This window comes from Rhamphochromis sp. 'chilingali' (assembly GCF_963969265.1).
Source record: "Rhamphochromis sp. 'chilingali' genome assembly, chromosome: 4".
NCBI lineage: Eukaryota > Metazoa > Chordata > Actinopteri > Cichliformes > Cichlidae > Rhamphochromis > Rhamphochromis sp. 'chilingali'.
The window spans coordinates 1,356,543-1,498,982 of record NC_137948.1 but is presented as its reverse complement, the minus strand read 5'-3'; the positions used below and the strand labels follow the sequence as shown (position 1 = coordinate 1,498,982).

General features: G+C 47.2%; 8 protein-coding genes across 13 annotated transcripts in view; 2 read left to right on the top strand and 6 right to left on the bottom strand.

Annotated features, from left to right (window-relative positions):
* The window catches only part of LOC308396167 (fibrinogen-like protein 1), a gene marked incomplete at its 3' end in the record, with an annotated part of 5,110 nt that extends 1,230 nt beyond the window's left edge, over window positions 1-3,880 (bottom strand). Inside the window, exons 1-7 of the mRNA XM_080881292.1 lie at window positions 3,584-3,880; window positions 2,927-3,113; window positions 1,508-1,676; window positions 1,108-1,267; window positions 938-1,035; window positions 758-846; window positions 1-31 (exon numbers count right to left, since the gene is read on the bottom strand). The exon at window positions 1-31 is cut by the window's left edge and continues 157 nt beyond it. Of these exons, the coding sequence (XP_080737418.1) occupies window positions 1-31; window positions 758-846; window positions 938-1,035; window positions 1,108-1,267; window positions 1,508-1,676; window positions 2,927-3,076 (697 nt within the window). The 5' untranslated portion in view covers window positions 3,077-3,113; window positions 3,584-3,880. The remainder of the gene's footprint in view (window positions 32-757; window positions 847-937; window positions 1,036-1,107; window positions 1,268-1,507; window positions 1,677-2,926; window positions 3,114-3,583) is intronic.
* A 1,696-nt stretch (window positions 3,881-5,576) lies between these two features.
* LOC308396160 (E3 ubiquitin-protein ligase TRIM21-like) lies at window positions 5,577-12,500 on the bottom strand. Its single transcript, XM_080881282.1, has 2 exons — window positions 10,936-12,500; window positions 5,577-8,784 (listed from the first exon to the last, which is right to left on the bottom strand). The coding sequence occupies exons 1-2, from the start codon at window positions 11,020-11,022 to the stop codon at window positions 7,186-7,188; spliced, it is 1,686 nt and encodes a 561-aa protein (XP_080737408.1). The 5' UTR covers window positions 11,023-12,500; the 3' UTR covers window positions 5,577-7,185.
* A 149-nt stretch (window positions 12,501-12,649) lies between these two features.
* Window positions 12,650-19,192, bottom strand: pmm2 (phosphomannomutase 2). Its single transcript, XM_080881301.1, has 8 exons — window positions 18,948-19,192; window positions 16,743-16,854; window positions 16,561-16,637; window positions 15,778-15,869; window positions 14,909-15,008; window positions 14,626-14,701; window positions 14,367-14,482; window positions 12,650-13,272 (listed from the first exon to the last, which is right to left on the bottom strand). Exons 1-8 carry the CDS (start codon window positions 19,020-19,022, stop codon window positions 13,168-13,170), a joined length of 753 nt encoding a protein of 250 aa, XP_080737427.1. The 5' UTR covers window positions 19,023-19,192; the 3' UTR covers window positions 12,650-13,167.
* Window positions 19,193-22,007: 2,815 nt separating this feature from the next.
* hmgb2a (high mobility group box 2a) lies at window positions 22,008-24,459 on the top strand. Its single transcript, XM_080881307.1, has 5 exons — window positions 22,008-22,165; window positions 22,992-23,151; window positions 23,248-23,396; window positions 23,478-23,652; window positions 23,740-24,459. The coding sequence occupies exons 2-5, from the start codon at window positions 23,005-23,007 to the stop codon at window positions 23,908-23,910; spliced, it is 642 nt and encodes a 213-aa protein (XP_080737433.1). The 5' UTR covers window positions 22,008-22,165; window positions 22,992-23,004; the 3' UTR covers window positions 23,911-24,459.
* An 868-nt stretch (window positions 24,460-25,327) lies between these two features.
* On the top strand, window positions 25,328-53,377 carry wdr17 (WD repeat domain 17). 2 transcript variants are annotated; one of them, XM_080881252.1, is made up of 32 exons: window positions 25,328-25,458; window positions 27,757-27,885; window positions 29,387-29,570; window positions 29,644-29,874; window positions 31,682-31,792; window positions 31,881-32,021; window positions 32,275-32,397; window positions 34,063-34,250; window positions 34,322-34,490; window positions 38,006-38,097; window positions 38,177-38,259; window positions 38,345-38,431; window positions 39,523-39,687; window positions 39,952-40,067; window positions 40,163-40,249; window positions 40,340-40,489; window positions 40,806-40,936; window positions 43,848-43,973; window positions 44,314-44,469; window positions 44,590-44,654; window positions 44,966-45,098; window positions 45,182-45,270; window positions 46,164-46,263; window positions 46,354-46,493; window positions 47,049-47,160; window positions 47,324-47,465; window positions 47,967-48,069; window positions 48,172-48,273; window positions 49,606-49,704; window positions 51,643-51,710; window positions 51,827-51,924; window positions 52,943-53,377. In XM_080881252.1, exons 2-32 carry the CDS (start codon window positions 27,763-27,765, stop codon window positions 53,060-53,062), a joined length of 3,834 nt encoding a protein of 1,277 aa, XP_080737378.1. In that variant the 5' UTR covers window positions 25,328-25,458; window positions 27,757-27,762; the 3' UTR covers window positions 53,063-53,377. The 2 variants fall into 2 exon arrangements, with proteins under 2 accessions (XP_080737378.1, XP_080737377.1); XM_080881251.1 differs by having other exon boundaries at window positions 40,163-40,489.
* LOC308396178 (uncharacterized protein) lies at window positions 36,750-37,314 on the bottom strand (the record flags this gene model as incomplete). The annotated part of the gene is made up of 3 exons (XM_080881311.1): window positions 37,235-37,314; window positions 36,989-37,099; window positions 36,750-36,856 (listed from the first exon to the last, which is right to left on the bottom strand). Exons 1-3 carry the CDS (start codon window positions 37,281-37,283, stop codon window positions 36,750-36,752), a joined length of 267 nt encoding a protein of 88 aa, XP_080737437.1. The 5' UTR covers window positions 37,284-37,314.
* Window positions 53,378-56,282: 2,905 nt separating the features above from the next.
* hpgd (15-hydroxyprostaglandin dehydrogenase) lies at window positions 56,283-71,361 on the bottom strand. Of its 2 annotated transcripts, XM_080881299.1 has the most exons (8): window positions 71,122-71,361; window positions 70,608-70,731; window positions 68,338-68,444; window positions 63,888-63,984; window positions 61,086-61,127; window positions 59,814-59,890; window positions 59,562-59,725; window positions 56,283-56,822 (listed from the first exon to the last, which is right to left on the bottom strand). In XM_080881299.1, exons 1-8 carry the CDS (start codon window positions 71,212-71,214, stop codon window positions 56,699-56,701), a joined length of 828 nt encoding a protein of 275 aa, XP_080737425.1. In that variant the 5' UTR covers window positions 71,215-71,361; the 3' UTR covers window positions 56,283-56,698. The 2 variants fall into 2 exon arrangements, with proteins under 2 accessions (XP_080737425.1, XP_080737426.1); XM_080881300.1 differs by lacking the exon at window positions 61,086-61,127.
* An 86-nt stretch (window positions 71,362-71,447) lies between these two features.
* On the bottom strand, window positions 71,448-125,980 carry glra3 (glycine receptor, alpha 3). Of its 4 annotated transcripts, none has more exons than XR_013971519.1 (11): window positions 125,587-125,980; window positions 106,421-106,557; window positions 104,830-104,897; window positions 91,674-91,897; window positions 90,727-90,809; window positions 86,131-86,268; window positions 83,612-83,826; window positions 81,838-81,987; window positions 80,424-80,552; window positions 71,696-78,575; window positions 71,448-71,584 (listed from the first exon to the last, which is right to left on the bottom strand). XR_013971519.1 is itself a non-coding variant. In XM_080881283.1 (10 exons), exons 1-10 carry the CDS (start codon window positions 125,646-125,648, stop codon window positions 78,249-78,251), a joined length of 1,533 nt encoding a protein of 510 aa, XP_080737409.1. In that variant the 5' UTR covers window positions 125,649-125,980; the 3' UTR covers window positions 71,518-78,248. The 4 variants fall into 4 exon arrangements, 2 of the variants coding, with proteins under 2 accessions (XP_080737409.1, XP_080737410.1); XR_013971520.1 differs by having other exon boundaries at window positions 71,518-72,117; window positions 75,763-78,575; XM_080881283.1 differs by having other exon boundaries at window positions 71,518-78,575.
* Between the last annotated feature and the right edge of the window lie 16,460 nt (window positions 125,981-142,440).

Here is a 142,440-nt window from a genome sequence, read left to right as displayed (position 1 = left end):
TGAACTCGCCCAGATGTAACTGGTACTGGTCCTTCAGGTGAACACGGGAGTGAAAGCAGAGTGATCAGGCTCACACCTGCAGCGCGACCTTCAGCGAGGACACTTAAAGCCATTTACAGCCGGACCCTGTTTGACGCGAACCTCACAGGTCCGTGACGGCGAGGAAGACCACGTGCTGAAACTGCGAGTGCTGCAGGAGCTCACAGTTACAAATCTGATGCTCAGACTCATCGCAGCCAGTTCGTTCAGCACCAGCTGATTAATCAGACGCCTTACACACACACACAAAACGTGCAGTCAGCAGAGTGACCCGGGTTATTGTTCTGCAGCTACGTTTAACGACGCCCCTTCAACGCATCATTTTCACAGCCTTTGAAGGCCTGAGGCCACACCTGGGTTCAGGTTTAACGTCAGGGTCAGGTGTGGGGCCTCCTAAAACAGCAGCAAACAGCTCGTCTTACTTCCTCCTCTCGTGGTCATCGCGCCGACACTGCGGAATATTCTGCAGCTCCTCCCCCTGCTGTTAGTTTATCTGTGTTTATCCTCAGCAGTGCAGGAACACAGAGAGGGAGAGGACCGCCGATGGGAACAGAGACCGGCGGTGACCTTGATGCTGCTGCTGGGGACCGTAGTCTAAATAAGACCGAGTGTTATGAGAAACCCATAGGAGGTCAAAGGTCAGGGAGAGGCTGTAAAGTGTTCTTAGCGTCAGATTGAATTTAAAGCTGAGACGTTCCCGCGGTTACTTGAGTTTCACCTGTTCGCCGTCCACCTTGAAGCTCTTGTACTCGGCGAAGCGCTCGTTCCCCTCAAAGTCCTCCATGTTGATGCGCAGGTCATAGTTCCCTAAAACACAGAAAGCATCAGACACACACACACAGACACGCACACACACACAGACGCACACACACAGACGCACACACACAGGTAGACGCACCTTGTGATGTCAGATGGTGCAGGGGTTCATTGCCCAACCAGAACTCTCCAGCAGGAGAGAAGAGGTCTCCGAATCCATGCTTGTACTCCACCCACGCTCTGCACACACACACACACGATGACACATTTGTTTGCACTGTTCACGTGTTCACGTGTGTAAAGGTGACACACCTGTCGAAGCTCTCTTTGCCGTCTCTCCTCCTCTGGAAGACGGTCCACCCTCCTCCGTGGTTCATGTCGCAGTACACGCTCAGCGCCGTGGGAGCGCCGTCTGGGCGAATCACGTACAGCCCGCTGGCCACGTTTCCATCCTCAAACACCTCAGAGCAGTCTATATACACACACACACACACACACACACAGATAAGAAAAAGATCTGGTTCAATCCCAGGAGGAGACCTCGTCCTCCGTAACGCTGCATCTGTCTGACATGAGTCTAATAAAATAACCATTCCCGGGTTTCTCTGATCTTGTGACGCTCTGTGTAGACATGGTTTGTTTCTTAGATAAAGGAAAGCGTCCGGTGCTGACGATGTAGGGTTTGACCCACACACGGTGGATGCAGCCGTACCTCTGTAGAGGTCGTCGAGGCCCAGGTACGAGTTGGGGATCTGCTGCAGCTGCTGCGCCTGGCTGCTGTGGAGCTCCTGGATGTAGCGGTGCTGCTCACTGATCACGTTCATCAAGCCCTGGATCTCCGCTTCCAGCCGGCTCACCCTCTCCTCACACGGCACCGGCGCCTGGACAGGAGGATAAAAACGCTCTCCTCTGGCACTCGGCAGTAACGAAGAAAGTATGAGAGGATCATTGTTGTCCTCATCAGTGTTTCTGTGATCTACTCTCAATCCTGACTGAAGCTCGTCACAGCAAACACTCCCATGATTTCTGAGACTGTTTCAAGGACTTTAAAAATGAAATCATTTAAGTTTCTGCCAATGAAACTCCTGCAGAACTGCCAATGCTTTGATATTAATATATACAAATGCAGTTTGAAATAAATCCATATTTATGATGCTGAAATCGTGTGAAGCTGCGAATCTAAACGATATAAAAGCCGAGATTAAAGAATCATCTTATACACACTGATGCCTCACCTGCAGCGTGGAGGTAAAGGTCAAAGGTTATTGGGATTACTTTTAGTAAAGGTACTTTTTGTAATCGCCTCATGCAGATTTGAATGAAAACGTTCACCAGCAGGGGGCAGTGTTACAGTGACCGCGTGCTGTTTAACGTTGATTCAACACACTTTGTTTTTATTGTAAATGTGTTGTTAAATACTGAAGTTACACTGACTCACTGCTCCCTCGTGTGGAACAAAATGGTATTACATGCACGTCCAGCTCAGCTCTGAACTCGAATGCAGATCTTTTCAACAGAATATGGAGATATTTGGGCAGAATGTGCGTGGTGCGTGTTTCTTAGTTTAAAGGAAGTTAGCAGACGTACTTTGAGTTACTCAGCACTGCATCAATAAATCACAACGCAAAATTAGAGCTGAAGCTTGAACAGATGAGGAGTTATCAAAGTGGGGTTCAAAAGGTCAAACCAAAATAAAACTGAAATATGATCATTACTGTTTATTTCTAATGTTTGTATTTTACTCTGTCACAATAAAGTAAACATTCAGTTTTTATTCTGTTTCTGTCATTTGTTAGTTTGGTTGATGGAAATAAAAATCCTGAGACTGAAGTGCAGAAAAATAAAATGATACCAGTGAGATGAATTTCTTGTTCTGTACAGTAAAAATGAAATCTGAATCTAAACCACGTTCAACACCAACGTTCTCATTTTTCAATAAGTCATCGGAGAAGCACAAACAGTGTCCCTGTGGACAGAGCTCAGTCTGCGCTTCCACTGGAACAAAGCGACGGCTGCATTTTTCACCCCTCTGTCATCAGCTGTGTGAGGACCCAAATCTCAGAGATACTTAAAGCAGGAAGTACAGAGTGCACGAGGAGGAATATGTCACACGGACGCTCCGGTTTCTTACCGCCACAGAGGAAGCCAGGTGAAGCAGAAAGGCCACGGACGTCCTCAGCGTGGCCATCATCGGCACTCTCATCGACTCGCTGCCCGACCCTCCTCCGATTAGCCTCTCCGCCTCCTCTGACATCGCTGCACAGCCGTGGGGAGCCTCCATCTAGTGGCTGCAGTGACTGAGCCAGCAACACCGACCACTGTACACAACAAAGATAATGACGTGATCACCAGTGAATGGGTCAGGAGAGACATAAATAAATGCTAAAATAAAACCATTTCTATACACTTATTTTTATCTACTTCTCTGTATGTTAATACAAAGAGCAAATCTGACCATCAGAACTGATATGGCATGTATTTCTAAGTAGTTATTAAGTTTTATTCAGCAAACAAACACAAATGTTGTATAATGTGCATGGGTACACATGTTTTATTACTGGCATTAAATTTAACTCAATTAATCATTAAGTGCATTTAAAGTAAACATTATTTTAATTTTCAGCTAATTCCCTCTATTTGTGTCATTGTTAGTCTTCCGTTCCGCACAACGTAACACCGTTAGCTAGTTATATTAGTTATTTATATTACAGTTATATTACAGCATATTTAATACATAAAAACAAACAAAACAAAAATGTGCGACTCCGGTGGGACTCGAACCCACAACCTTTGAATCACTCCTCAAGTGCTTGACTAGAAGTCCAATGCGCTATCCATTGCGCCACGGAGCCACCTGTTGCACAGGCTGCAATGACAGCTTTTTAAGATCCTCTTTCCACACGAGGCCCTAGCAACACGGCTAATCCGCCCGTGTCCGCTACACAAACAATAATGCTATAAAATAGCACTTTAATGCTAACGTTAGCTTAGCACCGCTGCTAGCTGCTGTCAGCCGGCCCGCTTCTCCTCCGCCCTCTCTTCGTTAGCTCACACATGGAGGCTCAGGCTCTGTCCTCAAAGACAACTACTCCTCCGACACTGATCATATTTGCTTTAGCAGTCATGACGTCAGACTGCTTCGCTTGTTTCAGCAGAAACAACGTCGGAGAGCAAACGTCAATGTCCTAGCTCAATTCAGTGAAAAACACTACGTAAATTGCGTGCAACTGTGTCATTTAAACACTTTATAAACAGATTGAGTCGTGTCTTGAGTTGCAATTTGAGGGTTCATTCTGTGATTTTAGCAGCGGAGTTTTTATTGTGAAATTCTTAAAAACCGGAAGTGATATGTGCGTTTCGAAAAACTAGAAATGGCTGAGAGAACATGCAGGACCAAAATCTAATATGTCTGATATATCGTGACGTGAAACGCGAGGTGAACAGAGAACATCTCCTGTGTTACTTTTATCTGCAGCAATATGCTAGTGTGTTAACGGACTACCCAGGTTTTTGAGGAACCAGTGACAGAAACGTGCCAGAGCCCGGATAGCTCAGTCGGTAGAGCATCAGACTTTTAATCTGAGGGTCCAGGGTTCAAGTCCCTGTTCGGGCGTCGATTTTTTTCGCCCCTTTAGTTAAAGAACCTGCTCAAAGTGAGCCCACATATTCTTTGCATTGCTGCAGTGACTCAAATATAGCTTTTATGTTTTCATTGTAGGAGTAAATGTTAAACGCCTATGACAAGACCTCCCACCCACTCCATGATGTGCTGCCCAGTCACAGGAGCACACTGAGATTACCCATAATGCACCACTGAACGATGCAGAAAATCATTCCTCCCTGTACAACTCAATCTAATACACAGCAGACAGTGCAGCGGTTACACCCTTTTGCAGATGCTCTCCTGTGAAAATATCAAAGTGTTACAGGTTACAGTCAATCATATATATTTAATCGCTGTAATAATCCAGAATTGTAGAGCTATTTTTCGTATTTTGTAAACTTTGTAATAAATGGTTTTTTTATGTAGTTCAGTCTGTTACTGATCTTATTGTCTTGGAGTGACTGTGACCACATCATTTCCTAAGGGATTAATAAAGTATTCTGATTGGGATAAATTTACAACAGAAACATGTTTGGCTGCTGTGGACAGAGTCCAGACACACACAGAGCTGTTGATCGGCTGCTCAGTCAGCCTTTGCTTCAACCTTGAGTGAAGCTGAAGCACACTGGGCCCATGCCCCCTTTTTGGGCTGTGCCAAGGCCCGGCCACCAGATGCTTGCTTTCGGGCACCCTCCCCGGGCCTGGCTCCTCGGGCAGGGTAAAGTGTTCCCTCGGTGATATTCTCATAATGGTCTTCTGAATCGCTCTTTGTCTGGTCCCTCACCCAGGACCAATTTGCCATGGGAGACCCTACCAGGGGGCAAAAGCCTCCAGGCAACAGCCCCTGGGATCCCTGGGACACACAAACCCCTCCACCATGATAAGGTAGCGATTCACATTTTGTTAGCCACGCTGAGGTGCTGGGGGGATGATCTCGTACATGGTTGTCATAGTTTCTGTCATAATCGCCAGCAGAGCCTCTGTCAGTTACTTTTTATTTGTATCTGTTTTTTAGGGTGTCCCACATGGGTCCAATCTGGGACCAGCTCTCCTTTGTCAGGTACATAATTAAATGAGACATTTCTGTAAGCATGATAATTCAGTTTTATTAATACAGCACAACCCGCATCAGTGAACATATTCAGATTCTTGAAAAGATAGTGGCCACACTATCCACTCATACTTAACTAATGGTGATCTGTATGAACAGTTCCAGTCTGGTTTTCGTCCCTCCCATAGCACTGAAACCGCACTAATAAAAATAACCAATGATACTTCTCAGCCCTTTCCTCTGGTTGCAGGCGTGCCCCAGGGATCTGTCCTGGGGCCCCTTCTTTTCATTATCTTCTTCCGCTTGCACACATTTTTTGTAAATACAATATCCAGTTTCACTGCTATGCTGATGACACCCAGCTTTATCTGTCCACTAAACCTGATTCTGCTCTCCCCCGTCCTCCCTCACCCTCTGATTAGCCGAACTAAATTCATGGTTCTCTTCCAATTTTCTCAAACTCAATAGTAACAAATCTGAGCTCCTCCTGGTCGGCACTAAACAAACACGATCCAGAACTAATAGCTTTTCCCCATGAGTGAAAAGTCTGGGTGTCATGCGCGATGCTACTCTATCTTTTAACCCACACATCAATAACATCTCTTGGTCTGCATATTTCCAACTCCATAACATTAATCGTCCTTTTCTCTCCCCACATGCCGCGGCCATTCTTAGCCTGGCCACTCTCCGGATCGATTACTGCAACTCTCTTCTTTTTGATCTTAGTCAAAAATCTATCCATCAGCTTCAGCGTGTCCAGAACTCTGCTGCTCGTATCATCACCAGGACTCCTTCTATGCACCACATCACTCCTGCTCTGCAGCAGCTTCACTGGCTTCCAGTTAAATACCGCATCAATTTCAAGATACACATTCAAGGCTACCCATCATCTCTCGCCTTCATACCTCTCTGACCTGGTTCAGCTCACCATCCCTTCTCCGTGTCTCACATCCTCCTCCTCTCTTTCCGTCCCTTCCCCCAGCTAGCCACCGTGGGGCCCCCATCATCCCTTCCTCCTGAGATAAGAAACATCACTTCCCTCCCTCTTTTTAAGTCCAGACTCAAAACTCACCTGTTCACATTAGCCTATTCCACATACATTTGTCCATCCTGCTACTTTAATTTATTTTATTTATTTGCTCAACGTTTTATCCTTATTATGTTTGTTCCTGTTATTGCTTGTGTACAGTGTCCTTGACTGTTTTTAAAGGCGCTTTGATAAATAAAATGTATTATTATTATTAGATGGAGCACAGGATGAGACATGTCTGCAGTCTGAGAATAAAAGCCTGCAAAGTTAAAATTATAATTAAATAACTGTTAAGTCTGGATTGTTCAGAAATATCAAAGTGTGACAACAACCACGAGTCTACAGTGACCTCTGCTTATCCTTACCAGGGTTTCAGCGGGGCTGGACCCTATCCAAGACGAGATACCCCCTGTACAGGTCCACAGACACTTATGTGAATTTCAGAATCATCGTTAATCCCACTGTGGACTGTGGGAGGAATCTGGAGTACCCAAATATTCCCTTTGAATTCAGGTAAAATTGAAGTTTCCTTCAAAATAAAAAAAAAACTAATTCACATAGTTTTAAGAATTAAAATCAGCACGAGGCTGTGAGTGTGAGTACACTTAATAACAAAAACCAATCAGTCAGAATCTGAAAATAAACATGAGCAAAACCACAGAGTCACCAGTGAAAATGTTCCTCACACAGGATCAGACCAGATTTCTAGTTCGTGTGATCGACAGCAGTGATCAGCAGAGGTGCAGAGTTTTTACCATCATCACTAGTACAAGGACAAAAGTACGGGAAGAGCTTCTCTGTGAAGGAGCAGCCAGTGAACGAGTAGATCAGAGCTGCAGCATCTACGTCATAGAAGGAGACCAGACCCTCCTCATAGTCCACAAACACCCCCACCTCAGGACCAGACCGGAGACAGAGACGGACCGGAGGGGCGGCACAAGCACTGTACTCACTTCCATTTCTCAGCCACACAGTCCAGAAACCATTTTGAGGAATCAGTCTGATGTTTCCCTTCCTGTTGATCGACTCTGTGGACACTCCTAAGTCCCAGTCAGTCTTTCCTTTAACCTGAACCTCAAAGTAAAATCTGCCTGAAGAGAAACTCTGCTCTGCTAAAACACAAACACAGTAAGAAAATCTCTCTGGGTTGTCCGGAAGTTTCTTCCTCACATCACCATGATTCACTTGTTTTCCATCGTCAGACAGGATGAGGTAAGGATTTGCTGTATCAGGATCCAGAGTCACGTCCACTGCATCCTGCTGGACCCTCTTCAGCTCTGCAGCCTCAAACAGCTTCTTCATGTCTTTCCTGAGTGTCTCCACAGCTCTCCCCACAGTCCCCTCATATGATGGTGGACGGACTCTGACCTCTGTCCAGTCCTTGGTGCTTAGAGCAGCTTTCAGGGAGGAGAAGCTCTGGAGGAGGTGGAGGTGGTCTTCAGAGTGTGAGAGCTGCTCCACCTCAGATCTTCTCTCCATCAGCTCAGAGATTTCCTGTTCCAGATCTTTGATGAGTCCTTCAGCCTGTTTCTCTGTAGTTTCCTGTTTGTCTTCGATCTCCTTTATGAGCTCCTTCAGGCGTCTCTCAACAGACTCCATCAGAGCCGTGAGGACCTGAACACCTTCTGCTTTCTGTCTGTCTGCAGCATCTTTCCTCATCTTCACCGACTCTTTGATCTCCTGAATCTTCAGTCGTCTCTTCTGGATCATCTGCTGAATCTCAGCCTCTGTCTTCTCCAGCTCTGCCTTCTTTCCTTCATATTCTTCTCTCAGAGGAACAACTTCATGAGCCTTGTGATCTAGAACAGAGCAGAGCATGCAGACACATGTCTGGTCGGTCTTACAGAACAGCTCCAGATGTTTATCGTGCTTCCTACACATCCTGCTTTCCAGGTTCTCCACAGGCTCAATCAGCTGATGTCTTTTCAGACTTGTAGCTGTCAGATGAGGCTCCAGGTGAGTCTGACAGTAGGAGGTCAGACACACCAGGCAGGACTTCAGGGCCTTCAGTCTGGGTCCAGTGCAGACGTCACAGGGAACTTCTGCTTTCTGCTGAGCTTCACGTCTCTGAGCAACCATCTCAGACAGCAAAGTGTTCACCCTCAGCTGAGGTCTATTGGGAAACGCCTTTTTACATACTGTACACTGACATGGAAAATTAATATCCCAGTGCTGAGTGATGCACTTTTTGCAGAAGTTGTGTCCACAAGGTGTGGTGACCGGATCAGTGAACACATCTGGACAGATGGGGCACAGAAGCTCATCGTCAGACAGCAGATTGGTGGCAGCAGACATGTCTGCAGTCTGAGAACAGAAGTCAAAGTTAATATTGTAAGCAAATAATTGTTGTTTAGAAATATGAAAGTGTGACAACAACCATAAGTTCAAGCAGTGACCTCCAGATATTCACTTCAATTTTAAATTCACTTTTATTCATATAGCAACAGCAGCTGTATACTGTAACGAGCCTGCAGTGATTCAGAGAAATCAAAAGGTGACCCCCTACGAACAAGCACTTGGTGACAGTGGGAAGGAAAAACTCCCTTTTAACAGGCAGAGGCAGAACCAGGCTCTGCCATGTTGGCTTCTCTTCACTGGTTCCCTGTTAAATCCATTCAGGCCAATGAAAAGACTTTCGGTCTGCCTCATAGTAATTCTGGCAAACCATCAGGCGACTCCGGAGGGGAAAGCCCAAGGTGGGGTCCTAACCCTAACTCTTCAACAGGTGGTCGAAGACATACTTTGAGGACCTCCCGAATGCCACTGATTGATCCTCTATGAGGCAGGGGCTGGGAATTACTCAACCATCTCGGAGGGTGAGGTCACCGGCGCAGTGAAACAACTCTTTGGAGGCCAGGCTCCTGGGCTGGATGAGGATCGCCCCAAGCTCCTGAAGGGCCTGGATGTTGTAGGCGTGTCATTGTTGACACACTATGATACTTTCAGTGGAGATGTGGGGTGGTGCCTCTGGATTGGCAGACTGGGATGGTTGTTCTTTAAGAAGGGGGATCGGACAGTGTCCTTCAACTACAGAGGGATCACACTCCTTAGCCTCCTTGGGAGGCTAGCGTACTGGAAAGTAGAGTTTGTGCATTTATAGTTTAACCTCAGACACACAAGGAACAATGCAGATATCATCCTCAGTTCAAGTGTGTGAGAGTTTGTCCATCTAGTCTACAACTGTGGAATTGGAGACGACATACAGCGACATCCCTCAGAGGCTGGGGGTGCTTTGGGACCGTCTCATAGTCTTCAGCCTCTCCCATAGTCAAGAACTCTGGGCAGCAACTGAAAGACAACGACTGTAGACACAAACTACAGAAATGAGCTTTCTCCAAAGGGGGGCTGGTTACTCGCTACTTCTCCACATGAAAAGCAGAGAGTTGTGGTGGTTCAGGCATTCGCCCAATTCAAAATCCTGCTCCTCACATACAAGGTCTTAAATAATCAGGCCCCATCTGATCTTAATGACCTTGTAGTACCATATCACCCTATTAGAGCACTTCGCTCTCGCTCTGCAGGCCTACTTGTTGTTCCTAGAGTATTTAAAAGTAGAATGGGAGGCAGAGCCTTCAGTTTTCAGGCCCCTCTTCTGTGGAACCAGCTTCCAGTTTGGATTCAGGAGACAGACACTATCTCTACTTTCAAGATTAGGCTTCAAACTTTCCTTTTTGCTAAAGCATATAGTTAGGGCTGGACCAGGTGACCCTGAATCCTCCCTTAGTTATGCTGCAATAGACGTAGGCTGCCGGGGGGCCTGTGGTTTATATGCCACTCTGCATTTCAGTTATTATTCATCTCTGGCTCTCCCACAGTGTGTCTTGGTGCTCACTTCCTCCCCTCAACCCTAACCCGCGGTTAAAAGTGAGTATTTCCTTCCCACTGTTGCCAAATTGGGTTTTCTCTGTATTATCACATGACCATGATATAGGCACCTTGTCGTGATCTGTGAAGTGAACTTCCTGTCATGCATCCCATAAATGGCTTCAAAAGTGTGTTGGTTTGACAGGCATGTGACCAAACACGTGTTTTGACTGTTGCAGGCAAACATACCGTCAGCTCAGGTAAAACAGTTTAATCTTCACTTTTTACTAATTATATGAGGTTTTTATCTTTTACGTCTCAGACTGAGTGAAAATTGACATTTTCTTATTTGCTCATTTGAAATTTGACCTCAGTCTGTATCTTGTACTCTGTTTTTTCATTTGGTTGGTGCATTCACAGCTTTAACATACTTTGAAAACCCAGTGTTCAGATTTTGTACCTGATAAGCTGACAAATGTAAAAGTCAGTGTAGTGCCACCACTGAAGACCTGAACATCTTCTTACTCACTGCAGCAAGAACAAAGCTGCCCTCTCTGAATGAGTCTGACAGCTACAATCAGAGCACGCTCTACAAAGCTGTTGGTTTAATCCCCAACCTGAAACATTGAGTTTACAAACCGCTGCACTCACCAGTATCTGAGTCAGGTGTTGACAAAGACTCGTGTTTGAAGATGAAATGGTTTCAACTAAAGCTTCCGTTACTCTGAGAAGCTTCATCCGCCCTGACAAACACTTCCTGCTGTTTTTTTGTCAGGTTTCCTTTGGTAGGTTTGCACTGATCACAGCTGCACACCTGAAACAAGACGAGCTTCAGACGCAGGCCCTTCTTTAGTCTGACAGCAGCAGTTTTCACAGGTTTCACTCGGTGAGCAGAAACAAGCTGCTGCTCTGGTCTTTGAGAGTTCACTGCAAAAACATTAAGTTTAAACAGGAAACATCCGATTTAACAGATTTATTTAACTCTCATGGGTGCAGGAGGTCAGAGGTGTCTTTGGTTTGCCCCGTCGCATGTTTAGCCTCCATGAGGAGCGATCCTACCTGGAAGACCAGCCCCACAGCGCCTCCGTGTGGGAGTAATGTGAAACAGCTCTAAATGAGAAGAAGGTTTTTGGTAGCCCTGTTTCTCGTGGCTGTACTGATCTTTAGATGTGAGCGTGCAGCTGCTCCACGAGCTTCTATCTGAAACGTCGCATTTCTGTCTCCTGTGGCGATGAAGCTGCGAAGGCTCAAAAATGCTGCAGCAACGATGTGGATTAAACATAATTTGATGGTCCACAGAAAATAATTATGATAAAAGAACATTGTATTACTTCATTAAATATGCAAAGTTAGGATTTCTCCCAATGTGTGAACTGCTGGAGGAGGTCAGAGGTTAAAGGTCAGAGCGGTGTCTCAGTCTGGTTTTAAAGCTCTAACAGAAAATGACCTTTTATTGACGACAGACGATCGACCAATAAAAAGCTGCAGCAGGAAAAACAAGAAAACTGATATTTTCATTTCCATCATCATTTAAACGCAGGAGCACGCAGCTCTCCTCCAATCAGGAGTCAGCATAAGGCCAAACCTTTTTCTTACCACATTTGTAATCAGATTACATTTTACAGTCCACGTTTCAAACACTGAACATCAGCGCAGCCACCGTCCTGCAGCAGGAAGTTTATGAACCATCACAACATCACTGATGTCAGTGATGCAGCACAGCTGGTGGAAGGAAACATGCAGATGTTCACAGATGTTCAACTTCTGTAGATGAGGAAATATCCAAGTAATTTAATGTAACTGAATATTGAATCTTCCATATTTAATATCTAAGTTTATTCCTTTATGTGTTTATAATCCTGGAAAATTAAATCATGCAAATAAACATTTTCAGCTTCAGGCAAGCTCACAGAAACACAGACTGTATATCAAAGATGGATGTAGCTTCTGGTGATGTATCGAATGCAATCGTTAAATTACGAGACAAGTTTAATAAATATGGAGGACCAAGAAAGTCTAAACATTTCATGAGTTAATAATTAATTGGGGCAATAAAATATGCATTAGTAATTCCAATTATAAATTATTATCTAAATAAAGTAATTAAGGAACTATTAAAAGCTGAAAGGAAAATGGATTTACATTTAAAAAAAAAAAATCAAATCACTCAAAAATCTTTGTTAAAAATATTATTTTGAAAATTTAAACAGGTTTTTCAAAATAAAGGAGAATCAAGTGAATGGATGAAGATTAATCTCTATGATTCGTCCTTTTCAAATCCACGTCCTTCCCGTTAGCTGCTGGATCACATCTGGGATGAACTCTTTTGGTCTTTGGAGGGAAATCGCCGTAAGAACGAGTCGCGTTTCAGAGCGTCGGCTCCCTTTTATTCCCCTCGCTGTTAACAGTAACGTCGTCATGTACAGAAACATCACATGATTATTTAAAGCATGGCTATGATTTTCCACGTTGCATAAAACGGCCTCGTCGTAACAGGATCAGCTGCTACTTCACTCCTGGAAACACAGACTGTATAACAAAGATGGACAACAGAGTGGCGAACCGTTCCAGTACAGCTGTGATGTCACCCACCTTTATTTACACTCAGACAGGAGGATGGTAAACCACAGCTGCGTGTCATTGCTCCGCCCACTTCCTCACTCCGCCCACAGCGTGAGGCTGGAGGGGCTTCCCCGAACAGTCCTCCGTACGCGGAGGCTCAGCGTGTCCCGTGGAATCAAACACACAGATCACAGAAAGACAAACCCACCAACCCCGACCAAACAAGCAGCTACAATCAAAAAGTCACGTCAGCGTTCATCAGCTCCTCCTCCCGTCTGTTGTTATAGGTGACGCGCAGTCACAGCTGGCAGGCGTTTGAGCTCAGGAGAAGAAGAGCTGCTCGCACAGGCGCCGCGTCTCCTCCGGGCTGGACACCTCGTGGCCGACGGTCCGGGGGTCGCAGTAGATCTCGTAATCGTTTCCTCCCTGACGTGAAGACAGAGACGCACAGAAAGATGAGCCGTGCTGCAGCTCACGACTCAACGAAGCGGCACGTTAAACGAGGTTGGTGGAAAAGTTTGGCCCCAAACTCGCTGCAGGTTGACAGTCGCACATCTGTGTGTCCTTCAAACACAGCGTCAAACAGCTGCAAGTGTTGCACGGTGACCACTGAACATGCCAGATGTTTGAAACAGGTCAAGTTCCACCCTGAGCCGTAAAAACATGAAACAACGAGACATTCAGACCCTGCCGGCCGGTCTGAGGACCGAAGATTCATCTGTCTGCACCAGGGGTGTTAAACATAAGGCCTGGGGGCCGATGAAGACTCGAACATTCACAGAGCGGCGTAATAAAGACGAACAAGGACGGAAACTCCTCTGAGTGACCTCACAGGAGGATCACAGTCGGAGTAACCTGACTGTGCCGTCAGGGGCGTTTCAGCGGCCCCGCCCACTCAGGTGTGCTGAATGTGGCCCGCGATGTAAACGGCGTCCTGCTCTATAACACACTGTTTACTCTCTACAGTGGACATGCTCACACAGACATGCTGCACTGATGTTCTGGGTACAAACTAACTCCCTGCAATGACAGTATAAGTATTATTAGTATTTATTTATTAAACATATAAATACTTAAAGTCAGCCCCGCTAGAATAAGGAGACAGGTGTCATAAGCCACTCATTACAAGTACTTATGATGTAAGATTACATTCTCAGAGTTACTGCACTGCTTAAAGTTACTTACAGAATAATTATCTTTCTGTTGCTGTGACAACCTGACCTGTTACCTTCCTACCTGTCGTTTCCTCCACCTGCACAGACTTTGTGATGACAGAAAGAATCTACTGATTTCTTTTTTTGGTCTCGGGCTGTAAACAGTTCGTTTAACACGGGGACGGACTCACTGCTGCCCCTGCTGGACACTACAGGAGCTGCGGTGTTCAGCTTGCTGCTGGATCCAGCTGCATTTCAGGAATAATGAAACAGATGTTTCCAGGAACGACTCTTTGACCCGACCGGCCATCGTTTACCTGCCGCTGATATTCTGCCTCCGTGAGGAGTCACGTGACACAGACTCACAGGTTTGGTCTTGTCTCCAAAGAAGTGGATGGTGGAGTAGTCGTCCTTCTCCACGATGCCGAGGCAGTACCTTTTATCCCAGCCGTCAGGAAACACGTCAAAGCTGATCTGACCTCCTGCGGACACACAAAGACCGACAGGCTGCAGGAAACGAAGGCGCCATTGGCATCACAGTGAGGTAGGACAGCCACGCCGCCTCAGTTTGTTTCAGGCTCGCGTCACCTTCAGTGAGGCGGCGTGCCGGCTGCAGCAGACTCACCGATGGAAAACGAGAGTCCTTTTCCTTTGAACTCCTCCTGCAACACGGACACAAACGTCTCTCGGATTTTCTCCTTCTGTAGGAAACAAACACCACCGTCTTCATTTCAGCAGCAGCTTCAGCTTCACAGCGAAAGAACCAAACAGGACTTTTACCTCGTCAGTACATTTTAAATGAGAACAAGCTCAAAACCTACCAAATGTACCACAAACAGACATTTTTGTTAATTACAGGTGGAGGAGGCGGGTGGAGCCGGGGTTTAGGGTCAGCACGTGGGCGTTACCTTGTCCAGCTCGTAGAACTCGATCCGCTCCTCTTGCGTGCAGCTGCGTCCGATCGGAGACACGTTCAGCATCCCGTTACGAAACTCCACGAAGGTGCCCCTGAGAGACGACACAGAGTCACATGACGCCCACCGCAGAACCGCCACAGTCCTGATACATGCAGTGATTCTGACCTTTTGACCTCACGGGTAACACACCTGAAACCCTCACGGTTTCATGGCGAGCACTTTTACAGTTTAAACAGTTTACTCTCACAGCTGAGCCACGCCCACAGCCCCAAAGGTAAGAACGGCGTGTTATAACGTGGATCTTTAACCTCCTCAGACCTGCGTCCACAGATGTGGACGTCACATTTTGGGTTATTTAGACCAAAATACTCAATCTTGCTCTACATGGGCCTGATGTCCACTTACGAGGACGCTATGCTGCTGCTGTTCTATCGACATTTAAATAAATATCATCATGAGTGGCTCTGATTTTTCTTTAAGGTAAAAAAAATAAAAAAAATCTGGTAATTCTTTGTTTTTACATTCGATATGGCAGCCTCGCCTCTGTCAGCCTGCCCCAGGGCAGCTGTGGCTACACCTGTAGCTGCCTCCACCAGTGTGTGAATGTGAGAGTGAATGAATAGTGGCATTGTGAAGCGCTGTATAAATCCACTCCATTATCAGGTCCCAATGTGACCAAATATCAAAGAGAAATTAAAAATGCTGCTGTGGAAGAGTTCAGGTCTGAGGAGGTTAAAGAAACTTTTCACTGTTTAAACCCGTCTGCTGGATCAAACCGACACGCCCTCCGACCGACACGCCCTCCACCCCCCTGCCAGGCTGTTACACACACGCTAACCAACACACGGATGTGCTGTCACCTTTTCTTGGGCAGTTTGATCTTGGCCATGTAGTTCAGACAGAAGTTTATGAAGTCTTGCAGCAGCTCCTCCCCCATGTGGGCCTGAATGGACTGAGACACACACACACACACACACACACACACACACACACACACACACACACACACACTATAAATGATGATGTCACTCATTAAGGGAACAAAGGTATCCACACCTGCCTGTCCTGAGTGTAACCTGATACCTGCTGTTTGTCTCACTGGAGGGTTTCCAGCATCAAAGCATCTGAGTCTGGTTTAAGTCCAGACTTTGACTCGGACGCTCCAGAACCTTTATTTTGTCCCTTTGAGCCAATCAGAGGCGGAGCTGCTGGTTCCTGCGTGGTTAGTCTGATGCACACGTGACTCAAAGCTTCCAGAAAGTTCAGCTTCTGTCTCGTCAGCCCTCAGAATATTATCCTCCAGATGTTTGTTGGCAGATGTGCGACGAGACTTTGTGATCTTCTTGGTCAGCAGTGGTTTCTGCTTGGACTCTCCCATCTTTGCCCCGCCTCTTTCTTACCGTTGAGTCGTGACCTCTGACCCTAGCTGAGCTTAATAGATGTTGTTCTGGGCTCTTCTGTGACCTCCTGGATGAGTCGGCGATGGTTTTCCAGGCTCTCAGCGTGGGTCGCTGGAGTCCCACAGCCTTAGAAATGTCTCCGTCACCCTCTCAGGCTGATGATGTCACTGACTTTGCTCCTCAGCTGCTTCTTTACATGCTGATTCCAGATCAGTTACATAAAAAGGTAAAACGCCGTCTCACCTGCACAGAGTGTAACTGTCCGCTCTTATACGCCACCAGGCCGTTCTCAGCAAACACGTAGTCCACCTTCTGGATCACTGCGCACAGAACCGAGACCAACAAGCGTTATCATCTCTCTGGTATAAGCTGCGTGCAAATAAAGGGACAGTATCAGACAGGATACAGAGCGGCGTTCGTCTCACCGTCGTCTCCCAGCTGCTCCTTGATCTTGCTGAGGTCGGACCCTCCGACGACGCCGACCTGAACCCGAGTCCTCAGCTTCTGGAGGAACTCTGCCATGTCCGGGGTCACCCGCTGAAAGCACACAGTGACACGCCCCACATTTACCGCCATGACGGACACAGAGTCTACGACTCGCAGCTTTGTTTATCTTCTGTCATTTATTCATCTTTTGTTGAGCTAGCTGTGGTCTGGATGCTGTGGAGGGTCTATCAGCAGGAAAAGCTGCACAACTAATTAAGCCCAAATATTTATGCCCTTGTTCATATTTTCCAACCCACCACGGGGTGAACTGGAGTCTGATGGGCCACTTCTGGCCCCCGAGCCTTATGTTTGACATCCCTGCACTCAGCCAGGGTTCCCGGCCGGCACAGGCTCAGCTGCTTCCCTCTTCTTTATGCAGTGATGCTTACCCATTCTGTGTGCTGCACAAGCACAGCAGCGGCTCACTGAACCTTCCTCTTTTCCCCAAAAACATTGATTTCAAACTGGTCAGGTGTGTCGCAACACAGGAAACAAACGCTGTGAAACGCTGCGGTTGTGAAACTTTCAGTAACAATCAGTTTATTAAAGATTTAAAAACGCTGCACACAGTCAAACACGAGAAGCCTTCGACTGACGAGATCAACGTCTCTGTCACTACAGTTATAAACGCCGACGTTTCTGCAAGAAAAAAGGAAATCTGACGACATCAGCAGTTTACCCGTCTGCTGATATTCAACTCCAGCTTCAGTGAAGAGTCCAAGTTCTCCTGAAACAGCAAGTCTGCAACCTTTACTGCACTCGCAGTTAGGCCCGAGCTCCCGTTTTAATTTACTTTAATCTTTTTTAATTGAATGTTTTGCATCATCATTATGACATCATCACACATGCTTTCATGGTGTTTACACCAAACACTGACCATGTGATGCACATCAAACCAGGAATGATCAGTTTCCTGTTCGTGGCTGACAGGAGGGGGACCCGGTGCGGTCTTCTGCTGCTTCATGGCTCGCCATGTTGTTCAGAGATGTTCGTCTGCATTCATCAGCATGTATACAATCAGTCTGGCTGCTCTGCTCTGACATCAGCGAGGTGAGAACTGTTGCTCACTGGACTGCTTGTTGTAAACAGAGAGGGCTCTCTTTAAAGTCTCTGAAATCGTCTTTCTGATGCTCAGGCTGAACTTCACTGAGTGTCTGACACATGATTGGTTGATTAAAATATTTGCGTTATTAAGCACTTGAACAGGTGTGCCTGCTGAGTGTACCCTGTTGGCCATTCATCACTACTCGGTTCGTCTTACTTTGCATTTTCATTTCAATGACGTCACATTTTTTAAATCACAGGATGAAAAGTTTGCAACCTTTTACAAATTTTTGCAGTAAAACTGAACAGCTGTGCACACACGCAGGGCTACACTGAAACCAAGAGTCTCGGGGTCATGACCCCTGCTCCACCTAAACCTTCACCTAAAGCAGTCTGCATGGGTCAGAGGTCAGGGTCACCTCCTAAAGAACATTTTAAACATGAGTGACTCTGCTGGAAGAACAGGCCAAACACGTAACCTTGCAGGGCCGTTAGGGGGCGCTTAACCCGGGGATTAGTGACATGCTAGCAGAAACTACCGGGAACACGATTAGCACGAGCGTCGCTTGAGTCACCTACGTAATCAATGGCCACGTGAAGGGTGTTTTATATTTAGGAGGTGACGACAGTGATTATACACACCACGGATATAAATGTAACTAATAGTTTGATGATTTTTTTTTTCTAAATCCTAAACTCGTGTTTCACATTGACGTTCCGTCAGACACTTCCTGTTATAGCAAAAAGCTAGCAAGACGTAATTTACCGTTACATGCGTCACCTAATATCTTCTATGTTTAGTAACCACAGCGATAACGTTACACTGTCAGAGATTATTATTTTATTAATATCATTATTATAAAGATGTTTGGCACTGGCAGTCCGCCCATACTGGCTAACGTCGCTTAGCGGAACCATTGTTACGTAGTTTCTGCGGAGCATTTTTGCCTGCGGAAGAACTACAATATCAACGTGTAGCCGGAAGTCGCAGTGTCGGACAGTACAGTCATGTTTGTCTGAAGGTTTGTCAGGTGCACTGATTGTTTTATATCACCAGTGGTCTTGCCCTCGCGCGCGCGGACATATACACAATTTCCCACCTGTCTCGCGGCCGTAAGCGTGCCGTCAACGTCAAAGAGGCAGAGCGTGCTCGTGTCCACACCGGCGTCACTCATCTTCCCTCCGCTCCCGGACCCACACAGACACGCTGACCGCCTCCCCGCTGCTCCGAGTGGGCTCGCCTCCTCTGTCGGTGTTCCGTAAAGAGCAGCTCGGTTCTCCCTACACTACCTGCTCGCCGCTTAGAACTACAACCACGGTTCTTCTCTTCTTCTTGGGTGTGTACCAGACTGACAGACGCACAGTGCTGCCACCTGCTGATACTTTGCAGTATCTGCGTAAAAGATTAAACAAATTAACTTTAAACTGTTGTGAAATTACAATGATGTTGTTCATTTTATTTTATTAATTAATGTATTTTTATTGAATCATTTTATATTTACAATTTGCTTATTACTTGTTTTTACTGTCATTAATACTTTGGGACAGATGTGAAGCTTCCTCGCAGATTTTAAAGGCGAACCATTGTGTTCTTCATTATTTCCTGACATCTGCACAGGTCTGTGAAGGTGGATTAAACAGGGTCATATAACACAGGCTGCAGCTGTAGATAAATAAAAACAATTTAAAATTCCTTTGTGTGTTTAGTGAGTTTAGTTTGGACTCTCTTGTCTCCACACTTCCTCCTCTTCATCGTGTGCTTTTGGCTCATGAACCAAACCCGTGTCTTTTCAGCTACGTTAGAGTTTAATGTTGGACCAGGAACATTTTTCCTGTTCAACTTTGCACAGCTGCTCAGGAAAATGAGTAAATTATGAGCCCAGGGTTGTGCAACAGGGTTTGTCTTCATTTGATATCGCTTCAACACAACACACAGATGTTGGGACACAAAGTCTTTAATGAAACAGAAAATTACAACACTTCTACCTGTGAGCTTTGAGGCCTGTTTTCAGTCCTGATATTTGCTTTAGATGTATGTCAGTTTGGTAATTTGTTACATCAGCTAAATCATTAAACAGAACCTAAAACAAAATATCTCAAATAAATTAGAAAAAGTTCAACCAATATAAGAAATCAAGGCTCAGCCATGTGAAAGTCACTGAAAAGAAGAAGCACAGTTATAATGGAAATGAACTCAAAGAGCTCAAAGTAAAAACGTCTGCCAATCAGCACAGCAGGGTTACTAAATAAAATATGGAGGCCGTTCTCAAATGGCGCCTTTTACAATAAAAACTAAAGAAGTAATGGTGTTAAAAGCGTGTCCTGCATGCTGTTTGCAGTTAGGTGGGGCGCACGAGGACAACAAAAGGAGAAAAAGTGGTTCAGAAGTGTTTCATTGACATGTATTCGCCTCCCAGCGACCCCCCAACTTTACATACAGACGACCTCCTGATTAACTGTGAGGTGTGAACCCCCGGCTCACACAGGTCACCCCCCAACTTCTCAGTCAATGAGCCTGTAAATGAACTTTAATCACCTCTGTGGAGGGTCAGAGCTGAAACTGTTTTAAATGATCTGTTCATGACTCATCGTGGATTTATCTCTGAGCTCAAAGTTTCCCCTCACTGTGAGAAATCCCCTCTGAAAGCATGAAACACGTTCAGAATTATGATTCGAAAAGAAAATCCAGATGTTTGGGAGAATTGTGCAAAGTGGTGATGGAGGTGAAACATTGAGGGGAAATACTTTCAGACCTTACAAGTATTAATCTATTTAAATGCACTACCTCATAGTGGCTGTCAGAATGAAGCTTGATGCATATAATTCTTTATACGTGGAGGAACATTTCAGGTGGAGAGAGCCTCAGGTTTCCGTGCTCCGTCTGAGGATCACTGCGACTATTTCCTCCTTTCTGACTCCTCTTTTAATATTTTTGTCCCTTATTTTTCATTCACTCTTGGATAACTGCCAGTCTGCAGTCTTAAAGTTTAAAATCTTTGCATTTATATTTAATAACCTGGTTTGCAGTGTGTGTGTGTGTGTGTGTGTGTGTGTGTGTGTTGCTACCTCCTTTTGTTCCTCTGTAAAAGCAGTGAGACGTTCTAATGCACATGTGAGATGCTCATCACCAAACTGATGTGATTTTGGTGTTTGATTTTTGATTTTTTACAGCAGGCCTGCTTTTACATAAACAGCTGTGCATGTCTTGCCCTCACTGCATTGCTCTGCATACCAAACAGCTTCCATACTCTTTCACTGAACTTACATTCATTGCTGCACGCGGCCTACTTTGTTCTTATGTTAGACTGAGCCAGCAAAACTCTTTTCTGTTAACATAAAGATGTTGAATTTGATTCCATCTAATATAAGAAGAAGGGGAGAGTCGAGTCAGCAGTACGTCTCTGTGTTTCTACAGGATAAAGAAGAAATAAGAAATACGAAAGGTTAAAAATACAAACAAAAGGTTCTGGTAGCTTTAATCTTTATTGTTTATCTGGTACTTAATTACTTTGCTTTAGTTTGGATGAGAGCAGGAAAAGCTGAAAATATATTTCATAAATCTTTGCCCACATTTGCCGGGCCGGATTGGACTCCTTGGGGCCGGATTGGACTCCTTGGGGCCGGTTTCGGCCCCTGACCTTATGTTTGACTCTCTTGCTTTATAATAGATTTATTCTACAATAGATTATAGGTGTTTTATGCTTAGATTGCATTTCTACTTGCACAGTCATAAACGGGAGCCATCTTAAAACAGGATGTCCAATATTTAATGAATATTAAAACGTCACGTTTGCAGTTAAAGTCTGCAGCCGGAAGTTATTGTCGGTTTTCTGGAGAGTGTTGACATCCGTCAGCGCCCGTTAAAAATCAAATGAGCAGTTTTGTTTGTATCGTCTCGTCACTGGTTGCTAGAAGCGGAAGAGCTGCAGCCTCGGAGCGGATCGGCTCCTTTCGCTCTCATCTCGAAAACAAACGGTTAAGCGACGTCAACAGCAGACGGAGGTTATTTTGGAACAGCAGTGAACAAAGAGGGGCTTTTTCGCGCCCTATGTTTAAAAGCCCGGGAGCAGCCAATCAGCTTTCAGGTGACGCACACAAACCCTACGGCTTGACTTCTAGGAAAACAACCAATCACATCCGCGACTGCGCTGTGTGCCCTGCGTTCAAAATTAAATACACGATTTCCGCCAATCCGCTGCTGGGGGGACGGATCTGTGTGAGACTCGATAGTATAGTTAGTGCGGCCTCGCAGACGGTGACTAAACAGTTGACCGTCCTTCCTCCTTCACTCGTTTACAGCTCGTCTTGCGGTGAACAGGTAAGGCCCCTCTGCTTTCTAATAATTGTTTAGCAAACAGTGGCTGGAAGGTGTTTGTGCTTTGTTTGTTGTATTGCAATGGTGTGTGCCGAAGTTTCTGGGGCTATTTTAACCTTTGTGCGGTAAAAATACATCTGTTTTTTGGCCCGTAGGTCGTTTGCGTGATAAATCACAGCAATATCAAAACGGTGTTTGTGAAAAAGCAAGCAGTTCGCTGCTGTTTAAAACCGAAAAGCATCAGTTTTGTGGGGTGTTTTTCTTGCTCGGTGCTCTGTAAGATGGTGCTGTAGCTCAGTGTGTGTCCGACTTAGTGCGCAACATGCCGTTCAAACGCCATTTGGTTTGGTAGCTTAGCTCGCAGCACGACGGAAGCGCCTCTCTTTTTAAAGTTTGGATGAAGTCTCCGGCTGTCTCGGAGTCGCTCTGGGTGCTGGCTACACGTGTTTAAAGGCAGAAACCCGGGGAACTGCTCGCAGTGTAGCGGAGCGGCTGTATTGCAGAGACTTTGTTGGGGAAGTTTTTGGCGCAGTTGTGTTTAGGCGGGAAGATACAAAATGGAGTCGCGTCTTTTTGTCCCGGAGAGGCAGAAAGCCGATTAGAGCCTTAAAACACTCCCGGGCGTCTGCTCGCCCTATTTCTGCTGCGGTAACACCACTTACGGCCACACGACGGCAAATGTGAGGATATTACCCGCTTTAATTTAAAACGGTGAGGCCAGGGAGCGGTTATTGTGCCGGGGTGGGCGTGTAATACGAAACTCGGAGTCGTTTTGGTGGTTTAGTGTTTGGTTTCATTTCTGGTTTTCTTTCTGGTCTTTATTTTGCAGATTAATCGCAGCCATGACAAAGGATCCGAATAAGCCGAGAGGAAAAACCTCCTCCTACGCTTTCTTTGTGGCGACCTGCCGCGAGGAGCACAAGAAGAAGCACCCAGGGACCAGCGTGAACTTCGCAGAGTTTTCCAAGAAGTGCTCAGAAAGATGGAAGGTGAGCCCCGCGGTTTATTATAAGCACTGATGTTCTGATATTTTTTTTTTAATTTTATTTGTCCTTTTTAAAAATTAAAACGTGTGTGTGTGGTAGACCATGTCCCCTAAGGAGAAGGGAAAGTTTGAAGAGATGGCCAAGAACGATAAGGTCCGATATGACCGGGAGATGAAGTCCTACGTGCCACCTAAAGGTGCCAAGAAGGGAAAGAAGAAGAAGGACCCCAACGCCCCCAAAAGGCCCCCGTGAGTCTACACTCGCTGCTCTTTGTCTGTAAAATGTTTTCAGTTAGATTCTTGGGATTAAATTTGTTGTTTTCCCTTCAGCTCCGCTTTCTTCGTCTTCTGCTCCGACCACCGTCCCAAGATCAAGGAGGATAACCCTGGGATCTCCATCGGCGACATTGCCAAGAAGCTTGGCGAGATGTGGGCCACGCAGGGCGCCAAAGACAAGGCCCCCTACGAGGCCAAAGCCGCCAGACTGAAGGAGAAATACGAGAAGGTGCCCCTGTGTTTTCGGGTGGTGTTGGATGGTGTAGCGTGTCTCTGAGGTGGCGTTCCTAACGTGTCTCCTCTTCTCCTTTTCCAGGACGTTGCTGCCTACAGAGCCAAGGGTGGCTCTGGGAAGAGCGACGCTGGAAAGAAGAGCGGGCCCGGCAGGCCCGCCGCCAAGAAGGCTGTACCGGCTGATGATGATGATGACGATGATGAAGACGAGGAGGAAGAGGATGAAGATGACGACGATGAGGATGATGACTAAGTGGTTTCTGTGTTTGAGGATGTGAAGTTTGCGTTGTTCAGCTTATGTTTGTTTTTTGGGTTGGACTCGTCCAACGGTATAGCCTGCTGTCCCTGTCGGTCGGCCTCGGTCGACCTGTACTCCTCTTCTTCTAATTCAGGGATTTAGATTTTATTGTCCCTTAGTCCCCTTTAAGTTTTATTTTTGTTTTACAACTGCTGAAGTCGGGTCTGTTACACCTTAGATCCTGGTTTAAAAAAACGTGCAGCCAGATTATTTCCTGTGATGATGCGATGAACTGAAACTCCTGTGCAGACGGTGGACAGCAGCCAGCCAGGAAACGTTTTCTTTTCTTTGTTTGTTTTTTTTTTTATTTTAAGAATGATTGTTTCTGGAAGCACTGCTCATGTTTTCTGTTCCAGCGGTGCCGTTTCTTCACTGTCATTTTACTGCCAGGATTTATCTGTAGTTTGGTTAAAAAAATGTTTGCCGTCATTTTTAATGTGGAACTTTGAAAACATGTAGAACGGATTTTTCTTTTTGTAATAAAATTTTGTATATTGCCTATAAGTGTAGACTGCTGTGTGTCTAAAGCTCACATGACTGGGGGGGGCAGTCTGAGTGGGTAGATGAAGAAATGAATGTAAGCAGAATGAGGCTCATTGTGCAGCAGCAGACTCACTGCAATGTTAAAAATCAGCCTTGCACAGTGTAGCAATGACACTCAGGTGGGTTTAAGTACTTGTGACCCATGTTTACAACATGATTTTTCATCATTTTAGAATCAGTGGTAAAAGCATCCATGTCAGCTTCAGTCCTTTAAACAGATTCTCCAAAAATCAGTCAACTCATGTGACGACAGACGGGCCAATCACAGGGCCTCTAACATGTGATGTGCAGTCACTGTTCTGTCTGAAGCAGCTGAAAACAAAATATCTGCAATGACAAATTAAAGGCTGGCACTGGAAGGAGACCCCAGCGTCATCATAGGAGAGGTTATAATGTGGGCGTGGCCTGGGAGCACTTCACCACCACTCAGAACTGGAAGGTGTTGCTGAGGAGAACAGTCTGAAATACCTGCTCAGCTTGCTGCTCTGCACAGAATAGGTGGTTGGATGAATGACAAGTTAAGAAAAACCAATCCAGTTTTATTTTGACCCCGGTAGACGGCTGGAGGTCTCTTCCTGTTTAAATGGAGTTCTTCCTTTCCACAGTTGCCAAGCGCTTCCTTTTATTTAAGAATTAATTTCTGTTTATTGCGAACATTTTTGTACAATCTGTGTTTTGCTCCCAGAGGATCATCTGAATGTTGTGGGTCAGTATAAAACTGTTGTTGTGAAATGTGTAAATATTTAACAATAAATGTAAATAAACGAGAGGTTCCCGTCACTGATTTACACCGCGGACACTCTGACTGACAGCCCGGACAGCCAATAGCTGATCACAGACCGGCCTCCCAGGGACCAATCAGCGCAGCTGCTGCTCCTACCTCTGCCGGATGACGGTGAGCTGGACGCATTTCAGCACCTGGGAGCTGTCCGCCGTGCACGAGCCTGCCGACAACTGACGGTAAGACGAAACACACGCACACAGACACACGCACACAGACACACGCACACAGACACACGAACTGGTCGCGTGTTTGAAATGTTGAAAAATTAAGCCAGGATCCGTGTCTTCAGCAGTGTGCGTGTGTGTGAGTCTGTGTGAGTCTGTGGGTGTGAGGTTCCTGCGACACGCAGGTGTCTCGTGGATCAGTCGCAGTGACGGAACCTGTTGATGCGTCGACATGTTGTTCAGGATCAGATGAAATGATGGCGGGAGCGCGCAGAGCTTTTAACCCCCCGTGCTCCACGTCAGGGTGCGTGACGTGGTCGGGAGGACTGTTGTGAGTCCGTCCACAGCGCGCGACTTTGTCGTTTATGAGGCCCGTGAAGTGTGCGAAGACCACCGTGACGTCAGCGCTTCACCGGGGGGCGCTGACTAATCACACGAGTGCCGCGTGCCGTGTCACCGGGTCTCCGCCGGGTGTACCTGTAGAGAGCAGGTACACCCCTCCCCCTCCTGCATCATTCAGAGCTGAGTCCTGATTGGTCTCCTGGGGTGTGTTTAGTTTTAATGGAGCTCATTCACAGATTATATTTCCGCACAGGAGGAGCTCAGGAGGCCCAGCGCAGGTGTGATGTTTGTTACTGTTCCAAAATGTTCACTTTTAATAATAAAGGTGATTAAAGGAGCCCATCAGCACGGCTCACACCAGACAAACGAACACCTGACTCACCCTAATCTCTACCTACCTACCCTAAGCACCGTAGCCTCTGTTATTGACCGGTTTACCTCTGACTTACTTTGCTGTGCTATTACAGGTAATCAATATGAAAAGGTTGTCACATCTGGAGCCAGATGTGAGCCTTTGCTGACCCCCGGTCATGTGTTTATATCCTATGGAACTGATTAAAGGTCAATGATGTTATTTAATAAACAAATAATGTTGTAGACGGTTTCAGAGGTTTAAACTGGGTCTGGAGCCTCTTTCCTGCTGTCTTTGCCTGACACGCAGCTCATGATGCACTGTTTCTATCAGAGACTGTTTAGGCTGAAAAACAACAGGAAGTGATGCATAAAAAAGTGTTTTTGTTCCTGTGAGAAACCAGTTTGCACTCTCGGGAGCTCTCAGGTACTGGAAGCCAGCTCAGGTTTGAGATGATGATGCAGATTATTTAGAAGTAAAACGATTTTAAAAGTCTCAAATCTTTAAACACACCAAAATATTTTTTAGGGGTTAAAAAAAAAATCAATCTTTGTGTCCAAACGTGTTGACAGTGTAGTCATCACTGTGGCTGCACACGGTTACTGTTTAGCTGATTCACACCATTATCTGTTTAATGGAGGATGATAAATGAAGATGTAAATCAGCCTATTTGCACCTGACAGGACGAGGTTACAGGCCAGCACATCAACAGGTGTTTGAAGTTACCTTTGATAGCGACTCCTCGCTCTCCTCTTTCCTTTCTGCCTTTGTAGCTTCTCTGATTTGGTGAACTGGCCCTTTAAAGATGATCACTGACGCCACTTCTTTTTAAAAAATTATAAACGCGTAAAAGATCAAATCAAACCAAACTACTCGCACAGAGCTCGCAGTGTGTCTGTGAGGTATATCATGAAGGTGCTTTGGGGTTTCTTAACAGTGGACAAATGACATGATTTACAGCCACAGCATTAAAAGTTAGTGGGTGGGGCCAGAGGTAACCTCATGATCTGTGACGATGAGCGATAACTCAGGAAGAAGATAAACACAAACTGTGCAGAGGTGTCAGTGTGCTCTCCTCAGGGTAACGACTCTGGACCTCTGCTCTATGGTCACGGGCTCAGATTGGAGGCTGGGTAAACACTGTGGGCTCTTTGGGCTGCTGCTGTTGGGGAGAGTCTTTACCATCTGTGGTGACTGCGACTGCTCTGTAGCGATGTTTAGGTGGGTGACGTGCTAAAGTAGCATCCACACGATCTCCAGGACCCGAGTGCCCAGCAGAGCACTGAGACGTGAGTGTCTGCAGGACTCTCGGATGGGCGTGCACGCCGATCCCCCACGGCCTGCTGTGTCACTTCCTCGCAGTAAGAGTTATTAGGCAGCGGCCAATCACTGCAGAGATTAATTCAATCCTCGCTCTAATCATCTCATCCCAGGCCAACCTGTTGATGCATGTAGTTTGCGTGCGTGCTGTGAGTGTTAATCTGCTACAACTATTTATGTGTAAATACACACAGCCACACTCATTCCAATGCGACAGTCCAGTGATAATTATAGGAACACACACCTAATCCAAAACCAGTAAACTGGTTAAAACTAAAGTGTTTGTGTGTCTGCAGGTGAGGATGGCGAAGGTGAAGCAGGTGGGCCTGTTGGCAGCAGGCTGTCAGCCGTGGAACAAAGACGTGTGTGCGGCCAGCGGAGACCGCTTCGCCTACTGTGCTACGCTAGCTATATACATCTACCAGGTGATCTACCTGTGTGTGTGCGTGCGTGTGTGTGTGTGCGTGTTTAGACATCTTTGTGAGGACAGAACATTGGCATGTTACCATACTTATGGGGACAAAGTGTCCGTCCTCACGCGTTTGAAGACATTTTTGAGACTGAAGATGTGGTTTTAGTGTCAGGGTGACTGTTGTGTTAGCGGCTAAGGAAAGCATGCTGTCACTTAGATGTGCTCATCGAGATATGAAAACAAGTGTGTGTGAGAGTGTGTAGATGCTGTAACACAAAGTTGGTGTTTTCTGGGTAAAGCACTGTCGATCGCCATATTTAAAGCTGTGACTCCGCCCATAAAAATCATAGAGCTGGGTTCTCTGTGGCTTGTGAGCCGTTGAAGTTTGCAGCTCTGTCTCTGGACCTGCTCCAGTGCGCAGCATCTTCAGTTTCATCTTATGTACTTTTGATTTGTTTCTGTGCTGCTGTGGTCCACAGTCTCCTGCATTTTTATTCCATGAACTTCTTTGTTACTTAACCTCCACAGCCAGTCCTGTCAGCCAATCGTATCGCGGCATATTATTTTCCGAGCCTCACAGTCGGCGTGTTGAGGAGAAATCAGGACGTTGCCTTGTGAGTGAGTCTGTGTGTCACCGTGTTACATCCTCGTGCAGCAAACAGGACGTAGTCTGTATCAGAGGCACCATGATCGCAGTGCTGACACTTCATTCACACTTTATTCTCCAGGTGAGCAGTACTGATTTTTACTAACGCGGTCCGAATACTCGGGCGTAGCGTGCGGGTAATGTGGCGACAGCTTGCGTGACTGTCATCACAGGAATCCTCCAGAGGTTCTCCGGAGACAGCTGCTCGGGAAAAGGCGCCGCTTTCTTTTCCTGTTCTGTTTTCCTTCATGATTTTAGCTGTGAGTTTGCAGATCGCCGGGAACACCCGAGGTGGAGCTTGTCTGTCTTTGTGAATGTGACCGGGATGAACTGGGAATCCTGAAACAGGATTTTTGTTGCTTCTGTAAGTTGAACTGAGATTTGATGTAATCTGTTTGTTTTTTTGTTAATCTGGATTCACGTGTGCGAGATGACCTTTGAACTGCTCTTGTGGTGAACATTTTTTGGAATGTCCAGATCACGTCTGTCGCCTGAGCTCTGATCAATGCACGAGTCCTTCGAGGGGTTTGATTGTAGAGATCGTCCCAGCGGGCTCTGAGCTCTGACTCTGGGGGATGAATAACCCGTTCCTGGGTTTGCGCCTTGTAGAGTACCAGCTCCCCCAGGGAAACCAGCTCATGTCACCAGGGATTATTTGCTGTCTGCACGGTGTTGCAGGAGGCACCGATGCAGATGGTCAGAACGAGACCTCCAGGAGGAGATGTAAACGCAGCAGCAGTGCTGGAGGTAGTCAGGAGGTGCACAGGGCGGCGACCTGCAGGAAAGGATTCTTGATTTCTTGGGCAGAGTTGTGGAAGTTGACAGATTTCTGAGAGCTGTTTCATTCGTTCTCTTGTCCTCGTTGCAGTTGGATCAGCAGTACAATGAGTTTAAATTGAGGTCCATCATGTCAGAGCACAAGAAGACCATAACAGCGATCAGCTGGTGCCCCGACAACCCCGACCTGTTTGCTTCGGCCTCAGCTGATAACCTCCTCATCGTGTGGAACGTAGCAGAGAAAAAGGCGGTGGCGCGACTCGACAACACTAAAGGTAGCTGGATGATCCACGCCGGGTTGTTTCAGCACAGATCTGTAAAGCCTCACAGCCTCTTCCTGTTTCTCAGGCGTCCCCGTGTCAGTCAGTTGGTGCTGGAACTCGGCCGACGGAGTGGCGTTCGTCTCCCAGCGCGGTCCGCTGTACATCTGGGTCTACCGAGGTCCCGATCCTGGGGTCACGGTGCATAAAGAAGCCCACTCCTTCCTGTCTGACATCTGTCTCTTCAGATGGCACCCCACCAAGAAGGGGAAACTGGTGTTTGGACACACAGACGGGAGCCTGTCGGTGTTTCAGCCAGGTACCGACCAACACGAGTTTTGAATGTGTGGACGCCTGGAGGTCTGTGATCATTGTGTGTCATTCCCCTGAAAAGAGAAGGAAAGTCAGTGGATTTTATTTGAAATTACAATAAATTATATTTACACATTTATATACATTTACTTAGAATATAGTTATTTCTTTGTTTCCTGTAAAAAGCTGACTTGTTAGCCTGTTTTTAGTGTTCGTACCTTTAAGCATTTGTGTGATTATAATTACTCTGAAACGTCAAATGAAATACATTCAATAATTAATTACAGGAGATTACATCTTTAGTCACAGGCCATGTTATCAAGTGTTGCCGTGTTAAAAAAGTATTTTGATTTTATATTTGTAAGTTTTCAGTGTTTTGTATCCAGATGAGAGACGTGACGCAGAACACACGCAGTTTTCACAGAGATTTGCACAAACATTCGTATTAAAGGCCGTTCTTACAGGAAGTCAGGTGGGTGCTCGTTCCTAATATGGTCGTGACAGCGCCCTGAAACCAGCTTATCCACTCAGAGGAATAAGTGGGAGGGGCTAGGTCAGTTTGTGTCAGACAGAGGGTGAAGTGAGGAACCTGCACCGAGGTCCAAATTTAGATAAGTCAAGTCATCGTTATTTATATAACACATTTAAAAGACATGAAGTGTCGGCCAAAGTGCTGAACAGAGGGATGATATAATAAAAGGATTAAAATAGAAAGAAAACATTATAGAAACACTGTAAGACATCCGTGTATGTTTGTAAACAATGTGTGTACATGCAAATACGCACACATGCATACATATACAAAAATGTACACATTCACACACAAGCGCACATACGTGAACATAAAATACATGTATAAGTGTCTACACATGCAAGCATCATCCAATGAGATAAAAGACCAGAATAGTTAAAACAGAATAAACGAGGTGTCAGAGACATCCGAAAGGTAGGTCTTCAGATTCGATTTGACGACTTGCAAGGATGAAGAGGATTTTCTAAAAGAGGGGAGATTGTTCCAGAGTCTCGGGGCGGCAATGGAGAAAGCCCTGGATTTATTTGCTTGTCCAGCTTGAGGGTGGAATCAAAAATGAAACCAAGGTTTTTTACGTGGGGATGTACACGAGCTGATAATGGGACAAGTCGTTTCTTATGAGACTAACAGAGTCCTGCTTACCGAAAATTATAATGTTGGATTTGTTGTGATTCAATTTGAGAAAGTTCAGAGACATCCAGCAATGTATGTCGCTAAGACACTCTGAGACTTTCTGCAGCGTACTGTCAGCACCTGGTTTTAGAGAGAGGTAGAAATGTGCATCGTCTGCATCGGAGTGACAGGAGATCTGGTGTTTCTGAAAAATGGAGCCTAATGCGAGCATGTATAAGGAGAATAAGACCGGGCCCAGAATAGAGCCCTGAGGTATTCCACAGGTGAGCGTAGCTGGGAGGAGTATTTGTTACCCAGCATCACAGAGTAGGATCTGCTCTCCAGGTAAGAGGCAAACCATGTTAGAGCAGAGCCTTGAATGCCGACACGTCTTTAGACGGTTTAGTAGGATCGTGTGGTCGACAGTGTCCAATGCTGCGCTCAGGTCTAGAAGAATCAAAACGGTACTTTTTCCAGTGTCAGCAGCTAAAAGCACATCGTTGAACACCTTCAGTAGAGACTCTGTGCTGTGGAAGGCTCTGAAAGCAGACTGCTATTTATCCAGAATATTATGTGTGTCTAAGAATGAAATAAAGAAGGATTATTCTGTCAAGCATGCAAATTCAGTGTGTCCAAAGAAAAGACCTTTACCCCCCGTTCTCTTCTTGAGGGAGTAAAAGCCAAAAGCACGTGCTGCGTCCGGAGTCTTTAGAGGGGACAGATGAGGAGGACCCTGTCAGTGCCTTGGAGTGGGACCCTTTGTCAACCGACTATTTACTAGGTCAGATCTGAGAGCAGTAAAATAGCTTTTTGTCTGGTCTGTGGCCCGTTCGCCCACAGAAGCGATGAACTGGTTGCCTCTCTTTCAGTGTCTAACCTTCATAACGGCATCCGGCTGGTGGACAGCGAGGCCTTGGCCTGCATCACGTCGTTCTGCTTCCCCTCAGCTGCTGCATCCGTGCAGTGTTTGGCCTGGGTCCCGTCTGCGCCCGGCATGTTCATCACCGGAGGTAAAGCCTGAGTGTTCACGTGGGATGCGTGTTCCCTTCTGTTTGCTCGGGTGGACGTGGGCTTCGGGCAGCCGGTGTGTGGGACATGCCGCTCTCCTGCTGCCATCTTTTATGCATAGATTCTTATTTGCATGATAATGAGAACATTTGACTTGTGAAGTCCACAATAACACATTTAAGTGGGTTCACTGAATATATTTACAGTATGAAAGAGCCTCCGAGGCGTGTCCAGTGATTTGTTTCTGTCCCTCAGACTCGCAGGTCGGCGTGCTGAGAGTGTGGAACGTGTCTCGCTCGACTCCGCTGGACAGCTTTAAGCTGAAAAAGACGGGATTTCACGCTTTGCATGTCCTCAACTCCCCACTGGCCAAGAAAGGTACCGTCTTTAGTAAATGAGCTGTAACAGCAGGAGAGATGAGAAACACTGAAACAGCTTCAGTTTGAGTCAAGATGGAGCAGTCGGTCAGAGCAAAACCCAACAGACACGCACAACATCTACTGATTTATTCAAATGATTAATCCTCCACCATCCACCCATCCATCATCTATCTATCCATCCATCCATCCACCCACCCATCCACCCATCCATCCATCCATCCATCCATCCATCCACCCATCCATCCATCCATCCATCCACCCACCGATCCACCCATCCATCCATCCATCCATCCACCCATCCATCATCCATCCATCATCCACTCATCCATCCATCCACCCATCCATCCATCCATCATCCATCTATCCATCATCCATCCATCATCCACTCATCCATCCATCCACCCACCCATCCACCCATCCATCCATCCATCCATCCACCCATCCACCCATCCATCATCCATCTATCCATCATCCATCCATCATCCACTCATCCATCCATCCACCCACCCATCCACCCATCCATCCATCCATCCATCCATCCATCCACCCATCCATCCATCCATCCACCCACCGATCCACCCATCCATCCATCCACCCATCCACCCATCCATCATCCATCTATCCATCATCCATCCATCATCCACTCATCCATCCATCCACTCATCCATCCATCCATCCATCCATCCATCCATCCATCCACCCATCCATCATCCATCTATCCATCATCCATCCATCATCCACTCATCCATCCATCCACTCATCCACCCATCCATCCATCCATCCATCCACCCATCCACCCATCCATCATCCATCTATCCATCATCCATCCATCATCCACTCATCCATCCATCCACTCATCCATCCATCCATCCATCCACCCATCATCCATCCATCCATCCATCCATCATCCATCCATCATCCACTCATCCATCCATCCACTCATCCATCCATCCATCCATCATCCACCCATCCACCCATCCATCCATCCATCCATCCATCCATCCATCATCCATCCACCCATCCATCCACCCATCATCCATCCACCCATCCATCCATCCATCCATCCATCCATCCATCCATCCATCCATCATTCCTCCGAGGTGGAAGCAAAGATTAAATATGCACTGTCCAACTATTTTTCATTCATTTCTCACTAAAGTTTAAACAGATTGATAGCTGTGCAGTATTAGACATCTCTTAGACATTTAAGAGCAGAAAGTTACTCAGCAGTTAAACAAAGATGTAAGGATCCTTTAAAGGCCAGGAGAAGACCTGCTTTCCTCTCACACTCAGCGCTGGCAGTGGATGAACGTTCACATTAATACAGAGAGTTTTACAAACTGCCTGTGTTGGATCATTTTCCAATGATGAAAAGTAGCTTTTTCTGTGTATCTGCTGTCTAAAAGGTTAAATTCAACATCACAAAAGTGTTAATGAATGCCAGAAGTGCTGAGCTCACAGTGACTGTTCTACATTTCAAGGAGAAAACAGTTAAAAATCCAGAATCTGGATTTTGTTAAATAGTCTTCATAAGATTTTGGTTTTGCACTGCGCGTGCAGGATTACAGCTGCAGCTCATCTGCATCAGGTTCTGTTGTTAAAACCCTGGATCCAGCTAACACTTTCCACAGGTGAGTTTGTCACAGCCCTCTTCTCTCTGCAGCTCAGAGCTCCTGCTCCCCCAGTAAGAGTCAGTACACCAGTTCCACCAGTGAGGCGGTCCCTCCCCCGACCCTGTCGCAGAACCGCTCCTTCTCTCTGCCTCCGGGCCACGCCGTCTGCTGCTTCATGGACGGAGGCGTGGGGCTCTACGACATGGGAGCCAAGAAGTGGGACTTCCTGCGAGACTTGGTATTCTTTGGCATCCTCACACGTGAGTGACAAAAAAGGAGCTTCAGCTCACTGTGTCGCTTCTTCCTCAGGGTCACGTAGAAACCATCTTCGACTGCAAATTTAAGCCCGATGATCCCAACCTGCTCGCCACGGCCAGTTTTGATGGAACCATCAAGATCTGGGACACAAACACTCTAACAGCTGTTTACACCTCCCCCGGGAACGAAGGAGTGGTCTACTCCCTGTCCTGGGCTCCGGGTAGGCTAGCTGCACGCATGCACACAGCACACGCATGCATTTACACACACACACACACACACACACACACACACGTAACTGTGTGAAACCTCTGTGATATGTAAAACCTCAGGAGGGACCCGGTGAGGCTGTTCTCAGCTTTATTAGCTTGTTGTAGATATAATTCAAGATTCAAGAGCTTTATTGTCAGTACAACAGCATGCACAGCATGCAGCATACTGACGTGCTGTTTCACTCCAAGCCTCCTGTGGTGCATTTATAAGTATATAAAAGATGTTTCTCCAAAAGATATAAAACTAGGAATTACAAATAAACAACATGTTGTCTTTGTGTTACATATCAGTCGATACATGATCAACACTTCATGTTTAAAAAATAATGATTTAGAAAAACCTTACAGGTGCAGTCAGTCATTTTCTGAGGTTATTTAATAGAAAACATGATGTAGTTCTTATAGATATGCTTTGAACAGTGTGTAATGACGTCTTCTGATAATCTGATGTGTTCTCAGAAACTCATAATTCGTGTATTAAAACTAAGGAGTGGGTTTGCAGTTTGTAGAAGGCGCCACGTTCCCCCAACATTTTGAATACAGCGGACGTCTCCTTTGTGGATAAGGACGCGTTCCTCGTATACGGCTGCAGACCGGCTGTAGCGCGCAAAGGCAGAGAAGTCGAAGGCGTTCTCGTGCAGTGGAGAGACATTTAGATCTGTGTCTGCTCGCCTCATCTACTGAACTGAAGTCACCTGAAAACGTGAAGAAAGAAGAACAAACAGAGAAGCAGCTCATCGTCTCAGACTCCCTCTTTATACCAACAGAGGAGTCGCCCCCTGCTGGACATGAGGAAGAATGCAGGTCAGATTGGCCCAAACAGAAGAAGCCTGTGGCTGTAAAAGTGACGAAGCTTTTGCCTGGAAATGCTCGATGTGCTGCTGCTGAACAGGAGACAAACCCGGAGTGACGTGTGACGTTTCCACAACCACTAAAATCACGTCTCACCAGCAAAGTGATAATAAAGTACAAACAGACATTGTGCACGGTGTCAGTTCATCAGCAGGAGTGTCATTCTCCCACACTCTGCAGTCGAGGATCAGGATGGATCGTAAGTTTTACTGCATGTTTCATCCTGACAGTACAGAACTCCATATTTACGACACATGAAGCACAGACGTAGTCAACAATCACCTCCACAGCGACACGTCAAAACATCCTGCAAGCCAACATAACACAACACGACAAATAACTGATGACCCACAGAGAGCAGGTCTGCAGGTCAACTCGCTCTGACGCTCAGCAACGCCTTCGTGTTTCTGCGAGAACGGGAAGCTGAACCACAAACACGTCCCACCTGGACAATGACCTCGTTGGATGACCCTCTGGATCGGGCTTTTTATTTGCACAACCACAGAAATCCCACAAATCCAGTTTAGCATTAACTGTGAAACCACGGGAACTCGCGCTGACGTCACAATCAAAGTTTCTGTTTGCTTCGTCCTCAGTCGGCAGCTGCTGCTGTGCTTCCTGTGTGCGCTCTAATCCGTTCACGTTTTCTTGGCTGTTGGACTAAAATTCGCCGGCTCACAGCGAACACGCACACACACCATGAAGTGGTTAAATAACACGGCTTTAAATTATTCTCCACTGTGGAAATGCAGATTTCACTTTGACCAAATTATTATGTTTTTCTTTATTCCCACGATGCAACAAAGGTTTACAGTTACAGGTCACATGGTTCTAATAAGAGATACCACTGACATGCATGAAACATATATTCTATATATGAGCGTATAAAATGACTGGATACATCTAAAGTCGATAATCGTATTCACACGTCCATCTTTCCAAAGGTTATTTTTAGGACTGCACCGCCTGATAATGACGCAGGAACCTCTGGAGCTGAAAATGAAGCGAGCTGCAGTTCCTCTACTGACCACTTGAGGGTGTCTCCATCAGCCAGCAGCGGCACACAGAGCGTTAAAACATCAGACTGTAAATAAACGATGGCCACTGTGACATCACTCGGTGTTTTCGGGGCTTCTCGTCCTGAAGTCTCATCATTAGCGACCTGAGCTAACCGCGCGTAACGACACTTTATGGTAACATGTCAGAGAAATATTTCAAAGTGAAAATAAATCAGTTTGATGATAAAAACGGAGCGGAGACAGTAAATACAGTCAGCTGATCTTTATTGCTCTAGAGTACACAACACACGGCAGCAGAGCGTCGACCAATCGGGCGACGTCCCGCGTGGCAGCGGTTTATCTGTTGCACAGATCAGAACTGCAACAGCTGGCAGTCATCACGGGCGGACGATTCAGGATCCTGCAGGCCAGCGACTTCAAGCAGCCCTTTGTGTGCGTTACCACTGTGAAAACCAAAGGACAGAAGTGACCGTCACACATCGTCCCAGCCGCTCACAGTGCCCGTGAGGCGGCCCAGCATGCATTTGTTCTCTTTTCTTTGCATAAACGTCAGAGCGACGCAAGGCGAGACTTACCCGGCCCAGAAGTGATGACGAGAGTAGAGCAGACGTCGTTGGAGCTGGAGCACGTCTCCACAGGACGTGAACAGAACTTCTGGCCTCCACAGTGACACTCCAAGGCTTCACCTGCAAAACACGTCAAAGAACCACCTTCAGCCGTCGCCAGCAGCCCCACGGTTCACTCACGCCGCGACAGACCGTCTTACGAACATCAAATAAATGTAACAGACGAACGGAGAGCAGGTCTGCGGGTTAACTCACTCTGACTGACGGCCAGCAGCAGCAGCACAGCGAGCATCACAGTCTTCATGTTTCTGCGGGAACAGGAAACTCAACCACAAACACTTCCCACCTGGACGATGATCCCGTCTGTCGGTCGGGCTTTTTATTTCTGCTTTTTGCCTAATTTGGGAAAACCCACAAATCCAGTTTAGCATTAACTGTGAAACCCCGGGAGCAGGTTGGTGTCGACATCAGCTGCTATTGACACTTTCTAAGATCCTTCTTGTTTCCTGAGTTTTCTCTGTGTAATAAAAACACTTATTTATGAACACGATGATGAAGTGTGTGGTTAAACTCCGAGCAAAGCCACCGTTTCAATGTTGAGAGAATCATGAGTCAGAGGGAAAAACCAGCTGGTTCAAAGTTTCTGTTTGCTGTGGACGCCCTCAGACCAGCTTTGATGCTTCCTGTACGTCTGGCGATGCTTCGCTGCTGCTGTGCTTCCTGTGCGCTCTAATTCATCAGCAGGGACAGTTTCTTTAATCCGAGGCTCACAGATAACAGGAAGTTCACACACAGAGCTTTTAGATTGCCCACAGGGTTTATGCTGTTTTGAGAAATCAATCATCTTTGCCTGTTTTCTTCTTCTTCGATCAATAAGAGGAGCAGGTCGGTTTTGTCTCCTTCATAATAGAAACCATCGTTTAAAAACTGAGGTGATCTGAGACGCTTTGTGTCACTAAAGCAGCAGCAGCAGCGTTTCACTGCGTCGTGTAGATGAGCTGATGACGTGTTTGTTTCTCTGTGAAGGAGACCTGAACTGCATCGCGGGGGCGACGTCCCGTAACGGAGCGTTCATCTGGGACGTCAGGAAAGGAAAAATCATCACTCGCTTCAACGAGGTGAGTAGGGCCGCGCCCCCGTGTGTCTGAACCCGATCGCACGATGCACAGCGTGATGCGTCTGTCTGTCTTCCTCCAGCACGGTAAGAACGGCATTTTCTGTATTTCCTGGAGCCACAAGGATTCAAAGCGGATCGCTACCTGCAGCGGAGACGGATTCTGGTGAGTGCTTCCTCTTCTCTCCCGACGACGGCGTCGTGTTTGTCCTTTGCAGTGATTCGTGTTTTTATTGTTGTTGTGGCGACAGCATCATCCGGACCATCGACGGTAAAATCCTGCACAAGTACAAACACCCCGCTGCTGTGTTCGGCTGCGACTGGAGCCAGAACAACAAGTAAGACCTGCGTCCACATCGTTGGGCTTCACTTGAATCATTTAAGCAACATGGTAGGATGTCACAGCTCGGAGAAGGAAAAACAGGGGACACAGGACGAGGACGGTGAGTGTCACAGCCCGGGCTGTCTGGAGGTTATCCAGGCACAAAACGTGTCACCCAAGTGCTTTAAAGGACCCAGCGGCTCGTTTACATGAACGTCTACGGCAGGTTCAGAGCTGGACGTCACACTGAACAGGGCTGAGTGCTGTTGTTACGGTTTAAGCCTCCTGCTCACCAGCTCTGTGAGTCCGATGAGTTTATGGTCCCAGTCGATGAAGAAGACATGATGTTCTTCTAAGTTCCTCTGTAGTGTCAACAATCAGCACGTGCTAAAGTGTACAGTAGAGCTAAATATGGGCTAATATCTACACACACACGATACACTGACCCCATCGTCCAGCAGCGTGTACACCCTCCTGTAGCAGGACGAACCTGCGCTGATGTTTCCTGTGTGACTTCATTAGTCTGTCTCATCCAGGTGGAGGAGTCTTCTTCACAGCGTTGCTCATGCACAGCTCTCTGGAGGTCCAGCTCTGGCCTCTGGTTCAGACCTGGACTTTGTCCCATCGATGACCCAGTCTGGTCCGAGCTGTAGCCTCTGTGTTCACTCAGACCGCCCTCCCTCCTCCTTTGTGCTGACGGCTACTGCGAGCTGTTGGTTTCCTCCAAACGTGCTTCACAGACAAACGTCTGCACTTTGTTCTCGTCTGTTCCTGAGGTCTGTGCTTCGTATAGCTGCATCCACACAAAGCCAGCGCTGCAGTTCCTCTGATGTCCAGCAGTGTTTGTGTGAGCGAGAATAGAGACCAAACGACGAGGTCACGGTTTGACCCGTCGGTATTTCCTATTTAAACCAGCATCACAGCGGGTTTACGTTTCCAGGGAAGAGTGTGCAGCAGCTCTGAGGGGTCAAAGGTCCGTGTGCACCGACATCAGCTGATGGAGGAGCTGTGGGTGGTGCGTGTTCGTTAACGCTGAGCAGCAGGTTGAAATAAAGCGCAGTGATCCTTTAAAGCTGTGAGAACGTCACCGTGTGCTTCTGTCTGCAGGGACATGATAGCGACGGGCTGCGAGGACAAGAACGTGCGCGTGTACTACCTGGCCACGAGCTCGGACCAGCCTCTGAAGGTGTTCACGGGACACCTGGCCAAGGTGTTCCACGTTCGCTGGTCCCCCCTGAGAGAGGGCATCCTGTGCTCTGGATCGGATGATGGGTGAGTGCAGACACACTGAGAGGAGGAGGCGGAGCACGCCGTCCCAAGTTAGCCTTGGTTCAAAGAGTGTGTGTGTGTGTGTGTGTGTGTGCGTGTGTGTGTGTGTGTGTGTGTGCGTGTGTGTGTGTGTGTGTGTGTGCGTGTGTGTGTGTGTGCGTGTGTGTGTGTGTGTGTGTGTGTGCGTGTGTGTGTGTGTGTGTGTGTGTGTGTGTGTGCGTGTGTGTGTGTGTGTGCGTGTGTGCGTGTGTGTGTGTGTGTGTGCAGGACTGTTCGTATCTGGGACTACACGCAGGACGCCTGCATCAATGTGCTGAGCGGGCACACGGCTCCGGTCAGAGGCCTGATGTGGAACACAGAGGTGCCTTACCTGCTCATCTCAGGTAACGTCTCTACAAGCGTCCCCTCCCCTGGTGTGTGAGTTGTGCGCAGTGGGCGGTCTCAGGAGACCGATGTGCTCGTTTGTGCTGTTTCGCAGGTTCCTGGGATTACACCATCAGAGTGTGGGACACCAGAGACGGCACGTGTTTAGACACGGTCTACGACCACGGAGCCGACGTGTACGGTGAGTCGGGCTCCGCTTCCCGTTTACGGCGCGCTTCAGTAAACATTCGTGTGCGTTCCTGTCACAGCCGCTCACTCTGTGCGTGTGCAGGTCTCACGTGCCATCAGAGCCGTCCCTTCACCATAGCGAGCTGCAGCAGGGACAGCACGGTGAGGCTGTGGTCCCTCACGCCGCTCATCTCCCCTCTGCTGCTGAACGTCCTCGCTGACCAGCCCTGGGAGAAGATCATCGGAAACACAGGTGGGAACTCACCTGAACTTTAATCTGCTCACTCGTGCTGCCGGTGTCATTGTTGTACCGCTGTGCTGCGGGGTCGCTAACCCCCGAACCTACAAGCTGCTTCAAAGTGACAAACGTTTGTTTCTATGGCGGCGTTACAGTTTCGTCATGGCGAGCGTTGAAGCGTCGAGCTCACTGCTTCTGATCGCTCCCTGATTTATGTCTTATTGTCACTATTTTAACTTTATGACCGTTTTTGTTTCTTATCATTATAATGAAGTCTCTGTGTGCGTGTGCGTGTGTGTGTGTGTGCGCGCGTGCGTGTGTGTGTGTGCAGACACAGCTATGGTTCCCGGCTCTCCGCCGCTGCTCTGTGGAAAAGTATCCAGAGACATCAAGCAGGAGCTGGACAAGCTGAGCTTCGACATCAGAGCCAAGAAGCTTCGCTGGTTCTCTGAATGCTTTTCGGTAACGACCTCGATGTCAGGTGCTGTTTAAGCCGACAGCCCCGCGCTGAGGTGCGGGGCTGTGAGCTCGTAGCTCTCCATCAGAGTCCGAGTACGAGGAGCTGAGGAGAGCTTGCTGCTGCTCATCACGTCCACACTGAGCTCACAGAGATGAATCCTGCCTACACTGTTTAATATAACATTCATCATACGTAGGTCACCAGCCTGTCGCTGAGCTGCGTTTCTAATGATTCAGGTCAGTTTTATTTATACGGCACCAAATCAGGACAAAAGCCAGAGATGAATAATAACTAATGATTTATAGATAAAGTTGACTTTGAATTACAGAGAGGTGACCTGGAAGTCTCAGACCAGCCTTTGTGAAAGCAAAGGAGATACATCCCATAATTCACAGCAGCACAAGCTCAGACTCTTCATAAAGACCGCACGGTCCTTTTACCAAGCTCTAGAACGATGTCATAGCTTAGTAACATCCTCTCACTGCTGTAATAGAGCTAAAAGCTAAGGTTCGCCGGGGGCGGAGCTTCTTCTGTTATGACCAATGACATTTATCCTTATTAAACTGAGACATGAGGGGAGAGTCTTTGGTCGTGTCCAAATTCATGGGCTGCATCCTCCTGAGGACCCGGCCTTCGCGGTCTACGTGGGCCGGGTCCTCAGAAGGTCGGTAGGCCGGAAGTAAACGGCTGACGGTCTCGCCTTCAGATTAGCGTCACCGCTGTCTCGGTGGAGTTTAATAAACTCGGCCGTCTGCTCCTTGCTATCTAAAATATAACAGGACACTGGAGGAAACTCTCGACCGTCTGTTTACTCGGTTTTCTGTTTGACGTTTATTCAGCTGTGTAAAAACCACCCGATGGATTAATAAAGTTTTATCGAATCGAATCTAATAACTTTAATCTCACGAAACCGATTTACTCACGAACAAACAAAACACTGAAAAAAGCCCAACAATAACATCTGTAGGTTGTCTAAGTGAATTATATATCACGTTTAACCCGAGCAGCGAAACTCCGCGGTGATCTGAACATGATGTGCCGGGAGTTGTGCCGTTCTCGGCGGCTTCAGTAACCCTCGAGCTCCCGGCTAGCTGTCGAGCTGGTGGGTAGCAGACGCCTCCGAAAACATCGAAGCACTTTAGCAAATATGCGATATCTTGATAAACCGAGCAGATATTTGATGTTTACACAGCTACTTTCTCACCTGAAAATATGTTAAAAATTTATTTTGTGACCCAGAAATATTAGTAAGAGTAGTCAAAGGAGCTTGCAAAGAGAAGCGTCTGGACTTCTTTAAGTTGCTTGAAGACGTTTCACCTCTCATCCGAGAAGCTTCTTCAGTTCTAAGGTCAAATGGTGGAGAGTCCCAGATATAAACCTAGTGGGAGTTTCCCCCCACAGAGGGACAAAGAACCCCCTGATGATCCTCTAATCGCCTGAGCCAAGGTGGGAAACTGGGTGTGGGTCACAATCAGCCAGAGTTTCGGGTGAGCTCATTGTGAAACCTGGCCCCACCTTATCATGCGAATTCCTGAGGTCAGATGGCCCAGGATGTGAGTGGGCGTTAAGGCGTCTGGGGAGGATCTCAAAACTGGATTATAGATGGCAGAGAGTTGGTGTCGTAAACCCCGCCTCTGTTCAAAGATGGTCGCTCACAGTGGACATAGATGCTTCTTTCACTCCTCTTTCAAACCATCTGTCCTCTCTGTCCAAAATGTGAACATTGGCATCCTCGAAAGAGTGACCTTTGACCTTTAGATGCAGATGGACTGCTGAGTCTTGTCCTGTGGAGGTGGCTCTTCTGTGTTGTGCCATGCGCTTGTGAAGTGGCTGTTTGGTCTCTCCGATGTAGAGGTCTGAGCATTCCTCGCTGCACTGTACAGCATACACCACATTGTTAAGACTGTGTTTTGGCGACCTTAGAACTGAAGAAGCTTCTCGGATGAGAGGTGAAACGTCTTCAAGCAACTTAAAGAAGTCCAGACGCTTTTCTTTGCAAGCTCCTTTGACTACGATGACCTGGATGACTGAGAACCTTCACAGACATTAGTAAGAGTAATATTAAAAACTTAGTAGCGGCCGCCATTGCTGGAAACTGGAGTTTGGCTGGGCCGTGCTATGAATTCTGGGATATGGTGCGCCACGAAGGACACACCCAACCCATCCTTCAAATTCGGGGAAAAGGAGGACGCATTTGTCGGCCGCATTCGGAGGAGTCTACGAATGTGGACAGCCTTCAGCGCGTCGCTGTGACGTAATCGGTCTACAAATGTGTCCTCAGGAGGATGCAGCCCATGAATTTGGACACGCCCTTTGTGTTTGGTGCTTTTCTCCTCCTGCCAAGCTTTTCACTGCGAGCGCAGCCTCGTTTGTCTGTTTGACCTCCTCCTCCTGTTCCTCCTGCTCCTCCTCTTCCTCCTCCTCCCCTCCTCCTCCCCTCCTCCTGCTCCTCCCCTCCTCCTCCTCCTCCTGCTCCTTCCGTCCTCCTCCTCCTCCTCCTGCTCCTCCTCCTCCTCCTGCTCCTCCTCCACAGCCTGAACGTGATGTTTGCAGAACAGAGATCAGGACAGAGTGAAATCTGCTTTCATATTTACATATTTTTATTATTATTACAGATGTTACAGATTTTAAAACTACTTCCTGGTTTATTTGGAGTCTTCGCTGTGAGATCTCCTCCTGCTCCTCCTCCTGCTCCTCCTGCAAACGCGGCAGCAGTAAAGCCAGAGAACATCAGCATGTTAGCAGGATGCCACAGTCTGTGGTGGAGGAGAGGCTGGATTACTGGTCTGATTAAACATGTTTGAACGCATCAGCGTGCTGGTTTTCACACGTGTGTGTGTGTGTGTGTGTGTGTGTGTGTGTGTGTGTGTGTGTGTGTGTGTGTGTGTGTGTGTGTGTGTGTGTGTGCGCCAGCCTCCAGGTGGCAGCAGTAACCTGTGGGACCTGGTGTCAGTGATTAACGGCCAGGACGACTCGCTGCTCCCAGCCAGCTACAGCAAAGGAGTGATGCACATGAAGCACCTGCTCAAGTTTAAAACCGTGAGTCCTGATTGGTCCTTTCACCGTCACAGCTGACGGTTACCGCAGCGTGCACAGTCAGCGCCACACCTGTTCCTGCTTGAGTTGTGATCCAGCAGGAGACTGTTGGCTCATGCTCCTGCAGCTGCAGGCGTGCAGCACGTCTCTATTGCTGCTGCTGATCTGTGGAACGATCTGCCCCAGCACATTAGGGAGGCTCCTTCACTGTCCACGTTTAAAACACGTCTAAAACCCATGTTTACTCCTTGGTGTATGAAACAGTATGAGCCTGATCTTATTGTTCTACATCTAATTCTAATGATCATTTTCTAGCCTCAGCTTTTGTTTTCTTGTCTTCCAGTCTGAAGCTCAGGAGCTGACCATCGTGAAGATGTCCAAATTCGGAGGAGGAATCGGAGCGCCGAGCAAAGAGGAGCGGCTGAAGGAAGCCGCAGATATCCATCTGAGGCTGGGACAGACCCAACGATACTGTGAGCTGATGGTGGAGCTGGGACAGGTGTGTGTGTGTGTGTGTGAACTCACTGTTCAAATGAAACTTTGACTAAAACAAAAAGCAGGAAGAGTTTGAGTGACGCTGCACCGAGGGCTCGGTGATGTGAGCGTTTGTGTGTTTCAGTGGGAGAAAGCGTTGTCTGTGGCACCGGGAGTCTCCATGAAGTACTGGAAGAAGCTCATGCAGAGGTAACACCGAGCACCAACCCAGAGAACCACCGAGCGTCGCGCCCGTTTCTGACATGAAAGGCTGCACTTAATGTTTTCTGACTCAACATGAGTGCGCTGAGGTCGGGCCCATCGGCAGCACAGATGACTGTTTGTAAGGTTTAAGGCGATCGTGCGTCCATGACGTGTTTAAGTGTTAGGCTGCAAACGCAGAGCAGCGAGGCCACAAAGGTCACGATAAAGAAACGGTTTATAAGGTTTATCGTCATCATCACCCGAGTCTCACATTCCTGCTGCTCCACACGCTTCATATCAGCCTGTGCTTGTGGCAGGAGAGCGGACCAGCTGATGGCCGAGGATAATGACGACGCCATCCCGTACTGCGTCGCCACGGGAGACATCAAAAAACTGGTGACGTTCTTCAGCGGGAGAGGACAGCTGCTGGAGGCCTTACTGATAGCACAGGTACAAAGATCGCACCAACACGGACGCATCACCTGTGACGAGGGACGCACAGGTGACAACATCCTAACCATGAATGTTTTTAGGGAGCGTGTGAGGGGAACATACGTGCACCTCAAAGCTCTGCAGCCAACCACACGACTAATGACGTGGACAACAGGCAGCAGTACCAGAGGTAGCACGCACACACACACACACACACAGACACGCACACACACACACACGCACGCACACACACACAGACACGCACACACACACACACGCACGCACGCACACACACACACACACACACAGGCACGCACGCACGCACACACACACAGACACACACACGCACGCGCGCACGCACACACGCACGCGCGCACGCACACACGCACGCACGCACGCACACATGGACGCACACACGCACACACACGCACGCACACACGCGCGCACGCACACACACACACGCACGCACGCACGCACACACGCACACACACACGCTCACACGCACACTCGCACACACACACACACGCACACATGCACACACGCACGCACACACGCACGCACACACGCACGCACGCACGCACACACACGCACGCACACACACACAGACGCACACACACACACAGACGCACGCACGCACGCACGCACACACAGACACACACACAGACGCACGCACGCACGCACACACGCACACACACACATGCACACACGCACGCACACACGCACGCACGCACGCACACACGCACACACACGCACGCACACACGCGCGCACGCACACACACACACACGCACGCACGCACGCACGCACACACGCACACACACACGCTCACACGCACACTCGCACACACACACACACGCACACACACACATGCACACACGCACGCACGCACACACGCACGCGCGCACACACACACACACACACACACACACACACACACACACACACACACACACACACACACACACAGGTCAGAGCAGACAGATGCTGATACTCTGCTGATCTCAGGTCAGCTTCTCCTCCTTAGTTTAACTGAACACCTGTGTGAGTCACACCTGCAGACCTCTGTGGCTCTCCTCTCTCTGCAGCCTCCTCCATAAGGTTTGTAAGGACCTCGCTGAGTGGTACTTCCAGGACGGATGCTCTGTGCTGGCGGCGTGCTGCCACCTGGCCGTGGACGACGTCGAGGTGAGTGTCGCAGTCGCCGTCTTCGGCATTTCTTTGCGCTCCGCTTTAAAACGTGGCTGAAGTGTGTGCGGACGTGTGCTTTGGTTCCAGTTAGCCATGTCCAGTCTGATGCGAGGTAACGAGCTGGAGCTGGCCGCGTGTGTGGGCATCGTCCTCGGAGAGGGGGCCAATCAGAGCACGGCTTACTGCCTTCAGCTCCTTGCCAGGAAGTACATGACCAATCCGACATGGTAGGCTTTTGTGTTGCTTTGCCCCCACACGAAGACCGCCGTCCCCTGAGCACGCTCAGTTAACTGAACTGGTCACATGATTTGGTTTAGTTTGAGAACAGATCAGATCGGGGGATTTAAGGGCGTGGCTTTGCTTTGACACATCCTTTTGATTGGCTCTCTTTTGTGAAATTCGCAATGTCAGGGAACTGTTCCCTGACAGGTGCAGCTGTTGGCGCTCAAAGGTGGGCGGGTACAGACTTAAACAAATCAGTGTGCAGGCCGCTTACCTGCACAGTGCGAACCAATCAGGACAAAGTAAACGTCCACGTAGGAGAAACTGCAGTTCCTCTAATGTCCACTCGAGGCTCCAACAGTGAGTCCGTCCTCACGGACAAACCGCTGGGTGACGTCACATATCCAGCTGTGCTGGCGCCCAGCTGTCAGCTACAAGCTGACTCAGGACACACGGACGCAGTCGCAGCCACGAGCACACACAGCTGCTTCACTCTGTGGCTCCATAAAAGCTGCACATGATAAAAACATGACCCTCATCTTCTCTGTGTTTACACTTAGGGAGCTGTCAGCTGACCTGCTGCGAATGATTCCCGACAACCACGTCTTATTGGCTAAACTCTGCGCGTTTTACCCGGGGACTGCGGCTGAAATCAACCAGCTGCATGAAAGGGTGCGTACGCTCGACTCCTTCTGGGTAAAATGTAAACGTTGCAGTGATCGGTAAATACTTAAAGCCTTTATTTAATAGACAACAGCAGAAACATGTTTGCAGCGGACGTGGGCGTGTACATGTCGATATTAACGCGTGATGATGTCGCTCGCTGTCTTTAAAGTGCGGCCTGCCTTCACTGGAGGAGTGTAAGGTGCTGGCAGAAGAAGCTGTGAATGAAGGAGACTTGTTTTCAGCGGTTAAACTCCGCCTGCTGAGCCCCGAGCCTGAGGTCGCCCTGCAGATCGGGATAAACCACGTCAAAGGTACTCACACATCAGCGTCAGTGCAGCAGCTGGAAGTTCACAGAAAACAAAGATTTCATGTGTTTTTTCTCCATGTTTTAGTTCATGTTTTTAATGTTTATGGCTCACCCCAACCGCTCGCAGCAGATGGCCCCGCCCCTCCCTGAGCCTGGTTCTGCTGCAGGTTTCTTCCTGTTAAAAGGGAGTTTTTCCTTCCCACTGTCGCCAAAGTGCTGCTCATAGGGGGTCATATGATGGTTGGGTTTTCTCGGCGTTATTGTAGGTCGTTACATTACAACCTGAAGCGCCTTGAGGCGACTGTTGTTGTGATTTTTTTAAACTGAAGAGCTAACCGATCGTCCACAATAGTCATAAACACTGATGAGTGTTAGGGTCCAGGGTTTACCCCGCCTCTCGCCCTGTGGCAGCTGGGATAGGCTCCACCCCCTGCGACCCTGATAAGGATAATGATGGACGGGCTGATTAGTTCAAATCTTGCTTTTCATTTTTTTCCCTCCTCAGAACAGCTGGCTGGATCTGATTGGACGGTGGATGACATTCAGCCAATCCTGGACCTGATGAGTTACATCAGAACTGACCGCCTCATCACGACCAAGACCACCGAGTGAGAACGACTGTTTATTAGAAACAACGTTTGTTCTTACCACACACAGAGTTCACTGACCTGAGTGTGTGTCTGTGTGTGTGTGTCTGTGTGTGTGTGCAGAGCCCGCAGTGAGCTGCTCATCCTCTGTGGTTATATTGGAGCTCTGCTGGCCATTAGAAGACAGTACAGCAGCATCGTACCTGCACTCTACGAATACACCAGGTACACACACACACACACACACACACACACACACACACACACACACACACACACACACACACTGTGAGTGCACACACACACACACACACACACACACTGTGAGTGCACACACACACACACACACACACACACTGTGAGTGCACACACACACACACACACACACACACACACACACACACACACACACTGTGAGTGTGCAGACACACACACACACACACACTGTGAGTGTGCAGACACACACACACACACACACTCACAGTGTGTGTGTGTGTGTGTGTGTCTGCACACTCACAGTGTGTGTGTGTGTGTCAGCAGCATGAAAGCTGACGCTGGATTCTCTTGGAGCGCACACAGAGGATTTTCCAGTCCTGCACACAAAGAGCAGTTTTCTCAGTGTGAGGTCAGCACTCAGACTGTCCTGTGGTTATAAAACAGAAAGTTTTTATTAGTCCACATCAATGTTTTTACTGTGACCGACTGTGAAAAACAGCAGTTTGTCTGGTACACGATCATAAAACATCGTGGCTCAAGAGTTGGGAGTTCGCCTTGTAATCGGAAGGTTGCTGGTTCGAGCCCCGGCTCGGACAGTCTCGGTCGTTGTGTCCTTGGGCAAGACGCTTCACCCGTTGCCTACTGGTGGTGGTCAGAGGGCCCGGTGGCGCCAGTGTCCGGCAGCCTCGCCTCTGTCAGTGCGCCCCAGGGTGGCTGTGGCTACAATGTAGCTGCCATCACCAGTGTGTGAATGTGTGTGTGAATGGGTGGATGACTGGATATGTAAAGCGCTTTGGGGTCCTTAGGGACTAGAAAAGCGCTATATAAATACAGACCGTTTCTGTTTATGTGACTTCATTATGTTGGTTTAGCATGAATGTCCCTGAATGTCTTTAGTTTATTTACATTTTTTAATGTAATTTCTACCATTTTAACTTTAAGAGGAAACTAAAACATCAGTAGGAAAAGTTGTAACACAGTTCAAATTCCAACATCTACGCCCTCCTTCACATTTTCCAAATCCATCCAAAGGGCCAGGCTGGAGTCTCTGCCAAGCCCACTCTGGCCCCCGGGCCTTATGTTTGACACCCCTGGTTTAAACCTCAGCTGAAGCTTTGGAGCGCTACAGGCAGGTTTACATTTTCCTTGATCGTAATCAATGTTCAGCATCTCCTGATTTGTTTGGACACAAGCGTCAAAATAACTTCCAGAAACAGGAACAGATATCACCGTGCGCGGTGACGTCAGCTAATATCGGCTTTTGATTTGGAATTATCGACGATGATTGTTTGGATCTGCTGCACGCCAGCGTCTGTGAACGCGTTTCTTTGTGTTTCTCAGTCAGCTGCTGAAGCGGCGAGAGGTGTGTGTCCCTCTGAAGATCGAGCAGCTGTCTGTGGAGCTGGACGCCTGGAGGGCCTGCACACAAGCTAACAGCATGTACGTCACACACACACACACACACACACACACACACACACACACACACACACACACACACACACACACACACACACACACACACACACACGTTGTATCAATAACACTACAAGGTGCTCACATTAACGAGCAGAGGTGTAGCAGTGATGCTGAAGAGCGGCCAGGATGAGGCCGGTCACCAAGGCAACTGCATCACGACACATGAAGGAGCCGCATCTGCCGTTAGACTGAGATGGTCACTAAGTGATCGGCTAACTGAAGAATCGTCACTCTGAGGTTTGGAGGACTTCCTGATGAGGGGAAATCAGATGGATGAAGAGCACCAGGAGCCATTACGGCCCACTCTGAAATCAGTGAAGTGGAAGCTTTACTTCCTCTCTGTCTGGGTGGAAATGTGCTCGTCACTGAATGAGGATCTTCTTCTCAGGGCTGAACGTCCCAGCGGCACACAGTGACCCGTGTTTGCACCACAGCCCGATGAAATCAAAGCGCTTGAAGAAAAATGAACCAAATCCTGGACTTCATATAAGATAGTAAAGTTTTAATGATTTATCATGGAGCTCGTCAACATCAGGAAGAGCTTCAGAATAAAATATATGACTGTCTCGTCAGTGCTGTCCCCTCCAGCTCAGCAGCACTCAGATGAAGGCGGCTCCACCTTGTGGTGCTGTTCTGAAACTGCACTTCATAAGCTGCTATTTAAGGAAGCAGAGCATCAAAGATGAACTCGGCCTATCAGTAAGAGCCGTGCATACGGTCTCCCAGCACTAGTGCATGGTTAATTCATTACTAGCATCTTCCTAATACATCCAGAAATGTTTTTATGTACACATAACTGCTCTGCTTCCACCATCCCCACAGCTGAGCAGCGCCACATGCAGACTTACTGCTGGGGACGCGAGCAAGTGTGTGCATGCACATGCATGCACACACATGCACACACATGCACACGCATGCAAACGTAGGCACATGCATGGACACGTAGGCACACGCATGGACTTGCATGGACACGCATGGACACGTAGGCATGTTGCTGGGCTGATGTTCAGTCATTAAAGCTCTTTTATGATTATTCATCTTAAAGAGACGTCAAAGCTGCGGCTTCCACCAAAAACAGGAACAATCACCACAACAGAGAAGCTCAGACGCCGTCAGTGCAGCGAGTCTGGTCCAGTTTAAGGACTCATTGCTTCATTACTGAGTGGACTCAGCTGCAAAGAGTATGACACCACACCCCAGAGTGCAGACCACAGTTTCCCTGAGCCTTACCTAACATAGCTCCATCTTTGACCCAGAACTTGAGTCCTGATCCTGAAACGGGCCCTTTGAAGAGGAATAGAGCAGGGATGAGCTTCTAGAACAACATCGCGCTATCAGTTTGTCACAAACAGCTGGACAAGTTTCATTTCTTTATTTTAGTCTGTGGTTTCCTGTAAGCAGTGACTGCAGTCAGCAAGCTGCAGGCCACAGACGGCTGTTTGAAACTCACACTCACACACACACACTCACACACTCTGCGTCCCGGGTACATTTGTAGCAGACAAGTCTGAGTACATTTGTCACGTCTCAGTATTTTGTCAGTTTTTCTCTTTGTGTTTTTGGGTGTTCAAGCTTGATTATGAAGGCAAACCTACTGATGAGTTCTAGCCCTGAGTGGGTCTCTGGGGCCCGGTCCACACAGCTGGATGTTTTCATATTAAGAAAACAAAGTGTACGTATCATCTGTGAAAGTCCTCAGACTCCAGACTCCAAAGTGGAGCACTCGCTGAAAGCTGCTGCTGTTCCATGAAACAAAGCACGACCGAGTGCCTTCAGCTCGGCTCGCACTGATGCTGTAAACCGTCTTCTGTGAGAAAATGCTGCTGTTATCATGCAGTCCTCATGTCCACACACACTCACAGCAAACGTGCTTCCTTCCTGTCCGTCTGTCTCCAACAGCCCCCCGTCAGAGTGTCAAAGAGAAGAGTTCAGCTGCCTGCAGAGGAGAATCCAGCCGAGCCACAAAGGTAAACAGTCCTCACGCCTCAGAGCGCCGCATCACCAGCTGCAGCTCAGAGGGCGAGGAAAGAAGCATCGTGTTAATGATAATGACAACATTAAACCATTTCCTGACGTCTCTCAGGTGCGTTGCTCCTCTGCGGTGCTGACTACGTGACGGGCTCCAACCTGCCGAGTCACTCAGACCTCCAGCTGTCCTGCTTCACCGGGCAGAGAATACAGGTGTGTGTGTGTTTTAACATCTTTGTGGGGACCAAAATCCCACAGCATTGAAGGCATTTTTGAGACTCAAAATGTGGTTTTAGTGTCAGGTTACAGCAGACTTTCCCAAAGTGTGGGGCCCGCCCCCTAGGGGGGGTGCAGAGCCATTGCAGGGGGGGCGCGGCATGAAAAGGGAAAAAAACAAAACGCTTGCACACGGCTAGCACGGGCGCCCACACAAACGCACAGCAGGAGATGAAGCATCACTGAATATGTTTCCAAACCAACTTCATTCTAAGCCAAAGACTAGAAAATATGGTGAAGCAGATCTGCCCTTTGGCTTCACCTGCACAGGTGCTGAGGTAGGTCTCCCTGCAGGGTTGGTCTTCCCTGCATCAGGAGCAGCGCTGGGCTGTTTACATCACGGACAAACAGGATCCCACAGCTGTTTATGTTTTTAAACCCATTTTGCACAGAGAGACATTTTTTGAAAAATGCATTGACAGCAATGTTGAACATTATTACACAGGAAAAAACAACTACACGTAAAATAATCGCACCGTGACGCCTCTGCCTTTGTAAATGGAGGGACAGTAACTGTGTGTTTATATGTAAGAGTGTAAAACCTGCAGACAGAGACAAAATACTGTTAATCTGACTGTCTGCCATTCTGCAATTCCTCTCATGTAAGCAATAACGTGGCCACAGCGTGATGTGGAAAAAGGCTCATACCTTTGATGTTGCGTGACTCTGTATTCCTCGTCCACACGTAAACGCAAAAAATGAATTTTAAAAAATCTCCGTTTTCGGTGATTTGAAACGCTGTTTACGTGGACGAAACAGCTGCTTTTCAAAATCACCCGTGTACTCGTAAAACAAAGGGGGGCCCAGCAAAAAAAGTTTGGGAACCACTGGGTTACAGTAAGGTCATGGTTAGGGAAAGCATCGCGCCCATTAGCTGTCCCCACGAGCTCTGATTACCCGACGTGTTTCTGCACTGATGTGTCCAAAGCTCTGTCTGCTCTGTTTGAATGCTCAGGGTCCGGTGTTTTTGCTGGAGGACAATAAATCAGCCATCTCACTCAACGACGCTTTAATGTGGGCGAAGGTCAACCCCTTCTCCCCGCTGGGGACGGGACTCCGCATCAACCCCTTTTAACACACACGAAGAAGAGGAAGACGGTCACGGCGGCGATGAGACAGACACCAGCGGCTGAAGCTCAAACACTTTTTGCCAACTGAAGCTTCAGAGGAGCTCAAAGCTTTTGTAGATTTTGATATTGGTTAGCTGTTACGTGATGAGAATGTAGCCAACCAATCGTGCTTCACGTGTGGAGGAGGACTGGTGTTGAATGTGTCGTACTGGGTAGGACTCCCGCTTCATTTCCCACAATGTGATCATGTACATACAGGGTATAGATCTGAGTTCTTCTACTGTACAAAGAAAGCACTGGAATAAAGACACCACTGAGTATTTATGGGAGACTTTCTTTGTGTTCGTGTTAATCTTCTCTCAGCTGCTCCCTTTAGGAGTCACCACAGTGGATCACCTGCCTCCTTCTATCCCAGCGTTCTCCTCTGCCACACCAACTCTCTGCATGTCGCCTTCACTGCATCCACCAATCTTCTCTGAGGTCTTCCTCCTTTCCTGCTGCCTGGCATGTTCACCTCTCCACCTGTCTGCCTCTCGTTCACACACGTATGTCGTACCTCCACCTCTCCAGGCTCTCAGAACAGATCACAGTATCATCTGCAAACATGAGAGACTCACCTGTGAGCCTGTCCGTCCCCACTGCAAACAAGGAGGAGCTGAGAGCTGATCCCTGATGTAATCACCACCCCCACCTTGAACCCATCTGTCACTCCTACCGCACACCTCACCTCTGTCCTCACATCTCCTGCACCACCCTCACATACTTTACTGACCCTCCTGACTTCCTCTCTCAGATCTACAAAGACACAATGAAAGAATCTGTCCACACACTGTTATATCATATTAGGGCGGCTCAGGACTGTTCATTTATGTGAATACATACATGCTGGCATCTCCTCAAAATGCTTTATTGAAAGGCAAAGATCCAACAAATTAGAGAAAACACAAATAATCAGACGACCCTCTCCTGGCAGCACTTGGTGACTGGAGGAAAGAAGAACTGTTTTAACAGGAAGAGAAGCGAGGTGTGTGTGGTTCTGCTGGAGGTTTCTTCCTGTTAAAAGGGAGTTTTTCCTTCCCACTGTCACCAAAGTGCTTCTCATAGGGGGTCATATGATTGTTGGGTGTTTCTCTGTATGTGTTATTGTCCGATCTACCTTGAGGCGACTGTTGTTGTGATTTGGTGCTGAATAAATAAATCTGATTTGAATCGAATCATATTATTTGGGAATTCTACATACAGCGGTCCCTCGTCTATTGTGGGAGTAGCCAACTTTATTTTTTACAATTATTACAGATGTTTTAAGGCTGGAAAACCCCTCACTGCACACTTTACACTTTTCTCAGACAGGCATGAACATTTTCACATTTTTCTCTCTCGTTCAAACCTTCGTAGAAGAATAAGTCCAGTATTATAGACCGAAACCAAAGATCAAACCCTGTTTTCAGAACATGGGAGCAGAGCAGCTGCCAGAGAATTTAACATTAATGAATCAATAATGAATCAATGGTACGGAAGTGGAGGAAGCAAGAAGAATGAGTTGAGTAAAGTTTGACTTATCTGACTGTTTTAATGCGGTGTGCCTTATGGTCCAAAAAATACAGTAACTTCTACCTTCCCTCAGCATGTCGAGAACTTTTTGTCCCACTGCTAGCGATCGACAAGCTGAACACATTCTGTACTGTACACGAGACACGGCACAGGATTGATTGACAACGATTTACAGCCAATCAGGATGCAGAACACAATGGGCTGTAAAAAAAAAAATAAAGCATGCAAAATTGCGACAGCCGCAAAAGATGAACCGCAATATAGCGAGGGAGCACTGTGCTAACATTACTCCTGAGCTCAGGCTGCAAACTGCTCTGAACACTTGGTTTCTCAGTTTGCCTGGGTACACTCCCTGATACTGTCATTGTAAGAAGACAAGCTCCACCCACTTTCTGTTCAAATTTCTGTGAGGGGCAGCCAGTCAGAAGAAAGCAGACTTAAACGTCGGGGACCAATCGTTCTACAGACCAAAGACTGTAGAACGATAACTGGAGAGCCAGACCAGGAAAAGACAACGATCATAACCACAAATCATTTCATGTCTTTGTGGATTCATTCACAGGGAAACTTCAGCACAGCAGCTGTGAGATCAGCCTCACTGAACCTCTTTGTTTATACCCGTCTCTTCATGACAACCTGTGACTTCATGCAAACCACACACGGGTTCTTGGAGAGCGCCCAGTTTGGGAAAAAGCCAACATTTTCACCACGGTGAAAGGATTCAATTGGCCAAGGATTTATGAGGAATGTCAACAGTGAAAACAGGGCTAAGGCTGACTGACGCTGTGTCCCAGCCCACAGTTCAGAGGAGATAAAGACACACAAAGGATTGCGCTGTACAAATAAAGTTGCTGCATGCTGCTGCCACAGTCGTTTTTCTGTATTGGACTGACACAGTGATGAGTATCAAATATGTTCCTCCAGCCACACAAGAAGATGATCAGAATAAAAACCAGCTCAAGTCCAGGAAACACATCTGCAGGAGGAATAATTTTAGGGTACCGCCGCCGTTATTGTGTTTAAATGGGAGATTGAGTTGGAAGCGTAATATTTGATATGAAGAATATCAAAGACTACTAAGCATTTCCACACACTTTCCTATACTATGGATAAAGATGGAAGCAACAACTTTGAAATTACCCACTGTGTGCAGACTTAATGCCGGTTTTTGGCTCACGCCATCTTAGAGGTGACCTTATGCTAATTAGTGCAGGCACTAAACCTGGAGCTCCGCCTTCTTGGACAGTCTGTTACTACAGTAACCTCACATGATGACATTAAAAATGCTCCAAAAGGCTCCAACAACGGTTCACAGGTCTCTGTTCAGGGACTCCAGTTAGCAAAGGTGAAGCTAGCAGACAGCTAGCAGCTACAGCCGCCTGTGCGGCCATCGGCCTGTTCCGTCAAAGAGGCCACGCCCCTAATTATGCAAACTTCTTGCCCCAGCAGTTCCACGTTCAAGAAGTTAGGGTGGCAAGGCGTCTTTAATCCTTACAGTCCATGTACACGCTTTGCTAACCAAGCTAGCTTGCAGTCTAAAAACTGGATTTTACAAACCAATGGGTGATGTGCATACTGTGACCTCACTCCTCGTGTACCACGTATTGGCTGTGAATAAATATTAAAACACGGAAAATAAACAGACATTGTGAAACTACAAATGTTAGCATACAATTATTGTTTAGGTTATCAAAACTCCATATTTATTGATTTATTTGTGTTTACATGTCACATAAACCAGCTATAAAAGAGTAACTGTTACAGTTCTTTAAATAACACTAATCAAAGAAGCCGTCATCTCTGAGGTGGACCACAGTGACGGTCCAGCGTTTCCTGTGACGCACAAACAATTAGCTAAAAACGAAAAAACTCATCTGTAACTTTGGCTTGCTGGATATTGTTTGTATGATCACTGTTTTCATGTTATGCAGATGATTATTAAATAAAAAAGATTCGAATCCAAACAGACGCAGTTCTGACTGAAGCTCCTGCAGCGTCCACGTGTCGTCCCGAGCGTCTCTGGTGAGCTGCAGTCAGACGGGTTAGAGCGCCGCATCTTTCCTTCAGCATGTGAGTCCTGAGTGTGGAGCTCAGGCCGACATGGGCTCATAGGTGTGGAAATGGATTCCCTTGGAGCAGGTGATCTTCATCACCGCTCCGTGCAGACTGGTGTCCGTGATCAGCCTCATCATGCCCTCTGCTATCAGCGACGGCCTGCAGGTCAACAAGAAGAAAAACACACGCTGTTGTTTTTGCATCACAAATTACGACTTCATGACTTTCTTCACAAATTAAATTTTAACCATTAGAGAAACAAGTCATCCCACAGACACATCATTATCTACAGCATAGGTGTCAAACTCTGGCCCGCGGGCCAAATTTGGCCCGCAGCCTAATTACATTTGGCCCACGAAGCCATACCAAATTACTATTAGAGCTGGCCTACTGGTATTATACAGCTAATATATATATTGTTTAGTATTAAGCTTTGCTTGTTCCATATTCACTTTTCCAGCAAAACTTATTTGAGTCCATAAGAAAAGATTCATTCTTATATCTGGAGGAAGATTTTTTTTTCAATAAATATTAACGTTAGCCCGCGACTTTGTTCCAGTTTTGAATTTTGGCCCACTGTGTATTTGAGTTTGACACCCCTGATCTACAGCAATGTGTAAAATAAGGTAAAAATATACAATTTGTGCATGTAAATGGAGAGTCCTCTTCACACACTGAGGTTAATTATGGAGTTCCACAGGGTTCAGTGCTAGGACCAATTCTGTTTACATTATACATGCTTCCCTTAGGCAGCATCATTAGAAGACATAACATACATTTACACTGCTATGCAGATGACACCCAGCTCTATCTGTCCATGAAGCCAGATAACACACACCAATGAGTTAGGCTACGTCCACACGTACCCGGGTATTTTTGAAAACGCAGATTTTTCTATGCGTTTGCACCTTCCGTCCACACGTAAACGGCGTTTTTGGTCACTGAAAACGGAGATTTTTAAAAACTCCGGCCAGGGTGGATATTTTTGAAAACTCAGTTTTTGCGTTTACGTGTGGACGAGAAAAACGGAGAAAACGCAGAAAACACAGCGTCAAAGGTGTGCGCATTTTTTGACGTCACACTGTGCGCCACGTTATTGTTTCGGTGAAATGAATTTCTACAATACTGTTAATTCTACTCTCTGCAGTGTTTAAATGCTTACATATACACACAGTTACTGTCCCTCCACACATACGACTCGGTTCTGCTTCTATGCCCCAGCTTTGTTTACTTTTTCCCACCGAGGCTTCTAGACTTCTGATTGGCCAACATTTCTGCACGGTTAGGAATCTAGCGCCACCTGCTGCTTTGGCATGTTCATAGCAGCGTTTTCCTTCATTTCTGCCTTTATGTGTGGACGGGATTATTTTTTAAAACGAAAACGGAAAATCTCCGTTTTCAAAAATACCCGTGTACGTGTGGACGTAGCCTTAAACTGCAGGAATGTCTTAAAGACATAAAGACCTGGATTGGGGCTATATAAATAAAACTGAACTTTTTCCTAGCTTTAAAACTGGATTTGAAGCTAAATCGATGGATTATCTTGGCTCCCAGAATAGAATCCAAACTAATCCAAACAACTGATTTCAATGAGCTCTTTAAACTTGCTGAACCTACTGGATCATCCTGTCTCAACCACTTAATTCAAATAATTCTTAACTGGATTTAAATGTGACTCAGCAAACAACTGTAACCATAACAACTTGATTCAAATATTTGAACTCGCCTGAACATAAAGGCCGACCCAGCGGGTTACCCTAACAAACTATCCTCCCGTTACTTATCTCCATGATTTAAGTCAAATTAAGAACATTCTTGATTCAAATGTCAACACCGACTACAGACGACTCTCATCTCAAACCCACTGCAGCCACTTCAGTGCCACCATCACATCATATTTATCCTCAAACTGACATTAGTCTAAACTATAAACGCTTCCAAATCTTAATCTGAGGAAGGAGAACCTCAGTCAGGAGTCTGAATCCTTATTTAGGCAACTGTGTAACATCGTGGAGGACTGTGGATCCCTGTTGGCCGTTTCCTTTGTTTCCAGAGTTCAGCCTTTCAGAAGTCACTGAGAAAGCTTTTACTCAAACTAAACTCACCGTAACTTTGAACTAAAATATAACGATTTACATCATGGGGATTTACTGTTGTCTCCAAAGGCAGGTTGAGTTTTTACAGAGTGACTAACACAAGTAAACACCACATTCCCTAAAAACACTACAGCTGCTGTTCTGCCCTCTTTCAGCGAGTCAGTGGATGTACAGATGCATATATCCACATGTGTTCAGGAAGTCATCTGGACTCAATTTCCTCTGACACTAAATGATTCCCTCCTGCAGAGCTTTCACAGCGTTGAGCAAACTGCACACAGCGTGCTCTCTGCACAGTGTGGACACTGTTCAGCGTCTCTCACAGCTGGACTGAACCGCTCCAAACGCTTCATCGGGTTTCCTGAAAGAGAAGAAGTCTTTCAAACAGCAGTGATGCAATCAGAGCAGAGACGGGTTTAAAGCGGAGTTAAGAACAGATCTGATCCGTGCTGAGCAGCAGGTCTCTCACTCGTCCAGCTTCATTCATATGAAGCTGAATGTCGCGTCCTCACCCAGACCTCTGAGCTCCCTGAGCACACTCAGCTGACACCAGCTGCTGCTGTAGCGCAGACAGCTGAGGTGAGACCAGATCGGACTGCAATGTGCCAACGTTCATCTGCAGGAGGTTTAAAACACACATGAAACACTGCAGCAGCAACAAGCGCCAAACTTTGGAGCTAACGCTGATGTGCCAAAAACTGCAGTTCCTCTATCGTCCACACGAGGCTTTAAACAGGCACCTTAATAAACACGTTTGCATCACTTTTGGTGATCGTTGCTGCTGACTGGCACATGGACTTACTGTAGAACTCCAAACTTGCTCATGCTCCGTTTGAAGTCGTCCTTGAACTTGACGAACTTGCCCATGTTGTCCTCGTCTTCCACCGACTGCAGCAGGGGCGTGTCGACGAAGGCCGGACACAGCGCGTGGATGCGAACGCCGTAGTCGCCCTGAATGGCCGCGTCCTGCAGCGACACGAGAACAAGCTGCTGAGCGGCCCTCTCATCCCGAAAGGCTTCGTGCTGCGCTTTCGCTAATGTGTGTGCGTCTTACCGCCATCGCTCTGGTGAAGCCAATGACTCCGTGTTTAGTGGCCGTGTAGACGGGCTGGTGAGGGGAATGCATGAAGGCTGAAAAAGGAAAGACCCAGAGGGAAAAACACGATGTTATCACAGTTTGTAACATGCAGGCCAAACACAGCTGCTGCAGCTGCACCTCGTTTTAAACGCCGCAGGCTCAGCTGATCCGGGTTTACTGGGATTAAACCCGACTCAGAGACCCGTCCGAGCATCCTGTCTTTGATGAAACAGTCACCGCGTGACTCGCTGCTGTTTCAGCTCCGTGAAGGCTTTCATAATAAATACACATTTCCTTCACTTTGTCCTCACAGTGCGTTGGCGAGAACAACAAAGACAACGACCGGCGACCTGGCTGCACAAATGTCATGTGACCACATGACATTCAGACTCCTGAACTCTGCCTCCTGACATCTGACCCACGTTAAACTCATGGACTGAACATACACACACCCACAATGGACAACTGTACCCTCAAACACAATAATAACATGGACTGAACCACCACTCACAACCACTAGCACTTTATATAGCCTCTGTAGAAACTATCTACACCCTCACTTATCTTAACTGCACTACTGTATAGCTCTGTGTAAATAATCATTCTGTACATACGATAATTTTTAATCCTACAACTGTTTACAACTTGCATAGTTCCCATTTCTGTATAGCTGTATATCTCAGATTCTGTAAAGTTATTTATTTCATATTCTGTATAGTTTTTCATATTTATATCCTGTTCATATCCTGTACATAGCTTGTACTCACTACAGCCTGTACATACTTATAGTTATAGAATATTCACAACATACTTCATACCGTGTACATTATAACATACCATAATAGACCCATTTCTGTAATATACTCACATATCTATATTATTGCTAATATATATTGTAATATATCTATATCACTAAAGCACTTCTGGATGGATGCAAACTGCATTTCGTTGCCCTGTACCTGTGCATGTGCAATGACAATAAAGTTGAATTCTATTCTATTCTATTCTATCCAAATGAACAACACACACACACACACACACACACACACACACACACACACACACACACACACACACACACACACACACACACACACACTGATGTTATCACCAGTGGGATGAGGGTGAAATGATTACCACATGTCTGCTGTTAGTGCAGGCTGAGCTGTGCTAGATCGACATCATGATGCATGATTAAAACAAACACAGATTAAATTCTGACGTGAAGCACAGACGATGAAAACGTGCCTGAGAATCGTCTGAGCGGCTCCACGTTAATCAGATATGTTTCTGAACAAAGCCGATAGAAAAATACTTTGTTATTGACCAAACGGATCATCTGTAATCCACACACATCACAGCTGGACCAGTGTCACATGACCCGGGGATGGTTCATCTCCTCAACTCTGAGAAACCAGGATAAAAACAGGAAATGACATCGACAGCGTCGGCCTCGGGGCTCAGGGCTGTGTGTCGGACAGGGTCGTCTGCAGTACGGGGGCCCCACAGGGAACGGTTCTGGCTCCGTTCCTCTTCACCATCTACACTGCAGACTTCTCCCACAATTCCACCCAGTGCTTCCTGCAGAAGTTCTCTGATGACTCTGCAATAGTCGGCCTCATCACTGATGGGGACGACAAGGAGTACAGAGGTCTGACCCAAGACTTTGTGGACTGGTGCCAGCTGAACTACCTCCAGATCAACACCAGTAAAACCAAGGAGCTGGTGGTAGACTTCCACAGGCACAAGCATTCTCCACTGCAACCACTGAACATCCAAGGTATGGACATTGAGGCTGTGGACAGCTACAGGTACCTTGGTGTTCATCTGAACAACAGACTGGACTGGACTCATAACTCAGACGCCCTCTACAGGAAAGGGCAGAGCAGGCTGTACCTGCTGCGGAGACTCAGGTCGTTTGGGGTGGAGGGCCCACTCCTGAAGACCTTCTATGACTCTGTGGTGGCTTCTGCTATCTTTTACGGTGTGGTCTGCTGGGGCGGCAGCATCTCTGCTGGGGACAGGAAGAGACTGAACAGGGTGATCCGAAGGGCCAGCTCTGTTCTAGGATGCCCTCTGGACCCAGTGGAGGTGGTGAGTGACAGGAGAACGGCGGCTAAGCTGTCATCCCTGATGGACAACATCTCCCACCCCATGCAGCAGACTGTGACAGCACTGAGCAGCTCCTTCAGTGGCTGCAGCACCCACGGTGTGGGACGGAGAGATTTCACAGGTCTTTCCTCCCCACTGCTGTCAGACTCCACAACAAAGACTTTAACTGAACAAACACACACATCCATACATATGCAATAATACTAAGTGCAATAATCTTTTCTGCCATCGTTGTATTATACTCATATTGTATATAGCATTTGTCTTCTATTTTTATCCTATTGTATACAGTATTTTATTTTATTCTATTCTATTGTGTACAATGTCTCATAGATATATTATTCCAGTGTTCTTTCTCTATACAACTGTCCACTGCTGTAACAAAACAAATTTCCCACGCGTGGGACTAATAAAGGTTATCTTCTCTTCTCTTTATCGGGTTGATGACCACCGTCGTGCGACCACAGAGAAGATATCCTGGCTTTGCTGAGCTTTGTGTCACACTGCCTGGGCGTGACGTGAAGTTCTAATAACTGTCAGCCGATCTGTAGCTGGGAGCTCTCCCACAGGAACATCACTCAGAATCTTTGTGAAACACAAATATTTTTACGGCACAGAGCAGTGCGACCTTTGACCTGGAACCTAACACCTGCTCGAAGACCTCTGCCCAGACCCGAGGCCGCGAAAACAACGAAGGAAGGGTCAACCCTGGATCTGCAGCCTGCAGCGGGACAGCAGATACGAGTCACTGCAACATAATGAGGAGTGTGTGTGTCTGTGTGTAATCTAACCACACAGGAACTCACTATAATCTGTCTCATCTAATCATCGCCTACGTGGAGTTTATTTGCTCCAATGAAGCACGTTGCCGTTGCATGAGGGGACATCCCGAAGTGTTCTGGTCTCATAAACGGCGCTAATCCCACAGAAAACGCAGCTTCCTCGGAGCTCTGCGTGGGATGTTGTAGAGGAAGATCACGGCTCTCGCAGGCCTTTAAAGAGCAGCATGAGGACAATAAAACACCAGCAGAGCTCGGGACTCGTCTTTGTTGTGTTGGACTGTGATGGAGAGAAGATGTTGGAGGAGAATGAACTTTTCCATGACGGAGCGATCCACAGCCCTGGTGGATATCTGCCAACCTGTCATAGCTGCTTTTTGTTTCATGTGTTTCTAACACAACACCCACATCCAAGGAAGAAGAGGAATGTTTCCATGAGCCAGGCCTCCAGCGAGGACAGATTTCTCACAGCCACATTTTCTGAAAGGAGAAAGTCAGCGGAGAGCCAGGTGCTCCCAGCTGGTCCACTCCTAGAGCTCATATCACTCATTCATATCTGCTGTTACTCAGGAAGGGCACCATTTTGCTTCCAAGTATGTGACGAGGTCAGTGCTGACGCCCCGCTGTCGTGTTTTTAAGCTGCAGGTCTCTAAAGAGCTGCAGGGTTCATGCACAGTGAAGAAGGTTCACAGACACAGCGGCGAGCGCAGCGTTCAGCTCAGCTCGCAGCACAAAATAGAAGCAGAAAAGCTGACAGACAGGAAGCGCGCCCGGGTGTGCCGCTGCAGAAAACGTCCTTGTGATGAGGTCAGACTGAGCTGAGCTTTCTGCTGACCTTTGACTCGCTGCCCTCTGCCCTTTGAAATGAACAGGAAGAAAAAGCTGATTGTTGTATTTGCACTGGGAACATTAGTCAGCTGATTTTGGAGGGTGATGAGTGGGGGCGCCTCTTTCTCAGAGCCACTGGCAGCTCGCCGCAGCAGCAGCAGCGACTCAGGCGAAGCGCAGTCACACGCCGCCGTGGCCTTATGGACACAACTGTCGTGTAATCTTTGGCGAACTTTAACATCCCTGAACAAAAATCGCTGTATGAAATCTGAAAGCCTGGCAGAGTGTCTGTTGTTTTAATAATACATGTTTCTGCACGTGTGCGTGTTACCTGCCATAGAGGATACATTGATAATGGTGCCTCCTTGCTTGCCGTTCTCTTTGCTCATGTGCTCCAGAGCCAAGTAGGTTCCCTTGATGACCGAGGTCTGCAGACAAAGATAAGGTGAGTGTTCACAGCTGTAAACTGAGGCATGCGCTCGTGATGAGGAAGTTAAACATGCGTGAACCCACTGATAACACGCTTTAAAGACGAGCTTCTCACTCTTCACTGACTGCAAAGAATTGTTTCTTTAGCTCACATATCTGGCAGAACAGCTGACACAGCAACAGAAATGATGCGGTTATTGAAGCTCCAGTTAGTGTCACATTATTACTGTCATGTTATAGGCCCCCAAAACAGGGGGCAGGAGGGGGTCTGGATGAAGACTGGGTTAAAAGTGTTTGGGCATGGAGTCATGAAGCACTGAGGGACAACAAACAACAACAAATAAAAGAAAGCTGTCACGGCTGGCGGAGTGAGCTGTGTGGAGTGGAGGAAAAGGAGGACCCAAAATGCAGTAAACTGATGATACGAGTGAAGTTTATTTACACGGTGGCGGTGGCAAAAACAGGCAATGAAGCATAAGTAATTACAAACGGAAACCTAAACTGGGAGAAACTAAAGAGCAAACCTGAAATCTTACAAAACGGAGAGCGGAGCAGAGAGACACAGACCAGGATACCAAGAAACACAGACGAGCCGACAACGAACACAGACCGACACCCACTATATATACACACACAAGGTAATCGGGTAATCGCACACAGGAGGGAAGAACAGCTGATCTGAATACACATGATGACTGGAGGACACAAGCTGAACACAATGACAACAGACACAGACTTTCAGAACAAAACAGGAAATCTAGAACCCGAACCGGACACAAGGGGGGAGGACACAGAATAACTAGAACAGAGGGAAATAATCACAAAACACAAAACGCTGGGTCAACGACCCAGCACCATGACAAAAGCAGATTGTTTCTTGCCCACAGACACTTGGTGAGCAGTCAGGTGACTCACCCAGCAGCATCAGGACTCAGAGCACAGGTGAAGTGTTCACCTGGTCTCCTCTCCAGCAATGACCTGCTGAATATACCAAACTCATGTGCTCCTAACAGAGTCGTGTAGGAGGCAACACCCGGCCGTGCACACAAACACTCCCCCAGTCTGAGACCAGCAGGGCTGCATAAATGGACCCGACTCCAAAGACAAACAGCTCTTTGGGGCACCAGGTGTGAACTTACCCGAGAGTCAAGAAAACAAAGATGGAAAACTTTTTAATGAATTAAACTTTTGCTTTGGTTTAGCTGATGTCAGTGTTGGAATGAAAATGGTCTGACAGATCTGAAGTTTGCTTAAGAAAGAGAAGTGATACTGACAGCGTGAGACAGCGCACCTTTAAAGTGGTTAGCAGTGTATCAGCTCTTATCCGAGTATCAGGCTGTGACTGATTAAAGCATGTATGACGGGCTGACAGGAACCACAACACAAAGACGGGCTCAGACAGACCTGCCAGACACACAACGATCGTCGATGAGGAACTCAGCTCAACACAGAATCAAACATCACCGTCAGTTTAAGGCGCAGCAGTACAGAAACGCTCCCTCTGAGCACGCTGTTAATCTATTTTGTTCTTTTTATTCATCGAATTTTTTCCTGACCTCTGCTTTGACTCCGCTCTTGAAATCAGAGTTTAAAGACAGTGGGCTGTGAGAGCGTAGGCTGGGTCGGCTGTGAACTCTGGGATTAATAAAGTTATATGAATTCGAATCATAATCTGAGTAGTTTGATTCATTTCCTGCTCAAGCGTTCATAGATACATATAGGTGGGCATCATCTGCATAGCAATGAATACATATGTAGTGCTTTATAATAATATTTTCTAAGGAAAACATGTCTTTATCCTGTCTTCCTTCTCTCACCCCAACCAATCACAGCAGATGGCCCCGCCCCTCCCTGAGCCTGGTTCTGCTGGAGGTTTCTTCCTGTTAAAAGGGAGTTTTTCCTTCCCACTGTCGCCAAAGTGCTGCTCATATGACTGTTGGGCTTTTTCTCTGTATCTATTATTGTAGGGTCGACCTTACAATACAAAGCGCCTTGAGGCGATTGCTGTTGTGATTTGCTGTGTAAATAAAGTTGAGTTGAATAATGTAAAAAGTATCAGTCTCAGGAAGTCCATGACTAACTTTGTTTTTAAGAAGACGCCTCGTTTGCATGAACACACTGTCAGACAGATGTGATACAAACCACTGCAACACATTTCCCTTTCTGCAGCTCCCGGTCCAGTGCTACCAGTGCTACCAGTGCCAAAGCATCACTGACTGTATGGGCAGACTTTTATTTTGCTATCACAGCAAGGGCCTTTACGTAACATGCCGCACTCCATAAATGCACATCCATCACATCTTAAGTCCCACATTTGCGTTTCATACAGTTCTGTTGGAGTCGAAAGTTCACATCTGAAAACTTAAAACATCCCAAATATGCAACTAAGTGGAGGAAAGTATCCTCGAACTGGAACTTGGATGGAGTCTGACTCCAACAGCTGATGTGAACGGGAGCCAATTCAGGAACAATGAGTCACAGCGGTATGTTGTGAGAAGAGATCAGGTCTCTCTGCGGGCCACACTTTACAGAGTCTCGATGGTGGATCCCATCGTCGACCAGCTGTGCTGTTAGCAAGAAAGAGGCTTTTTTTAGTCCCTCTTGTGCTTGTACTGTGTCAGTCCCATATCACCGTCCACTGTCAGACTCAAATACAGTTGATAAGTCCTGTACTGGGCCCCGTATGAGTGCCTCAGTTTAAAACAAGCTGCTTTAGCCCCTCCCCTTAAAGGCCAACCTGTCTTTAAGCCAACGTTTCACTTATTGGCTGCCCATCATAAACAAACGTTTGAAAAGCAAGTATGTAGAGCTTCTGTGGCCCAGATTTCAGCCTTTCGCCTGAGAAGACCATATTAGGATATTCCCTCTCTGTGACATCATGCAGTTCAATTCAGCTGTTGTTATTGAAACATATTTAGAGCTAACAGGAAGACGAGCTGTGAAACCGAGGGTTTAGAGCAGTCTGCAGCCCGAGCTTTGGCTCACAGAGAGGACTTGTACACTGACCTTATTATCTGAAGTATGGTCATGTTTAACATGAGCCTTCACTGCTGGAGCAGAGATACGTGACTGAAAATAAGGAAAACTCATGTTTATTTATACAGCAGGAAAGATCCACGGTAAGACGCGCAGCTCGTGTTTTTCCACTGTGGCTTGGTGTGAAGTCACAAGCAGCTGAAGTAATCTAACTGGTCCGGATCTTCAAACTGAGCTGAAGTATCTCGATTGAACTATTTTCATGTCCTTTTTCACTTTAAACCTGAGCTGTCGTTACTTTCTATTAGATGGAGAGCTGGAGGTTCTCCGTGCTGTAACACAGAGGTCAAAGGTGAACAGAGCAGGTATTTGTGACAGGTGACCAACAACAGCCGCAGACAGAGTGTTATTTTTACCAGCCAAACTAGAAACGACTGGCTAAGCCAATGAACTTATCAGGAAAGTCATTTCCGCCATCTATTCAGCAAGTGCCGGTGTCGCCCCCTGTTGGCACTGACACAGAATGAAGGTGGACAACACAGGATGTGATGTCAGCGGGTTAGCGTGGGGCTGAATTTATAATAAGACAAAATGTCAGAAGATGAGGCTGATAGTACTTTAGTCACCGCTTTCAGTTTCTGTATGTATACGCATGGATCGATGAGGACCTGCAGTTTTGGGAGCCTCGTCGCCACCATGAGAAGAATCCAACCGTTCACCTTCTGACAGGCTGACATTCCCCGACTACACGCAACATTTGTACTATTTTCAAGTGAGTTGCTGCCACAGGATAAACTTTTGTGTTGTGACCTGTGGCTCTATCTGGATCACATTCCAATCTAACTTTGAAAAATGTTTTGACTCCCTGCCTTCTTTGAGTGTTAGGTTACACCCGACATTCCTTATTCCACATGGCCTGGAAAACCTGCACAGTTCAGGAAGAGCTGAGGATCTAAAAGAGCGGTGTGCTCTGGATCCTCTGAGTTGCGATCTGAAAGGAAAAGCTCTATGCTACTTTAATAAATAAATAATTTTTTTTAATTTATATAGCACCTTTCTAGACAGAATCACAAAGTGCTGCACATAATAATACTTCTGATTAGGCTTCCTCAGGTTTTTCCTCAAAGCACAAAAAGAGATAAAGCTGCAAATGTTTCTGCTTCAATTATCTTACAGATTTATCATCCTTTGTAAAATGCATGTTTGCGATTGGTCAGATGCTGCACCTCCATCAGGTGAGCATCAGTGAGGTGCTGATGGGGAAAGATATCATGGGCATGCTAAGCTTCCTCTGATGCACCACCCCCGGGGCATCAGTCTGATCTAGCGTTCATGCATTAAGGCAGCATGCGTGTTATTTTGGTTTGCCATCTCACCAGGTTCACTTGGATGGTCTTCTCCCAGTCCTTTTCGTTGGTGATGCCGGCGTTGTTGATGACGATGTCCAGATGGCCAAATTGGTCCACGGTGTTCTGGAAGGTGTCTGTTCCACAGAGACAAGAAATCAAAATGGGGTGATTTCAGACGCTAATACAGGAACTTCTAAAAACATCAATGACAAGCTCCCATCAGAATGTAAACAGGGTTTCACTCATTAAGACTGCACTCGCTGTTATAACAGAGCCTCATTACCATCGTAGCACCATGTAGTTTACACTTTAATCTGCTTCATCGTTCTCAACACGCCAAACTTATCCGAGCTACTACCAAGAACTCTGGAAGTGCCCGGACCCTCGCTGTCTGGCTGTTCAGCCGAACTGATGCTGATCATCAAGCAAGAAAGGCCAATCGTCATGGAGCTGACCAAGAGGGGCCAATCATCATGGAGCTGACCAAGAGGGGCCAATCATCATGGAGCTGACCAAGAGGGCCCAATCGTTATAGAGCTGACCAAGAGGGGCCAATCGTTATAGAGCTGACCAAGAGGGGCCAATCGTTATAGAGCTGACCAAGAGGGGCCAATCGTCATGGAGCTGACCAAGAAGAGCCAATCGTCATGGAGCTGACCAAGAAGAGCCAATCATCATGGAGCTGACCAAGAAGGGCCAATCGTCATGGAGATGACCAAGAAGAGCCAATCGTCATGGAGCTGACCAAGAAGGGCCAATCGTCATGGAGATGACCAAGAAGAGCCAATCGTCATGGAGATGACCAAGAAGAGCCAATCGTCATGGACCTGACCAAGAGGGGCCAATCATCATGGAGCTGACCAAGAGGGGCCAATCGTCATGGAGATGACCAAGCTAAACTTTCCAGATCGCCCACATGAGATATGTATCCTCCATTCTGGGTCTACCTACATGTGCTGGTTTTGTTTTGGTATCAAGCATACTAGGTTTGACATTAAGCACCCCCCAGCTGACCTCTGTGCTGACCTCTTCTACCTCGGGGTGTCCAAAGACTGGGTTGTCTGGGGTAGCAGCAGCCGTTGGTGTTGTGTATTACTGTACAATAAAAAGTACTTCGAGGCAATGAAACTGAATTAAAAGTGAAATGCTGAGGAGGAAGTCAGTCTCAGGACCAGAGCCAGACTCCAAGCCAAAACAAACAACCTCCAGCTGGAAAACTCGTCCACATTTCCAGTTGGCTGTGATGTCATGAGCAGCAGGTAGAGATCAGTTTGTAAAAATGTTTAAAGTTCACCACAAGAAGTGTCAGTGGCCTGACTACTTCCTGAAATGTAACTACACACTGCAGTCTTCGAGAGGACTCACTTTACTTTACGTGTGAAAAGCTTGTGTGTGTTTCAGTTACAGGTTCAGCAAAGAGCAGGAATCCTGACACCGCGGGGTTTACACCCAAATAACTTGTCAGACGTGTCGGCCGAACGCACACGCTGTGACTGAGGGGCACATACATCATGCTGTTACGCAATCAGCCGCCAGCAGCCGGTTTATCTCTGCATGTGGGCGCGCACGATTGGTTACGCTAACAGCAACAGCAGAAACAGACCCCGAGGGAAAAACCGGAGAGGGTTAAACCTGCGTGTCTTCCGCATTCCTCACCTGGACACCTCGCAATTAGTGCTGAAGATGCAGAGACACAAAACAGAGCTGTTAACCGCACAGCTGCAAAGATGCATGAGTGCATTTAAACATGGTAAATCTCACCTTACCCCACACACACACAGACACACACACACAGGAGCTACAGCAAACAGCATTCCACAGCCGTTTGCCTGCAGGGATAGACTTTTTCAGTGTCAGACAATGAATCCTTGTTCCTCTCTCACTCTGTGACACACTTTTTCACTTACACACACTTAAATACTCGGCTTCTCCTTTTTCTCACCCAGGCACGCCCCCCCCACACACACACTAGCACACAACAGCGCCGGCAGAGCAGCAGAAAAGGAGAAGGTAACTGGAGAAAAATAAAAGGTCATGTGGTTGTAAATCAAACACAGGACAGGCTGAGTTTGAGCGGGACTCTGGGAGCGGCGAGAAAACTCGGAGCTCTGTTTGACCTCGGTGACAGGTTTGTGATAAATTAAATTAGCCCGCTTCCTCGTTGTCCAAGGCTCGGCGGTGCGCTGCGTTTGCATTACACAATTAACTGAACAGCTGCCAAACGCACTGACACACTGAAAGCTTTGACGAGAGTGACGTCAGCTCTTTTCTCGCGTCTTACGGCACGGCATAATTACCTCGCAGCGCATCTCCGTTGGCCACATCGCACTCAATGAACGTGCAGTTTCCTTCTCCGAACTCGGCGTCCAGCTGGGCCTTGCACTCCTCACCGAGGTCCTTGTTCAGGTCCACCATGGCCACCTGCAGAACAGAACTTTGAGATGGACTCTGCAGCACTTTGGTTACAGTGCAACACTTACTTTGCTCAGCAGACTATATTAGTCCTGTGGTTTCACAACTGTGCAGCTCAGACGGAAACAAACATTCATTTACTTAAACAGATGGCAAAGGAAGTTCCGAGAAATGACTGATCTCTCTGAAACGCCCGTGCTGCTGCAGAGAAGCGAGTCTTTCACAATGATTTCATTACAGATTAACCTGGATTAACCACAGACTCACCTTTGAAACCCTGCTCCTGTTAAAAAAACAAGTCAAACAGTGAAGAAAAAAAGCTTTTGAGGTGAAAAGATGAAAAACACAACAGATCGAAGGAAACTAAAAGCTGCAAGCAAAAGTTGCAGCAGTACCGACCTTGGCTGAGCTCTGCAGCAGTGACTGGACCACAGCTCTGCCGATGCCCTGAGCACCCCCCGTCACCAGAGCCACCTTCCCATTCAGAGACATGCTCCCAGTACAGCTGCACTCTTCCTCCTTCTTCTTCTCTCGGTGACTGTTCTTCTCTTCCTCTCCTGCTCTGCGTCTTCCTGCACCTTTCTGCTCTCTCTCCAACTCAATCACGTTTTCTCACCGCTCTGTTTTTATTCTTTTGGCTAAGCTGTTTTCCCCTCCTCCTCCTCCCCCCCCTCCCCCCTCGCCTTATCAGTCTATACAAACACTGCATGTGTGTGAGAGAGCGAGAGAGGGAGAGGTTAAGTAAACTCCGTAGAATAATAATTACAGGTTTAATCCAACTTGTTGTACCTGCCCTCCCGGCTCCTCCTCCACGCCCTTTCTTCTCCTCCCCTCCTCCTGTTTGATCAGCACACCTGAGCTCCTGAAATGTGTTGCTGTTTATATAAAGTCTGCATTTCAGGACATGTCAGAGACAAAACCTCAGACAGCAGCTTCTTTAAAGAGCTGTCAGTCTCTCATTGTTCTTCCTCACCGTTGGTTTTTCTCCTGCGAGGCTTAAGTGGCGTTACACAACAGCGGGAGCGCAGCTCGGGGATACGTTACAGCGAGCTTCAGGTCTCTGCACGTCCACTCTCACACTGAATGGGAACCAGCAGCTGATAATGACCAAATATGTGAAAATACCACCCGCTCCAGTGTGTTTTCCTTCTATTCTTTAAAAATAATAAAGACACATGAGGAAAGGAAAAGCTGTTGTATCTTCATGAACTTCACTATTTATATTCTGCACACTTTAGATCGAGGAACATCGCTACGCTTCCGTTCCTCTGACTTCCTGTACACGCTCTCTTCCTTTGACCTTCTTATTGTACATCCTTCCTTCATTCTTGGATCTGGAGATGATCTGCAGCGTGTTCAGCAGGCGCTCTTTAGATTTCTAGGATCTCCGAGGACCTGAAACAGCAGCAGAGGCAATATTTTGTGTGCCAGGTGAGGCCAGCCTGGACCGGACGGCAAACATCACAGGAAGTGAGGTCGCTGTGCACAAACTGGATAATAAAGATGGACACATGTTCCTCCTGCTCTGCTCTCCTAAACCTGCATTCTTGTTGGTGGCCAGCAGGTGGCGACAGCAGAAACGGGAGATATTAATGCACCTTTAGGAAATCATTTGTGTTGTAGTGATAAAGCTAAAGTGAAGCGAGTTAAGTCTGTGTATGCACTTACAAATACAACAGTACATGCACAGTAATACAAGGAATCAGCAACAACACGACATAAACAATAATAACAACGATGCGTGTATACATGTTAGTATGTAGCTCCTCCTTAATGGAGGTGAACAAAGCTTAAGCTTTGAATCAGGGCGACTGTGTCACAGACGAAGTGTGTGCAGGATTTTAAACTGTTGTTTTTTCCCAGATAGTTGAAGTCCTCCCAAATCCTTCGCCCCGGTCTGTCTGTACAACAAAGATCTGCTTTGTTAATGTCAGAGACGTCGACACTGTTGCAGAGACATTTCGAGATATCTTAAAGCTTTTGCTCAGCTTGATGAAAGTCCAGTAGCTCCTCGTTCTCCAGTCGGCTTCACATTTCAGACACACTGATGATTCAATATGAACCCAAACTGAGGAGGTCTTATGTTTCCATACAGGTATGTCTAAAAGAGCAATGAGCTCATAATATCCACAAGATCCAGTCCTCACGAATTCCAAAAGGAAGAACTAAACCTTCAGTTATTATTCGAGTGGACAGGAATCATCCTCTTTGGGGACCATTCATCTCAATGGACTCCTGTCTAACGAGCATATATCCCTATAGAGCTTCTCTAATCGTATCCAATAGTGGACTAAAGTTAGCCTTCGTTATCAGATAACAGTGAGGTGGTATAAACACACTAAAGTAGGCGAAACACGAGAGAGAACATTTAAAGGGGAGCATGTAAAAGACAAAGTGTGAGACAAAAATAATAAATCGAGTAATTCTGAGATTATTTTATGAAATTTCTGACTGATTATAATCGCAGACGCTCTGGGCTCTGATTGATCGTCTCTGGATCTTAAAGTCTTTTGAGGCTTTTTGAGCTACAGGTGCTGCAGAGCCCTCGTGAAGAACTTTAACCTTTTAAAACCGGAGCGCGGTCCATCTGAGTTCCTCTTTGCGACGTGCAGAAAGCACGTTTGTCTCTTACGGTTACTAGAAACAAGAAACAGCAGACCATCGTTGTTAAGAAGTGGCTCCCAAGTTTATTTTAGTCTGAGAGAGTTTCATGTAAAATATGCACAGCTTATTTTACAAAAACGTGTGTGTGTGTGCGCGCGCTCTGAACTGGAATGTAGAAGGAATGTTTGACGGATGTTCAACGACTACAAGGATGCGGTGATGAAATAAAACCTGTCAGACCCGAAGCGGCTCTGACGTGATGGCAGTCGGCTTTGTTTTTACAGTGCAGTGAACAAAGAGTCGCAGTACGCACACAGCTCGACAACTTTATGTCCACAAATTGACACGTTCACCACAGCGCAAGTAGAAATACAAACACAACAGATGCAAAATTAATGGCTGTGAAATTATTTTCTTCGTATCCAGATGCAGCGAGGGACCTCGGGGCTCCAGAGCCGAGCTGGATTCAGACAGTCTGTATGAGCCGCTCGGCCCATAAAACAGAAGCAAAAAGAACAAAGCACACAGATCCAGATACACATCGATATGAACGTTTAAAGATTTTAAACCTTATTTGTGTTTCAAAGAAATGAATAACCTCGGACCGACAACACAAATGTACAGTGTGTGTGTGTGTGTCACAGAGTGAAAACAGTGCTGTAAACTCATCCAGAGTGACGGACATGTGACCGACTGCTCCAACAGAAGTAAACATCTACACAGGCTGCAGTTCCTCTAACGTCCAGCAGAGGCTCCAGCAGTGAGTCCGCAGAAACACGTTCTCCTCCTGATAGGCCGAGGACACAGGCGGCTTTAGCTGCTAGCTGTCTGCTAGGCTTCACCTGAACTGACGTCTGGACAGTGTTTGTGCTGTTTTAATGATTATCTGACCATCAAATGTCAGCTGTGAGGTTACTGTCCAACAAGTCTGAACAGTTTTACTGAGTGAAATTCCAGGTTTTTAATGTGATTTTAGTGATCAGCTGGTATTTGTTGCCTGTGGATGCAGACTGCTAACATTAGCTAATAACTTTCTCCTGTAAGTACGGTGACTTCTGGCTCTAAAAACATTTGGCAGTGTTACAAAATCCATCTTTTCTATACAGGCTGTGACACGTAGCTAAACATGGTCTTTTTAACAGAACAGACGAGGCCGCTTTAAGTTAATGTAATGGATGATGTAACGAATTATCTTTCACAGCTGGGCCCACGTCCTCATGTAAGTTTGGTAGCGTTTTAGCAGGTAAAAGTGATGCTTTGACATGAATTGAGCTGCGGTTTGGGGAAGGCCTCGAAGGGGACTGGCGAAGGCTCCCGGGCGGATCCCCGTGGACGAAATAGAAGTGAAGAAGCTAAAGAGTGGAGAACAAGGAGGGAGGGGCATGTAAACGAGAATGATCGGCTTGCAGAACTGGGGGAACCGATATAGGTGACAGCCGGAGAAGCGTGTTTGGAGGCGTGGTCCCGCTCCTGAAATTCCGATACATCAGTCATCTGTCAGTGCGGCCCAGGGCGGCTGTGGCTACAATGTAGCTGCCATCACCAGTGTGTGAATGTGTGGATGACTGAATGTAGTGTGGAGCGCTTTGGGGTCCTTAGGGACTGAGTAAAGCGCTATACAAATGCAGGCCATTTACCATAATCTCCAATACAAAAAGTAAAGATGATGTAAGATAAGATAAGATAAGATATTAATCCCTCGGGTGGGTTCCTCTGGGAATAGATTACACACCTGTTACGTCACAGTGTCATCTCCCTGTGCCACAGCCTTTCTTTCCAGGCCGACTCTGAACCTGAGCTGCTAAATCTGAACTTATTTCACTCTCTGAAAATCAGCTGATTGAAACACATGCTGCATAAAATTGACCAAAAACACAAAATCAAAGCACATAAAGCAGCAACGCAACTGGGACATCATCAAAACAAGTAGATTTCCACACCGACTGTGTCCTAACGCTATACCAAGCAGTAATCAGCACATCTGACTGTGGACTAAGACGATGGACACGAGCACAGAAATGAGAGACATGACGCAAACGTGCACAGTCAGGAAGCGATGCAGAGTCTGCACACAGCTGCAGACGGCCGGCTGTTTTCATCACAACTATGCAAATATTTCTGGGAGGGAAACACTGATGTAAATAACGCAGCAACGGCGTCGTGTTAAGCTAACTGAACATCCTTCCAGGAAACAGTTTGGACAAACGTGGCCTGAGCGTGAAGCTGGTTCAACAGGAGTGCTGCACACAGCACAGAGGAGAGCAGCGTGCGACTGTGCCGCCATCACATTCTGTTCGCTTTAAACAAACAAAGATTTCTCAAAAACAAATAAAAGGGCTAAACTGGCATCACAGCTGGAACAGGCTGACCACGACTACCCGAGTCCTGTTGAACAGAAGACACCTGAACAACGTTTGGTTAATCTCGCCTCCTCACCTCGTTGCAGAGTCCTCAAACCTGGAGCCTTCTCCCTGCGCTGCTGCAGCGATTACGTCACTGTGACACAGTGTCAGTGAACTTTGTGCAGAAAATGAGGTTTCATTATTAGGAAACTGGCTAAACGTGCCAAATGACTGCAGGATATAAAAGGAGATGACTGAATGCTGCAGCTCCCCCCTCACTGCTCATGTCAGCAGCTGAAAGTAATTAAAGTTACCACACTGCTTCCTAGAAAACACAACAAAATTCCAAAGAAAGTCCGTGAACGGTCAAAGTGACGTAAGCCAGCAGTAATTCATCCCAAAAACAAGCAAAGCAGAGAATCGCTGCGTTTCAGACCTGAACTAAAGTCACAAAGCTGAAGCGACTGACTGCACCTCACACTTTCTCCAAATGAATTTCAAATGTCAAAACTCTGTCGCACAAAAAATGAAAATGAAGACTGGAAATGTGATGAACCTGGGTCTAGCTGCTCGCATGTTCTTAAAGGGAGTGAGTGTGAGCTTCCAGTGTGACTGTGCGCCGCCGCCGCCGCAGCGTGGGACGGCCACTCCCGACATACGCAGTGAGGTTTGAGTGTGTGGGTCGTGTAAGCATGTATGACACATCTGTAATGAAACATCAGGGCGTTGTCAGCGTGTCAGGGAGGAAATCAGTGCAGAAAGGACAACTCTCACAATGGGTGCATCGAACCTGACTCACACAGATCCCATGATGCTGAGTAACAGAAAGCTGCAAAGATGCACAGCTTTTGTTTGGCTGTTCTTTCTTTTGCAAGCGTCACTTTAAACGGAGAGGAAACCTGAACTGGGCGGCTCAAGTGTTTTGATCTTCAGCTGAAAGATGAAACCAGCGCTGCAGTTCCTCTGACGTCCACTAGAGGCAGTGAGCCAGTCCCGATAGACTCCCGCCTCTGCAGCAGGTGGATGGCGACACAGGCGGCTGCTAGCTTCACCTGAACTGGACCTCTGGACCGTGTTTGTGCTTTCGGAGCCTTTTGGAGCCATGACATCATGTGACCAATAACATGGCTGCTGTGAGGTCACTGCACTTGGAGTCGTATCTGGTGAGCGAAATTCAAGGTTTTTACTTGGATGACACTTTGTTTTGCCACACCCTTACATGCAGTCTGCTAACCAGGCTAGCTCATGTAATCGCTTCCCCTTTGGCAGCCAGAACGGTAACATTAAGGCTTTGACATCAGAGTCCTTCTCAGGTTTGTGGCTTTCACTTCTTTCCAGGCGGTTTCAGATCAGGTCAGCCTGAGCTGATCTGAAACAGATCTGTCACGAGAACAGACACAATACTAAAACTCACAGAAAACTCAGGACTATGGTACAGTGTCTTTGTCTGTCTTTTATGTGCAGTCTTTGTCTGAACCAGTATTGTTTCAGAGGATTAAACAGACGAGCTCACACTTTTCAGACTTCAGACTGCGGTGGAGCGACGGAGGCTTTAACTGTAGCAGAGACAGACAGATCTAAGCTGCACTTCTCCACCCGGAGCCCGAGCTCAGCTGCACGCCGCCTGCCGCATTTCAGTCTGGGAATCCGGCTTTTTCAGACTTTTACATTAGTATGCTGATGAGATACGTCCACAGCACACAGGATATCTACACACTTGTCTTTTTACTGGTTATTTTTCTAAATACTTTTAAGCTTCCAGAAGTTTTACGTTCAGCTGATAGCAGACCTGTGATCGCTGAGACTGCATCAGCGTCTGGGCCTCTCAGGGAAATCGAATCCTCACACCTGTTATACACAACACAGCAGACCTGGAAGTGAAGCTGCAGGCTGTGCTTCAAACTCAAGACCACTGTGCTGACTGATACACTGCCTGTGTCTCCACCCACCTGTTTATCACGAGGCCACGCCCCTCATAATGCGAAGCCTTACAGTTTAAATGGATAGAGTTGTTACAAATGGTGAAATCAGCTACAGAGACCAGATGGTCTACGAGTCTACAGGCGCTGACTCACTTTTGGCGCCGCCCTCTAGAGGCCATTAGAGGAACTGCAGTTTCTCGCACTTATGTGTGGTTGAGACGTTCAGCCCAGCTGGCCGTGAGTCACAGTATCCTTCACGCTATTGATCGAGCTGGTTTCAGTTAACTGAAATCCCCCACTTTGTCTTTGGCAGGTCAGATTTTCCACCACTAAAATATTATCAGACTGGAAAAGAATGAATTCCACGTGGAGGACGTAATCCCGACACGTGGCGCCCTCTCTGCTGCTCTGTCACGTCTGCCACGCACTCTTCAACAACATTTTTAATTTCAACATCACAGACTTGGTATCAAAGACTATCAGAAGATTATTTTTAACTACATGAACCTTTAAAAAAGTTTTCTGTGGTTTTCAGGCAGAGATCCAGTTTATCCATCCTTCATGACAAAGATCATCCTGATTGGCTCTCTGGGGTTCATGGAAAAGGAAATGCAGATGTTCGTGCGCCTGCGTCTGAATAATCTCTCGTCCTTTGTCTCTACTGCTTATGCACGTCCTCGTGCCGCAGTATCTTGTACAGGACCCAGTAGAATATGTTGAAGAAGAGGAAGGCCAGCGGGAAGCCGGCCCTCGACACAGTGTCAATCTTTTTGGCTCGGTCGATGAACAGCTTCCTCATCTCCTCCATGCTTTTACCCCCACTGGCTGCTGCAGGTGCATTCTGGGTAGCGTTCTGCGCCGTGGCTCCCGGCGTGTTCAGTGCACTCACGGCGTTGTTGGCGCTGGCCTTCGACTCCTTGCTGTTACTCGGGGTGGAGGTCACGGCAGCAGCAGGGGTCAGCCTGCTCTCATGTGCCCCCCCTTCCTGTTGGAGAGACGAGGAGGAAGAGGAGGAGCAAGGGGAGGAAGGGGTAGGGGGTCACGGATTATTTGTGAATCTGTTCACCGGTTTGGCCTCTGAGCGAGGCACCACACCTGACCGAAGCACAAAAACGAAGAAGCAAATGAATTCAGATTTCCTCGGGTTGGTGCTCGGAGCTACTTTCTCTACGTTCCTGTTTAAAACCTTCTGAAGCTGACCTACAGACAAACACCAGCTGTGAGGCGTTAAAGAGAAACCAGCAGTGCAACGAGTCATTAAGAGTTTAGCTCAGAGTTTAAACTCTGCCCCCTGGTGGTGAAAGCTTTAGTTAAACTCTGCTGAGGAAATTACAAAAGGTATCTTTACACCTGCCGCGTGCTTTTGAATCAAATTTTAGGCAGAAATGTGACGACACTGAGCCGAGAAATGTTTGTATATGAGATCATAATAAGGATGAAGATGTTTTTGGGAGCCATTGATTCACAAAAATAATCTAAAGATTAGTTCAGGTGTTACAGCTGCGGTTTCAGTTAAATGTGCAGAGAGATGTCAGCCATCAGTAAACAGCTGTATGTATCCAAACCTTCCTGCCCTGCGTGAAAAATCACGAGGTCTGATTACTGCCAGGCCTGCTGCCATCACTAAAATAGACGAAGACCAACTGAAGCAGACTGAAAGATCTCAAACGGCAGCACGCCACGATCTCAAGAAGCAGCTGAGGAGCAAAGTCAGTGACATCATCAGCCTGAGAGGGTGACGGAGACATTTCTAAGGCTGTGGGACTCCAGCGACCCACGCTGAGAGCCTGGGAACCATCGCCGACTCATCCAGGAGGTCACAGAAGAGCCCAGAACAACATCTATTAAGCTCAGCTAGGGTCAGAGGTCACGACTCAACGGTAAGAAAGAGGCGGGGCAAAGATGGGAGAGTCCAAGCAGAAACCACTGTTGACCAAGAAGATCACAAAGTCTCGTCGCACATCTGCCAACAAACATCTGGAGGATAATATTCTGAGGGCTGACGAGACAGAAGCTGAACTTTCTGGAAGCTTTGAGTCACGTGTGCATCAGACTAACCACGCAGGAACCAGCAGCTCCGCCTCTGATTGGCTCAAAGGGACAAAATAAAGGTTCTGGAGCGTCCGAGTCAAAGTCTGGACTTAAACCAGACTCAGATGCTTTGATGCTGGAAACCCTCCAGTGAGACAAACAGCAGGTATCAGGTTACACTCAGGACAGGCAGGTGTGGATACCTTTGTTCCCTTAATGAGTGACATCATCATTTAAAAACCATGCCTGTGGATAAACAGTGATGTCAGAGTCTGTGCTGGCGTCCTGTGATTTTTGTTCTTTGGCTCACAGACTTCCTGTCAGCTTACAGCATCCTCAGACTGTCCACACAGTCAGGCCGCTCTGCAGGCGGCCGGTGGGAGACAATGTCCCAGCCTCCAGCTGTTCATCATCACTGAGCGGCCGCGTGTTTGTCTGGACAAACCGACACATACTCTGTAAGCTGAAGACATTTCTGAGCACAGTTAAGCTCAGCTGCATTACCTTAAGCCCAGATATGACTTCTAAACTGAAAGAAAGGAGGCTGAAGTTTTACATGCTCACTCAAACTGTCCTGATCCAGATGTGCACTCATCTGGAAATATGTCATTAAAAACCACAGAAACAGTCACGACTCGCACACATCAGAGAAATACGTTTATGTTCGTGTCACCATTTTACTCCTTCAACACATCCTGTCTTATTTATGAAGCTGCTGTGTGAAAAGTGTCAGACTGATGGAGGAGGAGCTCCTGCAAGAGAAACATGCGCACAGACACACACACATGCAGCGTGGCATTACCCCGTGGTTGCTGGTGTAGATGTTGGTCATAGATCCGTACAGAGGCTCTGCCGCTTTGAGGCCGTCGTCAGTGTTAATACGACGAAGGGACTCGGCTAGCTCCTCTGGATCAACGGCACCTCCACTGATCTACCGACCGACAGCATGCACACGTCAACAGAAAGCAAAAGGAAGAACAAAAGAAAAAGAGCAGGCTGGGCCGCTCAGCCGTTCAGTCAACGCAGGGAAACGGTCAGCTGCTTGCACAGACGCACAGATAGGAACGCTGATGGATTTGCATCAGACGCTGTCTATGAGCTAAATCGACCGTAAAATGATTTTTTATGTGTTTTCTTTTCCAAAATTGTTTCCGTGTGTTTGTTTTTATTTCATTGTGTTAAACAGTAAACTTAGTGTGTCTGCAGGTCTCTGTTCACATTCAGTCTTCAGACCCACAGGCTCAGCGTCTGTGCTTTCATCAGGACGTGTCAGTGACACGTTTGTGTTGGCGAGTTGACTGAATGCTGATCTTCCAGCCCGCCGAGGTCGTGATCACGCACCGAGCTCAGGCTCATCCGGGTTGGATGGCTGCAGAAACACAGAATCATCACACTGATGCGGTTACATGCTGCGTCATGCACCGATACAGCGAGATGACTCAAACATGCGGAGCGAGAAGCACCAATTCCTCCACCACTTCCTCCTCCCTCTCCGGCCCAGCTCCAATCCGACCTGGCGCTCCACGCTGAGCTGGAAGCTCAAACGTCAGATGGAAGTGATAAATCCATTTCTGACATGCTCCCACATATCTCTGTCTTTCTATAAATTCTAATAAGAATAAAAATAACGAGTTAGCACATTTCAAAAGTGTTTCCATAGAAACAAACGAGATGTGTGTGCAGGTTTATACGTGACACACGTCTAAAGCTAATCCAGACTTTTATCCTGAAATCTTTCAGGGATTTTTCCACCCTGGGATGGGCCAAAAGTGTACTTATGACTTCTGCACAGATATATGAAAAATTTAAATAACAGAAGTTGGAAGAGATTTTTTCCTGGATGCAGCGAGTCAAAGTTTTCCTTAGTTTTCCTGAACTCTAAACATCGGACGAGGCTGAAAATTCCCACGATGAATGATTTGTGCTGCTGTCAGCGTTCCCCTCAGCCGGGGTGCTCAGCCTCAGCCTGGACGGCGTGGACCTGCGCTCCTCACAGTGAGCCGGATTGGATCTGGGCCTTTCTCACCTCGTGCCGTCTCTGAGCAGAACGCTGCAACAACAACGTGTCACCACACGGTGGCAGCCTCAGCCCAGAGCACACGAGTCACAGCGGTCCATCAGTCTGTGGATGCAGGTCACAAACTGTGTGTAGGTGTTCCTCACTCTGGATGGTGCTGCGTTCGCTGTGCTGTGCAGTGTGTGGGACTTTTCTGTACCTTGCTCTTATTCTTGTTGTGCCGTCTGAAGCGCAGCAGCTCTTTGTGTTGCCTCGACACAAAGTTAACGGCGGCGTACTCCAGCAGCGCAGAGAAGACGAACAGAAGACACACGGCCATCCAGATATCGATGGCCTTCACATAAGAGACCTGTAAACACACACACGCTTCATTCAGCAGGCTGGAGGCGCTCACCGTCAGTGGTTTAAGTTCACAGTGAGTCTCAAACGTAACTCCGACTGCACAGATGTTTCATTTTCTGCAATAATTATAGACTTTATTTCAGGGCTGCAGCTGTGTGTGTGTGTGTGTGTGTGTGTGTGTGTGTGTGTGTGTGTGTGTGTGTGTGTGTGTGTGTGTGCGTGCGTGTGTGTGTGTGTGTGTCTGAGTGCGCTGCTGTGACGCCCGTGGTGTCAAGAAGATGTAACTGCCCTCCTTTATGAAACGATGACTTATTCAGACACATGTAACATACTGGAGTGCAAAGCTCTGTTAAGCACTGGAAACATGAGAAACCTCCTAACCTCCACACACACACACACACACACACACACACACACACGCACGCACACACACACACAGCTGTTCGGCCTAGCCTTTGTGTGTGTACAGTATGTGAGGGAGGGATGAGTGTGCTGATGAGTTAATAAGGCTTATGTAACGAGCGCTCCGTGTCTGATTGTTTCTCATGCATACACGATACCAGAGCAGGACTGTGGGGCTTGTTCTCACTCACGCTCTGCCAGACGCATGATGTGTGGAATAAACAGACTTCGGTTTGTGCGTGCAAAACATCCGGTAAGATGGCGGAGGACAAAAACTCAGCAGCACGTCACCATGGTAACATCTGCCGCAGACCTAACCTGGTCCAAAGCAAACTCCAGATGAGACATTAACATGTATAAACCCCTGTCCAATCGACCAATCACATTCAAAACGTCCCTGGGTCACTGTGTGACCCCCGTGCCTGCAGGCTTTGTGTTGCTCTGCTTCACCAGCTGTCTCCAGAGTGGATGCAGGAGCTTTGTCTGGGCTGTGGTGGAAGCTGCTCTGAATTGTGAGGTTTTACATCATGAACAGCTGAGTGTGTGCTTTTGTTTTTCTGGGGTAGGAACGGCAGCACTTTGTGATGGAGATGTTACTCTGCTGCAGAGCAGCTACACCTCCACAATACCAACTGAAGTGCCAAGCTTCTGCAATGGCTGCACCTAAACCCCGCATGTCAGACTCCATTCAATCATTTAAAAACTCACCTGTTCCACCTAGCCTTTGAAGCAAACTAGTTCGGACTTCCACCCGGTCTGCATTTGTGCTATGTAACTGTAACTGTCACTGTAACTGTAACTAAACCTGTTTATTAACTGTTTTTGTTGCCATTCGTTGGAATCTGCCTTGTGTGAAGCACTTTCATGGACACTTCCCTTTTTAAATGTGCTGTAGAAATAAATACTGATTGAATAATTGAGAGTCTGTGATGGGAAGGAAAAAAAGATGGAATGGTTGGAAGGCTGAGTCTGCCGGAGAGAAGAGAAGACATGGATGCAGCATCACCTCTGCTGGACACGCAGCGGCGGCTGAGGACCGCCTACTGTGAACCGCGTCATCATTACAGCCTCACAACGAACAACATGTCGCGCTAATATTATCCTTCATCTACATGCATTCAGGTAGCAACAGTCCTCACAGTGTGTGCAGCGTGAGGCCTTTTACACACACACACACACACACACACACACACACACACACACACACACACACACACACACACACACACCTTAGGCAGTGAGGTCCTGGAGCCTGAGCTCTGCGTCGTCATGGTGAGGACGGTGGTGATGCCCAGGGCCACGCGGGCCGGTGCGGCGTCCATGTTGATCCAGAAGGAGACCCAGGACAGGATGACGATGAGCAGGGAGGGGATGTACATCTGGATCAGGTAGTAGCCCATCTGACGCTCCAGGTGGAAGCGCACCTCGATGCAGGTGAACTTTCCTGTGACAAAGGAGCGACAGTCACAAACCTGCAGACAGGAAAACTTCAACATAGGCTTTGGCATGAGCGACGGGGGCGAGAGGATACTCCCACCTCGTAGCCGACTCGCTAGCAGCATGGCCGCTTCACCTGTCCCTCGGCCTCCTTTAGCAGTAATGATACTTGTAACATATGTGTACCTGGGGCTTCTGTTTAAGACACCACCAACTTGTTCATGTGTCTAACCGCTTTTACCCACTCGGCGACACACCCGCCGCGGGTCAAACTCTGACTCTGTTCTGCCAAAACAATGTGGGACTCTGTAGTTTTCTCTGGTCCCCTCCCCAATCAGACCAGGAGTGACATGTTTAGCCGCATGTTCTCCTTAAATTGCTGGCTGTCTGAGTGGTGTCCCAGAAACGATGTGGGCTTCATAGATAATTGGCAAACCTTCTGGAGGAAACCTGGTCTTGTTAGGAGAGACGGCATCCATCCCACTTTGGATGGAGCAGCTCTCATTTCTAGAAACATGGACAAATTTATTAAACCCCCCAAAATATGACTATCCAGAGTTGGGACCAGGAAGCAGAGCTGCAGTCTTACACGCCTCTCTGCAGCTTCTCTCCTCCTGCTACCCCCCCAAAAACCCATCTCCATAGAGACTGTGTCAGCTCCCAAAAAGACGAAAAACAAACTAAAAACCAGCAACAAACAACTTAAACATAAACAATTACAAAGAAAGAACAATACAGTATCCACATCTGAACCAAAGAGTAACACAGTGAAATGTGGATTATTAAATATCAGGTCTCTCTCCTCCAAGTCTCTGTTAGTACATGACTTAATAATTGATCAACAAATCGATTTACTCGATTAGCCTGCACTTCGCTCTCGCTCTGCAGGCCTACTTGTTGTTCCTAGAGTATTTAAAAGTAGAATGGGAGGCAGAGCCTTCAGTTTTCAGGCCCCTCTTCTGTGGAACCAGCTTCCAGTTTGGATTCAGGAGACAGACACTATCTCTACTTTCAAGATTAGGCTTCAAACTTTCCTTTTTGCTAAAGCATATAGTTAGGGCTGGACCAGGTGACCCTGAATCCTCCCTTAGTTATGCTGCAATAGATGTAGGCTGCCGGGGATTCCCATGATGCATTGGGTGTTTCCTTTCTCACTCACTATGTATTAACAGACCTCTCTGCATTGAATCATATCTGTTATTAACCTCTGTCTCTCTTCCACAGCATGTCTTTATCCTGTCTTCCTTCTCTCACCCCAACCAATCACAGCAGATGGCCCCGCCCCTCCCTGAGCCTGGTTCTGCCGGAGGTTTCTTCCTGTTAAAAGGGAGTTTTTCCTTCCCACTGTCGCCAAAGTGCTGCTCATAGGGGGTCATATGATTGTTGGGTTTTTTTCTGTATGTGTTATTGTAGGGTCTACCTTACAGACACACGCACGCACACACACACACACACGCACGCACACACACACACACACACACGCACACACACACGCACACACACGCACACGCACACACACACACACACGCACACGCACACACACACGCACACACACACACACACGCACACACACACACACACACACGCACGCACACACACACACGCACACACACACACACACACAGACACACACACACGCACAGACACACACGCACACACACACACACACGCACGCACACACACGCACACACACACACACACGCACGCACACACACACACACACACGCACACACACACGCACACACACGCACACGCACACACACACACACACGCACACGCACACACACACGCACACACACACACACACGCACACACACACACGCACACACACACACGCACGCACACACACACACACACACAGACACACACACACGCACAGACACACACGCACACACACACACACACGCACGCACACACACGCACACACACACACACACGCACGCACACACACACACGCACACACACACACACACACACGCACGCACACACACACACACACACACACACACACACACACGCACGCACGCACACACACACACACACACGCACGCACGCACACACACACACACACACACACACACACACACACACACACACACACACGCACACACGCACGCACACACACACACACGCACACACACTACATCCATGTCTGGTCAGGACCTGCTTTGTCAGTCGGTTTGTTTCTCCCTCACTTTGTTTTTCGACTCGATCCTTGGAGCACAAACGTGACGGATGAAACGTGGCAACCGTTTCATCCTGTGTGCATCTTACCTGCATCCTGATGCTTACGGCAGTGTGTGTGTGTTACCTGTGTTGTAGTGCTTGGTGCAGTATCGGAGGTCTGATTCATCTTTGAGGATGAACTGTGGGAGCGTGAGGCCGTCGGCCACTTGAACAGGTCCGTTCTCCTGCCACTCAAAGATCAGGTCGTTCATGGTGTAGCCGACTGAAACACAGAAATTATGAGAGACAAAAGATTTAAAAAAGGCCACAGAGCACAAGTCTGTGTGTAGTTTGACCATCTTTTGTTCAGATTGTGTCGACTTGTGTTCGCACTCTTGTGTCTGCAGACTGTCGGTGTTTCAGGGCAGCAGGCACGTTTTCCTTCCTCGTGGGGCCCGCACTACGACGGATGCTGAACACACCCAGGGTCTCCATTTATGCAGCTTCAGTGTTTTTAATGTTTTTATTGTTTTTAAATGTGCATCTCTGTGTCGGCATCGTTTCCTCGGTGGTCCTCGGTCTCTGTGTTTCAGCATCACTGTGTTTTTGGTTATTTCCTGTTTTATTTTGAAGGGTACTTTTCTCTCGTGTCTTGTTCTGATTTTTCCCCCTTTGTGACCGTCTGCTGTGTTTTCACCTGTGTCGGCTCACCTGTGCCTCACATGGTAACTGGCCTGGTTCTTGCTCTGTACAACATGCCTCATTTACACGAGCACGATGATTCGTAAATCTCAGATTTTTTCACAACCCAACATAAAAAAAACATCAAATGTTTAAAGTGAAAAAACTATGAGCTCATTTTGAGTTTGGGGGCAGCAACACGTCTCTAAAAGATCTGCAGGGCTGCAACAAGAAGCTGGAAAAGTAGTTCGGACGAGAAAGAAAAAGCTGGAGGAACACTGAGCTGCTAATCAGGCTGTCAGCAGGTCAGTCACATGATCGGGTATAAAAAGAGCGTCTCAGAGGGCCAGAAGTTCTCAGAAACTGCATCCACAAACTGGTTTTCAGAACGATGCTCCTCACTGTGAACATCTCATCGTCATCATGTGGAGGAATCTCTGTGCGCAGAGAAGAAGCCAGATGTGACCGGCGCCATCTCCTCTGGACCAAAGCTCCTTTAAAACTGATCTGAGGTCAGACTCATCCAAACATGGACGCCGCATCCTCGGACTGAAGAGGAGAGCATCCAGCTCATTATCAGCGCTCAGGTCAACGCCTGCAGCTCTGATGTTTAGGGGGCGTGCCTGTGGGACTCACAGCTGGCACATCTGGATACCAAAAAAAGGAGGAAGCAGAGCGAGGACTGCTGAGCTGTGAAAGTCCAGCAGGTGCTCTCCGCAGCTCGCAGACGCTCTCAGACTGATGTTCGAGGACGACGTTTGCAGATCGCTGCAGCCTGTTTTTGTGTCAGCCCTGATTTCCGGCTCTGTTTAGCTTCCTTAGTTTTCCCATCTTTAGGACTCGTGCATCTCATTGGTGCGTCCCGTCCTCAGCACACAGGACACTGGATGTTTTTAGATAGAGCTCACGGCCAAACACACCACCAGCACAGATATCACCACACACATCAGAGAGGCACTGCAACGTGCCCGAGGACGGGCCAGAGATGGCTGGATGATGCAGGAGGCTTGATGTTAATGCAAACAGATGCCGTGATATTATTCTTGTTTTCACACATGCGTCTTATATCCAGCTTTCAGTGGCCCCTCTTCTTCTGTGTCCGGGTGAAGGCAGAGGGAGAGCGGAAGCCACGTATGAATTATTATTGTACATTATTGTACATTATTGTACTTTATTGAGCCCCGTGGGGAAATTGCTCTCTGCATTTAACCCATTCACTCAGTGAAGCAGTGGGCAGCCATTGGGCGCCCGGGGAGCAGTGTGTAGGGACGGTACCTTGCTCAGGGGTACCTCAGGGTAGCTGTTAAGGGGAATCGAACCCCCGACCTTCCGATCATGGGGCAACCACTCTACCTACTGAGCTATCCCTGCCCCAATGCGTGCGGTCGGAGCGCTGCGGGGCTCTTCGGCGAGCGCAGGAAGCAGCTGGTATGTGCTGGTGCAAGCCTGCAGCCATGCACAGAAAGAATGAGTTCATCCTGCTTCTTAAGCTTCGGCTGAAAGTGCGTGAAAAGTGTTTGCATGTTAAAAAAGAGAAAAACAGAGGAGGCCTGCAGCCTTCCACACGAGCATCTGTGCTCGGCTCGGGATGCTTTTAAATCTTACGACGGCCTCCGGTGGCAGCGGCGGCCGTGACTGTCGACTCGCTGCACTTACAAGCTCGGCTGGTCCCGGACGCGACCTGAACAGGGTCAGGCTGCAACCACAGCCTCCAATTATGTTTCACGGAACGAGACATAAACCTGGACCGAGGACTTTCTGTCCTCGAACACGGACCACGTCACGACTCATTTCCTCTGCATGCCAGTATGTCCTGATGCGTCCTTATGGTTCGTCTGACATCAGGGAGCAGCAATGCAAATAATCTGTGCGTGTCTGTGTGTGCGTGTGCTTACGTCTCAGTGTGTGTGTGTTTCTATGTGTGTGTATGTGGGTCAGAGAGGACTGGAACTACCAGTGAAGATGAATAAGCTCTTCGAGGGCTGTGTCCCAGAGGCCAGGCCTCTGATTGGGCAGACGATGGATTCGTCATCATAACTGTATCAACATCATTAAACACGACTGCTTCCTTAAAAAGATATGCTGCTAAAATATGTTCCCATGGAGGGAGACTAAATATACTTCAGGATGGATGAATGAATCTCTTCTTCATCCAGCTTTCTGGAGCATCATCCGCACGACATCAACAGATTCTGAAATCATGGTATTGTTTGCAGCACGGACTTCCTGCGTGTGCAGGCAGCACACGTCTGAACAGAAGCAGCGTGCTACATATTCAGAGTCACGCACCGAGCCTCTGTGGGCGCGGAGACGGATCGGAGGAGACGTATCGCTGGGATATGGAATATACATGTTCACGCGGAGCAGAAACACGACAGGCGGCGGCGGCGGGCGGGGGGCTGCTGTATGTTTAAGCACACAGCTTTAACCCGAGGAACTTCCCTCTCCATGACAGAAGTCTTAATCCACACTCGGGCTGCTTTTATCTGTCTGTGAGGGGGGGATTTAAACATTATCTACACGGATCAGAGTTTTAATCTCATTCTGAGCCTCGCTGGGAATGACTGCCGCTGTAATTAGCTCCTGTCTATCTCTGCAAATTCACAGCGGCCCAGAGCCGCAGCCTCTGAAGCATCTCCCATCAGCTGGTCAGAAAGTTTAGCTGATCCAGCCGCAGCACACGTCTGCTTCAGAATCAAGGCGACGGCCGACAGGAGAGCAGACCCTGCTAACAGCTCCCCAAATGGCTCTTTAAATGTCAGCTGCATTTTGGCTCATGGTCCATTTAAGGTGGACTGTGACCAAGTAGAAACCCATCCCATCACGGACGCTGTGTCCTCTGGACTGAGGATGAGGAACCATCTGGCTTACTGTCAGTTCAAAGATGGTCCTCCAGATGGTAAAGAGGGAGGGGTGCAGTAGTCCACATGGCAGGGGGAACTTGTTCATCCATGGAGCAAACAGGCTCTTTAAATGTCAGCTGCATTCTGGCACCAAGAAAGCGATCTGTTAGTGTTTTCCTGTATTCGTGTAGGGATTCATCTCCCACCGAGGAAACCTTCAAAATGTGTCGCAGGCGAGTTCAGAGTTTGTTCTGTGGACGTGTGAAGGTTGGTGTGACACAGGAGGATGCTGGGATACAGAGAGAGATGCAGGCAGGTGAAGAAGAAGCATCTCCGCGTACGTATGAACACACGTGTGGCAGAACGACACGGCTTGTCAGCTGCAGTTTGGCTGCTGATGTGAAGACGAGGACTCTGTTTTCCCAGGTGTGCCTGAAGGAGTCGCGGGGCACAGCTGCAACAACGAGCTTGACTTGGAGTCAAAGACCCCGCCCCATCACCAGCCGCCCTGTCGTGTTGTGACCATAAATTTTAAATGTTCACATGTGACCGAGTCGCAGCTCCTCGATGATGCATCCTTCTCTGCACCTTGACCATAACATTGCATCTCCTGCAGTTTTGCATTGACGGTGGATATTTAACTGCCCTTCTAATTGTTGGTGGTGTAGTGGTTAGCACATTTACCCGGCAAGCTCAAGTCACCGGTTTGATTCCAGGTAGTGACACTAATCGCATCAGATGTAAAAACGCTGCCAAACCAAAAATCTGGAGCTGAAAAGAGCTTCTTTGTAATTAAGAACGGAGCTCAATGGCTCACAGCCTGAATGAAAGGTGTTTCTTAACCCTTTAACCCAGGGGTGTCCAACTCCAGGCCTTGAGGGCCGGTGTCCAACTCCAGGCCTCGAGGGCCGGTGTCCTGCAGGTTTTAGATGTGTCCGTGATCCAACACAGCTGATTTAAACGGCTAAATGACCTCCTCAACATGTCTTGAAGTTCTCCAGAGGCCTGGTAATGAACTAATCATGTGATTCAGGTGTGAAGACCCAGGGTGAGATCTAAAACCTGTAGGACACCGGCCCTCGAGGCCTGGAGTTACCCACGCCTGCTTGAAACCCTTTCCGTCACCGGCGACAGGTTAGGGTTTAAAGGGTTAAAGACACACTGTACATCGTTCATACTGAAAGTGCTGCGAGTGTGTACAGTCATGCAGTACTTACAGCTCTCCAGCTGCATGATGCACGTCTGAACATCCATCGGGAAGTTTTTTAGATCCATGGGACACGACAGAGTTAACGTTAGCCTGAAAAGAAAGAGAGGAGACACTGAAGACCGAGACCGTGGGTTCAAAGTCACAGACATCGTAACATGTCAGTTTATATCAATGTGCCACCTGCACTGTTGGAACCAAGAGGATACCCGATAATATCAGACTTTATACATCAAAATATTCAGAAACGAGATCCCACTCTGACAAACTTACAGAACCACTGTCAGCATCTAATGTTTAAATCCTAAAGCAGGCACATGAAGACCTTCTCTCTTTGACTCACGATGGACGTAAAAAGTTCCACTAAACCCAAAAATGAAGAATAAATGTTTAATCGGAGCTCATATTATAACATTTGCAAGTCAGATTAGTCAAATGAATAAATGCGGTCCAGTGTTTAAACGCGACGAGCTAGCAGTGAGAAAACAGTGTGAGGCCAGAGGACATGTGGCGAGGCAGCAGCGAGCTCAAATCAGAACATTTCTGAAGATCAGCCTAAAACTGCTCCAAAGTTTGGACCTGTTCATTAACTAACCTGTAAAGCACTTTACTTTCACATATCAAAGACTTACATTTAGCACCATGAAGTCTGAGGCGATGGACTTAAACCCAACAACAGGAAGATATTCTAAACATTTTTATATCAGTGACCTGATTAAATAGACACGACTGCAGACGTGCATATATTCATTCTGCAGATGCGTCTTCCTCGGTATCTCAGAGTTCGCTGCGTGCCTCTGGCTATGAAAGCATGCATGCATGTATGTACACTGCACACGGATCCTTGGTTTCATGCATAAAGGAGCTTGTACCTTCAAATTACAGGAAATAAACAGAAGTCAGAGTGACATGACTCCATGTGTTACGAAGGTTTTTCTTAACCGTGCTGCTGCTCACCTTATAGAGTACAAAACATTGCCGTTCTTGAATATCCTGAGCAGTTTGTTGTCTGTGGTGACTTCGTGGAAGTGGGCTCCCTTCTCGTTGGCGAAGAACAGATCCGGTTTCCATATGGAGTCTAACATAGAGGGATCCAGGTCCAGAGAGTCATCGGGGTATTCGGAATACGCCAGCCTGGGATCGTTCCACTGCTGACGGAGGAAGATGTTCACTCGGTAGTCCTGCAGACACACAACATAACACGACTAAGTCACACATAGAGAAGCACATGCGACTGTCAGAAACGTAAAAATAAATAACCACAGAGATCATTTACACGAGAACAGGAGGAGAAACTATACAGTTGTCCCTCGTGACCACGTGGAAACCATCCTGTGGCCTGACTGACTGGAAATCAAGGATACCGCGTTCTCCAGACTGATGAGGAGGCGAACATCCAGCTTGTTATCAGGTCAAAGATAACAAGGAAGACGTTAGTCCACGTCCACGAAGCCCCATCAAAGCTCTGATGCTCTGAAGGCAGCTGATGGAATCTTTTTTCAGCGAGAGACTCAAATCCAACAGCGAGTGAGTCTATAGAGTCTAAACTGGCCTGCAGCGCTGACGTGTTAGGGAATGAAAAGCATGACAAAGGAGGCCCTGCATATTGTTGCATTTCCCCTGACACACAGATATGCATGCTCGTGTTGTCTGAACAGGACAAGTTCCCTGAACATGTTCTCACAGGGCGGATATAAATTGGGCTACGTGTCGTTTCACAGAAGTCCTGGAACCTGATTCGTATACTCAATCACTGAACCCGTCATATTTTTATCCTGACTGAAAGGCTTGAGGTGTACACAGATGAGACAGAGGCCTGTAATCAATTATAGACCTGTGCATCAGCTGTGCTGGAGGATAGCGTGATGCAAACATGTCAGTGAACACGTGTTCATGCACAGGCACACCTTATAGGCGGCTGACGCCTCGTTACTCCCATCAGTATACGCAGGCATGAGCGTGCAGCAATGTGACTGCTTCAGCCTTGAAGGGTCCTCGAGGCGACTCCTTTCTTACAGCTCAGTCGAAGCGCAAAAACAGCAGCAGCAACAAGTTATATTTTTAATGCTTTGGACAGGAAGTAGCGTTGCCCTGTTTGCTGCTGTGAAGACTCAGAGATGATAGTTGGAGTGACTACAGGGGCCACAGCTTGGTTCAGTGTGTTTGTACAGATGGATGTAAATCAAGTTCCTGTAAGGAATCCCACAAGGCTCAATTTTAGGCCCTGTTTTATTTCCATGTCTACAGCTAAAGTGCACCTTTAAACAGATGGCGCCACACTCGACTGGGCTCCAGCCAGCCTACCTAGAGATGAAAGAAGTAAAAGTAAATGAAAAATGGTCTTTGAAGGAACGGTGAAAAGAATGGGCAAATTCATCAAGTCAAACCATCACATCCTTTACTCTGTGACTCACAAACTCTTATGTGACATCGTTAATCTTCCAGAGACATCTGATCACAGCAGGGATCCCATGGAAGCATTAAAAATATATAAGATAACTAATTCATTATCAACAACCATATTTCTTGGGTTGGGTATCAACACCAACAACGACCGCATCAGGCAATATAAAAGAAGGAGCTGGGGTGGACGTGGGTTGCAAAGTGGCTTGCAGGGAGGTGTGCAGCAGCTTTGGAGAGGCTAAAGCAGTTTGGTCAATCTGATATCCTTGTGTCAGTGTTGTTTATGCACCAACATTGGATCTGACCAATCACCTGCAGATGTCCACTCAGGAAAGAAAATCTAACAAAGAGGGTGGTTAGGGTGTGACTGTGTTTCCATGTCCCAGAACTATGGCATCACTACAGTGTGATTGGTCACTTTAACCTGGACCAACATCAGTGATGATGATCCAGGAACAACACCAACACGACGACATCAGATCAAGTTGTTCAGCTGAGCACTCAGATCAGCTGATCTGCTGGGATAACAGCTGGAGACCCCACAGGGGAGTTTGCATGACTCAGCAGGATCCTTCCTCTTTTCCTAAGGACGCAGTTTAGTGAAGGAACCAGCTCCATTTGTCTGTTGGAGGATTTTTTTGGAAGGTTTAACGCTCCACGAGGATAAGAGCAGCACAGCCATCTGCAGGAAACACGACTGTTTGGTCCCTCGATGGTGAAGCGAGTGCCCCGATGACACTATCACTCCAATGCACGACAGCTCCATAGAAAATTCCCAGAATGCACTGTAAAAGGCAGTGAGCATCACCGCTCGCCGTGCTCACTGAGTGGAAGTGACATCACTGCTCTTCCACTTCAGCAGAGCTCGGGCGGAGCTGGAGTCGCTGTGCAGCGAGCGCACATGTGGCTGATGAAACTAACTCAAGCAGCGTCGATGCTTCTGAACGCGCTGCTTTTATTTCACGAGCTGCGACTTCTCCTCAGACGTGTCGCAGGGCCCAAACCCACAACAGCCCTGCCACAGCTTCAGCTTAGACATTTCAGATCGTTGTGTAGCCTACCGACATACAACAGGAGGGCAAGGTGCACCTAAGTGAAACCCAGATCAGACCCCCACTGTAGGACAGCAGAGTAAGAAGGTGGATAAAAGTGGAGCGAGGGCAGAGCTGTGCGGATATTACATTTCACAGGTGACTTATTCTGCACCGCTGCATCACATTTGCAGTCGTAGGAGAGCGAACGTCATGATCACGGCTCCCAGGGAGTCATGTTGCAGATTCATTGGTGTCTCAGCGCTCACTGACGCAGGACTCAGGAAATACTATTCACTGTGCAGCGATGCAGTGGCTGACCCGGGGCGATCCTGCACGCTCTCACACTCCTGATCTCTGCTGGCAGCCAGAGAGTCCTGCATCTGTTCAGCTATCAATTATTTTAGCTTTCACGCAGTATTTGCACCATGCGTGAAACACAGAACCTTTCTTTCATAGTCCTGTTTCAAAATCCTTCCCGGTACACACTCGCCCCATGCTTTAAGTATTTACTGCAGTCTAATGAAGGAGAGGGGAAGGTAAACAAATGCAACACATTAGTTTGAGTTTGCATTTTTTTAAATGCTTCAAAACGGATCAAATAATGAGCAGTTTTGGTGTTAATAGTCTCCTTGCAAAAGTAGAGTTAATTTTACTCTAAGCAGAGTCACATTCTTTTAATGTAACTCTGAGGTGTAAAATGATAGTAGTTAAAATCGAGTGTTAAAAATGAGTGTTTCTCTGTCAAATCTGGAGGTGTTACAATGGAAACATTAACTCTTGACCTCTTAACTCTGAACTCCTACAGGGGCTATGACACCAACAGAGTAAATTCACAGACTCCGCCCCCAGCGCGGCTCCAATCGAAGCTGAAGTGAAGCCGTTTCAGAACATTTTGCTCTACATATTTGAGTTGTTTGCCATGCTTGGTAAGTCATTTTTTCAAAGATTGTTTCAATTATTATTATGAGCTTTTACTTCTGTGGCTCTTTGGAGTTGAGACAAAGCTGTGTGAAAGGCATTAGCCATGTTGCTCGCTGATAGCATAATATTCTGTTTTAGCTAGCTGAAAGGTATTGTTTGCGGGCAAATACCACAGCCTTGAAAAAAAGCTTGCATGTGAATTTTCAGTCAAACTTTTGGTCAAACACACCTAAAACAATGTCTAGAATGTGAAATGTTGGTATAATGGTGCTACTTGAAGCCTGAAAACGATCGCCCATAAAAAAAAACGAGCAAACAGCAGTAGCTGACGTCCTGACTGGATTCTACGTTAGCATAGATCCCTCCAGAGTTTTGTGCACACGGTTTAGGTAAAAATGAAAAAGGTTGAGGTTTTACATTTAGTTCAGTATTACCTGTTGCCTGTGTCTTTGTCTTTTGGGAAAATACTTTACACAAGTAATGGCTCAAAGAGGATTCCTTTTTTTTTTTTACTGTGCTGCAATTGTTTACTGGATTATTTGTGCCGTTAATTAGTGTCAACTAATTTTTATTCAATCTCTGCACAGGATATGCTTGTGAAGATGGAATATGGGGGAGAGCAGAAGTGCGTTGCAGTTCCACAAAGGGATGAATGAAGGACATGCATATTGTATTGAAGAAATAACTGATGAGAATGCTGTTATTTGCATTTACCATGTCAGACCTTTTGATAAACACAATTCTAATGAAAGTGAGAACACGTGTACTGTTACATCTTTCAGAAAATGTTTTGAAATTGTGGTGCACAGTTCAGAATAAATGTTTTTCAAAAACCATTGCATCTTTTTAGTAAATGTTTATTTCCAAAAGAAATTTCTAGAAGTTCAGAACAGTAAAATTCCTGCTTTTTAGAATGAATTAGAAGATAACTCTTACGTAGTTAAACTAAAATACTCTTTGAGAGTTAATATATAAACTCTTAACACCAAGTGTTAAATTATCAACTCCAGACAGATTTGGTGTTTAACACTAAATCAGAGTTAACGTACCAACTCTCCAAAAAGAGTTAAATTAACACTCTCTGGTGTGGACCCATATAGACACTTTAATAGTGTTGAAATCAAATCCGACAGTGTTAATTTGGACATGCTGGATTTGCTGTGTAGTAGTGTTAGTCCGCTGTAAATGTGTCGGCTGTTGTCACGAATCACAGGAAAATTCCCAGAGGACGTCGTTCTCATCGCGTGTTTAAGCTCACTGCTTTGGTTTCTCTGAGACTGAAATGTGCAAACATACATGGAAATGCAGCAAATCAGGCAAAAGCAGTGTGTGTCCAAGTCTAACGAGCTGTAAAGTGAGCGTTTGGTGTGAACACCTTTATCCTTCAGCACAGACTGAACTCTGAGTATCTCCAGGAAAAGTTCTTCAGGCTTCTTGAAGGACATTCAAAGCATTTCTTTAGGTGTTCCTGCCTTTAGCGCTGCTGCTCCAGCACCACCTCTGGTCCCAGAGCTCCGTCCACAGTCCTTGCTTCAGATATTTAAGAAATGTGGTGCGATCGGCTAATAATTCAAACATTTTAAAACCAATAATCCTGGGCATATTTAAAAGGACAAAGCACATGTGCTCCCTTTGTCCACACAGTCATCTGTCTGCGACAGCAGGGAGCTGCTCTGAGTGAAATCTTCACCCAACCAACAGGTAACAGAAGCTACGTCCACCCGTCCACCTCTGCAGCCAGCACACCCACTGGAAACGCATGCTTAAGATAAGCTGTGGGTGTTTACTGCACCCAAGCGACCAAAACTGAAGCATTCAAGCACATTAAGGGGTCGGCTGTAAACCGACGCACAGGTGCACAAAAACCTTCTCACACAGGGTTTAACTGAAAAAGGTTCCAGTGAGGACAACCATCATCATGTCTCTCTGTGCAGACACGCACACACACACACACACACACACACACACACACACGCACACACACACACACACACACACTGTGGATTAAAGAGGATGGAGAGACTGAGTGAACAAATAAAAAACTGTTTAACAAAAGTAAATCTGTTTATCAGAGATAGCGTGGAGCCGAGTGAGCCAACCTGGCTCTAAGCCCTGTGTGTGTGAGTGTGTGTGTGTGTGTGTGTTTGTGTGTGTGTGTGTGAGTGCGTGTGTTTGTGTGTGTGTGTGTGTGTGCGTGTGTTTGTGTGTGTGTGTGTGTGTGCGTGTGTGTGTGTGTGTGTGTGTGTGTGAGAGTGTGTGCGTGAGTGTGTGTGTGTGTGTGTGTGCGTGTGTGTGTGTGTGTGTGTGTGTGTGTGTGTGTGCGTGCGTGCGCACGTACAGTATGTGTGGTACTGTGTGTTAAAAAAATCACTCTGGAGCTCTGATCCTCTGTCTGATGTGATGCTAAAACTGTTTTGGGGGAAAAGTGTGTTAAACAAAGAAAAGGTGTTACAAACACTGACTCGTTGCCATTAAACTGATGTTTCTCTGAAAGGTACTTTTTATAAATTCCTGCATTTAAAATCGTTTAAACCCTAAAAATGAACTAAAGCTGCTAAAAGAATGTGAGCTTTGACTTTTTGTCCAGGACTTGAAGACACATCAGCTGAAGTTAAACTGGTGCTGACCCGGGCATTTTTAGCAAATAGTACCACATATTTTTATTTATTAAAGGTGTGTTTATAATTTCATAACTCCAAAATAGATGTTTTCATGAATATAAGAGTGCTTATTAAGAGTTTTCATGTTTAAAGATTGATCGGCTGTACTGATCAGTGGGGTGTACGTGTGTCAGATCTCTATCAGACCTCCACAGCCCCTCGGATGGATGAGTGCTACATCAGGACATGTTTGATGTGCTTCTAGGATTCCTGACAGCGTGCCCTTTAAGATGTGAACAATTATTATTGTTGTTGTTGCAGCTATTATTTCTGAAGTAGCTTTACTCTTTTTTCCACACAAATCATTTCCATCTTATCTGCTCTGCATAGTTTGCTTTTACCTATATTTGGTACTCATTCATCCATCCATCCATCCATCCATCCATCATCCATCCATCCATCCATCCATCATCATCATCCATCCATCCATCCATCATCCATCAATCCATCCATCATCATCCATCCATCCATCCATCCATCCATCATCCATCATCCATCAATCCATCCATCATCATCCATCCATCCATCCATCATCATCCATCATCCATCCACCCATCATCCATCCATCCATCCATCATCCATCCATCAATCATCATCCATCCATCCATCCATCCATCCATCCACCCATCATCCACCCATCCATCCATCATCCATCCATCAATCATCATCATCCATCCATCCATCCATCATCCATCAATCCATCCATCCATCCATCCATCCATCCATCCATCATCATCCATCCACCCATCATCCATCCATCCATCCATCATCCATCCATCCATCATCATCCATCATCCATCCACCCATCATCCATCCATCCATCCATCATCCATCCATCCATCATCATCATCCATCCATCCATCCATCCATCCATCCATCCATCCATCCATCATCATCATCCATCCATCCATCCATCATCCATCAATCCATCCATCCATCATCATCCATCATCCATCCACCCATCATCCATCCATCCATCCATCCATCCATCCATCATCATCATCCATCCATCCATCCATCCATCCATCCATCCATCCATCCATCATCATCATCCATCCATCCATCCATCCATCATCCATCAATCCACCCATCATCATCCATCCATCCATCCATGCATCATCCATCCATCCATCCATCCATCCATCCATCCATCCATCATCATCCATCATCCATCCATCATCCATCCATCATCATCCATCCATCCATCCATCCATCATCATCCATCCATCCATCCATCATCCATCCATCCATCATCCATCCACCCATCATCCATCCATCCATCCATCATCCATCCATCCATCATCATCCATCCATCCATCCATCATCATCCATCCATCCATCCATCCATCCATCCATCATCCATCCACCCATCATCCATCCATCCATCCATCATCCATCCATCCATCATCATCCATCCATCCATCCATCCATCCATCCATCCATCATCATCCATCCATCCATCCATCCATCATCCATCCATCCATCATCATCCATCCATCCATCCATCCATCATGCATCCATCCATCCATCCATCCATCAACCCAACCATCCATCCATCCATCCATCATGCATCCATCAACCCATCCATCCATCCATTCTTTAAAGCTGTGCAGAGTCTTTGAGCAGGAAAAAGAATCTGGAGTCCTGGGACTGAAGGACGGGCCAATTCAAAGTCCCGCTGAATGCTGCTGATCAGATCTGGGATTTAGTGGATTCAACAATGGATCGCACCAAAGTTTCATTAGAAATTAGGCTCTAGGAACAGCTGGGAAGTCTTCAATATTCAATAGCAAAAGAATACTGATATCAAGGAAAATGAGGCCTTAAAAATAGATATTATTCTTTGGTTATCATGTGTGAATAAGGACATTTTAGTAGTTTCAGTTTATCATACTAATAAATAGTAATATAGCTGTTGTTTTAAACAACTGTTTGACAGATTTCTAAAATATTTAAGTAATGGATGCATGCATGGATGGAAGGATGGATGGATGGATGGATGGATGATGGATGCATGATGGATGGATGGTTGGGTTGATGGATGGATGGATGGATGGATGGTTGGGTTGATGGATGGATGAATGGATGGATGGATGGATGGGGTGATGGATGGATGCATGATGGATGGATGGATGGGTTGATGGATGGATGGATGGATGGATGGTTGGGTTGATGGATGGATGAATGGATGGATGGGGTGATGGATGCATGATGGATGGATGGGTTGATGGATGCATGATGGATGCATGATGGATGGATGGATGGATGGATGCATGATGGATGGATGGATGGATGATGGATGGATGGATGGATGGATGGATGCATGATGGATGGATGGATGGATGATGGATGGATGGATGCATGCATGATGGATGGATGGATGGATGGATGATGGATGGATGGATGGATGGATGCATGATGGATGGATGGATGGATGATGATGGATGGATGGATGGATGGATGGATGGATGCATGATGGATGGATGGATGGATGGATGATGGATGGATGGATGGATGCATGATGGATGGATGGATGGATGGATAGATGGATGATGGATGGATGGATGGATGGTGGATGGATGCATGATGGATGGATGGATGGATGATGGATGGATGGATGGATGCATGATGGATGGATGGATGGATGATGCATGGACGTCTGCTTTTACTCACACTGGAGACTTTGTCAGACTCTGATCTCTGCCTGAAGGTCAGCAGTGGACTTCCTTCTGTCTCTACTATTTAAATTCTTGAGTTTCCTGACATCTGCCTCCGTCAGCCTGCGTTTGCCGCCTCGTCCTCGGTGCATTCTCTAAGTACTCGTCTCTCCATCGACTCTGAAGTGTACTCGACCGCACAGCGAGGACACTTCATGTCTCACGCTGTTAGTCTCAGAGAGCGTCCAGCATCACGACGCGCTGTAACGTCCACCCTCTCCTTTACAGTCACTTCTCTTTTTACTGCTCGGAACAAGAGCGAGACGTCTCAACCTGAATTCATTATAAGTTTTCTTTAGTAATGAAAGACTATTTATCACTAATTCAACCACATTTTTATGCTTTTTTAAAATGCATGGAAACAACAGCAATAATTATATTTTAGAATCAAAAACATTATTTAGATTGACGAGTCTGGACATGCTCTTGGATCCACTGTTTCAGAAATATAAAGAGTGATTTCGGTAATTACCAATAATATTGATTTAGGGCAGCTGTGACATGTTTGATGAACTTTATTGACAGCGATCCAAAGACAAACTGGGCACTTTGGGTTCAGATGTACCGGTGCTGAAGGCCTACATGTTCCTAGAAATGCAGATGCTGAACTTTTCAGTATGAACGTGTTTACGGTCCTCATCAGTGCGATCACCGCCCTCCCAGTTTCTGCTCCAGTTATCGTTCTGGGGTTCTTAGCAGAGGTGGGCGTGTTCAGACGGTTAGCGCTCAGCTGTGTGAAAGGAGCGATGGTTGAATCCTGACCTGACGTATGGCTGCCCTGTCTTCTTCCTCTTTACGGATACCAGATTAAACTGTGCTTGACCACGCCCCCCATCAGCTGATTTTAGATCTAACGCTTTCACGTCCAGGGAGCGTGGTGTCCTAGCGCCACATGTGAAGAGGACAGACGCGATAAAAGGTCTAGAAACTCAACGAGTCCACATAAAAAAATAAAAATGTGTTGATCAGAAGGTCACATATCACGGAGGTGGACAGTCTGGTTCTTGCCCCTGCTGTGAGGGTGGATGATGCTGTTATCTACCTGTTGCAGCGTGCTCAGTCTCACCTGGGTGGCACTGGTGGCTCGGTGAGAATCATGTTTTTTTAGTTTTCCAGTGTCTTCAATGTCCAACCACTTCCTAACACTCCAGCGACCCAAACATTGAATCATGCTCGCTGGTGACCCTGCAGAGGCTCGCTGTATTACTGGTGGGCAGGAGTCAGAGTGCAGAGAGCTGCTGAGGAGCTCGGTGGAGACGTCCATCAGAAATCACCTTCTCCTGAATGTCAGGAGGACAAAAGAGAACGTGGTCGCCTTCCAGAGGAAAACAACTGCGACTAACACTGTGAAAACATGGGTGAGGAGCTGGAACCATTACTGGCATCTGAGTCAGCTAAGGTCAGAGGTCACTGAACAAACTGCTCTCCATCAGGGAAAACATCACAGCTGCTCCCCTCCTCATGACCGAGGCAGCCACAGAGCTTCAATCATCCTCACTGCAATAAACCATACAGTGACAGGTGAACACACACACACACACACACACACACACACACACACACACACACACACACACACACACACACACACACACACACACACACACACACACACACAGGGCTCCATCAGAGCAGCTCCCAGCGGTGCACAAAGCACTTAGACCTTGTCGCTTCAGTCATCCATCAGCTCGTCCATCCATCTTCCGAGAGCGCTCCGCGGATCTCGACCAGCTCTGCTCAGATGATTATGCAGGAACGCCACAGGAAGTGACCCGGTGTCAGAGCAGTTCAGACCACAGAAATATTTCATACCTTATATTTACAGATGTAAAGTCTCAGACATTTGTGGGTTTACAGGCGTCTAAAGCAAAGCTCCCTCGTTATAAACCCACAGAGACTGCCTCTGTGACGAGCAGATGTTTCAGCGTTTTGGTGCTTTTTCCATCAAGTGCTTCAGTTTTTATTAATAATCACTTTAAAGCTGTTAACCAGATAAGCAGACAGTCCGATCACATGACCCCGTAGCAGCAGCAATCGGTGACAACGGGAAGGAAAAACTCCCTTTTGACAGGAAGAAACTCCAACAGTTGGAGTGAGGAGACGAGAAAAGGGGAGACACGGACAGATCAAAAAAGATGAAGGTTAATAACGTGAAAAACATGAGGTGTGAAAAGAAAAGCCCCGTGCATGATGGGTAGTCCCCCAGCGGCCTGAGCCTGTAGCAGCATAACTCAGGGCCACCTGTCAGCAGCCTGAAGGCTTTCAGGCAGTTTTTACATGACGAGGGATGAGAAAGGTTCAGCACTCTGTCCCACTCTGTTTCCTGTTTCCTGTTTCCTCTTCCTGCTTCTACTCTCTGAATATGTTTTCTGACTTTGAGCATCGTTTGTGTGCAGCGAGTCGTGATGTCACGGATGCTTTTAATGACAGACAAACCAAAATAAATATTAATACTACATTTGCAGAGTGAAGTTCTGAATATGCATTGTGTTTTAAGGGGAAAGAAATCACCATGGTTGTTGTAAATTTATGTCTTAGCTGATAAAGTATGAATGCACGACATCCTGGAAGAAATCACAGCTACTTTATTCCACCAGCGTCTCCTCGAGTGCACTCTTGTTTGTCCTGCCGCCGGGCGGGGGGACTCCTAACAGGGTGGGACAGCTCTGCAGCACTCCTAAATCCTGGAGGAGCTGGAGTGACTTTCACAGGTTACAAAACTGATGAAAAAATGCTTTTATTGCCTGAACGTCAGAGGCCACGTGCATCGCTCGGAGCATTCGGGGACATTCAAACAGTGTCGGTGCAGCGAGACCACGAAACCCGATCCTGGTCTGCAGCCGCGTTCGTGTGCGCGTATCGTATCGGTGTACAAAGCAGCTCGCGTGCACGGCGGACCGCCTTCACGTCACTTTAAAGTATTTGCTGTCAGACTCGGTAAATGCCCGTGGCGCACATCTGCTATTCCTGTCTGTTCGTCTGTCTCTTCTGATTTCTGTCTCTGTCTGCCTCGCTCTGTCATCGTCTCCACTCGTCACCGTGACTTCCTGTCTGCTCGCAGTTTGAAGCTTTTCTTTAACTGATTATTTGGCCTTTAAATACAGATTACAAGTTAACTACCATATACAATCCTCTTATCACACAACACTGTGCTGCACAGGAGCCGCACAGTTTTATGTTTTCTACGGTGGCCTTGAGCCGCAGCTCTCCTTCTTTGGACATCAGCTACTTGAAAATACGCTCCGTGTGCAGGCAGACGTGGACATCTGCAGAACACAAAACAGCTTTATCGCTGAACAGAAACCAGGAACTGCACTGAGCAGAAATCACAGGAAACGAAACAGACGGGACACACAGCTGGAACACACCTGAGAACTCAGGTGAACTAAATCTAACTAACGACACAGAACAAGCAAAACTGCCTCACACGAGACAGGAGACTAACAAATTAAAGCAGGAAGTAACGCACAGCGAGACTCTGATTACGACGCGTGAGCGTGACACCAGGACCGGGGACAGAGACTGAAGACAGACGGATGCAGAGCTCAGACGGACGACAACAGGGAGCCTAACGGAAGCCTCTGATTGGCAGAGGCTTGGTGTTTCACAAAGCGCCAGTGCAGTGAAAGCAACCCTGCAGAGCCCGGACCTCAGCATCACCGCAGCAGGGTGGGATCATCCTGGCAGCGAGCGCAGCTCACAGTAATCACATCATCGGGAAGCGAAGCCAGCTCCCAGTGTTCCCAGCACGGACACAGACCTGCTCTGGTTAGTCACCGTCTCACAGAGAAAGCTCTGGTTGACACTGCAGCTCGTTTGATTGGACTTAAAACAATAAAAGCATCTTTTCTGAGTGAGACTCATGAATCCCGATTACACAGAGGCCTTCTGTGGGAGTCCTGACTGTGGCTGTGATTTGGTCCAGAGATGGATGTGATGAAGACGGGTCAAACATTTTTAGAGAACGATGACCTCTGACCTGTGACAGCGATCGTGGTTTGAGCGTGCACACTGAAAAATGACGCTGCCGTGCGTCATGGAGCATGACACCTCGCCGCGTTTCCTGTTCTCGGAATGAGAACATGCCGACAGTACTCACTAATCAGGAAGTGATGAAAGGCTTAAATTACTAATACTGCCCTCGGTGTGCGTTTGGTGATGTCTGAGCTGAATAAGCCCGACAGCTTCCTCTCCGTGCGCTGAGCGTTCGGCCCTGTGCACTCAAGTATTCTATCGAGCAGTCAAGGACGAACGGCGACTTTAACACACGCTGCAAAGTGCAGCAGCAACACCACCTGACGGTGTCCAGTGTTCCTGAGAGGTGGAGGAAGCTACAATATGTTTATGACTGCTTTACAAACATGAAGCTGTTACTCACCATGGTCGTCTCAGCAATGGAGCCAAAGCTGTTGATGAAAATGTTGCAGGAAACGTTGACGGGAGGACCTGCCGAGAGACAAGGACATGCGTCAGCTTCATCCTCCGCCCACCTCTTCCCTCCTGTGTGTGTTTGATTACAGGACTGGTTTGGGTGCACGTACACCAGTTCAGCCAGTAACAGTCAGTCTACGTCTGCTGTGTGTATGTGTGTGTGTGTGTGTGTGTATTCATATCTTTGTGGGGTCCTGGTCCCCACAAGTTTGAAGGCATCTTTTAGACTCTAAATGTGGTTTAGTGTCAGGGTTACAGTTACAGGTGATGGTTAGGTTCAGGGTTAGACGTTCTCACTAAGATATGAATACTCGACACGTGTGTGTGTTTACACATTATATATAGAGATACTAAAACGTTCCTTGAGCGTATGAAGGATTACGTGTTTTAAGTCGTGCCTGCAGCCGTTGAACCACAGCCGTGGGGCGAGCACTGCAGGTTTGGGCTGAACCATGAAGCATGCGTCCAGCACGTCTGCCTCCGTCTTAGCTGCACAGCAACGGGTGGAGGAATGTGTGAAAAGATCGCATGCCTGGGCCAACCAGTTGTGGTTTACATCCTGTCTGCTCTGATGTTCAGGAGCTTTGGAGGTTTTAGTGAAGCTTCTGAACATTTGTGCAAACGTTTGTCGCAGCACATACATTCATGTTCTCAGAAGTGCTTTTTTAAATCAAAGTCACTGTTTTTGTGTCAGATTTGCAGAAGTTTTTACGAGTTTTTATGTGCAGACACATAAAAACTCGTAAAGAGCGCAGGTGCGACTGCAGGAAGTTATGAAAGTCAAAGGAAAGACTTCGTGACTGAACAATCAGTGAGAAATAGTTTAGACTTCACATCAGTCTGAGGTTAGTTCAGACAGACCGAAGCTGTGGGACACGCCAGACACGAAATGCAGATTATTCTCATGTTTTTCTTCTTTTAGGCAGAAAGTGAATCATCAACATCGTTTTAAATCCAGTTTGCATTAAACTGTAAATTAATCTTTACTTCAACAGGAAGTCCCGCCTTCACCTCCATGTTCATGTCTCTGCAGATGTGTGTGATGTTCACATAGCAGAGAGGACGTTTGTGCTTCTCACTCATTCGTAGGCTCGACAGACTCTGACAGAGGATGAGCGTCCATGCGTGGAAACAAACACAAACACGCTCTCTGATTGGTGGAAATGTGCTCTCCAGTAATATTATTTATTCTCTTTGCAGCAGTCGCTGTTAGAACGGTTCTTGGATGAACTGATGTGGAGCGCATGAATAAAATCAGGCGCTGTGTGTGTCCTAACGGTTGTGGCAGCTTGGTGTGTTTCTGCGTCTGAAGGAGGAGAAAGTGGAGGTGACATGGCTGCAGGTGTTTCATAATCAGTAATCATGAATGTTTAGCCGGCTTGCTGTGAAGCCGGAGCTGCAGACGTGGAGCTGATTCAAAGTTCAGTCACGAACGCCGGGAGCCGTCTGCATCAAGCGGCTCGGCCCGCCACGCGTCAGCACGTTTCCTCACGGGCCAAACGACTTCCTGCAGTAAACACGGACGTCTCTGTAGTTACCTTTGAAGTTCGGTCTGATCCGGGCGTCGTAGCCAGAAGTCCTCCCCATCAGTTTGTCCAGGAAGTCAGAGGGAGACATCGGGACCTGGCGTGTCCTCACAGCATGGTCCAGCTCCTTACATCGAGCCACGCTGTCACTGAAACACAGCACACGTAATGGTCACGGCATCGCCGCAGCACGAGGACTTTACTTCTCTGCCAACATTAAACGCTTACGTTATGAATCTGACTCCACTTTCAAATTCAAATTCAATTTTTATTCGTCACGTACACAGTCATACACAGTACGATATGTAGTGAAATGCTTGGACAACTGCTCGTGACCTAAAGAAAACAAAAAAGGAAAAGGCTATGAATAAGATAGGAAATAAATATGAAAAATTAAAAAGGGTAAATTTAACTAGGAAGGAATAAAATATAAATTAAGGTTAAAAATAAAATAACTGTACAACACAAATTAGAATGAAGGGTAAATTTAACTGGGAAGAATAAGATAAAGATAAATATATAAATTAAAGTTGAAAATAAAATAACTGTACAACAAAATACACAATATAGAACTATATAAGAATGTATGAAGAAATATAAATATAAATAAATATACACACAATAACAGCAGCTGTACAAGTATTAACTGGAAATGAAGAATATAGTGTCCAGTGTTGTGCAATCCACATTATGTCTTGTGCAGTGCAAATATGCTTAAAGTGATTTAAGTGATGAAGTGAAACCAAAGTCCAGAAAGTCCAGTGTGTGTGTAAGAACCATATGTGTGGGTCAGTACTGTGTGGTGGTGTGATTGAGAGACCGTATCGCCTGCGGGAAGAAGCTCCTCCTCAGTCTCTCTGTGTTGGTCTTCAGGGAGCGGAATCGCTTTCCTGACCTCAACAGAGAGAACAGTCTGTTGTTGGGATGGCTGAGGTCCTTCACCATCTTCCTGGCCTTGGTCCAGCACCGCCTGCTGTAGATTGAGTGCAGGTCAGGGAGCTCGGAGCGGATGGTGCGCTCAGCTGACCGCACAACCCTCTGTAGAGCTCGTCTGTCCTGCATGGTGCTGTTCCCGAACCAGGTTAAGATGTTTCCCGCCAGGATGCTCTCTATGGTGCACGAGTAAAAGTTCCTGAGCACCTTGGAGGGCAGTTGGAAGTCTCTCAAGCGTCTGAGGTGGTAGAGACGCTGACGGGCCTTTTTCACCACGGTGTTGATGTGACAGGACCATGACAGGTCCTGCGTGATGTGAACTCCGAGGTATTTGAAGCTGTCCACTCTCTCCACTGGGCACTCGTTGATGACGGGGGTCTGGTAGTTCCTCTCCTGCTTAGTGCTGAAGTCCACTATCAGCTCCTTTGTCTTACTGACGTTTAGAAGGAGGTTGTTCCTCTGGCACCAGTTCTCCAGATTCCTAATCTCCTTCAGGTAGGCCGTCTCGTTGTTATCAGAGATCAGGCCCACCACGACGGTGTCGTCAGCAAACTTGATGATGGTGGTGGAGCTGGTAGTGGCCACGCAGTCATATGTGTACAGAGAGTACAGCAGGGGGCTCAGAACACACCCACACTTATTGACACTCGATGAGCATTGGACAGCAGATTCAAACACGCTGAGGACGACGCCTCCAAAAAGCTCCCTCCACAATAAAGTTCAATCATAATTCAGTGCATCACCGCAGCTGAACCGTGGGAGTCGCTGACCGTGTCACTTCTGATCAGCTTTCACATAAAAGCTCACATTTGTTCTCTGACCTTTGCAGGAAATGGTGGAAACCACAAGCTGTGGAGCGCTCTGAGCGTCTGCAGAGCGTGCACGAAAGGATCTGACCACTCTAACATCACGGACGAGTCTGCAGTGATGACACAGCAGCTGGTCCAGATGTGTTTGTGGGAATAAACCAATCAGGCGAGCCCAGAGTTAACATGTTTACAGCCTGATACAGGAGCAGACTAACGACAGCTTTGACCTGATCTTTGTTTTTAACTCAGTTTAGTTACTTTCAGTTTGTCTTTTTAAGTATTATTGTTTTTAGGACTTATCACAACAAAAAACAAACATCACGTCCATAAAATCATCATCGGTGAAGCTGTGACAGCAATTTTTACCACATGAAGAAAAACTAAAGGCAAAACTGTGCAACCCCAGAACAGCTGTAGTTAATCAGATAATCAGGCCCCATCTGATCTTAATGACCTTGTAGTACCATATCACCCTATTAGAGCACTTCGCTCTCGCTCTGCAGGCCTACTTGTTGTTCCTAGAGTATTTAAAAGTAGAATGGGAGGCAGAGCCTTCAGTTTTCAGGCCCCTCTTCTGTGGAACCAGCTTCCAGTTTGGATTCAGGAGACAGACACTATCTCTACTTTTAAGATTAGGCTTCAAACTTTCCTTTTTGCTAAAGCATATAGTTAGGGCTGGACCAGGTGACCCTGAATCCTCCCTTAGTGATGCTGCAATAGACGTAGGCTGCCGGGGATTCCCATGATGCACTGGGTGTTTCTTCTTCACTCACTATGTGTTAACAGACCTCTCTGCATTGAATCATACCTGTTATTAACCTCTGTCTCTCTTCCACAGCATGTCTTCATCCTGGCTTCCTTCTCTCACCCCAAACGGTCACAGCAGATGGCCCCGCCCCTCCCTGAGCCTGGTTCTGCTGGAGGTTTCTTCCTGTTAAAAGGGAGTTTTTCCTTCCCACTGTCGCCAAAGTGCTGCACATAGGGGATCATATGACTGTTGGGTTTTCTCTGCATGTATTATTGTAGGGTCTACAGTTTACTGGCCTAAAGCTAACAATTATTTTAAGTCTAGTTTTTCAGTAAAATGTAACTAAAAGGTTTATTCACATCTAGTTTAGTTCACATCTATAAAATTCTTGATCTATAGCTTCAGGACATCCGTGCATGTATTTATATAACTCACCTGTTTAAATCGTATTAAGGCTTAAAGTCTGGATTATTAGGGGGCGTGGCCTCTTTGACTGGCAGGTGGATGGTGACACAGGTAGCTGTAGCTTCACGTCTACTGGACCTCTGGATGTGTTTGTGCTGTTGGAGCGTTTTTAATGGCATCATGTGACCAATAATATGGCTGCTGTGACGTTACTGTAGCAACAGAGTGTCCGACAATTATATTACAATTTCAAAGTGATAGAATAAAGTCAACAATTCACTGAATTACTGAGTTTATTATGTATTTATTATGCATGTGCACACTTAGAGCAAAGCTGCTCAGTGCGCTCCTCTAACACTGCGTGAGATGTGTGTTGGCAGATGAGCTGTCCTCTCATGTAAGTGATGTATGCGTGTGCTGCAGACCCATTAATGTCACAGGATATCGTCATGTTAATCACAGTTAATTACAATCATCACTGCTAGCATTAAATTAACACCAACTATACAGATCTGTGTGTGTCTGTGTGTGTCTGTGTGCGTGTACTCTGGGGTGAATGGGTAGGTAAATGCCAAGGTAAAGCCTGATGATCCTGAAACTGCTCCTGTGCATGTGTGTGTTTGTCAGTTGGGACAAGAGGGAACATATCCAAAAATAACTCTGCACACAACAATAAGCAACCAGCAGAACTCCCATCCAAACGCAGTGCACATTATAGCTGGGGACTTCAACCATGCTGATTTAAGGTCAGTATTCCCCAGATTTGAACAGCATATTAAATGTGCAACGAGGGGGAAAAACACATTGGATAAAGCCTATAGCAACATCCAAAAAGGCTACAGAGCAACCCCTCTACCACATCTAGGTTTGTCAGACCACATGTCCATGCTGTTGATCCCTGCATACACTCCCATTAGGAGAAGAGCCCCCCCAGTCACAAAAACTGTGAAAACCTGGCCAGAAGGTGCATCACATCAGCTGCAGGACTGTTTTGAAAACACGGACTGGAGCGTGTTCGAACATCAGGACCTTGAAGAGCACACAACATCAGTGCTCTCATATATTAACTTCTGTGTCAACAGTGTCACTGTGGACAAACGTCTCCGGGTGTATTCCAACCAGAAACCCTGGATGACTAAAGAGGCCCAGGTCCTGCTGAAGCAACGTGACGCCGCTTTTAGATCCGGTGATGGTATGCAGTACAGTGCAGCCAGATCTCAGTTGAAAAGAGGCATCAGAGAGGCCAAGGCAGCGTACAAGAGAAGGATCGAAGACCACTTCACCACCAACAACTCACGACAGGTATGGCAGGGAGTTCAGCACTTAACCAACTACAAACCTGGCAATACCACGTTGACTGAGGGTAACGCGGAGCTTGCAGAGGAGCTGAACCACTTCTTCGCACGCTTTGAGGTGAAGGGACCAGAGGCAGCAGCAGCAAAAACATCGGACAGCAGCAGCCCAAGCCTCATAGTGCAGGAATATGAGGTGAGGCGCACACTGAGGGCAGTGAACCCCAGGAAGGCCACCGGACCAGATGGGGTAACCGCAAAGGTCCTAAAAGAGTGTGCAGACCAGCTGGATGGGGTCTTCACTAAGATCTTCAACACTTCACTGTCCCAGTCCTGCATCCCGCCGTGCCTAAAGTCAGCCACAATTGTCCCACTGCCAAAGCGTACTAACATTAGCAGCCTCAACGACTACCGACCAGTCGCTCTAACACCTGTTATAATGAAGTGTTTCGAGAAACTGGTCCGACGTCACATCATGTCCTGCCTGCCACCCACACTCGACCCGCTCCAGTTTGCATACAGAGCTAACAGATCAACTGAAGATGCCATTGCTACAACGCTCCACACCACCATCTCTCACCTGGAAGTGCAGGGCCGTTACGCCAGGCTGCTCTTTGTTGACTTTAGCTCTGCTTTCAATACGATACTCCCGGACAGACTAATAGATAAACTGCTGGAAATTGGACTTCCTTCCACCACCTGCCGCTGGATCAGAGACTTCCTCTCAGACTGTGTACAGAGAGTTAGAGTGGGGCCTCATCTTTCCTCAGCCCTCAGCCTCAACACCGGCTCTCCACAAGGCTGTGTACTGAGTCCCCTACTGTACACTCTGTACACACATGACTGTGTTAGTTCCCACCCAGACAACACAGTCATCAAGTTTGCAGATGATACCACTGTGGTGGGGCTCATCTCAGGGGGAGATGAGACTGCATACAGAGCTGAAGTTCAGAGGCTGTCAGATTGGTGTGCAGACAACAACCTGGACCTCAATACCACCAAAACAAAAGAACTGGTAGTTGACTTCAGAAGGAGGAAGTCCGAGCTGCAGCCTGTCAGCATCAACGGGGAGTGCGTGGAAAGGGTCTCCAGTTTCAAGTTTCTGGGTGTGCACATAGACACAGACCTCCAATGGAGCTCTAACACCTCTGCGGTCTTAAAGAAGGCCCAACAGCGTCTCCACTTTCTGAGAATCCTCAGAAAAATGGACCTGAAGAAGGAGCTGCTGACCGTCTTCTACCGCTGCTCCATTGAAAGTGTGCTGACATATTGCATCGGTGTGTGGTTCTCCAGCTGCACCACAGCACACAGAAAGGCACTCCAGAGGGTCATCAACACGGCCCAAAAAATCATTGGACATCCTCTTCCCTCCCTGAAGGACCTGTACAGCACTCGCTGTCTCAAGAGGGCACGCAGCATCCTACGGGACTGCACACACCCAGGACACCGGGTGTTTAAGCTGCTGCCGTCTGGCAGGAGGTTCAGGCTGCTGAGGTCCCGAACAAACAGACTCAAGGACAGCTTTTACAACAGGGCAACAGCCCTGATCAATGTAAATAGCTGACCTGACTGGATACCTCCCTGGACTTTTTAGGGGGAGGTAACAATGTTTAAAACGATAACAATAATATTTATATTTATAACAAGGTGCAATAATAATTAATGTGCAATAATAACAGTGTGCAATACACATACACTTATTCTTCTTTTTTATACTAAGTTAATATACTGTGTTGTGTTGTTTGTTACGTTGTGATGTGTCATATCGTGTCGTGTTGTGTTATATGTAGTGCCGACGTAGGACAGTTTTTCCAATTTCATTGTACTACTGTACTATGTATGACTGTGCAATGACAATAAAGAGTTATCTTATCTTATCTTATCTTATCTAACATGGGTCATACTGTCTAACACGCACACACACACGCGCGCACACACACACACACACACACACACACACACACACACACACACACACACACACACACACACGCGCGCACACACACACACACACACACACACAGCTACATCCAAGTGTAGTTTCAGGATCATCAACCTTCACCGTGGCATTTGGATTAGCTTCCATTTAGCCCAGCGGGGACGAAGCTCCCACAGTCTCAGAGACACAACGTGGTTGTTTACCGTGGGTTCGATCGCGCTTTCAGCTCCTCCAATAAAGATGCAGCAGCAGCGACAGCAAAGGCATGAGGACAAACAGTTTGCAACTCATTCATTTGAAATGAGCTGAGGGAGACGAGAGCAACATTTAGACCTCAGACACAAAAAGAAAACAGCAGCAGGTCAGCAGCCTCCTCTCACTGTTCAGTCAGGTCCCGTAAATCACAAGCTGAGGCCGACCGTATCATCGCCTGTTTGCAGGAATAGTTTCTTTAATAACTTCTATAATAGTTCATGTAACATTAAAACACCACATGTCAGCATTCAGGCAGCGTTCACTGAATTTATACCAAACAGCTGCAGCATGAAGCCAAGCTGAAGCACCTGCAGTTCCTCTGATGTCCACCAGAGGCAGCGGGGAGTCAGGCCCATAGACGCCCATGTTAACAGCACAACTGCACCAACACACCGTCTAAGGCAGAGCTCCAGTTTGGTGCACACCGTTAAATTCTAGGATGTTAAAGGGTGTTAGTGATCGGCAGGTGTCTGTGTGACATCATACCTGTCAGCCAGGTGTGACGCCTCCAGCTGCAAATAAAACCAACACACCAAAGCTGAGGCTTTCAGCCTGAACAGAGATGAAAAACATCTGGACACAACAAACAGCAGCATGTGTCTGATTTCATCACGTGCCAGCATCATGTAGGGTGTGTGTGTCTCAGGTCCATCAGGGGTCGTCTGATGGTGGTAACTTATTACATTTCTCGGTTTCTTGTCTGCACGCCAGCCTTCCAACATCCAGCTGTGGATTGAAGCCACGCAGGCTAAAGATGGGAGAGGACCGTTTTTACAGAGACAGAGGTGCATTAAACCCAAAACTGTGCACGTGCCCACAGGCGCTACAGAGTCATCGTGTGACCCGGCGTCTTTCTTTGGACCGTACCGCTAACAGTGACACGCTCAGCTGTCGGCTTGCAGCATCTTCAATCAGACGTTAAGCTGCTTAGGTTGCTGTAGCGATACCTCTCCCAATCTTTGGTTCTGCTCGCCTCGCCTCTCTTCACAACTCTCACCATCTCTCCTCCTCCTCCTCTGGCTTTCTGCTGCTTTGAAACACAACAGGACAGTAACAAGTGATGGAGACGGCACAGCATAAGAGCTGATCCTTATCAATAATGGATGAGCCTTTAATCTGGAAGTACCATCGCGCATGCAAAAGGAACCTCCAGGGAGCAGCTGAATATGTTTACTGTAATTCAGACGGCATTCATTTAAAGTGAGCTGCTCAATAACTGGCACGCACGCACACACGCACGCACACACGCACACATGCACGCACACACGCACACACTCTATTTGACTCTGAAGCTCGTCTCTGATCGACGCGTCCTGCAGCTGGCAGTCTCACCCAGAACTCGGTGAGACTGCCAGCTGGTGGAGATTCAGCCAATCAGAAACACTCCCTGCTGATTATACTGACCTGTTACTCATGCATCATGACACGGGTTGCACATTTAACCGCAACCCGAAAAAGTTGGCAGAATGTGTGAAAAGCATAAATATAGGATGTAATGATTTGAACATTCCATCAGTGGGAATTAAAGAAGCAACAAAAGTAAGAGTTACTAAAAACAAAACAGCTGGAGGAACATTTTATCATTTTGGCCGTAATCATAAACAGTTATCAGGTATAAAAAGAGGCGGAGCTTCTCAGGAGTTCAGAAAGCCTGACACTCGTGTCTCAGAGACACGAGTGGCTGCAGCCACATGGCAACAGCCTCCATGTACCACAAAATCCAAAGTTTTACACGCGGGAAGAAGAAATCCCGCATACATGGCGTAAACCTTCCTCACAGAGGCACTGAGCTCATATTGATCCCGCCCTACTAATCAGCTGACGGATTATGGTCAGCTGCTGGAGATATCCTTCTGTACCTGGCAGCGTTGGAGCAGAGTGTGCACGGCATGTCTGTATTTCTGCCCAGTAAACAGCCATACGGTGAAATGCTGCAGATGTTTCTTATGGAGGCAGCAGCTCCCACAAACCCCACAGGATTCAACATCTGCACTCATCTGGACATCCTAACGACGTGTCACCCGCTCTCACCCACCACGGTGCTAAAAAGCGTCCTGGTGAGGATCGGTTCGAAGCGCTGACAGAATTATTTATAACTAGCTCTCTGATTATGCAACAACACGGCTCCGTGAAGCCGACACGAAGAGACAGAGAGAAGAGGCCTTTCGCATCTGGCCGCACCGAGCGGCTGGGAGACCTCGACTTATCCCTCTCATTACGTAACGCCCGTCTCCGTCAGCACGGCAGGAGAGACACTCGCAGCAAAACGAGAAAATAACGTTGATGACAAACTGTCGGTAATCCGTCATCCTGGTGTGTGGGCTGTGAAAAACAACGAGGACTTCAAAATCATCAGCTGACTCGTGATTTTAAAAGTTGGCAGCAAAAAGTAATTATATTTACCTACAAACGCTGCGGGACACGAGAATAAGGCAGCAACAATTCAAGACAGGAGGAACAATTATACTGTAAGTCGTTTTAAATAACGATGGGCCAATTCTGTTTGCTTTGATTCAATTCAGTTTTATTTACACAGCATCAAATCACAACAACAGTCGCCTCAAGGAGCTTTATACTGTAAGGTCGACCCTACAATAACACATACAGAGAAAAACCCAACAATCATATGACCCCTATGAACAAACACTTTGGCGACAGTGGGAAGGAAAAACTCCCTTTTAACAGGAAGAAACCTCCAGCAGAACCAGGCTCAGGGAGGGGCGGGGCCACGCTACTTAAAACTACTCAGAGTAGAATTATTTCTTTATCACTTCCTGTCCTGTAAATGTTGGATCGTTATCTCACTATATTAGTGAACCTACAGGTAAGGGTTTGTAGGTAAATTTAATTACATCATAATGTCAGCTAAAACCCAGTGACACCACTATGCTTTAAGAACTTTTCATAAAGCATATTTAAAATGTGCCCAACACAGTGAACCTGACAACAATCTGCTGCGAGCGCCTTAAATCTAGCTGAGCATGAGTGTGACACAGTCATTGATGTTTTAGTCAAATAAAAAAAATCATGTTTTGATAAAGTCTGCAGTTCCTCTGGTGTCCACATGAGGCGCCCGTCAATCCCACATTTACAGCCTTTCTTTTCTGTGATCACTTCATCCCACCGGTATTACTGTCGGGTCTCCACGTTACCATATAAAGCGCCCTGAGGCCGCTGCTGAATAAAGTTCATTTTTTAACAGCACTCCACGTTATATTTGCTCCCTTCGCTGCCTCTTCAGGTGGTCTCACACCCAGAGGGTTGCATAAAAACAGGAAGTAAAAACGGGTGTCAGAGAAACACAGCGACGCTGAGCATGGCGAACAAAACCGACTCATCCAACAAAGACGACAGGAACCATCAGAGAGGAAGAGAAAGGACGAGCGTGTCCAGAACAGTGATTTCCAACATAAAGACGAGCAGAGGGAGCGGAAGAAATGAAGGCAGAGTGCTTTGGTTTGAAAAAGAAGGACAAAGAGTGCAGGGACTGCGGCATTCACAGAGACGCCACTCAGATCGACCCTTTAAACTCACCGCGTCTCTGACCTGAGCCAACCCGAGCTCGAAGCTCGTCAGACTCTTTGTTATCATGTTGCTGAAACCAGTCGAGGGTTTAGAAATGATTTAGTGCCGTGTAGCTGCTGCTGATGTCAGGCAGGTCCCACAAACACCAGAACTCACTCCTGTGGGCGTCTCCTGCACTTCAGCAGAGACGCAGCCGACGCCCGAGCAGAACAACGCCCATCCTGCACGCACGACTTCCTTCATGCTGAGGAACAAACAAACTGGGCCCGATGTTCAGCCTGAAATATGAATGCAGGTCTGTCTTCTGCTTCACCTGCACGTGACATAATTATGGCGTCTGCCGGTGGCCTGTCCTTTTAGCACTTCTGCGTACAGCTGGTTCTTCAGTTCTGCCAGCACTGCTCTTCAGATTCTGAGTATCTGATCGCCCTGTCATTCACCACAGCTGCAGGCTATTTCTGACCCGCCCACTGCAGCGCGAACAGCTGGATCGGCTCCTCTGGAGGGCTGGCCTCTGAACACTGACGTTGATAAGCACCACTACAGTATTCATGCAAAATTAGAGCTCATCCTCCAATAATCACGAACCTGCCGGTGCTCGAGGGGCGTGTTTGTGTGTTACAGCCGCCATCGTACACCTTCCTCAAACTTGCCAGCCACGCTGCCTCTTTCTAGTAGCAATACCAGCAAAGCCACATGTGGTTGGTTAATATTTTAAACCGTGTGGCGCTCTACTCCAGAGGTGCATTACTAAGCATCCTGATAACCGCCGAGCGTGATGTAAACCCTCTGAGCTCTACGTTATCTGGCTGAGGCAGTTCAAAAAAGCGCCCCTCGACAGCCAAACCCATCTGTTCTCTGATTGGATTGTTACATTTGTGATTGACATGACATTGGCCAATCAGATGAAGGGAAGAAAAATAGGGTCAAAATCCGTACTTGTAACTTGCAGGGTTTTTTTTTCTAAGTCCACACACAAATCTTTTTTACAAGTCCAAAATATTTATGACCACATTTTGAGCCCATACTTCTCGTAACTCGGGCCTCGCAGCCACAGAGCCGGTCTGATGTGATTGTGAACCGAGGCGTCTGCAGACACTTGACCCTGCTGTGAGGTGAAAACGGTTCCCGCCTACGCTCCTCTCTTCGTGTCTCTCGTGTTAATTTGAAGCCTCTCTGGTCCGTTTGCCGCTGTAGAACTTGTTCATACTAATTAGCTGCTAGATGAACACGTATGTTCTGCAGCTCCCCCTGGGGTCTTTTCTGGCATTACAGCCGAGGACAGCCCGGTGCCGTGACAGGGCCGGGGTCGACTGCTGCCCTCGGCCAAATGTTCACTTAGCGTAGAGACCGCCCCCTCCCGCCGCCCGCCCCCACGTACACACAACCAGCCGCAGCACCACTTAACTGCGACATGCTTCCTTCAGCAGTAACAAGTGTTGTTTCACTCGTATTTGTCATGCAGGCCACGGACACACACACTTATCGCTGTTATACTCCACACTCGGGGTTGTGACTCCGGTTATTCCCCCAGTTTCACTCACTCGTAGCTGGGTCATGACCCACGGGTCAGCGGTTCAATCCCCGGTTCCTCTAGTCCACGCAGCATCTTCGGAGAACCCATAATTTCACCCAATGCATCATGAGCGTGGGGGTGGGCTAGGTCAAAGGTCACTGAAACTGTTTGATATTGATTCTCTGAGCAGTCTTCTGCGATGAGGCGAGAGCTGAGCTCGTCCACAGACTGTGGGTAACAGCAAGGCAGGGCACAGGAAACGAGCTTCTCTGCACAAAGCCGAACAATCCCTCCTGCACACGCTCAGCTGCCACTGCAACTTTTGGAGCCATCCTAAAACTTCAAGGAGCTTTTGCATCATCTCTAAGGTGCCTGTGCCTCTTTCTGACATGCAAATGTGTGCTTCACGTCTGAATGTGCATCCTGATGCTGTGTATTAATATTTACTGCGTTTGCATTGAGCATAAAATGGGATGGAAATGATGGTTTTTAGCCACAGCCACAAAATAAGTGTTCAAATGGTTTACTCACCATCAGTGAGCGTTAACCGGCACAAAGCTACGCTGACACAATGGACCAACATCGACCGCTGGCATCTGGAAATGTCACATTGTTTAGCAACAGGCTGTGATTGGTCACCAAGGACGACATGTGACGTGGGCACGTTTGAGGAAACTCGGTGGAAAGGAGGAAGCCATTAGGTCTTTGTGTAGATAGACTGGGGGCGTGTGCAGGGCACCGGCCTCGGCAGAGGATGTGCTCCTTCGTGTTTTTCATTAATGTAATCATGACAGCTGCTCTCTGATTAACAGGAAACACACATTAAAAGCTGGGAGCAGCGTTTTCTTTAGCACGTCTGCAGGTGAAATATGTTTCATCGTGTTTGGTGCCATCTGCACTCAGATGATCTCATTCTGCATCTGTGTATATTTGCATCTTTGTAGCTGGACTGTTGAATTATGAACTCCCAGGAGCTGCGAAATGGGAGATAAACACCGACTTCATGAAGTAGCTCTGCAGCAATTCCCTCGTGCTAATGCAAGAGATAACCCGACGTGGAGCCTCGGGAACGGTTTCTGGAGTGTCGACTATTTTCCTGTGACATCCTCCTTGGGCTGACATAAACCATCATGACATGTTTCTGTATGTACACTTAGAGCAGCCTTTGAAGCAAGTATAAAGTACATATTAAGAAGCATGTTTAAGGGAGAAAAGCATGAAGTCAGAACAAACGTAAATAAACTTGACATTTCCACGGGGTATGATGATGGACGAAATCTGAAGCAGGAACTTGGGAATCATTCAGGACATTCATCGTGTCCTGTAGCTCAGCTAATGAAAACATGAAATTCGGCCAAGCTCCCCTTTAAGGTCTTCTCCTCGTGCAGCTTTGCACCAATTCTGCATTTCAGAAGCTGCCTGAAGAGTCGATCACACGTTAGCGATGTCCTATCTGAACCCTGAGGCCGTTTTCTTAAACTGGACAGAGAAGCTCACAGAGAAGCTCACGGAGAAGCTCACGGAGAAGCGCTGCGATGCATTACAGTAGTAAATATTCTGCTTCATCGGCTTGTTGACTTCAGTGGGACCAAAATGAACTTTGTATCCATTAAAACGTCAGACTAGTTACCGTCACCACAAACTCAGCAGAGAGCGCACACGGACGAAATCACTCGTCACCCGTGTTTGAACGTCAGCGCTGAACTGTATCACCATCATCATCACCGTCATCATCATCATCATTTAGATTAGTTTAGCATCTTTCAAGAGGGCCAACTACGATTTATGAACAACAAGGTCCGAAGGTTTTGTGGAAGAGGTGAGTTTTGAGTCCAGCGATGAGGCGTTGTGGAGTTCCAGTGGGTGGGGGCCGTCCCACCGAAGGCTCTGTGGATGGGACAGGAAGCAGACCCATGGCAGAGGACTGTGTGTACAGGTGCAGCAGGTCAGACAGGTGCTGAGGGCCGGGTCGCTGACAGATTTACAAGCGAGCAGAAGGGTCGTATATGTGATGTGGTGACTTGACCACAAGTCAGTGGAGATCTGTGAGGGTGGGGGTGACGTGACCCCAGGGCGGAGTGCATGTTGTTGAGTTCTGGAGCCTCTCTGGTGCAAAACCCAAACAGGACAGTGGGTGGTGAGCAAGTTGAAGGACGTTGTGAGGAACGTGTCAAAGGCTGAAGGACGAGGATGTGGCCAGAGTGAGCAGTGATGAGAAGATCATTGGATGGGTGGACACGGCTCTTTCCTGAGGGGAGGGGGGTTGGAGACCGGCCGGCTTCTTGAGGACGGAGTCACTGAGCCGGTTTGAAGCTGGGGGGTACCTGGTGTATCCACTCACCTGACAGTTTCTGGGGTTTTTGGTGACACCAACACGATCTTCACTCACTATCAAACCCACTCCTTCCTGCAGAGTTTATCCTGTCACTCCAAATGACACTGAAGCTGAGCTGAAGCAACAAACTGGAAGAAGTTCAGAGGAGTCGGGGAAGGTTTAAAAACACGCCTCATGACACTAAAAATATAATGCACCTAAAATGTTCCAGAACATAATTTCTTCACATCAGTGTTTTTACAGTTCAGTTAATAATGTGAGCGGCGCCCTGCCGTGGACGCCCTGCCGTGGACGCCCTGCCGTGGACGCCCTGCCGTGGACGCTCTGCTGTGTTCTGGGCGTCAGGGAGGCGGCTGCAGTTTGTTAGCTAACTCGGTGGGTTTTTACAAGCTCGACTTCCCCGGTGCGAGATGACACGGCCCATTTCCATCATATTTGGGCCTCGCTAATGTAAAGCAGCGACGCGTCATCCGTGTTTATATACGGGCTGTGAGTCAGAGGAACAGCGTCACACTGTCACTGTCACAATAACACAGAACAGCTGTTTTAATGTCATTCCTCCCGACAGCTGGACTGAAATTACATGATGGCTTCCTGTGTTCGTATTAGCGTTCAGGCCACCGTGACCTCCGTCCTTTTCATCCACCCATGCAAAGTTATCAGATCTCTGTGCGTCCCGGGGAAAAGATGGACCTTTCTTTTCCAGTATCTGCATGAAACACTCGGAGTGCAGAAAAAGTCATCGTGACAAAGCACGGAGGCTTGTAACGAGCACGGAGACAGCAGCAAGTACTGAAACATTAAAGAGTCTGCAGGAGTCTACATGTTTACTGCATTATGCAGGGAAATTATGGAAATTAAGGAAAAAGCTACTCAATTCCCTGAAACAGCTTTTATAGTAGTGGACATGTCAGCATAAAGTGCTCCCCTTGGTTGCCCACAGAGATGGTGAAGCTCTAATATTTAAGCCTCTGCGATATCAGGCGGGGAGGGAAAAAGACAAAGCAGACCTTTGGGTATTAAGCAGGAGCGACGGCCCATCCAGCGCTGTTGAGAGACGGACCGTAAGCCTGTTAAACTTTGTCTCTGAATCCATCCGTGACCCTGTAAGAAGATTTACCGCAGCTTTGATCTCCTGTGTTCAGCCTTTTGTTCAGCTCGCTCAAACTTTTGGGAAACCGCCATTGTTTTCATTCCAGAGCTGATAATAAAAAATGCAGAGAAGAGTATCTCCATCTAAAAGTTGGCTCATTAATAAAGGATGTGAGGCTGCGGGAGGAGGAAGAGTCGACGCGACAGAACAGGAAATCGCTTTAGTATCAGTCGGCCTCAGCCTGACTTCACAGGAACTATTTGTGGTTTCAAAGACAAAATCTCACGAGCCTCAAGTTTCACATCGCGGAAGGCAGATCCACTGTAAATCCACAGGATCCACCAGAACCACGAGCTACAGTTACACCAATATCAGTCATGTGATATCCATTATCCAGTCACGTGTTCACACCACGCTGCAATCGTGCCAGAGAGCTCCAGGCCTCCGTTAGCACGCTAAAGGTTAAAGTTAAAGCTGGTTTGGAAGGGCTGCAGGAGAAAGCCTCTCCTCTCTGGGAAGAACACGGCAGCACGGCTGACGTTTGCAGATGTTCGTCCTGGACCGCCGAGCTGCTGCGACGGTCCGGTCCAGACCTCAGTGTGTGACCCTCAGACAGCCGTGCATCAACCTCAGTGAACTGAAGCAACGCTGTGAAGACGCGTGCGTGAAAATCTGTGTCCACGTGAGAAACGGAGGATGAAACCGTTACTTTAGGTTATTGCTGCTACAGGAGCAACGAGCTGCTGAACGAGCGGAGAGCGTCGAAGCGTCAGCCACAGCTGAGTCGTGGCTCATTCCCAAAGCTGTGTGAGCTCAGGCCCAGTTTGCACACATTAGTCCAGTACAGGCTAACCGACCCCATGATTCAATCTTAGACTGAAGATTAAAGCTTCGACATCCTCCTCTTCCTCTTTCTGTAACCACTGCCCCGCTCAGCAGCCCGGGTATTCTGATATTTCTTCAAGTTAAAACTGCTTTGAGTTTTTGACACGTCTCTTTAAATGTTTCACAATAAAAGCCTTATTAAGAAAAATATGTGAAACACAGAGAAGCTTTTAATGTGAAACAACCACAGGAAACACTGAGTTTGTATAAACAGGGTAATTTAAATAACACGACCAAAGGAAAAGAGGCTGAAAGGAGGCACCGTGCCAGCTTTTACGCACTTTTAAGGTGGAATGGTTTTTACATGTTGGTGCGACTCTTGACACCTTAAATGTGGCTCTAACCTTCAGTTTGCATTTACTCGATTGCACGCAGAACAAACTGAATGTGAATATTTTATTTCCTGTCTGAGGGTTTTTCCGGTCTGCACCGAGATCATGTGACACTTCAGAAACTGATCCCAGTTTTCCAGACTCGTCGATCTTCAGGCTCAGCAGGTTTGAACAAAAGCGTGACTCCTTACATCGAGAGAGACGGAGGATTAATGCTGTAAACTTACAAGAAATCAATAAAAATGAAGAATCGCCATTGAAGACTCACAGTCTTAAATATGTGAGGGTTACGTGCCGGCCTACAGCAAGCTTGGACATGATCCAGGATCAGTACTTCGCTCTTTAAATAAGTGAAAGGCAAATAAACTGTGAGCTCCTCGTGTGCAGCCACACTGCTGTCACTGCTGAAAGCTGAACGTGAGCTCGTTCCCTGAGCTCAATCATCGAGGCTGCTGGCGGTCAGCAAGCCATCAGAGCACTGACGGCTCAAGCTTCTCAAACCTCCTCTGACTTTGTTTCCTCGGACAGACCTCGCTGTCTGTGTGAGCGACGTTTCATTCAGCAGCGCTTCCTGCAGAGCGAGGATGGCCTGCGAGCGCGTGCTGTCAGCGGATTGGCTGGAAACTAACTGGGACTGAATGATGAGAGAGTTTAATGAGTCACGCCGGAGCTGAAGGACTGACCCAGTTGGTGAGACTCTGAGGGGCAGCCTCAGAGTTATGCCAGGTCACGATCCGTCACATTACTGTTTGGTGATATTGATCACTGTGCCTAATTATCCAAACAGGAAGTGAACAAGCTGTAAAGCAGACTCAAACCGCGTCCTATAAAAGGAGTCAGTTGTCCCACGGCTGTCCCTCGAGTGCACGCTCTGATCCCTGCATGTGTGACTCAGAGATGTGGTCACATGATCGTGGACTCAGCCAGCGATGAGCACGTTTACACATGTTCACACCACAGGACGGTAAAGAGGCCATCGTACCGACCGTACAGATACAGACACGCAGATACGAAGTCCACGGCAGCCTTGAGCAGCCTGCCATCGCTCCCTTGCAGATTAAAACAGCTGTGAGATTTTCTGGACAGAATTTTAGGCGCAGTGAAGGGGCGGAGCGAGTCAGTTGTTGGCGTGATCACAGTTTGCAGCTCTGCGTGTGAAGCAGCTGCGATGAGGATCAGCACCACCCAGTCTGAGGACTTCAAGTGTTTGGGGTTCACCATCTGGGGCGATCGTGGCTCAAGAGTTGGGCGTTCGCCTTGTAATCGGAAGGTTGCCGGTTCGAGCCCCGGCTTGGACAGTCTCGGCCGTTGTGTCCTTGGGAAAGACACTTCACCCGTTGCCTACTGGTGGTGGTCAGAGGGCCCGGTGGCGCCAGTGTCCGGCAGCCTCGCCTCTGTCAGTGCGCCCCAGGGTGGCTGTGGCTACAATGTAGCTGCCATCACCAGTGTGTGAATGTGTGTGTGAATGGGTGGATGACTGGGTGTGTAAAGCGCTATATAAATACAGACCATTTACCATCTCTGCTGACTGACCACATCAATGAAATCTGATACAAGCGACATGTTTTCACTCTCGGAGCGTCGTCAGGGCTCAGAGAGGAGCTGAGGCGTCCTGGTGCCTCCACAGCAGACCCACAACAGGATCGGGTTACTACTAATTAGGGATGGGTATCGTTTAGGTTTTATCCGATACCGGTGCCAAATCGGTACTTTTGAAACGGTGCCGGTGCTCAAACCGGTGCTTAAAGAATGGAGAACACAAAATTGGTCCAAAAACCTCTCATGCTCAGCTGTTTTTCTGTAAAAAGATAACAATGTTAGCCTTTTCTGCAGCTATGGGGCATATATGGTATCACTCTTGGCTGGAAGCAGTGCTTAAACAATGGAAAAAACACAAACTTTGTCCTAAACCTCTCATGTTTAACTGTTTTCCACTTTTTCTTTGGTCATTTTAGCCTTTTTGGCCAGGGTGAAGGGAGCATCTGCCATCAAACAAGAGGACAGCCGCATGTAGCTATGATGATGTTTGCTAGTTGACCTTACATGCATTAATGTAATAACGTGGTTAGCCTACTCAACGTAAATTACACACGAACAACATTAAGCTACTCACGCAGAGAAGAACGGCTGCTGCTGCATCATCATCCTCATCATTTCTGCTACACTGGCAGGGCTAGGGGCCAGGACTCTCCTCTTCTTGTTTTTGGGGGATGTTGCATAACAGGCAACCCACCCGCAGTAGATGCGCTCGGTGTGAGGTCTCGCAGCAAGCTATCAAATACGGCGCATTTCTGGGCTTTTAAAAAAAAACGCTATGCGTCACCAGGTGTTTCATCGGATTCGAGGTGTTACCTCCTTTGACAGTATCACAGTATCAGCTTAAAGCACTTGTTGCTGCTGAGTTTGCATCTTTTGCTGTGAAGTACAGCCAGACTTTTAACCGCTTCGCCTTGGACATTTTTAATCTGTAGCTCTGCTCTAACAGAACGTACGTACCTGGCCCCGCCTACTATCCTCGGAAACGTAAAATGATTGGCTAGAATCTAAAGTGTATCACAGCTCAGGAAAAAAAAGCACCGAAATAAAGCACCGAAATAAAGCACCGAAATGTGCGCTGCTTTTCGGTCTGGTTACTACCGTTTATGTCAGAACCGGTGCCATCATGGCACCGGACACCGGTACCCATCCCTACTACTAATAATTAACGACTTTACCTGCACAGGTAAACTACTGGACTAACAGCTGCTTCAGGACAAGCATCATCACGTGCACGTGCTCAGCCACTCCAGGCTCCTCAATCAGTCAGCTGTCACGTGACACATGGGCGCGAGCGGAGGCGAGGGTCATTCTGCCCACGCAGTCACTGATAACCCTGATCCCAGCAAATTATACCGAGGAGACTTCACACAGAAAACATCAGCGATAAAAATAAAACTAAATAAATATGAAATGAAATAAAAACATTAAAATAAATGCATCAGCAGCCACGTTTCTCTCACATGAACATTTCAAACACAGTTTGAAGTTCAGCTCCATCCTGAAGCACCTGTGACTCCAACAGGAAGTCCTCAGCGTGCCTCACACAGGTAAGGGGGGGTTGGGGGGTCGTACCTGAGCAGCAGCACTACCCGCCACGCGAGCAGGCAGCCCGCCGCGGACAGCGTCCTCCTCATGCCGGTCAGAGCCTCGCGCTGCTGTCCTCGCGCCTCTGGATGCTTTCAGCACCGCGAACAGCGCTCGCGCTCCAACTGTGCTCACACGGCACGCGGGGGGAAGCTCACGCACATGCCGGAGAAACGGAGCGCGCTCCGCTGGGTCCCATCACCGCGGACAGCGCGCGCAGCTGTGCAGACCCGAACTGGGCTCGTTCTGTGCCCTCGCGAGGCACGGGGCACCAAGCCCCGCCCCCGCTCCGGATTACGTGAGTGGCAGGCAGCTCGACCAATCGTGTCTGACACCAGGAGCCCGCGAGCTGCAGCCAGAGTGGCGTCTTTACCGCTCTCATCTCCGCCTGTATGTGTCTACCCCCTCCTCCTGCCCTCCTGCTCCTGCCCCTCCTGCCCTCTTGTACTCTTCCTCCTCCCCTCCTGCCCTGCTCCTCCTCTTCTCTCCCTGCTGCCCCCCTCCTCCTCTCCTCTTCCTCCTCCTCCCCTCCTGCCCTGCTCCTCCTCTTCTCTCCCTGCTGCCCCCCTCCTCCTCTCCTCTTCCTCCTCCTCCCCTCCTGCCCTGCTCCTCCTCTTCTCTCCCTGCTGCCCCCCTCCTCCTCTCCTCTTCCTCCTCCTCCCCTCCTGCCCTGCTCCTCCTCTTCTCTCCCCGCTGCCCCCCTCCTCCTCTCCTCTTCCTCCTCCTCCCCTCCTGCCCTGCTCCTCCTCTTCTCTCCCTGCTGCCCCCTCCTCCTCTCCTCTTCCTCCTCCTCCCCTGCTCCTCCTCTTCTCTCCCCGCTGCCCCCCTCCTCCTCTCCTCTTCCTCCTCCTCCCCTCCTCCCCTCCTGCCCTGCTCCTCCTCTCCTCTCCCTCCTGCCCCCTCCTCCTCTCCTCTCCCTCCTGCCCCCTCCTCCTCTTCTCTCCCTCCTGCCCCCCCCTCCTCTTCTCTCCCTGCTGCCCTCCTCCTCTTCTCTCCCTGCCCCCCCCTCTTCTCTCCCCGCTGCCCCCCTCCTCCTCTCCTCTTCCTCCTCCTCCCCTCCTGCCCTGCTCCTCCTCTTCTCTCCCCGCTGCCCCCCTCCTCCTCTCCTCTTCCTCCTCCTCCCCTCCTGCCCTGCTCCTCCTCTTCTCTCCCTGCCCCCCTCCTCCTCTCCTCTTCCTCCTCCTCCCCTCCTGCCCCCCTCCTCCTCTTCTCTCCCTGCTGCCCCCCTCCTCCTCTCCTGGCTCCATCTGTCTCTGGTTCATCGTCTTTCTGCTCTGCTGAGCAGGAGTTTGGAGAACCACATGTGTCTGTGATTGGCGGCTGTGTGGAGGACGGCGCTCCCGTGCGCTGGATGGAGGCCATGGTGATAATCCCTCAGTTATGACTTCACGTGTGGAGTTCCAGCTGCAGGAATAATAAACATGATTTTAACATGTGGAGGTATTAAGGTTATTTTGTTTTCCTTGTGAGGTCATCGGAGGTTCAGGTGATGTCACGCTTGTAACGGGGCCTGGGTGGATGAATCTACAGGTGTGCTTTAGGTGTGGCAGACTTCTTGGGATGTTGTCGGGAATGTTTTTATCCTGGATGCTGAACACCAGTAACACTCAGGTTACCTGAGGAGTGGGTGGGAACAGATGTACTGAAGCCTCAGCTTTGATGGAGGAACCTTCACTCCTCCTCCTCCTCCTGCTGCCTCCATTCATTTCCTGAGCTGACTGAACGACCCAGAACGTGGCTCTGCGCCGCACGTGCACATGTGACACTGATGGGATGATGAAGGTGCTGAAAGCGAGAACATCTTTCAGGCACTCATCATCATGTTCACAGTAATGTGTATGAACGAGACATCAGCGCGGTGACACTTTTAACGCACTCCTTTCACCTGCCCCTCATGCATGGTCCCTGCCCCGGCTCTCTCAGCGTCTGTGCAGCACCACAGCACGCTTTACCTCCGAGTGAGGGGTCAGAGTAGGGGTGGCTTTTTATAATCGATTTATCGATTAAAATCGATTCTGGCTTGGATAACGTGAAATCGATTCATTAAAATCCTGATTCGATTTTTTTATATAAATTTATTTTGCCCGAAACGCCAGAATCTCAGGTGAAACCTCAAAATTTCAACAACCACCAAACAGCTAAGACAGTAAACGAGAGCAGGAACAGGATTCTGCACAGAGACGTAAACACACAGCGTGGACCCGCGGATCAGAATCAGTGAGACGTGACTTTCTCACCCGACGGCACGGACACGGTCGGGGCTGAAAGCCGACAGCTCGCTGATTCTGATGCGTTGCCGGGTCCGCGCTTTGTGTTCACGCCATTTTTGCGCTGATTCTAAAGCTGTTAGTTTGATGTCTCCAAACATTATTGACCGAACCAGCAGCAAAAGAAGATCCAAACTACGAAAAAAAACCCTTTTTTTTTCGTTTTACATACTTCCGAAAAGAAAACCTAATTTCTGCCGTTCAATACTGAACAAATTTAAACTTTCTAAAATTATGGAAAATGCAAAACGCTGTGTCTCTAATAAAACCGCTGCAACTCAGAGGTAACGTTCATGTGTTGATTCAAGGTTTTCTTTCGTTTTTGATCTACTGCAGAATATTTGTATAAAATCCAGGCCAGGAAAATCTCCTTCATGTTTTTCTGTGTTTTTTCTTCAGCTACTTTGACACAAAGGCCTCTGCTGTGACGCTCACACCTGTGATAAAGTCTGGAAAGTGTCAGCTTCCTTTTTATAGATACAAAAATATGTAAATGTACTGATCTGAATTATAATATTTCTGACTGTCAAAATTTCCCAGATTCAAAGCAAATTGAATCGTGGATCGAATCGATTGGGAACCTTGTGAATCATTCTAGAAATCAGTGACGATACCCAGCCCTAGGTCAGAGGCCTCTTCATGCTCACAGGTGAGCCTTTATTCTCCTTTTGGGCTCGAATGAGACTGAATTTCCAAATTAAACATGTTTTATTCAGAATGAAATTAGCTTGAGAACATAAACCCACCAGGAAGGTGTGCACAGAGCAGTAACACGGGCTTACGATCCAGCACGTCGTCCCCTGCTGGTCATTATGATGATTTCAGGGTTGAGGCTTCGCCTTGCAGTGCGTGTGCTACGCTTCTTCTACTTCCAAAAACTCAGCAGCCATGATGGCTGTCTCCAGCTCGTGTTCTCACTTCATTCAGTTTGAGAAACTCGAGGAGTTTTTAAACGATCCTCGTTTTGCACAGCAGAATCACAGTCAGAAACACTCAAAGCTCACATGTCAGTACCTGGACTGATCCCACTCCACTTTCACCACATCTATCATGGATGACTGCAGCCTGTCAGACACATCCTTTACATCACCAAGAACTTTTTATAGCGTCGCCAGGAGCCCAAAAAAGTCAAATCATTGCGGCTGGAGCCGCCGACCCCCTCAGACCCCCCCTTCTCATGGTAAACATCCCGAAGGATGCGCAGCACAGCAGCGAGTCCGTGCAGCAGATTACAGCCTGTGAAGAGCCGACTCTCCAACGATCATGTGATCTCATCTGAAGAGAAACGACAATGAAAACACCGAGCCGCAGGTCCAACACACACACACACACACACACACACACACACACACACACACACACACACACACACACACACACACACACACACACACACACACACAGCTCTGTTTCCAGCATATGTCCAATAAAAGATGTCAAATCTTTTTGTTTTAAGGTGAATCTTACTTGATTTTCTTCACAGCCTTTCTTTACGACCAGAGCTGAATATGATTTACACACAAAACACAACAACACTAATAATAATAATAATAATAATAATAATAATAATGATAAATATTAAATATATCAACAAGAGAAGCAGGAAGAAGCACGCTGTTATTTAAACTCAGCCCACACTGTTACTGTCACGGCGGGGTGCGCCGATGTGTGTGGAAACAGGACCCAAAAGCAGATGACGACGAGGAGTAGTAAGGTTTTAACAGAAAGGTGAGGCTTTATTAGATGACGGCAGAAGTAAACCTGGGCCCTATTTCAGGAAGCCGGTTTAGTGCAAGCTCTGAGTAAGTATACCCTGAGTTAACGAAAACTCTGGGTTTTCGGTTTCACAAAGCGAGTTTAGATTAATTCTAAGTGAGTCACTATGACGACACACTCCGTGAAGCTAACCTGCCCCCTAGCAGGTTTACTTCAACTAACCCTGACCTTCTCCGCCTCTTTGTCGGAAACCTGACTGTAGGAAGTGTCAGACATGGCGTGCTCCTTCCTTGAAGAGTCAGTAGATGTTGAAGCCCAAATTCTCCGCAGAGCTCTCCGCCGGGAGAGAGTGATCAGAGCGCGTTTGGACATTTTATCATTTCCTGATGATTTCCTGTGTGAACGTCACCGTTTTTCAGCACAATCTATAATTTATTTGAATAACATCCTCAGGCCTAATATTGCTCATGTGACACATCGCGGACATTCTCTCAGTTCTGTACATATTATTTGTATCGCACTTCGGTTTCTTGCAAACGGGAGCTTTCTGTATAATATTGGTGACGCTGAGCACGTTTCCAAGTCTGTCGGGCAGTCAGGAATGTTACAGTTGCACTGAAACGTCTCCTGTACTCGTCTGTGGTGTTCCCCGGTCATAGACCCACAAGATTTATCAAAGAGGGATTCCACAAAATTGCAGGTATCAGGATGAACGAAACTTAATTCATGATGTGGTGATACTTGAACTACTACTTAAATATTACATTTATTCTCACGGTTCCCAGGCGTGATTGGCTGTATAGATGGCACTCACATTCCAATCATTGCTCCTTCAGTAAATGAAGGAGACTATGTGAACAGGAAGTCTTTCCACAGCATTAATGTGCAGGTACATAGTTCCCTGTAGCATTTCAAACTAACAAATTATTTCATTATAGTAATGGATGCTAATTTGTGTTCTCTGCACTGTGAAGATCATATGTGATGCTGCCAACATTATCACAAATGTGGAAGCCAACTGCTCAGCCTCTGTGAGTGGTGGTGGTGGAGGACCCCACCTGTTTTTCGGGCCTCCGCTTTTTTTCTGTTGGCTATAACGGGCCACATTTGAGCATACAGAGTAAGCAAATATGTACTTGTAATGTGCTCAGATAATTTCAATAAGTGCTTACAGAGGGGAAATTAATGTAGCCTCTAACTGCAATTGATTTACATCGGACAAACAGACCAAGCACTATGGCTCATAATACAATTACACCTTACCTGTTTGGACTATATTTTTATATTTCATTTCTACTTGCTGCCAGGAACGTTTGGGGCCTGTTGGGTTGCACCTGCGCTCACATCACATGACAAAATAAAATGTATGAAATAAAAAATAAAATAAAATATAATAAAATAACGTGTTAAATGGGTGGAAATCCCTCGATCAATGTTTAAATTAACACTCACGCATTGACTCTGTCGGCTATGTTTTGCCATGCATGCTCTCTTTCTTTTGCAGCTGAGGCTGTGTTACTTTTTTTCCGCAAAATTTGCATGTTATCAGCATATGCTGCCATCAGAATTTCAGCCTCAAGCGCTGTAAAATACATTGACCGCACCTTCTTTCCCTCCGTCTCCATGGTGACTCGCTTAATCTGTGCTCCACTAATCAGGGCTTTATGTATCCTCGTGCGCGCGCTTAACTTGGGGTTAAAGCAACTCCGCGTTGACTGAACTAATTGTTATCAGCCTTTCTGAAACCGAATATTCCGAGTTGGACAGTTCGGGGTTACTCAACCCTGAGTATCGTTTTTCACTCTGAGTTTTCTAAACCGGCTTCCTGAAATAGGGCCCAGGAAACCAAAGTAAACTGACAAGACACTAAGAAACAAAATACTAAAACGGTACTGAGACCAAAACCTAAACTATGACTGTGGTGGAAAATAACAAGCAAAGACCATGACTAAGACTAATAATACATAACAGACGAAAACCGAAACTAAGACTGAGGTCAAATAAACAGACGACCCGACAATGGCATGCAGAAAATAAAGGGCTTAAATACATACATGAGGTGATCAGGGGAAGTGGAGAGACACATGGGGGAACAGCTGACTGACATAAACCTAATGACAGGACCAGGAGAGGAAAGCTAAATACAATGAACAAAGAACACATGACACTGTCAGAATAAAACAGGAAACACTAAAACTAAACATGACAACACAACTTAACAGACCTAATACGTGATGAATAAATACAAAACCCCAAAACACAGAAAACCCAGGAACAATAACTGCCTAAACTAAAGGCAAATAGGAAATAACACAAACTAATAACATATCAAAAAATACAAAGAAAACTCAGAGTGCTGGGTCGGAGACCCAGCCTGTGACAGTTACTTCCTTTTTGTTTTCATAAATCTGTTTTTACAATGTGCTGCATTTGTTTTGTTTACATATTTATTTATGTATATTTACACATACATAGAAACATGTTCTTTCTTGCATCTATTTTTGTACCAGTCTTCCATCTGAGTCACGTTTCAGTTCATCGCTGATCACCATATAAAGCTCGAGTATCTACATAACTTGAATGTTATTTTATATTTTGTCATATTTTTTTTAAGGCCTCGCTGCGCTTTGAGCCTAATGGAGCACAAACAGCACAAACAGCACAAACAGCAGACGGCGTGACGGAGCTGTGAGATCACTGCTGGTCATGAACGAGAGCTAGAGTCCCCGACTGTCCAGAGTTCAGCTGCAGACATCATGAGTGGATTTTGTGGATGGACCTGAAGACATCTGGCCGGGCAGCTCGTCTTCTGCAGTCCTTGAGTCTGCGTGCTTACAGCAGATTAAATAGCAGGGATGAGGGCGGTGTCGGCTACTGTCAGCTCCACAGGGGTTCAGGAAGTACAGCAGGTCACCTACTCGTTGGAAGGTTGGTGGTTCAATCCCCGTCTACTCCAGTCTGCATGCCAAATATCGTTGGGCAAGAAACTTAGCCGAAGCACTTGGATAGAAAAAAAAGTGCTTGTGTGATTGAGGCGAGTTGTATAAAGTGCTACAAAAGAACGATTCCTCTTTGGGACCTAAAGACCAGGATAAACTCCATCTAAGGCAAAGCGCATGATTGGTCCAGCACCACCATGCTGCTTGGTGCAGGAGGATCTCCTGCTGCTATCAGCGGGTCCTCTGTGGCAGCAACACATACCAGTTGGCTCTGCACTCAACTTCTGCAGATTTGGATTTTGGACTTTGTTTCTTCTTCTTCTTTTCTTTCTTTAAAATCAGGTGCACCTGAAATGTTGCCATCCTTTGGTTTTCAATCATTCTGTGCTCGAGGCTCACCTGAGAGGTCCTAAATCCTCACTGTGTTCATCAGGGCGGTGTTGTGCCACCAATGAGCCAACAGCAGCACACAGTATCACATGAATGATAATCACTATCCTCTGTGGGCGTATCTGTGAAAGATCAGCCAGAAGTGCAAAGTAGTCACGATCTGTTAGAGACAAACAGCAAACATCCGCCGCTTCGTGCGCTCAGCGTGCGCAGAGGTGACCTTCCTCTGAGGGAGGGACGACCTCATAGGCCATCTCCATCTGACAGCGTTGAAGGTTACGCCTCCCGTCTCAAACGCGCTCCTCTGCCCCGTGGTTTCTCCTCCTTCACCCGTCACAGCCCAACATGCTCTCAGCTCTTTATTATTAATGCTCCTCATTAATAAACAGCCATCATGAGCGGTTGCACCACGTCAGCTGCTGCACACGTACGAATAAATAAACGATGTACTGTAGTCTGGAAAGACAAACAGCCTTTGAATGCATCAAAGCAGGTGGAGCCGCTGCAGGCGATTCCGACTAACCTTAATCTGCCTCTGAAGACATCGCAGACGTCACTTCATCTTTTTGCCTCAGAGCAAATAGAAGGAGACCGACCGGTCGTAGCCAGAGGGCTTCCATTCCCCAAACCTGTCAAAAGGCATTTTCCTAAATTAGAACAATACTATTATTAATTTACAGAGCTGGATCTGCCGTACTCCTGAGGGTTTCGCTTAAAAGGTTGTTAATATGAAATAAAAGCTCTTCTGTCGTCTGCATCCTCCAAACATTCGACCACAAGGCAGGATTATTTTTTGTGGCTAAACACAAATCAGCCACGACTACTGGAGCTCATAGCACCAGGTGCTGTTTCACTACCTGCTTGGGGTTCCAAGTGAGCCGAGGGGCTCCCGAAATGTGACGCCAACAGACTGAAGGCCACCGATTGGCTGTAAGTGGCGCCACTTGAAGAGTCCTTCGAGCATCTCATTCATGAAAACCAAAACGGATGGGACACCTGGGAATCTCATGAAAAGCCACAGACATAGCAGCAGGGGCATCGTCGCCTCCACGTCCACCTTTGTTGTAGCGTTTGTGTCGCATAATTACATCACGGGATGCTCAGCCCTGTTGCCATAACGATGAGTACCATTAGGTGGGACGCGATTTTAATGGCAAACCAGTCGAATCAAGTTGAGCCGTGGTGAGTCGATACTTATGGAAAAGGGAGACAAACTCTTCTCTTCAATCCGCTCCTGCTGTGTAAGTATGCTTTCATCGTCAGGCTCTCTGTGGGCCCCACAGTGAGGACATCTATGGGCTCACTGACTATAACCTTCTGCTCCGTTGTCCCAGCTTGGACTGTCCATTGTTACCCAAATAACAAGCAGTGGGCGACCAAGAACATTAAAGCTCTCCTCAATGACAAGAAGAGGCTTTCAGAGCGGGCCACCGAGAGGAGGTGAGAACGGTTCAGGGGCAAGATCAGGGAGGCTAAGGACAGTTACAGGAGGACTCGCCACGTCACGAAGACCCTGGAAAGACTCATCGTCTACCTGCTCGACCGTGTGACAGCGATGCAGGTGGATCCTCTCTGATGCCCTGGATCACTGATCACCTGATGGAGAGACCAGAATATGTGTATCTTCAACATTGTGTGTCCAGTTTTGTGTAACTACTGGGATGTTTATATATTTTGTATTATTTAATTGATGCTTTAATTTGGCGGTTACTGTTCTTACTGTCCTGCAGCGATCACATCATTTCCTCTGGGATTAATAAAGTATTTTGATTCTGACATTAACTGATAATAAGATACATTCTTCACTGCATCTTTTAAAAGCAAAGAAGTAGGAGCGTGTGTCCTGGTATCTTTGAGCCTCTTTGGTTGGTCTACCTGTGACGGTGGTTTAAGCGACTGCTCCGTCCATGCTGACCTGTCCCACAGAATTAAGGCCTAATCAGGCAGCTCCGGGTGGCGAGAAGAATTAACCACAGCGAGCTGCTTAGGAAGAGGACTCTTTCACAGATGTGCTTTCTGTATATGATAATCCACTTTTGCAGCTAAGCAGGATATATTTATTATAAAGGGGTCAGTGTGCCGCACAGTAAAATCACCCCGAATGTCCTAGAACTGTATATTTTTACTGTGGAAATCATCCTGTGTGGAGAGCAGGACTCACCAAGAAGGAACGCAGGACTGTGATTTATGGGTAATGAGCAAAGAGCCTGTCTGGGTCACAGAGCACATGACCCACAGTAACTGTGGTCTCACTGGTTTGTTAGCAGCACCAGGAGCTCTGAGATAGATCTGAGGCAGTGGATGAGATATTCTCGCCTAAGACAAAGACACCAGATATTCATTTGTCTGGATGATTTTGCATCTGTCTGGCAATTCTGCCATTTGGATTTCAGTTTCTAAGAATTATCTCTAACAAACATATTAATTCAAACAACAATTTAAAATATGGTTTCTTACAAAGTCAGCAACGATGATTCCTCACGCCCCAGGAAAGATCTTTCTCCAGGACTAACTGGACAACATGAAAACTGTCACGGTTTGCGGGGCAAGCCGTGTGGATTTGTAGTAAGGACCCAAAAGGCAGCAGCTCTGGTGCAGGTGAGTGTTTATTTACAGCAGTGGGTACAAACAGCAACGGGGTGTGAACATGAAACCGAAACCTAAACTGGGTAAACTAACAACACAAACCAGGAATGACGGTGCAGGGAGGTCCGGGGAAACACATACGGGGAGACGCAGGGAGACCGAGGGGAAACAACACAGACGAACCAGCAACTACTATGACAGAAGACACAACTTAAATACACTCAGAGAACACAGGGGGATTACATACAGGTGGGGACACAGCTGGGAGTGATTAACATGACGAGACTAGGGAGGCAAACTGAAAACACTCACATAAGACGCAGACCTTCACAATAAAACAGGAACTTACACATGAAAGGACACAAACTAAGAAACGCGGACTAGATACAGGAACACACGGGCAGAACAGAGTAAACACTAACCAGAGGAAGAACAGAACCAAAATCGCGAAGAGAAAACACAAAACGCTGGGTCAAAAGGACCCAGGATCATGACAAAAACACAATTTCATGACTTTGAGCTGCCTCTGTTTTCTTCTTCTACGCATGCTGGCAGCCTTTGGATATCTTGTTGCATGCATGGGCATCTTTACCTGTCTGGTAAATCGATTTGTTGATCAATTATTAAGTCATGTACTAACAGAGACTTGGAGGAGAGAGACCTAATATTTAATAATCCACATTTCACTGTTTTACTCTTTGGTTCAGATGTGGATACTGTATTGTTCTTTCTTTGTAATTGTTTATGTTTAAGTTGTTTGTTGCTGGTTTTTAGTTTGTTTTTCGTCTTTTTGGGAGCTGACACAGTCTCTATGGAGATGGGTTTTTGGGGGGTAGCAGGAGGAGAGAAGCTGCAGAGAGGCGTGTAAGACTGCAGCTCTGCTTCCTGGTCCCAACTCTGGATAGTCATATTTTGGGGGGTTTAATAAATTTGTCCATGTTTCTAGAAATGAGAGCTGCTCCATCCAAAGTGGGATGGATGCCGTCTCTCCTAACAAGACCAGGTTTCCTCCAGAAGGTTTGCCAATTATCTATGAAGCCCACATCGTTTCTGGGACACCACTCAGACAGCCAGCAGTTTAAGGAGAACATGCGGCTAAACATGTGGTTGTGATGTTCTCCTAGATGCTATTCTGATGGTGCATCTGGTTCATTTTGCCTGTTGCATTTAACCAGACGCTGCTGGAGCTAAGCTAAGGTACTCAGTGATGAGCTATTCATTTTCACATCACACTCTAAGCTTCCTACATCTCACATGTTGGTGAGAGGAAACTTATATTAAGATGGTAAATCACAGGCTGCTTGTTTATTTGCTAGCTTCATTTCCACACGAGCTGCTGATGGTAACTGATCCCAGTGCAGTGAAAGCAAAACTAGTGGCAGCTTGTCAGCAGCTCTGGTCAGAAACCAAACGAGCAAACAGCCAGAAAGGTCTGCTGTCAAACTCAAGCCTCTGTTACCAGAACAGAGACACACCCACGAGTCAATCAACGAGTTGATATTATTATTATTGATTTATAAAGAGTGTCAGTTAATTTTGATTCCCTGGGAGTCAAATAATAGGGATTTGTTAAAAATCTGCTGGTGCATCTCAGTGATGGGCTCCTGGCTGTCAGCTGTGCACCAACCTGACTTCTGCACACCTGATGGTCCCAACCTCATTAAGAGGACAAAATCCCACAACTGAACCCTGACAGGCTCACCTGTGAAGGGAAACCATCGCAGGTGATGACATCATGAAGCTCACTGAGCGTCTGCAGCGCTGTCAACAAAGCAAAGACATATTTAGAGTTATTTATCATTTTTTCTTTGCTACATAGTTCCATGTGTTGTTTGTTGTTTCATATATGATGTCTTCAGTTTAGAAAGTAGTAAATATAAATACATATGTATATGAAGTTTATATACATTTTTAACCCAAACTGCAATCTTGACCTAAAACTACGCAGGTAATTTATTTTTTATGTACCTAAAGAACGCAGACAGTGATAAACCAATGCTACACATCCAGCCCGGAGTGCAGACTTTACATGCATGTGAAAAAGCACAGTCACGTTTCTATTAAGGTACTGACACCAGCCAACACCCTGTGTGTGATGGTGAGACGTGGGATCTGAAAACACTGGATTATTTGACACCCCGGGATGAGAACATGTTCTGACTTTGCTGTAGATGTAAGTAAACATTTAAATAACCAAGACATTTGTTTGTACCCAGAGACAATGAAAAAACAGAACCCTCAGCGATAGATCAGAGGAGAAACACAATGCTTTCATTCCTCTGGTAGGACAGAAGGAGTCCAAATTAAAACCAAGCATATTTATCGTTTAAAACTGTCCTCGTGCATCATCAGCCCTCTGCAGAGTGAGAGTCTTTAAAGTGAGAAAACTGACAGGCTGATTAGACGGTTCAGTTCAGCTCGTTGACCTTTTACCCTTTGTGGTCTGAACAGTGACCCTAAATCTGCAGCTATCGACCGGTCGGAGCCCGTCCTTGTGGGGACAGATTTGTAACCCGCACAGGTCAATAAATTCACTTCTGTTTTATTGATATCAGGTCAAACTATCACATCATTCATCTCAGGACACTTTATATTATTAAGGTTAAAACGTTAGCCCCGCCCCCACGCGCCCCCTGAGTGTGCACATCTTTAATAAATAAAGTGAGTGAATGAATTGGTGGAGCTGAATCGATTGTTTCAGGAGAAGGCTGATGGTCAGGATGGACGAGCAGAATCAATACTGTGGGAGATTTCCCCAGAGAAACGTTTGTGGGAACGCAAACATTTCTATTCTATTACATCACAAAACAAAGTGGATTCAGACTTCGCAGACTGAACTGACCGGTAAAGGCTGAGTCCAAAGTTGGGTTCAATCAAACAATCTCCTCGTGGTGTTCAGACTGATTCCAAACAGAAGCTGCTCCCTACATCGGGTCAGGCTCATGAAACATCCATCCATTCGCTTCCACTTATCCTTTTCAGGGTCACGGAGCCTATCCCAGCTATCAAAGGGCAAGAGGCGGGGTACACGGGGGGTAAGGGGGACAGGACAGGTCGCCAGTCTGTTGCAGGGCTAACACACAGGGACACACAACCATTCGCGCTCACATTCACTCCCACATAGTGTATCCACACAAACAGCATTTCACTGGACGGTGAAAACTCAAAGAAATAAAGTAAATAAATACATAAAGCTCCAGAGAACTCGACTGGGGCCAAGACTGCTGCAGAACAGGTGAGCAAACAGTTATAGGTGCAGCCAGTGAGGGTAGAGTTTGTTCTTCCTCTACACTTGGCTGCAGCACTGCCACCTGCTGGGCTGGAGGATGGATGGTGTAATGGTCTTTTGCATTTTATGTTTGTTGAGCTGTATGTCCAGATTTTGCTCTTTTGCACCCTCTGGTGGTGAAGTATAGAGGGTTCAGTTGTTTGCAGTTTGGGTCTCCACCAGCCACTTTATGGTAGCCAGTGTTGGGGAGTAACAGAGTACATGTACCACCGTTACGTATTTAAAATGCAAAATATGAGTAACTGTATTCCGTTACAGTTACCGTTTAAAAAGGTGGTATTCAGAATACAGTTACTTTGTTGAAATAAAGGGATTACACAGCGGTATTTTCCTGTTTCATATGTTAGGCTATGCCCTCTCTAGTTTTAGCTTACACGCCGGTCGAAACTAGAGATGGCACGACACCACTTTTTTATGTCTGATACCGATATCATAAATTTGGATATCTGCCGATACCGATATAAATCCGATATAGCGTATTTTATAATTAATGAAATGGTTTTTTAAATATCTTGCTGCATTTTGTATGAGTTCATACTCAAGTTTAACAAACTAAACTAAAGTTATTCAGTTATACCTGTATGCAAAAACACACTGCACCCAAAATATTTCATAGATCAGCAAAACTGATCAATCTAATAAACTTAAACCTGCAGCATCCTCCCTGTTCTGGTGTTTTAAAGAGTACTTAGTGGAAATACACTCAACAAAAATATAAACGCAACACCTTTGTTACTGCTCCCATTCCCCATGGGATGGACGTAGAGACCTAAAATTCATTCCAGATACACAATATAACCATCCCTCCCAAACAGTGGTCACAAATCAGTCCAAATGTGTGGTAGTGGGCACATCTGCTATATTGAGATAATCCATCCCACCTCACAGGTGTGCCACATCAGGATGCTGATCTGACATCATGAGTAGTGCACAGGTGTACCTCAGACTGCCCACAACAAAAGGCCACCCTGGAATGTGCAGTTTTTTGCGCTATTGGGGGTCTGGGGACCCAGAACCGGTCAGTATCTGGTGTGACCACCATTTGCCTCATGCAGTGCAACACATCGTCGCATGGAGTCTATCAGATTGTCAATTGTGGCCTGTGGAATGTTGGTCCACTCCACTTCAATGGCTGTGCGAGGTTGTTGGATAGTCGTGGGAACTGGTACACGCTGTCGTATACGCCGGTCAAGCACATCCCGAACATGCTCAATGGGTGACATGTCCGGTGAGTATCCTGGCCATGCAAGAACTGGGACATTCTCAGCTGCCATCTGCCCTGAACAATGTGAACCATGATTCATCCGTGAAGCGCACACCTCTCCAACGTGCCAGACGCCATCGAATGTGAGCATTTGCCCACACAAGTCTGCTACGGCGACGAGCTGGAGTCAGGTCAAGACCCCGATGAGGACGACGGGCATGCAGTTGAGCGTCCCTGAGACGGTTTCTGACAGTTTGTGCAGAAATTGTTTGGTTGTGCAAACCAATTGTTCCAGCAGCTGTCTGGGTGGCTGGTCTCAGACGATCTTGGAGGTGAACCTGCTGGATGTGGAGGTCCTGGGCTGGTGTGGTTACACGAGGTCTGCGGTTGTGAGGCCGGTTAGATGTGCTGCCATATTCTCTGAAACGCCTGTGGAGACGGCTTATGGTTGAGAAATGAACATTCAATGCACGGGCGACAGATCTGGTTGACATTCCTGCTGTCAGCATGCCAATTGCACGCTCCCTCATTGCTTGTGGCATCTGTGGCATTTTGCTGTGAGACAAAACTGCACATTCCAGGGTGGCCTTTTGTTGTGGGCAGTCTGAGGTACACCTGTGCACTACTCATGATGTCAGATCAGCATCCTGATGTGGCACACCTGTGAGGTGGGATGGATTATCTCAATATAGCAGATGTGCCCACTACCACACATTTGGACTGATTTGTGACCACTGTTTGGGAGGGATGGTTATATTGTGTATCTGGAATGAATTTTAGGTCTCTACGTCCATCCCATGGGGAATGGGAGCAGTAACAAAGGTGTTGGGTTTATATTTTTGTTGAGTGTATTAAGCAACCTAAATAATAGGGCCGCCAACTCCGGACAAAAAAACTAGGGAACCACCCCCCACCCTCTGCCTCATAATGCTTAATTGACGTAATCAACTTTAATTTAATACACATGAAAAAAAAATGCACAGAGATCAATAATTTTTCTACAATAATTCAATAGATTCAACATCTTTCTTCAACAGAACTGCAGACTGCACAGATGGTGTCATGATCAGGCTGTGTGGCAGGCAGGAAATAGGACCCAAACGCAAACTCAGTGGAGACAGGACTGAACTCAAAATGGCAAAAACTCTACAAAATCTAAACTGGGAAGACTCTAACAAAACACACAGGGAGCTACAGGTAGAAACACACAGCATGAGGGAGACGCAGACAGAAATACACAGAGGGTTAACGAGGGAAGTGTGAACACAGCTGACACAGATAACCATAACGAGACAGGGCAGGAGTGAACACAACATGACGCATACTGACGAGAGACTGTCAAAGTAAAACAGGAAGTACACGGAGGTTCAGACAGGAGGAGAGAGAGCACGGGGAGAACACAGACATAACGGGCTGGGAAAACATGGAATAAAACACAAGGAGAGACGAGGGCTCACAGATACACAGGGGCACACAGCAGGTAACCAAATAAGGAACATCTTAACTAAACAACCTAGGAACCAAGGCATAAATAGGGAACAAAATACAAAACACACAAAAACTAAGAATACTGGGCCAACGTGGCCCAGGACCATGACAGATGGTACCGTCCCAAAGGAAAAAGTACTATAGCTTAGTAGGATATATTACACTTAATAGTTACTATATACAGTAATGGACTTCTATACATTTAACATCAGATAAAACTTTGGTTGTAAGAATAAGAAAGAAAAGTATGTCTTTGTGCCCCCTTTTCCTGTTCATGCCCTATCGGCCCCCCTGGCTAAACTTTGCTAGATCCGCCCCTGCACAGTTACGTCAGCTGTAGAAAAAGATCCTGGCAAATGGTCTGTATTTGTAAAGCGCTTTACTTGGTCCTAAGGATCCCAAAGCGCTTTACACTGTACACAATCATCCACACATTCACACACTGGTGATGGCAGCTACATTGTAGCCACAGCCGCCAGTGTAGATCCTGGAGTAGAAAGTAATATTAAATAAATTCTAACAACAGCTGATCAAGCTTAAACGTGCTGCTGTTGTTCAGCCGCTGGTTTCCTCTTTCTGGTGCAAAGTGGGCCAAAAACAAACAAGAGAGCCGATCAGCTGATCATTGATCAGTTTCATGATTGAAGCAGCAACAGGAGAGGGTTATTAGCTTAACGTGGGAATGCTTTACAAACATTCAGAGGTGAACTTGCACATTTGCTTTACTTCTCTGGGAGAACTTTCTCGGATTTTAAATGCCGGTGTTCTGGGAATCCATCCTAACTCAAAAAACATCCTATCCAATGTTTCTGCGCAGACGCGGCGCATGCGTGCAACACCAACGCCGAATTAACCTCTTTTTCTCTCACCCATCCGGAATACTTCTTAAGGTTATGGTTAGGTTTAGTCACAAGTCACCGTCAAATTATAATACGGGTAGGACGATTTCTCAGAACACGTTTG

What these genes read in the sequence shown, in the direction of transcription:
- LOC308396160 (XM_080881282.1), bottom strand. Translation starts at nt 11,022, where the DNA reads ATGAAGCTTCTCAGAGTAACGGAAGCTTTAGTTGAAACCATTTCATCT. An exon ending in AACACCTGACTCAGATACTG is followed by an intron (nt 8,785 to 10,935) that starts GTGAGTGCAGCG and finishes TTCTGTTCTCAG; the next exon opens with ACTGCAGACATGTCTGCTGC.
- pmm2 (XM_080881301.1), bottom strand. Translation starts at nt 19,022, where the DNA reads ATGAGTGACGCCGGTGTGGACACGAGCACGCTCTGCCTCTTTGACGTT. An exon ending in AGTTCTACGAGCTGGACAAG is followed by an intron (nt 14,702 to 14,908) that starts GTAACGCCCACG and finishes TGTTTCCTACAG; the next exon opens with AAGGAGAAAATCCGAGAGAC. An exon ending in TTGGAGACAAGACCAAACCT is followed by an intron (nt 13,273 to 14,366) that starts GTGAGTCTGTGT and finishes TCTTCACGTCAG; the next exon opens with GGAGGAAACGATTACGAGAT.
- hmgb2a (XM_080881307.1), top strand. Translation starts at nt 23,005, where the DNA reads ATGACAAAGGATCCGAATAAGCCGAGAGGAAAAACCTCCTCCTACGCT. An exon ending in AGTGCTCAGAAAGATGGAAG is followed by an intron (nt 23,152 to 23,247) that starts GTGAGCCCCGCG and finishes TGTGTGTGGTAG; the next exon opens with ACCATGTCCCCTAAGGAGAA. An exon ending in TGAAGGAGAAATACGAGAAG is followed by an intron (nt 23,653 to 23,739) that starts GTGCCCCTGTGT and finishes CTCCTTTTCCAG; the next exon opens with GACGTTGCTGCCTACAGAGC.
- wdr17 (XM_080881251.1), top strand. Translation starts at nt 27,763, where the DNA reads ATGGCGAAGGTGAAGCAGGTGGGCCTGTTGGCAGCAGGCTGTCAGCCG. An exon ending in GACTGGAGCCAGAACAACAA is followed by an intron (nt 38,432 to 39,522) that starts GTAAGACCTGCG and finishes TTCTGTCTGCAG; the next exon opens with GGACATGATAGCGACGGGCT. An exon ending in GGTTCTCTGAATGCTTTTCG is followed by an intron (nt 40,937 to 43,847) that starts GTAACGACCTCG and finishes TGTGTGCGCCAG; the next exon opens with CCTCCAGGTGGCAGCAGTAA.
- hpgd (XM_080881299.1), bottom strand. Translation starts at nt 71,214, where the DNA reads ATGTCTCTGAATGGGAAGGTGGCTCTGGTGACGGGGGGTGCTCAGGGC. An exon ending in TGCTGCAGAGCTCAGCCAAG is followed by an intron (nt 70,732 to 71,121) that starts GTCGGTACTGCT and finishes TCTGTTCTGCAG; the next exon opens with GTGGCCATGGTGGACCTGAA. An exon ending in CAACGGAGATGCGCTGCGAG is followed by an intron (nt 68,445 to 70,607) that starts GTAATTATGCCG and finishes TCTGTGGAACAG; the next exon opens with ACACCTTCCAGAACACCGTG.
- glra3 (XM_080881283.1), bottom strand. Translation starts at nt 125,648, where the DNA reads ATGAGGAGGACGCTGTCCGCGGCGGGCTGCCTGCTCGCGTGGCGGGTA. An exon ending in GATCAGACCGAACTTCAAAG is followed by an intron (nt 104,898 to 106,420) that starts GTAACTACAGAG and finishes GTCTCTCGGCAG; the next exon opens with GTCCTCCCGTCAACGTTTCC. An exon ending in CCAGGACCTCACTGCCTAAG is followed by an intron (nt 81,988 to 83,611) that starts GTGTGTGTGTGT and finishes GTGTGTTTACAG; the next exon opens with GTCTCTTATGTGAAGGCCAT.